The sequence below is a fragment of the Misgurnus anguillicaudatus genome, unplaced genomic scaffold (assembly GCF_027580225.2).
Source record: "Misgurnus anguillicaudatus unplaced genomic scaffold, ASM2758022v2 HiC_scaffold_29, whole genome shotgun sequence".
Classification (NCBI taxonomy): domain Eukaryota; kingdom Metazoa; phylum Chordata; class Actinopteri; order Cypriniformes; family Cobitidae; genus Misgurnus; species Misgurnus anguillicaudatus.
Genome location: NW_027395279.1, coordinates 1,935,042 through 2,079,220, shown reverse-complemented (window position 1 = coordinate 2,079,220; position 144,179 = coordinate 1,935,042). Strand labels below are relative to the sequence as shown.

Sequence of the window (144,179 nt, the reverse complement as noted above, 5' to 3'; positions counted from 1 at the left end):
ATTAATTTATAAAAAATAACAGCTTAAAGACAACTATTAGGACTGAAACTAAAAACCCTCAGATTAGCTGTGTACATTATGAAACTGATTTTATTTCAAGTGTTTTACAAGTTAAGAAAAATGTAAGCGTTCCAAATAAGAAGCAAGAATTCCTTTACCTACGGGTGCGTAGAGCGGAGAGGATGATAGAGAAAATACGGGGAAAGACTTTTCCCACTGACACTTTAATATTCTATAGCTTCATAACTCACACCGCTGACTACGTGATGAGGGGCGTGTGAATTGCTGTGTTTAGAGGGGACGGGTCAGGATTTTTAGGTTTCAAATCAGAGCCTGAAACTTGGAGCTCTCACACCTCAGACGACACTCTGGCATGTTCATTTAGCGGCAAGTTTGAAGGCTACTTTCAGGAATTCTCCATTAAATTGTTTAAAGCAAAGTTTTTAACACGGCATAGCTCAACTGTGCAGGATTCAAGGAGTTGCAGACGCTATTTTTGAGGACGGTGCAAGCACGACCGGAAGCTTAACAAAATCAGGGAGAGACTTGTGGACGTACATCGTGTAAAGTTGTCTACGACGCTGCGGATTCTTGAAAGGAGAGAACAAATGTCACTTGAGCGTGATCACAAACGCAAGATGCCGTATGTGTGCGGTCCTCCAGTTTTTAAAGAAATGCTTTCAGAACACTGCAGAAGTGAGCTTGTTAATCTTTTTTATGCGGTAATATTGGCAAATGCTGATGTGTGCTTGCCGCAAAATTACTGCGAAACTGATGCTGAGCGTGTAACCAACCTCAAGAAAAAAACAGATGTCGTGAAAAGTCTGGACAAGTCTTTTGATAAGAAGGTTCAAGTGTCTGTTAACGCCGATGAACCGATCAATGTGTTCATCAAAAAAGCTCTAGATGCTTTGTACGAATTTGGTGATGAGGAGTTTGAAATTGCTAACATCCTCCACATGTCTGCATATGTAATAGATGTATGTGTTGCCGTAGCGACAAAGCAGGACCAAACCAATGTGCGTGAAATTGTTGAAGTTGCTGCTGACTTTATGATCGACAAGGGTCTTGGCACATGCATACACTTTCTATTGTATCTAGACAACATCATAACCTTTGGTGATGATTGAAAACAATGCGAGTTCCTGGGACACCTCGTACACCTGAAAACACATTCACTTTTTTTTCACGACCTACCTTTAAACATTTGAACTTTTTATTTTTCTTCACCTTCTTTCCATCTATAGCCTGCTTATTTGATAAGTTCTGGTTTCAGCTCTTAGAAAGTTCGTGATAAACTTTTCTGTGAAATGTTACCACTACATTCGGTCATTTGGACTTGTAAACATCTTGTTCATACAAAGTGTGACACTTATTATGTTATGTAAAAATAAAAGTGACTTGCATCAGTATGAAAAGCTAAATCCGTGCATGACCTGATACATATTTGGTGATTTTGTAACTTAGTGATTTTTACATAGACACGTCAGTTACTTTGCATAACCTGTATAACTCTATGAAACGTGTCCTTCAATAACTGAATCATGCCAACATTTTTACGTAAGAATTTCAATACTTATCAGGACCATTTTAAGCACATTACAATATACCATCATTTATTTACCATTCGTATAACATGCGTAGTCGCAACACTACCATTCAGTTAGACTTTACATTTCTAGACTGTGTTTTTCTCAAAGGTTGCTTATATTTACAGACAACACACTACACCTAAGTGTATCTTAACAATGGCAAACAGGAATACCAACGTTTGCAAACAAGTGTGGTTAAGCACTTTGATTTTTGACATGATTCACAGAAAGCAACAGTGAATCATCAAAACGTTGCTAGTTTTTTAGTTTCCGAAAGTTTACATTTTTACTTGCAAACAAACCAGGAACATTATTCATCTCAACACTTTCACCAAACCTACGTCTCTGTTGTATTTATTTAGACAATCTTTTGTTTTCATAGTTTTGATCTGTTTCAAATTTCTTCTGTATATCTTCTAAAGATAAATATGGTCATTGTCCTTGGGTTTTCTCAGATTTTATAAACCTTTGAAACCTTCTTTGTCTTAATGCCATCAATGTATTTATTACTTATCCATTATTTGTTATACTGTATGTCATATTTTTGAGTTTACACCATTCATTTTTATAGAAAGTTTCAGAAACTCACATTTACATGGAATTATGATACATTTTACTTTTAATGATCTCCTGGAGTGAGTGCTGGTTTAACAGGGGTAAACTGTAATCATGCCACAATCCTGAAGGTTTAAAAGCCAAACAAGAGCCATTCAACACCTCACACCATACTGATTTCGTTTAACTGAAAAATGATGTACAGACGAGTTCAAATTGTAAAAACAGTAGTAGGAAAACTAATAATGTTTAACAAGTACAATCGTCACTTATAGTTTTGTCATATGATGATGATATGATGTTTCATCTTTCAAGTGTTTGTTGAAGTATTTTGGCACAACTGTTTATTCCAATCTTTAATCAGCCATACATGACAAAAGTTTTTTGTCTTTGTCTGAAGCGACATTAAGCATCTAATCTACAGCACCGCACTGTAAATGTATATAAAATATATATATATATATATATATATATATATATATATATATATATATATATATATATATATATATACAAAACCATCCTCACCACAATATACTTTAGTGTTTTAATCACTTGGTACTGATTTTACACATTTCACATTTTCATAACAATTTATACTCTACTTTTCACCGTCTCCACTGTTTCACAATAACAGATTTAGTAAGTATATCTAAAATATACTACCCTATGTTGTGGAGTTGTTTTAGTGCCATTTTAGAGGTAAGCTGCACATTTACTTGAGTACTGTACTTACTGTGAGTGCCGTGTTTTGGTATCTGAACTTTATTATTTTCTAGAGAAAAAAATCCTTTAACAACGGTTTTGTTTAATCGTTGTAGCATTTTTGTACGTAGTTCTCTCAATACATTATGCCTCTGAAGCAACCTACTGAATACACTGACTAGTTTGTAGCATCTTTGGAATAACCAGCTTGATGAATGATACATACACTATAGAAATTAAACAAAAACAATAATAATAATAAAGGCATCTCCACTTTTTATTTAAAACTATAAAAGTTACACGATAGAAAAAGTCTTACACTCATTTACATTTCAATGACAAATATCTTACTTTTCACGTCAATATCATTTTAACAGGTACTTGGGAGTCAAAAGTTGTTACTCTGTATGAGGTTTGAAAGTCAGCGGATGATTTTCGAACACTAATCGGTGATGTCAAAATAGGCAAAGGTGATTATTTGACACAGTGCCTACCCGTGGTCACACTTAATAAAGTCTACTGCAGTTTTCTGAAAAAATTAAACATTTGTTTCATTCTAAATGTTTGTTTGTTTATATCACAACCTTCAAAACCTAGCCTTTACCCCGTGTAAATATGTAAAGTTTTAATTTCTGCTAAAATCTTTAATTGGATATTGTTGGTCTTTCATAGCTACAGTTTCTATTATGTTCAGTGTAATGATTTTATTATTTTGCCTATACCAAGGGACTTGGATCAGGTTCAACAATCACAATATTTACATTTGGCTTCGCAAAAGAATGCACGCTGTGACATAACGATCCAAAGAGAGCACGATGCACCTCTCCTTATCAGTTTACACTGGCCTGGTATAGCTGCCGGCATTAAATTCAAAACTCTACTGTTAGCCTAAGACAACCGCACCCAATACCTACACTCACTATTCATACGTACTCGAGTTGCTTGCCGGCTTCAAAACCCGACTAAAGACACATCTCTCAACTATACCCTGACCCTGGAATACTAAGCACTTATTTCTATTTCACCTCTTCTTTCCTCACGTATTCTTTCCTATCAATAAATAAAAATTGTTTACAATATGTTAAGTTAACTGAGAGTATAGTTTTCAGAACACTTTTGCTCTTTTGTTGATTTCATTGCTACTGTTGCTCCTGCTAAATAATGAAATGTAAATGTAATGGTGGTCTAACATGCAAGTATAGACGGTTTCAGCAGTAACAACATGAACAAGCGGCCTCGTGGTCTTTACGTAACTTCCGGTAAACTTTGCGAAGAATAAATAACAACAAAGTCCTTTTAAAGTAGTTTATATATATATAACAAGCAAAATAAGACAATACATAGATTACATAGGAACCCAATACAATACTTTCTTCGAGGTATTTCTTTAATGGTTCAGTATCAGCAACTAGTCAGAATATTAAATAAACAGAAAACGGTTGTAAAGTTCGGACCTGAAGCTTATCGCGTCACCACACGTTCGCCCGATGAAATGGTCTATAGTTACAAATATTTTTCAAATAAAAAAACATGATATAAAAGAAAGGTTTTTATATTGTGTTAATTTGACAAGATAAAGAATAAAACATGTATGAAAGAGGTTGACTTAATAAGCCTATCTATGTTTTGCGTGCCAATGTAAATATTGTGATTGTTGAACCTGATCCAAGTCCCTTGGTATAGGCAAAATAATAAAATCATTACACTGAACATAATAGAAACTGTAGCTATGAAAGACCAACAATATCCAATTAAAGATTTTAGCAGAAATTAAAACTTTACATATTTACACGGGGTAAAGGCTAGGTTTTGAAGGTTGTGATATAAACAAACAAACATTAAGAATGAAACAAATGTTTAATTTTTTCAGAAAACTGCAGTAGACTTTATTAAGTGTGACCACGGGTAGGCACTGTGTCAAATAATCACCTTTGCCTATTTTGACATCACCGATTAGTGTTCGAAAATCATCCGCTGACTTTCAAACCTCATACAGAGTAACAACTTTTGACTCCCAAGTACCTGTTAAAATGATATTGACGTGAAAAGTAAGATATTTGTCATTGAAATGTAAATGAGTGTAAGACTTTTTCTATCGTGTAACTTTTATAGTTTTAAATAAAAAGTGGAGATGCCTTTATTATTATTATTGTTTTTGTTTAATTTCTATAGTGTATGTATCATTCATCAAGCTGGTTATTCCAAAGATGCTACAAACTAGTCAGTGTATTCAGTAGGTTGCTTCAGAGGCATAATGTATTGAGAGAACTACGTACAAAAATGCTACAACGATTAAACAAAACCGTTGTTAAAGGATTTTTTTTCTCTAGAAAATAATAAAGTTCAGATACCAAAACACGGCACTCACAGTAAGTACAGTACTCAAGTAAATGTGCAGCTTACCTCTAAAATGGCACTAAAACAACTCCACAACATAGGGTAGTATATTTTAGATATACTTACTAAATCTGTTATTGTGAAACAGTGGAGACGGTGAAAAGTAGAGTATAAATTGTTATGAAAATGTGAAATGTGTAAAATCAGTACCAAGTGATTAAAACACTAAAGTATATTGTGGTGAGGATGGTTTTGTATATATATATATATATATATATATATATATATATATATATATATATATATATATATATATATATATATATATTTTATATACATTTACAGTGCGGTGCTGTAGATTAGATGCTTAATGTCGCTTCAGACAAAGACAAAAAACTTTTGTCATGTATGGCTGATTAAAGATTGGAATAAACAGTTGTGCCAAAATACTTCAACAAACACTTGAAAGATGAAACATCATATCATCATCATATGACAAAACTATAAGTGACGATTGTACTTGTTAAACATTATTAGTTTTCCTACTACTGTTTTTACAATTTGAACTCGTCTGTACATCATTTTTCAGTTAAACGAAATCAGTATGGTGTGAGGTGTTGAATGGCTCTTGTTTGGCTTTTAAACCTTCAGGATTGTGGCATGATTACAGTTTACCCCTGTTAAACCAGCACTCACTCCAGGAGATCATTAAAAGTAAAATGTATCATAATTCCATGTAAATGTGAGTTTCTGAAACTTTCTATAAAAATGAATGGTGTAAACTCAAAAATATGACATACAGTATAACAAATAATGGATAAGTAATAAATACATTGATGGCATTAAGACAAAGAAGGTTTCAAAGGTTTATAAAATCTGAGAAAACCCAAGGACAATGACCATATTTATCTTTAGAAGATATACAGAAGAAATTTGAAACAGATCAAAACTATGAAAACAAAAGATTGTCTAAATAAATACAACAGAGACGTAGGTTTGGTGAAAGTGTTGAGATGAATAATGTTCCTGGTTTGTTTGCAAGTAAAAATGTAAACTTTGGGAAACTAAAAAACTAGCAACGTTTTGATGATTCACTGTTGCTTTCTGTGAATCATGTCAAAAATCAAAGTGCTTAACCACACTTGTTTGCAAACGTTGGTATTCCTGTTTGCCATTGTTAAGATACACTTAGGTGTAGTGTGTTGTCTGTAAATATAAGCAACCTTTGAGAAAAACACAGTCTAGAAATGTAAAGTCTAACTGAATGGTAGTGTTGCGACTACGCATGTTATACGAATGGTAAATAAATGATGGTATATTGTAATGTGCTTAAAATGGTCCTGATAAGTATTGAAATTCTTACGTAAAAATGTTGGCATGATTCAGTTATTGAAGGACACGTTTCATAGAGTTATACAGGTTATGCAAAGTAACTGACGTGTCTATGTAAAAATCACTAAGTTACAAAATCACCAAATATGTATCAGGTCATGCACGGATTTAGCTTTTCATACTGATGCAAGTCACTTTTATTTTTACATAACATAATAAGTGTCACACTTTGTATGAACAAGATGTTTACAAGTCCAAATGACCGAATGTAGTGGTAACATTTCACAGAAAAGTTTATCACGAACTTTCTAAGAGCTGAAACCAGAACTTATCAAATAAGCAGGCTATAGATGGAAAGAAGGTGAAGAAAAATAAAAAGTTCAAATGTTTAAAGGTAGGTCGTGAAAAAAAAGTGAATGTGTTTTCAGGTGTACGAGGTGTCCCAGGAACTCGCATTGTTTTCAATCATCACCAAAGGTTATGATGTTGTCTAGATACAATAGAAAGTGTATGCATGTGCCAAGACCCTTGTCGATCATAAAGTCAGCAGCAACTTCAACAATTTCACACACATTGGTTTGGTCCTGCTTTGTCGCTACGGCAACACATACATCTATTACATATGCAGACATGTGGAGGATGTTAGCAATTTCAAACTCCTCATCACCAAATTCGTACAAAGCATCTAGAGCTTTTTTGATGAACACATTGATCGGTTCATCGGCGTTAACAGACACTTGAACCTTCTTATCAAAAGACTTGTCCAGACTTTTCACGACATCTGTTTTTTTCTTGAGGTTGGTTACACGCTCAGCATCAGTTTCGCAGTAATTTTGCGGCAAGCACACATCAGCATTTGCCAATATTACCGCATAAAAAAGATTAACAAGCTCACTTCTGCAGTGTTCTGAAAGCATTTCTTTAAAAACTGGAGGACCGCACACATACGGCATCTTGCGTTTGTGATCACGCTCAAGTGACATTTGTTCTCTCCTTTCAAGAATCCGCAGCGTCGTAGACAACTTTACACGATGTACGTCCACAAGTCTCTCCCTGATTTTGTTAAGCTTCCGGTCGTGCTTGCACCGTCCTCAAAAATAGCGTCTGCAACTCCTTGAATCCTGCACAGTTGAGCTATGCCGTGTTAAAAACTTTGCTTTAAACAATTTAATGGAGAATTCCTGAAAGTAGCCTTCAAACTTGCCGCTAAATGAACATGCCAGAGCGTCGTATCTGAGGTGTGAGAGCTCTAAGTTTCAGGCTCTGATTTGAAACCTAAAAATCCTGACCCGTCCCCTCTAAACACAGCAATTCACACGCCCCTCATCACGTAGTCAGCGGTGTGAGTTATGAAGCTATAGAATATTAAAGTGTCAGTGGGAAAAGTCTTTCCCCGTATTTTCTCTATCATCCTCTCCGCTCTACGCACCCGTAGGTAAAGGAATTCTTGCTTCTTATTTGGAACGCTTACATTTTTCTTAACTTGTAAAACACTTGAAATAAAATCAGTTTCATAATGTACACAGCTAATCTGAGGGTTTTTAGTTTCAGTCCTAATAGTTGTCTTTAAGCTGTTATTTTTTATAAATTAATAAGATCTTACACTTTACATTAAATTGCATCAACAACTACAAATAAAATGGTAAATAATATGTTTCACTATGTCATCTCTCTCCCAGTGCGATGGCTTAGATCGTAATGGATCTTGGAAACAGTAACCAGTTAAAGGTGGTGTGTGTAGAATTTAGCGGTATATAGTGGTGAGATTATGAATTGCCACAGACAACTCACTTTTCAATTTTAAAACTCATGTGGTAGCTGTCGCAGGACAAACATGTCATCGTCTGAGACAACGTAGGGAAGAAACTTGCTCTGTAGAGCAGTTTGTACGTTTAGGGCTACTGTAGAGATATGATGGCGACTTCCATTTAAGGGGACCCGCGGTGTATGGAGATGAAAATTGGTCAATCTTAGGTAATAAAAACAATTCAGTTCGTTATGTAAGGTCCTTATACACCACTGATAACATACTTATTTATATTATTGTCAAGGTCCCTTTTAAATGTAACACAATGCACCTTTAACATATACAGCGTTCGATTCGCCTTGTGAAAATGACTACATTTACCATAATGCCCCTAGTGCACTAAAGGACACGGTGGTCACAATAATCAAACTGCCGGTGTAACATGATGGACTACATGAAATCTTTGTTTTGCCTTGTGGGGCTGTATATAATAAAGCGAGGTATTTTTAATCTGAACTAACACATAGATTTCACTCGTTGTTCTACAACACTCGATTTACCAGATGGTTTGTTACTGTTTTCTGTGATGACATTTTTTGTTTTTATGGTGTAAGTGCTATTATATTCTCTGTCATTTAAAGGTAAACATAACGGTAAGCATGCCGGGTTTACAGCGAGCCAAGCAACATGTATAGGTAAGGGTTAAAAATCAATTAGATGTTGTAATCTTTAAAAAGTAAATTAATGCTCAGCCCCCCAAAAAGCTGACTGAAGTTCAGATGTTTTGAGTACAACACAATAAATTAACATTAGTTGGAAATGATAGCAAAGTGAATCTTTATAGTATATACTGATTTATTATTCTTATATTATGGTGTAATAAAACCAACGTCGCTTTAAGAATATACCTAGATGATTTTGTGCGGGTATTTCATATGTAAGGATCATCAGTTAGCCTATGTATTACTATTTTATTTGACTATTTTACAATAAAAAGTTTACTTGTGTTTTTATAAATTGAAAAAAATCATGTACCTCGCTTTGTCACCATGGAAGAAGTACATGTTATTCTGGGTAAAGAGTAGTGGGAGTTTAATACACTTTATAATAAACACAGTTTACATAGCCAACAACTGATAACTGAGAACAACAGAGACAGAGAAATGAGTGCATCAAAGCATGTGATGAAGTTAGACTTTGTATGTTGTGTTCATTGAATGTATATAATTTGATTGTCTTGTATGGAGTAATTTGTCAAATATTATTAAATATTATATTAAATACAAAAGCACTAAAAGTTTTAGTGTTTTGGCTAAGGAGTGTGAGCAGGTACTTGTATTTCAGGTGCAATAATAAATAGACGAAAACTTGAGTTTTTGAGATTAAAATAAATGTAATTGATAAGTGCTTTATTCTTTAAGTTGATGAGTTCTTTCTGAAAGTCTGAAAACTATACTAAACCTAATATACTAATAACCTAAAGTTAAAAGTCTCAGTTTTTAGACAGGTAATGTTTTGTAATATGTGTCTTTTTGTCTTTACTTATGCTGTACTTATTAGTATGATGAAAGCAACGCAAGCTGCATTAATGCAGGCCCCTTGTATAAACACTGTCCTGCTATCGCAGGAGGACTGGACATGCTTTACGAGTTAAAAAACAAAATATCTCGGTCCTCACACCGGCACTGCCAAAACGATTTACGCTTCGGAGTGGAAGCATCTCTCAGGAATGCAACTTTAAGGACTACGATCTGTGTAAGTGGCAGAAGACCATATCTTTGTATTGAACAGTTTATTTTAAAAAACACAACTTCTGTTTTGAAAATCAGGTCATCTATACAAAATGCAGAATAGGACATTTAAAAATTACACATCAATTTTTACTCTCTAGAGAAAATCCTACAAAATGTTCATCTTGACAGAATTCATTGTTCTTTATTCTTTTAGATTGTATTTCATCTGCCGCTGTGAGAAACCTTTTTTATTATGTTGATACTTTTGAACATGTTTTTTTAATCAGTCGTATCCATACATAGTGCTAAGATTATTAGAGAAAGTTCATTTTAAACATCTTTTCTAATCTTACTTTATATAATTACAGCTTATTCTCACCATGAATATAGCCTTATAAGCCAGGATGACGTTTAAAAGAAAAGAAAGAACACTTAATTTATTTGATCATTTCACATAAAAAATTGTGTTTAATGAAGCTAATCAATGAGAGGATTTCGCAATATTTCAATGCCAGCATGGCAGATTATAACGATGTCACGCATTCTAAAATGGTGCATGTTAAAATTTCAATGCATGTTAAAAGTTAAATTTTTTCGGCGCCATAGCTAGATGCTCCATGCTATTTCACCATTCACTCACTGGAGTACCGTGCGGGCTGCATGGCCTATCCATGTTTGTGATTTTCGTAACTGTGATTTTCCCGGCTTTTATTAGACATATCGGGCCCCACCTTATATAAATTATGATGGGAGCATGGAATGTGTTTTAATGAAGACCACTTGTGTAAACACTGTTTTTATTGTTTTATCGTAGGAGGACATGATTTAACATCCCGCAGAGATAACCCCGGTCGTAAACATGTCAACGTGACATGGGCGTACCGGTTAAAAGTTCAACGCGACGTGGGCGGTCCGGTTAAAAGTTCAATGCTACGTGGGCGGTCGGTTCAAAAGTTCAGCGCGACGTGGGCGGTCGGTTCAAAAGTTCACGACGTGGGAGGTCCGGTCAAAGGTTAGCCCCTCCCCGGAGGTCAAAGGTTCACGACGTGGGTGGTCCGGTCAAAGGTCACCCCTCCCTCGCAGGTCAAAAGGTCAGCCCCTCCCTCAGAGGTCAAAGGTTAGCCCCTCCCCTAAGGTCAAAGGGCACCATCAATCATTTTTATGTGACAATATGGCGCCTATATTTACTACTAGTACATTACATTCACTTTACACTGAAAAAGCGTGCAGGATCATATGTTGATGAATTTCTTGTTGAAGTTAGATATCTTACCAACAGGAGAATTTTGAACACCCAACAAACTAATTGTCCTGACTAGTTTTGTCTCCTTAGGAGAACACAAAAGATATTCAGCAGACTGAACAAAAGTCAGTAGTGCAGTTGTCATCTACAAATAGGACAAAAAGTGTCTGCTAAATGCCATCTAAAGTCAGTTGTTTGTTAATGTTAAAAATTATGAACCTACATAGTAGGCAAAAATCAGTATGGAAGTCAAGTAGCAGTGTTCGAATTGAAGGGGGTCTGGGGGGTCCCGGACCTGCTATAAGCCTCGAAGGACCCCCCATAAACCACAAAAATATAAATTAGCAGAGCCGGACAGTAACGGAGTACATTTACTTGAGTACAGTACTTAAGTACAATTTTGAGGGATCTGTACTTTACTCAAGTATTATTTTTGGGGAGTACTCATGACTTTACTCAAGTACATTTGAGAGGCAAATATTGTACTCTTTACTCCACTACATTTCTATCCATAACCGTGAGTACCCGTTACTTCTTCTAAAAAAAAAGGAAAAAAGAAACATCTCAGAAACCCTTTTCTCAAACGTGATTGGATTGTGTAGGCGCCACTGATTGGGACAGCCTATCAGCTATCACCTTCAGCTTTCCGCCAAAGTCCCAATAGTCAGATTTAGATAAGAGAAGAAACCATGGACGAAACAATGGATGAAGACACAGCAGGTCCATCCTGGGAATGTGACAACCCGTGGCTCCACCTTGCCAGACTATTATAATTTTCTAAACAAGTTAATGATAGTTTTCGTTTAAGTGTTTGCTGTGTTTACCAAAACAAAACTTCATCACCGCTTACAAAAATGCAACCCCTTGAGAGCGGCAGGGATCACTGGTGATCCTGGATTATTGTTGTTCAAATTTATTACTCTTCAAAACATCACACTCTTACTTGGTCTGGACAAACTCAGCATCACAAGACAGGTTTAAGACTCCAGCTTCATCATTTGACCACTGTTTGTGATTAAACTGGTTTGCAGTGACATTAATTTCTTAATTTATGCCAGGAGTGCAAAATAATTAATCTGTAACGTTTGTTATTTTGAATAGAAATCATCACTCATTAAACATTTATTCTCATCTTCTCCGGTTTATTTGTATTCAAATACATAAAATATACAGAGTCCACCAGGGCTATTGTACAATGGTGTGCATATTTGGAGAAATAATTATTAATTATCACATGTTAGTAAAATATTTAGTCTTACAGAATAAGATTTCTATTAATTTTCCACTGAATTATGCGATCTGAAGAGCTCAAAGAGCGAACGGAGTCAGATGTGTGTCTCCTCTTCCTGATTCGTGTCAGATTTGACCTCATCATTATCATTTCCTGTACAGCTGTCAATCATCTCACGTGGTTCAATGTGCACTGTGGCAGTAGTAATGCAAAATTTTAAAATGTACTCTTGTACTCTTGATACTCAAGTACTTTTAAAAACAAGTACTTTTTACTTTTACTTGAGTAGACATCTTACTGCAGTACTTTTACTTGTACTTGAGTAAAATTTAGCAAGGGGTAACTGTACTCTTACTCAAGTAATGAAGCTGTGTACTCTGTCCGCCTCTGTAAATTAGGGGGGTCCCCTGGTTTTTATTAAAATTAAAATACAACATGAATTTAAAATTCCCATGTTGCGCTGTCACAAAGTGATATGCTACTGTCCGTTATTTGTCCCAATTTCGCAATAAACTAATTCAAATGATTTCTGTCTGAAATAAATATAAACTCGCAAGTGCGCCTCCCGCGGTTTTCTGGAGGAATTGACAGGCAAGTTAATGTCTCTCTCTGCATGTGGATTATTTTCACCTCAGTGACGGTAAGAATATTTAGTAATCTTTTGGGTTAGGTTTTTTTAATTCTTCTCAAACTATTATTTTTTTATAACAGTGGTGAGGCTACACACTCAAATTGACAGCTGGTCCACCAAGTCAAAAGAAACGCAAAATATTTTATTTGGAGAGCAGAAGAAATCACGCATAAATAATAATAAATTAGCCTATAGTCTTTTTAAAACGAATTGCTCAAATACGCATCATTCAGAAATAAATAACTATTTATAGAAAGCTTATCTTTTGCATGTGTGGTTTTAAACCTTGCAAATGTTAACATGCAAGCAAGGCGATTTTAAACAATTTAAGCGCAAGATGTTAAAGTAAGCTGTTTTGTGTGTGCACAGGCAATGACGCACAAACTCAAATGGACTCGCACTCATAAGCGAACGCATGGAGACACGCGATTCTAAAGCATGCAAAAACACAATTATTTTGAAATCCCACAGTCTTGGCACCTATTATCATAAAAACATTCAGTTATGTCTTAAAGTGAGTGCAAACAGTTCAGAAAGAAGTCAAATCTTTGTGTTGGTCTGAAAGTAGCAGTTCTTATCTGCTTGTGTTTCTGTCATTTATATTAATTAAACAACAGAAAACAAAGGAAAATCACTTCTGTATCTTTAAAAAGATTAATTATATTTAATTTATATAATAAAGAAGACAGTGTTAATGTTTATTTGATTCTATTTATGTACCTAAATACTACTGTTAGATCTTACTTTATTTGTAACTTTGTTCTTTTCTATTTTTATATGCTCATCATTTCTAAATTTGTTCTTATTTTATTTTCCTAGCCCCAGTTTTGCTGATCCAAAAATTATTCGATCTATGATTTAAAAAATGCAATGTAATCCATTTAACCACTACTATATAGTAAAAATATATAATTTGAGAGTAGGCATTGAGGTCCACCCTATTTCACCCCTATTCTATTTAAAATTTCTGGCCTTGCAGTGTTTCACACATATTTGAGGGGTAAAAACGTTTAGGGTTTGAGTTAAGGGTAATTTGGGGTTTATTTTATTAAAACCAGGATCAGATGATTGTTGATCCAGGATCACATCTTACTTTGTCAAATCACAGCGACCCTATAATGAGGGGGTGGGGCTTGGTCAGGGGGTGGGGGTTAGGTAGGGGACCCCCATAAGCTTTGACATAATTCGAACACTGTCAAGTAGTATGTATACATTTTTAGTAATTGAAAAGTCTAAAGGTACCCTGATGATCTATTTCTTCTGGCTATATATTAAAGTTTTCATTTACTGGATGCCCTTCTATGCTAGAAATATGCAAGCTGAGGAGCTGCCAACTTGAAAAGTGAATAAAGTGAAAGTACCAGATTTAAGTAGCCATAATTGTATTCCTCGTGATTGTACTTTTTAAACAACACACACAAAATGTATGGTCGTGGTTGTTGTGATTGCGTCATAAGTCAAAGGACATATGGGTCACATGGCAATCAATACACTTGATATGTACAAAATGTCTTCATACCCAAACATACAAAGTAGAACATGATGTGTTTACGACAGCTGCTGCCAGAATTCTGACCCGAACCAGAAAATTTGAGCATATTAATTCAGTCCTCAGGTCTGTTACATTTCACATAAAGTTACTCTATGGCTCAGGACCTTAATACATTGCCGACATGCTAATTGAATATGAACCGAACAAATTACTCCGATCATTATGATCAAGTCTTATAAAAATACCAAGGGTTAACACATAACAAGATGAGTCAGCGTTTAGTTATGACGCCAATAGTAGCTGGATTCAGGTTTCAGAAGAGATCAGATGTAATTCCATTTTAAATCAATAAATTAGAAACACATCTGCATTAAATGAAGCACTGTGCTGCTTTACACTTACTGCACTTTTATCCCAGTCATTTTTATTTCTGTCCTTTTTTGTTATGTAAAAATGCTTACATGTCTTTGTTTTATTGTGATTTTAAATATCTTACTTATATTCTCTTTGTAAATCATTTCTATGTGCTGGAACGACATTATAAATAAATGAATAATTTATGTGTAAAGCACTTCGATTTACCCCTGTTTATAAAATGTGCTACACACAAATCAACATCTGAAGTGGATCAAAACCATTCATGTCTTAGAATTAACTTTTTTTAATCCACTTCAGATGTTGACTATATAAATAAGCTTTGCATAAAAACATAAGAAAAAAATTTAATCATCTTTGACTGATTTGTTTTCCGAGAATAAAAAATGCTGCTTCTGTATCATCCCTTTTATATCACCTTCATTTATAAGAGTGTTAAATAAAAAGTGTCTGCCAAATGCATAAATGTAAGCCTTCTGTATCATTTGCAAAAGTTTGATTGCACATGCTGGGACGTGCCATGAGACATTCAGTCCGATGTAAAAATTACAAGAGCCTGAACAAAGAGATGTGCAGTGTGCTTAGTTAGATATTATAAATTCAGATTTTTTAGATGTTGTATGTCAATCTGCATTACCAAGTTGTCTTAAGGCTGCGTTTACATTTTGCATTAACATGCGATCTCGGTGATCCGTTCACCCAGATCCGATCATCCGTATATCAGGACACGGCGCGTTTACAATTGTCACATAAATGTGGCTTCTGTATCCGGATGTGTGATTGGATCCCGTGCGGGGAGACGCGCGCTGGGTGGATAGCTGTCAATCAAAATGGGTACAGCTGTCTTTAGCCACGATTTAGGATTTTCGCGCTAACCGCAATCCCGTATTGTACAGTGCTACTGAGAAGCCAACAGCAGAGAATAACTAGCAACCCCAACAACCGTGATGTTCACATTTTAAGCGTTATATTTTTAGCTTTAAAAGCCTTATAGTGTCCGCGCCGCGGATGAATGTCCTGTTTAACTTTACCTGAACTTGACTTTCACCCGCATGCTTTAAATCAACAACAAAATCCGTGTGAAACATGACCGACTCCACTGTTTTATTCTGCCTTAATAACAGGCTTTTGCCTCTGCCTGAACTTATATGTATATTTATATTAAAATTTTAACCATAAACTGTTGTTAGTTATGTTTCCTGGTAATTTTAATATGATTTAATTAAAAGAGCTAACAATTTCCTAAACTTCCTGTTCATAGTGCGTAAGATGTAATGTAATTTATAAACACATATAAGTAACCTTGCATAAAACCAACACTGAATAAATGTATTTGGTTAATGTTATTATGGTTTGTACGTGTTTTAAAGTAACTTAAAATGTGTTAAATGAGACAGAAACAGCCGATTGACCAGAAAGAAGCGCAACATTCACGTTGATTTGTCGCCATGGAAACTCAAACATTATAACGATCCTGAATTCTGCCATTAAATATTAAATCTCTCTATAAATAGGAGTATATAACATATGCCTGAATAACTTAAATACAGTCAGCAGTGTTATCGATTTATTAAGATACTTTTAAGCGTAGCTTCATTGCTCCACAAATATGAATGTATGCGTCTCTCACCTGCGCTCCATGACCTAACGTCCTTTATTTTTGACAGCTGTCAGTGAGAGGAGATGATAGTGGGCGGGGTTTTGTGTGACGTTGACCTGTAAATGCAGATACGATGGCTGGATTGCGTTTACATTACACTGAGATCCGATCACAAAGCGTCCTCGACTACCTCTGCATCAGGACACACAGATCGGATAACATTCCGATCACAGACGCGTTTACACTTGTCTTTTCAATGTGTATGTGGACAACATCCGGATACAGGTCGCATGTTAATGCCAAGTGTAAACTAGGGATGTCCCGATCCGATCACGTGATCGGAAATCGGCCCCGATCACGTGGTTTCAGACTCGATCGGAATCGGACGTTACCTCCCGATCAGGACTCGGATACATATGCAGGGTTTAAAATAAACAAGCGGCAGCCGGATGATGTCTAAGTTCTGCGAGAGCGATTTAAAAGCAAACTCCTCCGTATGATTTCGCGGATCACTCTCGCGGTAGTTTGCCGTCACCCGGCTGTCGATTGTTTCGGCGCCGCATGAAGTCGAACAAGCCTATTGACGTGCTTTCAAATTCATTCATAGGCTTCACACTCGTGCGTGCAAGGAATCCACGACAAAACCGGGTTTTTACCGCTCATTTAAACGACGCGTTGATCGTTTTTGTCACCATGTGCTCAGACGCAGCTCCGCGTCTCACTCAGAACCTCAAGAACGCGCATTCGCGCAGGATACTGTAGAGATGAGAGATAGAGAGAGAGGTAAGAATGGTGCCCACGTCGAGAAAACTTAATAGAAGTCTAGAAACAAAGTATTAAAGTATGTCTAGCCATGTCACTCATCTCATTACAATATGTTAACTAGATAACTGGATACAACTGATTGTATAGTTTAATAAAATAAAGTATTTTGATTATACAGATTAATTACGACCTAACTATAGGTATTTTATAACTAACTGCTGACCAGCTTAGGGAATCTTTATGGCTAATTTATAAGATATATTGCTGAATCAGTATGTTGTTTTTCTTGTTAATTGAGTCTTCTTTGGGTAGCCTATCTTATGCCTAGAATTAGTCAAGGAGGTTGATTCTTATAACTTCCTTCAAAGTTTGATCAATTGTGCATGATGACATGTGCAACAAATGCATATAGGGTGTCAGACTCATAGATTTGCATAATTTAAAGTTCAGGTTTTAAAGTTTGGGTCAACATGTGGCACAGCTTTAAAACTGAAACTTATAAAATCCTATCAGAGGTCCAAAATGTCATTGAAACACACCAGTGGCTTTGCTGTCATCAGGATTAAACATTTTACCCCTCGAACCCTCCCTCCCAACAGAGCATCCCCACAAAACAAATCCCAATTTAACCCCTGTACATATACTATATAAATTCTCATTATTTTTTAACACATCTGTAGTTATGCGCTGGCACAGAGTTAGACTCTTTTGACTTCACACAGAAACAGCAATGCGTGCGGCATGACATAAGGAACATGCTGGTTCTGTTTTTTTCGCTCTTATTTATTCTTTTTTTTATGTATTATAGAAGTATCGGATCGGGACTCGGTATCGGCAGATACTCAAAATCAAATGACTCGGACTCGGACTCGAGGGCAAAAAAACCTGATCGGGACATCCCTAGTGTAAACGCAGCCTTTGTTATTGATTAGGCTAGTCAGCAAGCATAGATGCTCGTAAAATGTCTAGTCAATGCTAAAAGTGCATTTTTTGCACATCATTATTCATTATTTATGCTTTCAGTTTCATCCAGATCGATTCAGATGCTGAGTCACATATAAAAGCTTTTAGATTAAAGTGGAGTGGTCAGGATGGACCTATCACAGTCAAGTTTGATAAATATTAAAGATATTATTTAGCAGAAGGTTTTGGGTTGAATTTTCATCTGTAAAATGAAAAAGATTTGTAAATCTGTCTATAAATCTTTGTAAAATGAAAATACAGGAAAAACGGATGATTAGTGTATGGAATGAAATGTATACTGTAGTTTCAGTTTCTCCAATCGGATGGCATTGGTCAGTCCACTTCTGCAGACTGCAGTCGACCCAGCCCAGAAGATCTTGTTTCTACAACAACAGACATCACCTCAGAGGAGACTTACAGGACACAAAATCATATATGAAAATCAGAAAAAGACAAAATATTTTTTTTTTGATTACTGGATTATTGCACATTAATTATTAATATTGAAGATTATGAGATTTAAAATGACAAAGATGAAGATTCTTCTGTGTTTCTTCATGTCGGTACATGTGATCGTCTCTAACTCAAATGGTATGTATATTACAAATAAACACACAATGGATTTATTACTTGTTGTCCCTCAAATTGAAGATTTTTGTGTATTTTAAATTTTGCACCTGAAAAACATTGTTTGTTTCTTGCCACTTAACTTTACATGCTGCTAAATGCTGTAAAACTATGACTGGCTAGTGTTTTGTATTATTTTGATTAAAATATATTGATATATTGGTAACACTTTACAATAAGGTTGATTAGTTAACATTAGTTAGCTGCATTAGTTAACATGAACTAATAATGAACTGCACTTATGTAGCATTTATTAATCTTTGTTAATGTTAATTTCAACAATTACTAATACTTTATTAAAATCTTGTTAACATTAGTTAATGCACTCTGAACTAACATGAACAAACAATTAAAGCTTAATTTTTTATTAAGTAACATTAACAAAGATGAATAAATACAGTAACAAATGTATTGCTCATGGTTTGTTCAAGTTAGTTAATACATTAACTAATGTTAACTAATCAACCTTATTGTAACGTGTTACCAGCTTTCAAAAGCAGTTTTTATAAACAATTGATTTGTGGGGCCTCTAATAACATTTATATCAGCAAAAACTCCCCATTGGAGGTTTGTCTGACATTCCTAAAGTGTTTAACTGTGTATTGGTTATACTGGGATTGCCCATGAAAAATTTGTATCTGTTAATGCTGTGAGGAAAACAAACTAATGAATGCATGTACAAATCTATGAATGTATATTTGGGTCAGGAGAAATCAACGCATTTATCCATTTTGGTTAATTTTGGAAACTGGTTAATAATCATTTATTTGCATATATATTGTTGCATGTATTGGATGTGATTATCCTGACATCAAGTCATTGTGCACATCCAGAGATGTTCACAAGTCTCTGAGCTCGAGTCCGAGTCCAGTCTGAAGTCTTTGAGCTTGAGTCCAAGTCAAGTCTGAAGTCTCTGGGCTCGAGTCCAAGTCAAGTCTCAAGTCTCGTTGTAACAAATAAAACTCTAATAACAAATAAAGAAATTATAAACATTTATAAAAAAGTTGCACATTAAGTAAGGTCTAAAATTAGCATTAGGTACAGAAATTAAATTAAATGGATAATAACACTGTCTTTATTGTACAAATTAAATATTATTATTATATTTTTGAGCAATAGAAGTGATTTTCTGTTTGTCTTGGGTTGTTTGATTAACATAAATGACACAGACTTAAGTAGGGTTAATTGTGGTTACTGTCTTTTTATTAAGAACAAATAAGCCCAGACTGGTTTCTGACTGGTTTCTTAAGACATAAACAAAAATGTTTTTATTAGAAAAAGAATACTGTGAGATCATTTTGTGTGTGTGTGTGCCCTGTCAAGAAAAGAAAGATTTTATGTTGGCTTAACTTTTGAAACACTTCTCTCTGTATGTACACTACTGAGGGCACTAAACGCTTGCTCAAACACAGGCGGAGCGCTTCAGGAAGAAGATGCAGCAGTCGCTTCACATAAAAACGTTACATTGTTTTTCATTGCTCTATTCAGCAAATGTATGTTAATGGACTACAGTATGACACAAAGTAGCGCAACTCTGGACCTGACTGGAGCTGGACCGGACACACTTAACCGCATGTGCGTACAGAAATCTGCTCAATTGAGCGCCTTTTTGCGGTTAAATTGTTTAACCATTTAAACAATTGCGAGCCTTAATAACAAGTTAATAATAAACTTACCCTATTTAAATTGCATATTAATCCGCGAATCGCCTGCGAGCCGAACCACGGATCCGTCACAGCACTACCCAAAGCTTCAGATGAGTGGGACTGGGACAGCAGCAGCCGGTGCATTCGATTCGCGGCCGCGCGCGCGGAGCAGATACGTCACGTGACGTGTTACGTCGTGGGCAGGTTGTAGGTAACGGAGGGAGGGGTATGACAGCGAGCTCATCAGACGTTTCCTAAAAATAAACATTGTTCACGAGTCGCGCGGCTCGAGTCCGAGTCGAGTCTGAAGTCTTTGAGGGTCGAGTCTCAAGTCGAGTCTGAAGTCACTGTGTGTGCAACTTAAGTCGCACTCGAGTCCGAGTCTCAAACTCGAGTCCCCATCTCTGTGCACATCTACTTTAGTCGCTGTTGAAGGTCATCAGAGCACTAAAGGCTCTGACAAATAGTTTGCGCTCTGTCAAATGACAGGATCAGTTGTATTGTGGTTGTTGTATTGTGTGCAAACACCTAGTCGCATCCTTTATTGACCCAGAACTGCAGCTAAACAGCTCTATGATGCATGCACATTTGGTGATAAATCCTTAGCCTATGAAATCTGAAGCAATTCAATGTGTAAACTCATTGCTCCATTAGTAAATTAAATTCCCTTCAGTCTGACTAGCAGTAGCGGAGTGGCCATCGGGAGAGTCGGGACAATTCCCGTTGGGCCGGTAGTGTTTTGAGGCTGCGAGGGCCGGTCTGATAATAAAACATTGCGAGTTATATAGCAACCCCGTCTGGTGGCCTGATGTGCGGCCGCTTTCCACTGGTCAAACTGTAAAGCCTCTTTGCTCAACACAGTATATAAAAGTGCTCAACCTGTTCAGCAAGTCCAGCCATGTTTAGGATCATTGAACAGACCCTCCCCAAAAGGCATAGCTTGTCGGCCTTTGATGTAAAAAGCTGCGCCGCCGAATGCCTGTTTATTGCAGTACATATGCGGTCGGATTGATCCATCAAGATGATAGACTATTTGATAGTTAAGGGGGTTTAAAATCTCTAGCCTGGTGGTCAGTAATGGATCAAATCAGCACATTTGCAAAGGTTTATCTCCATATGGCTATATCATAATATAAATAAAAATTAGAAGGGTAACTTTGCAGTATCACATTATCCTCACAACATTATTATTTCTCAAAACTTAAACAAAAATTGTTTTCAAAGGAACTGTATTCTTACAGTTATTCAAAGATTCACACATTATTCCACATATGATTTGAATATTAGACAAGAGTATATAGCGGCAATAACCGTCTCATATGGCAAAAAATATCTAGATATAACTTAACATAACAGCATAATGAAATGAATAAACAGACAAGGAAGCAGGATTGACATGTAAATTGTATTATTATTACCAGAAAAACAGCAATATTACTGAAATAAACTCTGAGGTAAATGCGCCAAACACATTAAAATAAATAAGCAATAACAGTGGAAAAAACATTATTATCTCTCAAAACTCTCAAAAGGAAAAATTCTTACAGTTATTCAAAGATGCACACATTATTCCATATTACTCCCATTTATAAGCACGTTTATCTCTGGCCTGGCTCTGTTGATTGATAGGTGCGCATCTCCGTCTTTCAAACAGGTGTCATTTTGTATATTTACTCATTTAGGAAAATTATTACGATTATTACAAAAATGGCAGATTGATAATGATTTGTATTACCCTAGTTTTACTACAAATACGAGACCTTTTTTTACCAATGAGGGCCGGTGGTATACGAAATTTCCCGGTAGATTTTTTGATCCCACTCCGCCCCTGCTGACTAGTAAACGAAAGTGTTCTAAATTCCTTAAAAAATCAAAGTCAATCGCTTACTCTTTCTGTATTAACTATGGAACATAACATTTTAGCCATTGTATGCCCTGTGTTTGGTATGCCCTTGTTTATCTCAATTTATACCAGGTCAGCTCCCAAAGCTCTACCATTTATAAAAGAAGAAATGGAAGATGTAAGTCTGAAAACGTTTTTTAGATCAGTTGTAACATATCCCTGTCATCTGCCCTCACTCACCAGACATCATCACCCATAATCCTTTGCACCCCGTCATCTACCATCTTTGATTATTGTCTTCACTTGTTCACCATTACCCGGACACTATAGGCTTGTTCGACTCCATGGCTGCGTCTGACAACTAAGGCAGCTGACTTGTTGCCTCGCTGCCTCATGAGGCAATGACTTTGGAGGCATGATGGCAGCTACAGGAAATGCATTTGGACACACTTCATAGGCAGCAAAATGGAATCCTGTTTTAAATTTAAACAGAGAGCACCATTGTGACAACTAATCCAATATTTGAACACTACAATACAATTTCTCACTAGAAATGCAATTGAAATGTGTAAAGAGTGAAAATGTAACTTTATTTACACTAAATTTGTGTTCCAGGCGCTTCCTTGGCTCCCATTTAATTTAAGCTTAGGCAGCTGACTTGTTGCCACGCTGCCTTATGAGGCTAGGTGTATGTCTTCATGTGACGCTGTGCAGACTGATCGGCAGCTGGCTTGAAGCAGTGTATGCCAGTTAGAAATTTTGTCAGACTTGAGCTGGTGCTGATGGCATGTGATTGTAACATATGGCATTAAAGTATAGTGAGAGCATTCGAGAACAACCTGCTGGTCCAGTCGGTGAATTCTTTTCTGAACAGCTGCACGGAGTTCTGATGACGACACAGCTCTTCGCGATTGGCCGCCTCACTAATGACAACAATCACGTGCGTCTCATGTTTAATCCAACCTTCAGTTCCACTAATAAACATTATAAATTCATGTTTTTCCTTAATATAGTTTTTAACCCTTCATAGGCAGCGTAATGGAATTCAGTTTGAAATATAAACAGAGAGTGCCTTTGTGATAACTCATCTGTATTTGAAAACTACAATACTTCTTTCTCACTTTATTATGAATAAAATATTACTTTATTTACAATACATTTATTTCTTGGCCGCCATTTTATTTTTTCGAACTCAACCAGGCTCGACCAATCACATTCCCAGTGCACGCTCATGCATACTGTAGAAATGTGGGACAGGACAATGATGGTATCTCAGGAGACAGGAGACAGGAAGTAACAAACATTGGATTTGGATGTGCATACTGTAGAAATATGGGACAGGACAATGATGGTATCTCAGGAGACAGGAAGTAACAAACATTGGATTTGGATGTGCCATGATGCCTTCATGCCTTGGAATGCTGCCTCAGAAGGCAGGATTTTAGAGCTTTTGGATGCAACCTATACTGTATATACTAACCATTGTCTTCATTCATTTACTTATCATCTGTGGAATAAAGTTATATGTTTAGTGCTACCTGTCATCCTCCTTGTTCATCCTACACATACTGCAACATCAATGATATACACAACCAGTTTACAAAGTGACTATGTACAGAGAACATAATATAATCTAAAAAAGTTTAATGTAACTGTTTTATGAATATTTTTTGTTTAGGATTAACACTAAAAGGTTCCTCGGGTCCTCTGGTTGTTCCTCTGGGAGGTTTAGTGGTTCTGCCCTGTTCTGTTGATTCACTCTTACCACTGAAAGATCTGGAGGTGGATTGGAAAAGAACGGACACACAGACTCTCATTCATCTGTATGAAGGTGGAGATATTAGACCAGAGTCTCAACATCAGGATTATCATGATAGAGCTCATTTCTTCACTGAAAACATTAAACATGGAAACTTCTCACTCCTGTTGAACAATCTGACAGCTGAAGATGAGGGACGATACTCATGTAAAGTTTACTCTGGACAAGAGTCTGGAGAAACTGTGGTGGAAATTAAACATGTTGGTGAGTTTGATAACATACATTTCTGGTTCTTGTTTAATAGATTTTAGAAATAGAATGTAATATTGAATTTATTTGCTCGGAAATTTTTAATTTCAGAGCGTTTTATAGTGTCAGGATCAAGTCCCTCCATATCTGCATATGTGGGTGAGGACGTAACACTGAGCTGCTCTGTGAACTCTCACATCAAACCTGAAGAGATTGAAGAGGTTTCATGGAAGAAAATAAATAAAGATGAAGAAATCCCAGTTCTTCTCTATCAAAACAATGAAACTTTATCAGAATCATCAGATGAACAATACAGAGACAGAGTTGAGTTCTTCACTGATGAAATCCACAGAGGAAACTTCTCTCTCAGACTGAAGAGAGTCAGAACTGAAGATAAAGGAGTTTACAACTGTCAAGTGTTTACTGGACGACTTTCAGCAAAAACAACTGTAATACTGGAGAGACTGGGTGAGTCAATGGATATATAATTAACATTATACAACAGTTCTTTCTGGTTCTCTAATCTGATTGGCTATGCGATATTGTGCTGATATCGGCACTGTAACCGCTTCACCTTTCGTATCATTCCGCCACCTAGTGAATGGAGGTCCTAAGCAGGCTCATCTCTGAATGGAAAAACACAGACGCGCTGTGTGAATCACTCTCCGTGTGTCTCATTAGTTTACTAGCTCATAAATCAGTCTGTGAATCCCCAATCGGAAGTTATTATTCCGTCAAAGATCAGCGCTCTTGGATTTTACGTTAAAGTTAATAGGAGTAATGTCTTGTCACATCGTGTGGACGATTAACACTTGGAAAGAGGAATATAAACACTCGTTTTTTTTCTGGAGCTATATTTCTTATCAGAACGCGAAAACACCGTGGAACTGCAGGTAAGCACCGCAGCTTTTAAATGTGGACATTGATCATTTACTTTATCGTGACGTGACTATTAAAACATGTTATGAGATATCGCCACTGGTATAACGTTATTTATAAGCAGCATGCAAAAACATCTCTCTGACACTTATAAAAAAACGTTTTATATAGTACTGACAAGAACAAAGTTTAATAATAATAATCGAGTGCTCGTATCACGTTAAGAATAAATGAGAAAGCAATAGCAACGTTATACAAGTAGTTTTATTAACTTTTACCTCGCGCCAAAACAATAACAACACAAAAGCCACTAAATATGAATTAAAAAACAAGTAATAGTTTGATCATGACACCAAATACTGCTGATTTGATCTCATTTTGACGATCATAAACAAACAAGGCCAACATGAGAGCCAGGGAATCCCTGTCAGAGATGTAGCCCAGAGAGGGCGGTGGTCAGTGGGGCGAGTGAACACTGACGTCCGCTCATGCTTTGGTTCTCATTCGTACCGAATCTCACTAAGCAAACGTTCAAACAGGCACTATCTTTACTAATCGACTGCAGATTTAAATATAATACATATACATTCTCGACTGAACTAATCTTAAAACTACACTTTGTGACCAAGAAACGGTAATATAAAGTAACGGCTTTTCCGTCCATTGAGTTGTTATGAGCTTCAAAGCAGCCGAAAGTTTTACCTGTCATTCTGGCCGCCCTCAAATCCGTGGCGGAAGAAGTAGTTCTCAAACAAAGAGGCTTTTAAAATAACTCCGTTGTTGTTTTCTAGTTTTCGTTTTTCAAATGTGTGCCGTCGAACTGTTGTATAAAAGCAATATCGCTCTCGGAGTCGTGTGATATAGCTCTATATCATCATGGCTGTGATTGCCTCCGGCACTCGGCCTACGGCCTCGTGCCTCTGGCCTAATCACAGCCGTGATGATATAGAGCTATATCACACTCCTACTCGAGCGATATTGCTTAATTCAACTGTGGCACTCACAAGTTGTCAAATGCTTTGCTGGATTGTGCCATAAATGAAACGCTATTGGTTAAATAAACAGCATCAATGTAATCTCAAAAAAAGGTCATACATGTTTGAAAGAAAATGCTTATGAGGAAAGGATGATAGAAGTTTATTAATTCACAAAGGTGTTTCTCATATAGAGCACTACAATATGTGTCAGTATCAGTGCCGACGCCATGAGGGGGCCATTCATGTTGAATAGGATTTTAATGATAAAATGTGCTATTTAAAAATCACATTTGACTTGTGTATTGTCTTCCTAAAGTGCATTTTATAGGCTAATTACAGTTTTTGCCTATTGCTTACACACTTTTTGCAAAATTTGGCTCATTATGTCAAAACTCTACACACAAGCCACACAGACATAGCACTTGGAGATTAACAACTCACATCCATGCCAAAATGAAACACTGCAATCAAAACTTAGCACTCCTTTCTAAAAATGAAATTCTTGTAACAAAACTATACACACAAGCACCATTTGAATTTCTCTTTCATATCACCAGCAACACACTGATCCGCTTTATATATAACACTGCAGTCTTTGTGGTTTTATTTTTATCGTAATTTTCTTAGACTCAGTCTTTAGTAAAACTCAAAAGTAGATTTATTTAAAGATATATTTATTTGTTTAAATTTATTCAGTAATCAAACAAGAGTTTTTTTTTTTTTTTTTAAAAACATTCTTAAAGGAATTAAGAAAAATAGAACCACAAGTCATCACATATAGCCACAAAACAAAAGTAAAAAACAAAACAAATACTGGATAAACTGCTATTGTGGGGAAAAACACACTTGTTTTGTGTTTGTGTGTGCATGTATGTGTGTGGTGGGGGCCTGGGGGGTTTTATGGATCCCTCCTTCTGTTCGGATCTGGCCACAAGACCTCGTCGACATCACAGGCGATGTCCTCGCGGGCTAGGCATCGGGGAAAATATCGTCTTGTGTGCCTAATCCACCCTTGGATCCCACCTCAATGTCACCACATGCCTCTTCCATTGCTTGCAGAAGAGGCATGCGGGCGTGTGGTTGCCGATCATAGACTTTCCACCGCGATGCTGAAAAGAATTCCTCGATTGCATTTAGAAAGGGGCTGTAAGGCGGCAGGTATAAAAGTGTGAAATTGTTATGGTTGGTGAACCAATCTTGGACCAGAGCAGCCCGGTGGAAACTAACATTATCCCAGATAACAACAAACCTGGGCTGCTGTGGTCTCTCCTGCACAACTGCATGTAGTGCATCTAGAAATGCAATGATCTGTCCTGTATTGTAGGGACCTAGAGTGGCATGATGATGCAGGACTCCTTGGACACTAATTGCAGCACACAAGGTGATATTTCCCCAGAACTGTCTGTAACAGAAAATATTTACAGTTTTTTCCAATTGCTAACACACTAAAATGACATGAACAGCACAACTATTTAAACTGACACACAGAGAGCAACACCTCTTCTCAAGTCTCCAAAAGTCTAAACACATTTTCTGCTTTACACACATTTTGCAATTCACAATGGCACTTTTTAAATGCATTGAACACGGTTCTCTGCACAAGACACAACAATCTGACATAAAGTCACATGTTTGCCTTTTCAAAACACTACCATTCAAAATGACACTACACGAGCTAAATGGCCAATATATGTGCTACCTGCCCAAACACCTGAATGGTTAATTGTTAACACTTCAATCAGGATGTAAGCACTAGAAAAGACCACAGGAAAGTCATTGGCCACATGAGCCATTATAGATGTTCCTGGCTAACGTGGTGGGAACATCACAATGTGTGCTGCCATCTCCAATATGGATGGTGTCCTCCACTGTCATGCCAACCTTGATACAACACAGCCCATATTCTCACATTTCTAGAAAGACTCCACAACATTCTCATACCATCAGAGTGTATGAATGATGTAGACCAAAGAAACCGGTATGTTGTAGTATGGGACAACATGAGCTTTCATCGTGTAGCTCCAGTCCAAAACTGGTTTGCTGACTACCAAACATTTATCGTGCAATACCTCCCACCATACTTGCCATTTTTGAACCCCATAGAAGAGTTATATGGAAGGTATATGTCCAGCAGCCCTTTGTGCGCATGCCTCTTTTGCAGACTATGGAAGAGACATATGATGAGATTGATGTTGGTGCAATTTTGGGATGGATAAGGCGCTCAAGGTGCTTCCTCCCTCGATGTCTGGCAAGGGAATATATTGCCTGTGATGTGGACGAGGCGTTATGACTTGTTTGGTGAAAAATAAAAAAAATTCAACAGCATGTGTGTGTATCTGCAAATATTTTTGTGCATGTGAACAATCTAATACATATTTTAGTATTATGGCAAAGCATACTAAAGAAAAGTGCACTTTTCATTATGCCCAACTGTGTGTAGTTGGTTAGACAAAAATCTGGTAATATGAATGAAGTGTGTTCCAATTTGTGTCAAAGTTTGATTTTGATAATGTTATATGTAGTTTTGGTTGGAGTGCTTCATTTTGCAGGATATATGTGGTATTTTGCTATTTGGGTGTGTGGTTTTGTAAATTGTGTTAAATTTTTTGATAAAACCAGACTAGTTTGCAAAATTGTGTGTTAGCAATTGGAAAAAACTGTAATAATGTTACTGAAAACACATACAGTAATTACAATGTCTACATTTTGACACAAGTAGGGGCTGAGTTGGATTAGTATAGACAAAAACTACAAGACACAGACAGAGCAGGTGGCAGCATAAACCCTCATTCCCACATCACAATATATAGTATGTAAAGTAAAGTGACACATACCTGCACATAATCATGGCGCAGATCCTTGACCCTGACACAGTTCCTCTCAAATGGCACCCTGTACAGCTGCTTCATTCTGAAGTTATGTTTCTGTAGGATGCGACTTATTGTAGTAATGCTGACACCGTGTTGATATTGTCGAATACCATTCCATCTGCTATTATGCGCGGTTGCAACTCACGAAGTCAGATTTTGTTATTTGCTTGCACCATTTGAATGATGGCAAGCTCTTGTTCTTGAGTAAAGAGCCGTCCCCTTCCACCTCGAGGAGGTAGCCCAACCATCCTGTAAAAAATGCCCTCACAAGATGTCATTGGTTAGGTTCCCTTTCAGTCGGTCACTACGACGTCACGTCGTGACCGACGAATTGGGAACTCGCTTAGAGAGACCAATCTGCTTCGTATACTACTAAAACGCCAATGAACTTGGCATTGAGATATTTGCATAATGCTGGCGCCGCCCCGCCAGGTGCGTATATAAGGCGCACGTGCAAATAGGGAAATCAGCTTTTTCGCTTCGAAAGCCGGCTTTATCTGACTGAGAAGCTACTATCTGCTCTTCTGGGAACGGTTGCTGAAGTTGATTGACAAGCAGTACTAACACAGCGGACGCTCGCAGTATTCCACTGCTCTGCATATTTTTTGTTTTGAGTTTAGTGTGTGCGTTGCCTTTCCCTGTGCGCATCATCAGCTGAGCACCTAAAGAGTGATTTCCCTAAAAGAGTGATACGTGAGAGCTCTGTGTCTTTTTAAAGACAGCCACTCTCTCGTATATTCGGAGATCAGCGTCCTTTTCAGGATTGCTTTTCGTCCATGCGATCTTGGATGTGAGAGGTATAAGGGTTCCAGTTACGGTCACGAGCGCTGTCTTCATGCTTGGGCATCAAGCACTCTGAGGCTGCGCTCGTGGAGAGTTTTTGTTCTCTCTGTGAGAGCATAACCCTCTTGGATTGCGGAGACGACTGACGTTTCTACGGGAATGCTGTCCGCGTCTTTGCAGTGCTGACACCGCCATGGTGCGGCTGTCAAGCGCTCGCATGACGCTCTTCGCATCACTACGCTGAGGAGGACGGAGGATGCGTCCTCCACCTACCGGCCTTTCATCCTCAGCCGGTTGAGGTTCCGGTGGAGACGGCAGAGTCATGTTCTACGATGTCTGCCGAATCCATGGGACCTCCTTCTGGTCCCGTTCACTTCTGCAGCATCAGAGGGGTGTCCAATTTCCTCCGAAGTGGAGTCGTTCCGGAGATGGCGGCCGTGCCCGCTCGAGCGGTGGAAACGGTGAGTTGGAGAGGTTAACCCCTCTCCGCCCGAACTGTACCGCCCAAGTGATTGGTATTTCGGAGCTGCTCGGGCCTCTCGGTCCTCTGCTCCTGTGCCTTTCTTCCCGACGGCACGAAGAGCTGACGTGATTTGCGGCCATCCGGCCGTTCAGCTTCAGCTTTCACCCCTCACCTCCCTCACCAATGGAGCCGCTAAGGGCAGGGACCCTTCAGTGGAGCGGGGGGTTGCGATGCAGCTGCGTTCCTGGAGGGACCACCCAACCCTTCCCTCCCATGTTTGTAGACAGTCGTCCGGTTACGGGCGCTGTCCGTCAGGCATACGGAGAGGCGGCTTCAGCCCTGCACGCAATAACGTTGCTACGGGTTCACCAAGGATTTACGAGGGAGGCCGCGACCTTCAGTCGTGCAATGTTCACGACAGTGGTTCAAGATCGCCACCTTTGGCTGTGTCTGGCTGACGGACGCAGGCGAGAACAACTTCTTGAATGCTCCTGTCTCACAGACCGGCCTCTTCGGCGAGGCCGTGGAGTCGTACAGCTCCGCTGCGCAGACTGAGGCGATCTCTGAGGTCATGCCCGGCGAAGGAGAGCTGCCCTTGGTAAAAACCACCACGCCGGCTCCTCAGTCTGCCTCTCGCCGTCGGCGTCCTGCGGCGACCACCTCCGTTCCCCTCCTCGGACCCCATCTCGGCAGTGCGGGGGAACCGGTCGTCAGCAGCTCGCCCCGCCCGTGAAATCGGGAGTTTAAGTGGCCAGTAAGCGGGCGACCTGGATTGGCAGAGGATCACTCTTCAGGAGACGGTGATTCGCTCCTTTCCCCGATAGAGGGTCGGGTGGAAAATTCTTGGTTTGCATATGTTCCACCGGCTGTTTAGCCGGTACCCACTAACCACACACAGAGTGCATTCCTCTTCCCTCTCCAGGTCTCCAGAGGATCGAGAGAGCCGTGAGCGGGCACACACCAGCTCACCCTACCTCTCCTCTATCGCCAGCGGGTGTTCTGAGGAGTCCGAGCCCTCCACTCAGGAGACCGGACCACCAGCAACCCCTTCGGAGTCTGCGTCCTCAGCTGAGGAGACCAGACGACCGTTTCCCTCAGCGGGCTCAGGTCAGTGTCACACACACACATACTGTAGATGCTTATGCTGTCACGGCAGACGCACCGGCAGTCCTGCCTGTCCCGCCTCGCTGCCCCGCCGCGAGTACACCGGTAGTGTCGTTAATTCTCCTCGTACGGTGCCTGGGTGCTTGGCTTCAGTTCCCAGCCCGTTTCGTTGGGTTTTACGCACGATCCGCCTCGGTTACGAAATACAATTACCGGCACAACCCCAAAATTCTCGGGCTTTCGTTTCACTATAGTGAAAGTGTCCGATGCACATGTACTGCGTGCATAAGTCGATGTCCTGCTGGCGAAGGATTATCGAGCCGGTCCCTCTTACCGAGATGATGATATGATGATAGGGTTTTCCAGCCTTTATCTCATAGTACCCAAAATACGCGGTGGGTTACGATCGATTTGATTTACGCCCGGCTCTACAGAGGTGGTCTTTTTTTGGATGATAACGCCGAGGCTCGTATTTCAATATTCAGATCGGTTTGCAGCCTTAGACCTGTAAGACGTGTACTTTTGTGTCCATCTCCCCTCGCCTTAGACCGTTTTTTCGCTCTGCGTTGTGGGGTGGGCATATTAATATTAAGTACACCATTCGAGCTGTCTCTCTCTCTCCGTGTCTCCATGAAAGTGCTAGTCACGGCATTAAAATATCAGAGAGAGAGAGCGTTGTTCGCATTCTGCTTTATTTACGTTGACTTATAGCCCGTTCTTGGCAGACGTGCGCGAACACAGAGAGTTAATGCTTCGGCATCTCGCTCGTTTAAGTCATCAGGTCGACTGGGAAAGAGCAACTTTGCCCCGTGCAGAGGATCCTTTTTCTCAGTATGGAATTAGACTCGATCAACTAATTGGCGTGTTTTACAAGAGCGCGCAACTAGTCAGTTCTGACTTGCCTCGGTTTAATTCGAGGGAAGTACGCGGTCCCTCTGAAACAATTTCAGAAGCTCCTGGACATATGACAGCATGCTGCAGCTGTGACGCTGCTCGAGCTGCGTCATATGAGACCGCTTCAGCGTTGGCTTTACGATCGAGTCTCGAGGAGAGCGTGGCGCACCGGCATGCATTGTGTAAACACTACACCTGCGTGTCATCTAAATTTCCCCGTAGTAGACCCAGCATTTCTGATAGCAAGATATGCCTCTGAGGGGTCTCCTGGCATTCTGTAGCATGCGATGCCCTAAGCACGGGATGTTCAGCCACGTATGACGGGCTTGCAGTCTGGGGTGTGCATAGCACCCCAACTGCCGCGAGCGGTGCGCTGTATATCTGGGACTTGTACGCTCCGCTATGGAGATGCGAGGGAAGGATGTATTTGTCGACACCGATAACTTTGCGACTGTTGCGTTATTTACCGTTAAGGCGGTTTTGCGCTCTCGTCACCTGTCGCATCTCGCTCGTCATCTCCTCCTTTGGAGTCAGAAGCATCTGAGGTCCCTTCGTGCCATTTACATCCCGGGATCGCTCAATACAGCGGTACGCGCTTCCCGAGCTGCGCCCCCGGCGAATGGCGACTCCACCCCCAGACGGTCCAGCTAATTTGGAAGAAGTTCGGTTGTGCGTAGATAGATCTGTTTGCGTCGCCGGACGATACCCACTGTCGCCTATTTTATTCACTAACCGAGGGCAGCCTCTGCGTGGATGCGTTGGCACACAGCTGGCCGCGGGGGGTGCGTAAATACGCATTCCTTCCAGTGAGCTTTATTGCGCAGACACTGTGCAAAGTCAGGCAGGACGAGGAGAGCCTTTTATTAATCGTCCGTACTGGACGAACAAGAATTGGTTTTCATAGTTAATGCTCCTCGCGACAGCCCTCCCTGGCGGATTCCCCTGAGGAAGGACTTTCTTTCTTAGGAAGGGGCACATTTGGCACTCGCGCCCCGACCTGTCCATGTATGGTCGTTGAGCGCGCGCAAGGTTTAGGTGATTTATCGCAAGCGGTATCTAACACCATCGACGCGGTTCGAGCACCGTCCACAGGACGGGCTTACGCGCTTAATGAAACCTTTTCATCACCCGGTGCTCTTCGCAACGCGAGGACCCAGAGAATGCCCTTTAACATTATGCTTTTATATCTTTAACATGGGTTAGATGGTAGGCTGTCCCTCCGCCATTAAAGTTGAGATCGCCGCTATTTCTGCTCATCACTCACTTATCTACGGCAGATCAGTTGGCCAGCATGATTTAATTATTACATTTTAAGAGGCGCTCGCAGGCTAAACCCCTCGCGCCCTCCCTCTTTACTCCTGAGACCTGTCCATGGTGCTGAAGCCTTCTGGTCTCATATTTTAGCCTTTGCAGTCTGCGAGTCTGAAGTTTTTTATCAATGAAAACTCTGACCCTGCTAGCATTGGCCTCCATGAAGAGAGTAGGGGATTTACATGCATTCTCTGTTGACGATTCGTGCTTTTAGTTTGGTCCTGCTGTCTCACTGAAGACCCAGACCAGGCTACGTGCCCAAAGTTCCCACCACTCCCTTCAGAGATAAGGTGGTGAGCTTGCAAGCGTTGCCTTTGGAGCAGGCAAACCCAACCGAGGCTTTGTTGTGCCCTGTACGCGCACTGCGATTCTACGTGGTCCGCACGCAAAGCTTCAGGACCTCAGACCAGCTCTTTGTTTGTTATGGTGGCCAGCAGAAAGGGAAAGCTGTCACTAAGCAGAGGATGTCTCATTGGATAGTTGATACTATCGCCCTGGTTTATAATTTGCAGGGCATTCCTTGCCCTTTAATTTGAGAGCGCACTCCACTCGGAGTGTTGCCTCATCTTGGGCTTTAGCTCGTGGTTCCTCGCTAACAGACATCTGTAGAGCTGCTGGTTGGGCGACACCTAATACGTTCATTAGATTTTACAATGTTCGTATCGAGCCTGTATCCTCTCGTGTTCTTTTCCTCACCAGGGAGGGCACGGAGAGCAGACTCGCAAGTCGGCTTGCAGCCTCCGACTGAGGCTCCAAATTGAGTTTTCAGTATGGAAGGCTAACAGAGCAAAAATGCGTAATGGTTTGATTTGCTCTCTCCACTGCCTTGACAGCCTTTGTTGCGGAGCATTGGCTGTCAGCCTTTCACTAGCTGTATTCTTACGAACCTACGTGTTTGGCTTGGGCCCCACATTGCGTCCCAACCGGTTCCTTTGTGAGTATTATTCCGTGGGGTTAATCCTACTAGCCCACGTTTCCCTTAGCAGAGCACTGCTTTGCTTACACAGCCACGGCTGTCATTTAGACCTCAACTACGGTTGACTTTCGCCCACCAATAGCCCTTAACGGGGCGGTGGCTTCCGCAGCGTCCCTATACCGCCCAGATAGGGCGCTTCCCAGTCGCTGGCACTACTGTGGGGTTAAAGGAACATCTAGTGCCCGGCCTTCTGCCTTAAAACCTAATTCTCCTTATCCTTAAGTGGAACCGGAGGGCTTTACGCAGACACTGGACGTGACGTCGTAGTGACCGACTGAAAGGGAACGTCTCGGTTACGGATGTAACCCTCGTTCCCTGAAGGAGGGAACGGAGACGTCACGTCCCGTCGCCACAGGTGCTGCCACCTGCTGTTTAGGCCGGTCACCTTCCGGCTTTCTCAGCGAACAGAAGCTGATTTCCCTATTTGCACGTGCGCCTTATATACGCACCTGGCGGGGCGGCGCCAGCATTATGCAAATATCTCAATGCCAAGTTCATTGGCGTTTTAGTAGTATACGAAGCAGATTGGTCTCTCTAAGCGAGTTCCCAATTCGTCGGTCACGACGTGACGTCTCCGTTCCCTCCTTCAGGGAACGAGGGTTACATCCGTAACCGAGACGTTCTTTTTCACATACTGTACTTTCAAACTGTACACAGTACTGTAACATTACAATGATACTCCTTTACATATACTTCACAGCACTACTCATTTTTGAATAGTACTGTACAGTAATACTGTAATATGATACAGAATCATGTGACACATACAGTAGGTACAGGAGTAGAAACTTGAAGATATACCTGTTCTCCAGTCGGAATGTTCTTAGTATTGACGCTACTGTGTAGCGACTGAGGTTAGGGTAGACTCTTTTCCCAGCCTCCCTCATAGATAGGCCATGATTTATGACATGGTCCACCGGAGTAGCCCTGATGTCATCCGATACACGTCTCCGCACTGGTCCTCGTCTTTGTCCTCTTCCATGTCCACGTCCAACTCCTCTCTCTCTTTGTCCTCCTCTTACTCTTACTCGCATAGCCTCCATGCTTGCAAAGTTCTCAGAATGTCTTACCTGAGGTCTATTTGTAGTGCTAAGACTCAGACCGATTGGTGTTCTGTTTTCTGTACAAGTGTATTCAGGTGTGTATGTAAGTGCCTATAATTGCCAGATGACTTTTGCATTTTGAACAGAGTGTTTTCCCAATGATAATAGGTGATTTCGTTTTTGAAAAATGTGTCTAATGTAAGAAAACGTGTGTAGTGTTTCGCAATAAGTGTGCTACAGAATTGCAAACAAAGTGCAAAGTTGACAATGTGTTTAAGCTATGGTTACACTGTGTTTAAGCATATGCTACAAGAAGTTTAGGTATTGAGGCTTTGGTCTAAGCATTCGGATTTAGTGTGTAAGCAATAGGCAAAAACTGTATTTAACAACAAAAAAACAAGTGTGCATGCATTCCATCATCACGTTACTAAGCACACGCCCACTGTGTTTGTGTTGACGCATGCCGATGATGAGCCCGCGTTTAGCCAATCACAAGTGATAGCAACTGCAGCCAGCCAGCTCTCAGTCTCAGCGGGAAATCAAGATGTCGAAGTGGGAAAGTATATAAAAGTTACAGAAAGGAGTGGGAGAGTGACCCGGGTCTGCCCTGTAGCAGTGGAAAATAGTACCATGGACATTCGAAAATGGATTAAAAAGAAACTACAGCAACTGCCACTACTACCTCTGGGTCTTAACTTCAAATGAGCAGTGTTGTGCTAATTTGTAACTTTAGGTATGCGTTTTTTTGTTGTTGTATATAGTAAGAGTGTTCAGAGCTCTGTACGTCGCTCACTATAGCTGTAGTTTTTGTGGTTGTATTACAGAGATGTTTGTTTATAACACGTTAAAACTTAAGGGACGTACCAAAGCTATTTTCTAGCTGGGGGAATTATATGCATTCATGTGATCGCACCCTCTGGTATTTCAGACGCCCCCTCATAAGCGCTCGGCCGGCGCCTGCACTGCTCAGTATTACACAACTGAATCTAATGATGCTACAGCATATTTCATGTTTTACACTATTGAGTTCACTGTGTGAATACTGATATATTGACATTCTCTGTGTGTGTGTGTGTGTGTGTGTGTGTGTGTGTGTGTGTGTGTGTGTGTGTGTGTGTGTGTATATAATCTAATATATTCTTGTGATACTTGTTGTAAGGCAATAATCATAACATCCTGTGTCTAGTACCTGTGTCCTGAACTGTGTGTATGTCACAGGTTTCTCTGGTTTACACTTATTGGTGTTGATTCTGTGTATTACTGCATGTGGATCTGCTCTTCTGTTCTGGGCTCTCATCTACTGTATATCAAACAACACAGGTATGTTTACAAGAAATCTATTCCTCAGTTCAGAGAGTTATGAGTCTTTTTTTTGCACATGACACAGAGACAATAAATAAAGTTAAAATAGAAGAAATCTGCACTTCTGATAAACAATGAATGTTTGTTAATAATTACATACAAAACAGATTTAATTTAAATTAAATTTCAAGTCTTTTTCAGGGTTTTTTGTGGAAAGTTCTTATAATTATTTTCTGGGAGGTTCAGTGGTTCTGCCCTGTATCATTGATTCACATTTGTTCCCAAACAATCTAAAGGTGAAATGGAGCAAAAAAAAAAACCTTAATCAATACCTTATTATCATTTAGTCATTCATAATATGTAATATAAAATTTGTGGTCCTAGACAGTAAAGTCAGTTTTTAACAGCCATGTAAGGGATAATGTATAGGCAGCAGGTTGTTATTGCAGAAATAAGCTCCAACAGTATCTCCAACAGTATCTCCGGCATGCGGCATTTGAATGCTATTTTCTTTTTACTTTTTTTAAAGCGTGTTGATATCTGTTCAAGTCACGAGTTCGCCTACAAATAGTATGAGAGGAGCACAGGTTTCACTCTCAACCAAACTAACAAACTAGCCAATCAGAAGTAGAATGGGGCGGGTCTTGGAGTGTGGTTGAGATCCAGCTGCAACCCATCAAATGGCGCTTTTCCATTGCATAGTACCCCACGGTTTAGTTTAGTTTGGGTCAGGTCAGCTCACCTCACTTTGGCGTGGTTAGCTTTTCCATCGAGTTTAGTATCACTTCGCAGTGGGAGGGATAATAGGTGTGGTTATATTTGCGCTGCATACTGCTGTGACATCATACAAGTAAGAGCGTTGTTGTACATTCCCATACATTATTTATTTCTCAGTCCGCTACAAAATTAAAATTGGCCACCACAAATAGATGTTTGCACATCGCGTTTATCACTACCTCTGTCTCATATGACAGTTTCGGTTCAAACACCAGTGGCGTCAGCCGACGGTGCTCCGCTGAGCCTCATATAGTTGCATTTAAGCATCTATGCGAACGTGCGCGTCGCGAATGGTCCGCCGCAAACTGCAAGAATGGAAAAAAACTGTTATGGTGTCCCTGATTCTGTGGATGTTTTTATTGCTAAAAGGGAGTTTGGAAACTTAGCAGAGCACAGAAGACAACATGTTTGCTCGAGACAGCGCAAGCTTAGCCTGGGTGCCAGCTGATCTTAGCCCCGCCCACCACATTTGAAAAACGGGGACTAGAATTGAGTATGACAACATCAGGCTAGCGCAAGCTAGCACACTGAGGTAAAGTTATACTTTACATATAGTGATGACGCTGTAGTGACGATTCTGTCAGACCAATCAGTGATCTACAGTGTTTTCGCGTCACGTTTGGTATCAGCTCGGGTCGCTTGGAACCCCAACTGAGGTGGTACGAAAAAAAGTATCGGGTACCACGTTGTGCACCTAATGGAAAAGCTCCTAAAAGTAAGCTGACCCGACCCAAACTAAACCAAACCGTGGGGTACTATGCAATGGAAAAGCGCCAAAAGATGCCAAGCGGAGAGCAAGTAAACGTAGCCTGCAGGATGAAGAGTAAGGTGCCAATCACACCAAACGCATTTAAACACTTGGAAATGCAAGGCGCACCACACTGCCTTTTCTTTTTGGTCACTTAAAAAAGAGCAGTGCGGCGTGGCTTTCTATATTGCTAGGCAACCAATGAGGCAGCTGTCCTGTCAATCAAATATTGAAGCGTGAGCGCTCTTTTTCATCCGTAGAAACATTAATCTTTATTGAAAATGGGTCATATTCGTAGTCGAAATGTAACATAAATTTAGAAGTTGGTGCCTGTTTGACCAAGAAAAGACAGAACATGAAATTAGGGCACATTTGTATGAAAAACAACAACTCCCACAATGTACCACAACGCACAGCTCTGCAAGCCACTCCCATTAATCAGAGCACCTCTCAGCTGTATGCTATTGTATACATAAATGCCACGTTAGTATAAGAAAGAAAATAGAAACACTCACTTTATAGTCAGACGTCCGTTTATCCCTGCAGGCTTTGGCTGTCGCTTCCAGTTTAGGTTTCTAAAATATGTATTCAGGACGCCGCTATCCATATACGGTATGAAGCTTGGGTGTTTGTTTCACCACACAAACGAATTGTGTTGTAGGAGCAGGCTTCACTCAGTTTCTTATTTATTTTTGAGAGTGCTTGGCCAAATGTGTAAATATTCCCAAAGAAGAAAATGCCACACCCTGCACACAAATGCATCCACCGCACAATATGTATACTCTGAGCTTGTGCTCGTAAGCCGAAACGCGTCTGTGAAATAAACACGCGCAAAGTACCTCTCTTGCCCGGGACCATTCACCAAACAAACGTCCTAATCTACCAATGCACGATAGGTATTCTCGGGTGGCTCCGCCTCATGGTTTAATGCCTGCTGTATGTGGTTGCCTGCATTATTTTTTAAGAGCTGCAATAAAACTTCCTGGTTTCTCTTTAGTGTCTAATTCATTCATTTAACAAATTTTATATTGGGGGCATCCAAGTTATTTGAAATATTTGAACTTTTTTAAAGTAACGCAATAGTTACTTTGCCTGGTTATTAGTTACTTTTATAATGATGTAACGCAGTTACTAACTCAGAGTTTATTTTACCAGACTATCAACACATTTCGACTGTGTCTGTTCCTCGAACAAACAAATACAGAGCACCGTTTACCTCGTCTCGTACAAATCTTATTAATATAAAATTAGAAAACAATACATTAACAGATCAAACTCAAATGTTAAAATTCGGCCTTCTGAACATTAGATCGCTTACCAACAGTGTTGGCAATGTTACTTTAAAAAAGTAATTAGTTATAGTTACTAGTTACTTCTCAAAAATAGTAACTATGTGCTGGGATATATGTGATCTTGACATGTCATGGCAGCTTACAGATGGACGGTTAAGCCGATCTGTCTGTTTCCTGACCTGGGCCCTGGATAGTCAGACAATATCACAAGTAAAACTATTGGTCAGATTTCGAGAGAGTATAGCACTTCCTTTCCAGGACGGATGGAGGCCATCTCTCTTTAGCAGGTCAGGTCTCCCCCAGAAATGCTTCCAATTGTCTATAAACCCTACATTATGCTGTGGGCACCACTTTGACATCCAGCCATGAAGTAACACAAATCTACTATAAGTCTCATCACCCTGGTAGGCTGGGAGGGGACCAGAGCATATTAAATTGTCTGACATTGTTTTTGCAATTTCATACACCTCTTTAATAGTATCTTTGGTGATCTCCGACTGGCGGAGTCTGGTGTCATTCGTGCTGGCGTGAATAACAATCTTAGAAAACTTACGCTTAGCATTAGCCAGCACTTTAAGTTTAGATCTAATGTCAGACACTCTGGCTCCCGGTATACTGTACATTCGACTATGGTGGCTAGTGCCTCAATGTCCACGTTCCTTAGTATAGAATCATCAATAATCAGGGCACTTTTAACAGACTTCTCAGCTGGTATGCTGCTGAGGGGGGAGAATCTGTTAGAAAGAATCACAGGAGCATGGGGGGGTGCCGGATACGACTATGCCGCCTGACAGTCACCCAGTTAGTCAGCCGCCTTGACTCTGATGTAGGAACTCAGAGTCAAAGCTTGGACTTTCGACGGCGAGGTACTCGTGTGGAATACCTCGTGGACTGGGAGGACTATGGCCCCAAAGAACGCTCGTAGGTTCCCTGTGAGGACATCTTAGATCCCACTCTCCTTACTCAGTTTCACTCCGACCACTCCGATCATCCTGCTCCCAGACCCAGAGGGAGACCTCGCCGCCGTGCACCTCCTTCCCAACCGGCGTCAAGAGCCGCCTCGGAAGGAGGGGGTACTGTCAGGATCCCATTACCAGAACCATCCACATCTTCATTCACTCCTCCCACTCGTTCTCAATCCCCCGAATACTAATCACCATCACCTGTGTCCCATCACCATTTCCCTTTAAATAACTCACCTTCACTCTCAGTCCTCGTCTTGTCTCATCACATGAACACTAGACTCACCCGCTTCCCCTACCTGGCAATCTGCATACTCTTCATCCAAGACCCGTCCAATCCGATCGTCCTTATATCCTGCAACAGAGACATTATATATCTATACTCACCTGTTTGCTCTCCATCTCTCTGTGTGTGTGTGTGTTTCAATAAAGATCATTTCTACTTACCTTCAGTCTCCTTCTGGGTTCCTAGCGTGACAATTCTCGTTAAAAATGACTTTATTGTTGTTAAATAACAACTATATTCTTGTTAAATAACGACTTTATTCTCGTTAAATAACTACTTTATTTTCAAAATTATATTTATTCTGACTTTATTCTTGTTAAATAATCGCTTTATTCTCGCATTTTAATGACTTTAATCTTGAGATGGTTTAATTTTTTATTTTAGCTTGGCCCTAATCCTCCTTCGTAGATTAATAAAAAATTTTCATACTGAAAGACAGCCTAAAGTATAGGTTAACTAGGTGATCCAACTCTGACATGTGATCTCAGGATACAGAACGTAAATTGATTAAAAGTGTAATTTTTTCCGATTTAATGTTTCTAAAATCAAAATTTTACGACTTTACTCTCACTAAATAATGACTTTATTCTCGAAATTTTACGACTTTACTCTCGTTAAATAATTACTTTATTCTTAAAATTTTACAACTTTACTCTCGTTAAATAATGACTTTACTCTCGTTAAATAATGACTTTATTCTCGTTAAATAATGACTTTATTCTTGAAATTTTACAACTTAACTCTCGTTAAATATTGACTTTATGCTCAAAATTTTACGACTTTATTCTCGTTAAATAATGACTTTATTCTCAAAATTTTATGACTTGATTCTCGTTATATAATGACTTTATTCTCAAAATTATATTTATCCTGACTTTTCTCTCGAAATTTTATGACTTTACTGTTGTTAAATAATGACTTTATTCTCGCATTTTAATGACTTTAATCTTGATATGGTTTTCTTTTTTTATTTTAGCTTGGCCCTAATCCTCCTGGTAGGAAAAAGGACAAAAGTGAGACAAATAAATTGTCCACGAATTAAACATGAACTTGCGTAGGATTCCAGCAATTGTTTTTATTTTTCAAAACATTTTCTCTATGACTAATCAAAGGAAATTAACATATTAAAATAACTTTGCAATTTTCTTAAAATATATTTTAGTTTATTTTTTATTTTATTCAACCTTGTAATTAATTGTATAACCATTTTCAGAGTTTGTTGTGAATCATTCTAGTCGGACATTTCATGATCTGGGAGAGTCTGTGGATCTGCCCTGTTTCATTTATCCACGTTTACTGGCTGATAGTCTTAAGGTGGAATGGAGAAGATCAGACTCGGAGACTCTTGTTCATCTTTATCAAGATGAAGATATTAGACCAGAGGCTCAACATCAGGATTATCATGGTAGAGCTCATTTCTTCACTGAAGACATTAAACATGGAAACTTTTCACTCAATTTGAAGGATCTGAGAGAAGAAGATAAAGGAGTTTATACATGTACAGTTTACAGTGGACAGAGATCTGTGTTTTCCACTAGCACAAAACTGATACTTGGTAAGAAAACAGATAAAAAACTGAATTAAACAATTGTTTTCAATAGGTTCAGTTTCATTTTCAACTGAACCTATTGAAAACAATTGTTTCATTCAGTTGTTTTGTTAATTTAAAATAAAACTTGTAAATATATTACTTGGGTTGACCCTGGTCATAAATAAACTGAGATATTGTTAAGATTAAAATCTGAATTAATATTCCTGGCTAAATCCATTTATCTATTCTCTGAATCTGCTTGTCCTCACAGGGTTGTGATAGGCTGGAACCAGTCCTGGCTGGGCATAGTAGATGCTTATTCATTTCCGGAAGAGTATCTTTGCCTTAGCAGTTATTTCACATCTAAAATAAAATGTCTCTTTATTTTCAGGGATATTTGTGAACCGTTCATTTGCTCCTCTGGGAGATTCAGTGGTTCTGCCCTGTTCCATTGATCCTGAGTTATTAAAGAAAAAGCTGAAGGTGGAATGGAGAAGATCAGATTCAGAGACTCTTGTTCATCTGTATGAAGATGGAGACATTAGACCAAAGGCTCAGCATCAGGATTATCATAAAAGAGCTAATTTCTTCAAAGAGAAGATTAAAAATGGAGACTTCTCTCTCCAGTTGAAGAAAGTGAGAGCTGAAGATGAAGGAGAATACACATGTAAAGTTTACACTGAGGATGATTCAACACTTTCATTCAACAACATTTTAGAACTGGGTAAGTAAATAATAAAATAAAAGACAACTAAATCTAGTATTGTAGATGTCAAAACATAATTTTAGTTTAGACATTTAGTTGAAGTATTAAATTTGAAGTGAGTTTACATAGAGTGAAATATAATAAAAATGTCAGATATTGTTATACACATGTTTTAAAGGTCCCGTTCTTTCTCTGTTTTTGAAGCTGTGATTGTGTTTGTGGTGCACAATGTACTTATCTCTATACCGTTGTTTTCACTGTCCTAAAAATGGGCTGATGTCTTCCTTGTTCTATTAAGTCCCTCCTTCAGAAATACGTATCGAGTTCTGATTGTGAAGTTTGTTTAGTGTGTTGTGATTCGACAGCAGCTTAGCTTAGCAGAGCCGTTTGAGCCAAAGCTGGCGACTGACGTATTCCTGTGGGCGGAGTTTAGTCAAAAGTTTTATTGACGTCATTCAGCCGGGAAGTAGAGGGCTGTAGTCCAAACCGGCCGTTCGCTGTAGGCTTTGAAAGGGGAATTCTGTTAAAGAAAATATATCGCTTGGCAGTGAGCTTTGAGCTTTATCATTTTACAGGTATCATTTATGCTCTAACAGCAACTTTACACACTAACTAAAGTTTGAAAAAATGGGATCAGGAAAAACAGGACGTTTAAGCTGAAGGCCAGGGTGCCATGTTGCCCTTACGAAAAAGAAGTACACTTCAAGTTAATTTTATTAAGTATACTTAAGTAATGTTGGAGTATAGTTTTAAGTATACTTTATGTAGTAAGTGTACTAACATTTATGTTCTAGTAGTAAACTTGTAAGTGTACTGATTGAATACCGCTTGGGACTAAATTGGCCCACTTTTAGTATATAAAAGTATACTTCTAAGTGTACTATAAGTGTAAGAGTAGTCAACTTTAAGTGTACAACTAGTGCACAATTAGTTCTTCATTTGTACTGCAAGTGATCTCATGAGTATACTAGTAGTTTTCTAGACTTATACTTCAAGTGTACATGCAAATGTTCTGTTAGATTACTCTTAGTAAACTAGTAGGTTACTAATTTTGTGCTGCAGGTATACTTCCAAGTGTTCTTTTAATATACTTTTAGTTAACTAGTTTACTAGTCATATACTGAAAGTGTACATGCAAGTGTTCTGTTAGTGTACTCTTAGTAAACTAGTAGGTTACTTATTGTATACTGCTTGTGTAACAAAGCACTTTGACACTGAGGATCCATCTGCAGGTTTTTATTAAACACTCATATTCCAACAGGCAAGGTCAAACAACAGCAAACACCACAATGTAGGGCAGGCAAATCTCGTAGTCATGAAACAGGCAAAAGGGTCAGGGCAGTCAACAAACATACTCATAAACCGGGTAAAACAGATAAAGATCAATAAATACAGATAGATATGCAGGCAGGCAAACCGCTCAGCAATGACAGCCGGTACAAATCAAGACTGCACTGACTGAATGTTTCCAGAGGGTTTATATAGGCTGTCCAATGAGTTTCAGGTGGCAGAGTAATCAGTCCAGGTATGCAGGATTATGGGAAATGGAGTCCAGAACGAAAGTTAATATTCAGGGGATTTAGCCATATATATAGATATATATACAACCTCAAATCAGAAAAAGTTGGGACACTGTAGAAATTGTGAGTAAAAAAGGAATGGAATAATTTACAAATCTCATAAACTTATATTTTATTGACAATAGAATATAGATAACATATCAAATGTTGAAAGTGAGTATATAATATATAAATAATATATTTATAATTTTTTTATTTATTATTTTTGTCTGATTAGCTCACTGATAGCATACGAAAGATTTAGCTTCAAATTGAAAGTACAATTAAAAGGTATATGTCAAGTATATGTTAAGTTCACTTAAAGTAAAGTTGAGTAGTAAACTACTAGTTAACTAAAAGTATAGTAAAAGAATACTTGCAAGTATACCTGCAGCACACAGTAACTTACTAGTTTACTAAGAGTACACTAACAGAACACTTGCATGTACACTTTCAGTATGAGTACACTAGTTAACTAAAAGTTTACACTGTAAAAAATACTTTGCTGCCTTAAATTTTTTTGTTAAATCAACTCAGATTTACAAGTCATGTCAACAAAGATGAGTTGTCACATCTTATAAAATATAGTTGAGTCAACTTAATTTTATAAGTTATAACAACTCACCTGTAGTTATAACAACTGATCTCTAGTCCAGTGGTTCTCAATTCCAGTCCTCGGGACCCCCCTCCAGAATGTTTTAGATGTCTCCTTATATGAAACACCTGATTTCACTCATCAGGCTCCTTAATTAACACACTAACAAGCTGATGAACTGAATCAGGTGTTTCATATAAGGAGACATCTAAAGCATTCTGGAGGGGGGTCCCGAGGACTGGAATTGAGAACCACTGCTCTAGTCAAGATAAATAACAGTAAGTTAAAATGACTTGTAAATCCGAGTTGATTCAACAAAAAATTTTAAGGCAGCAAAGTATTTTTTACAGTGTAGTAAAAGAATACTTGCAAGTATACCTGCAGCACAAAATTAATAACCTACTAGTTTACTAACACTAAAGATTCTCCATAAAGATAATATACATTTGTACACTACATATACTTTCAAAATTTACTTAAAATATACTGTTTCTAAATGATGCTAAATAATGAATTTTATAAATATGCTGTCAGTGCATTATTATAATGATAACTTTAACAGATAAAGTATACCTAAAATAAACTTTAAAATAAGTTCAAATTAGTATACTTTAAAAATTGCACAGAACTTTAACTCCAAGTATATATTTTTTTAAAGTATAATTTTAGAAAATATACTAAATTATAATTATTTTGAAATATGTTAAAAGTTTAATTGTAAGCAAATATGTTGTATAAGCATACTTTCAATATATTCAAAGATGGTACATTTCTTTATATATTTAAGTATATTTGTAATGTACTATTGCAAAGTTAAATATACTTGAAATACAATAAAGTATATTTATTTTTCACCAAGGCTAATCATATGGCTTTTTGTAGTTTCCTGATGTAGCTTTCGTTGTTGCATTTTTACTTTATACTTTTAAGTATATGTCAGTAAACAAGTATAGGCCAACTATACTTAGACATTTCGGTCAGTATAGGTCAAGTATACTTTAGTACAATTTAAGTATATTTCTGAGAAGTACCTAAAGTACATTTTAGAGAAGTACATAAAAAGTAAACTGAAAGTATACTTTCTTATTTTAAGTTTAAAAGAAGTATACTTATAGCACACTTGAATAAACTTCTTTTTCGTAAGGGTGGTTGACCCATAATGTTGTGCTAAGGGACCTGGCATTCAGTTTGCTTTGGCAGTCTCAGAGCCTGCACAGCATGTGGCTTTAGAATAACTGTACTCATCCTTAGAAATGGCTCTGATATCTAAAACGGATACTTGTCCTAATTGACAGGAACATTTAGTACACAGAGGCACTGCACAGCAAAATCATCAGTGTTAAATGTACACTGCTGGTGTATTTGGGTATCACCAGGTCTGGTGGTACTCAGATAAACACCAGCAGTGTACATTTAACGCTAGTGATTTTGCTGTGTGGCAGCTTGGGGGAGCTTGAAATAGGTTGTGAGCATTCATGGAAATGAATAAGATACATCAGTATGTTTCTCTACATCATTTTGTAGTATAAATAGTGTAAAAATAGTACAAATAAATGTAAAAATAGTACCCAGATAAATGAATACACTCATTCAGCCGAATAAATGAATAAACTTACTGCTCTCAAAAGTTGTAGTTTTTCCTTATGTACAACAGTTAAAGTAAAATATTTTGAGCCTAGTTTTAAACATTAACTATCTGTGATATCTGTTGTTGTGTGTACAACAATAAAGGCGTTTGGGATTGTGTGTATTTGCACATTTATGAGATTGATAGCATTGAATGGACAAAACACCACAGTCTCACAAGTGCTGTAAATAATTGAAAATCATCTGAAAAACTACAAAAACACCAAAGTCTTAATCTTGAAGTCTTAATCTTAATTAATCTTGGTTTACCTTTCATTAAAATGGAAAACGTGGGGCATAGACAAAATAAAATTAATAGGAATTAAATTGTGTCTTGATGAAACATTTCTTGGGGGAAAATGTGTTTCTGGAATGCTTGTATAGTTTATGGTAAACATTTTGTCATTGTTTAATCATGTTTAATCATTTTCTAACATACTTGTGTGGTACTTGGTTGAAACACACACGCACACACGCACGCGCACACGCACACACACACACACACACACACACACACACACACACACACAGGTTTCCATGTTTTGTGGGGACATTCCATAGACGTAATGCAATTTATACCGTACAAACTGTATATTCTATTCCCCTAACCTACCCCATTCCCTAACCCCAACCATCACAGAAACCCTTCTACTACTTCACATTTTCAAGAAACATCATTCCGTTTGATTTATAAGCTTCTTTCCTCATGGGGACATCAAAATGTCCCCACAGGGTCACAAAAACACTGGTATTCCTATCTTTGTGGGGACAATTGGTCCCCACAATGTGATAATTACCAGTTACACACACACACACACACACACACACACGGGATGTGCTAGTTATGAAGCTTCTATGTTACTGGTTAGTAAAGCTTTAAGTAATCATGTCTTTTAATTTTTAGGGTTTTGTGTGGATTGCACTGTGGTTTCTCAGGGAGGTTCAGTGCTTTTGCCCTGTTCCACTAATCTACGTTTCATAACTAATAGTATTAAGGCAGAATGGAGAAGATCAGACTTACAGACTCTGATTCATCTGTATCAAGATGGAGATATTAGACCAGAGGCTCAACATCAAGATTATCATGATAGAGCTCATTTCTTCACTGAAGACATTAAACATGGAAACTTCTCACTCCGACTGGACCACATAAGGACTGAAGATGAGGGACAATACAAATGTGAAGTTTACAGAGGGCAGAATTCTGTGTTTTCTGGCAACACAAGTTTGACACTCAGACTACTACGTAAGTATCATGAAATCAGAAAAAATCCAAAGTGCTCAAAAATAGCTGAAAAATTTTTTGTTTGGGAAAAATTAGTTAGGTGCACTTTGGTGTAGCGTATACAAAACGTGAAAAAAGGGGAATCCAAGGCACTCTTCATATATCAAAAGGTAAAAAGCCTTTATTTAAATATGGCTATAACATTAAAAACATATAACAGGGCAGTAACCCACGCGTAGCGGCACAGATAGCCTTCTTCAGGGTATACTGATCAAACAAACAATCTTCACTTAAAAAGTCAGCTAATCACAAACACCTGAATGACATCACAAAGGTAATGAATTCCCATGTGTAAAACATTGCAAGAAAAGACCACTAGATGGCAATTACACTAGAGTAAAGACACCAATAAATAGGACTCTCTTAAAAAAAAAAAAAAAAAAAAGGGACTAAAGTCAATTTCATCATTGAGTGCTGGGTATGTCATAGCCTGCAAATTATATATATAAAACGTTTCTCTTTGTAGTAGTACTCTTAATCTATCACCACCCCTAATGTTCTTTTTAATTGTCTCTAGACCTTCAACCATTAAACCATCTGGGTTGCTATTATGTGCACTGTAAAAGTGTATGGCCATTGGGTAATCAAAGTTTGCCTTTTTAATAGCATTCTTATGTTCTGAAATTCTGTCTTTAAGACGCCTCTTTGTTCGGCCTATGTAAAAGCAACCACATGTACAAGATAAACGGTAGACTACAAAAGTGGTATTGCAATTAATGAATGGTTGTATGTTATATGTCTTATTAGTTTTAAAATCAATAAACTGTTTACACTCTTTAATGTTTGAACAGTGGTTGCAAAATCCACATTTGTACGTACCCAATATCTGTCTGTGAAGCCAAGTGGTCTTTTTGCTCACGGTGAGATGACTAGATACTAGTTTGTCTCGAAGAGTAGGGGCCCTCCTAAAACTAATTTTGGGGGGCGCACGAAAAACTTCTCTAAGGATAGGGTCACTTTTCAATAGATTCCAGTTCGACAAAATTATATGTTTAATTGGATTGGCTAGACTGCTGTATTTAGTAACAAAATAAACTTGCTCTTGACTGGATTATTCTTTTTTCTAAACAGATCTGATCTTAAAGAAGAGTGAGCTTTTTTGTTAGCAGTCTGTACTACCTCTGTTTTGTAACCCCTCTGTGTAAAACGATTTGTCATAATTTTGGCCTGCTTTTCTTACTCTTGATTTTCATCGCAGATACGTCTAAGACGTTGGACTTGGCCAAACGGTATGTTGTGTTTAAGCCAAACTGGATGGAAGCTATCCGCTCGTAAGATAGTTTTCTATCTGTTGCTTTGCGAAACACTATGGCATGGAGCTGGCCATCCTGACCTTTAGAGATGGTTAGGTCTAAGAAGTTGATCATGGTTTTCGAGCATTCCATAGACAGTTTTACATTCCTATCATTATTATTCAAAAAATCATAGAACAATAACAATTCATCATAAGAACCAGTCCAAATCAGAAGTACATCGTCAATATATCTCCCCCACAATTTTATCTTATCACTGTAGATATTACCCTGGATAAAATCCTTCTCCCATAGACCTAAGAAAAGATTTGCATAATTGGGGGCAAAACATGCCCCCATAGCAGTACCACGTACCTGAATATATAAATGGTCCTGGAACAGCAGGGGCGGACTTACCCATTAGGCAAAGGTCGGCAATTGCCTTGGGCCCCGCCTTACCAAGGGGCCCCAAAATGCAGGGGTGTACTTGGTGAGCTGCCACTTTTTGCCCCTGGTTATAATCAAGACTATCATAATTTTGTTAAATAAGGCATTTTATTTAAACATATTTTGTGTTTTTCAGTATATTTCCATAAAAGGTTTGAACGTTATTACATCTGCACGAATCCGCCCCCCATTATAGTTTAAAGTGGATCATTCCATGCACTACCGCATATTAGCGCGTAGCTCAAATCAACAAAGCGAGCAGAGCTGCAGGCAGCAGCGAGTGAGTATGATACATTAAAAGAGCGAAGCTGCAAGAAAATAAACTAACAGTAAAACGTAGCTACACCAATGGAGCAGAAAAAAGCTCACAAAAATATAGCCAAAGTCTCCGCTTTTTTTCACACCACACAAACACCACCACGGTCTGCACTGCTCTCAGCAACCTCTTTTCCGTCAGACACAGCTCTCTGTCGGCCACGGACACTGATAGTGTGTCGGTGAGTAACTTATGCTCCGCAAATAATACAGGTTCTACAGTTTATATAATATTAGCGCGTAATCTCAGGTACAGTAGCATTTAGGTAAACTTTAGTCCGCCGAAATGTCTGCCCACTAAAGATTGTAATTCATTCCACAATCTGTACACGACTTTGTGATCGCTTCAGTCTCATTTAAATCTCATATGAAAACGGTAGCATGCATCGGCTTTGCCCTGTGTTTCACTAGCAAACGTCAAAGTACAAGATGTGTACATTAACTGATAGATGACATCTGTTTAGTTCATTAATATAAAAACTGTTTACATAATGTAATGCAGAAGCAATACATGACGCTTTACCATCCACTGTATAAAGTCAAATTTCACCCCTTGTTTATCTTATCTTGAGTTCTTAAAGAGTAACTAAACCCTAAACCAACGTTTTTAGTTAATGATCTGTAAGAATGATGCTTTATTAGCGCTGTTCATTGATTTTAGTACGTTTTTTTTACATTTGGAAAGTGTTTCAATGCTACTGCAATATACGGTGTAAAAAACGTCTGAGTGCTGCCCTCTTCAGGTTGAATGGTAGCTACTGCAGTTGAATTTTCCTATTGGATGCTGGGTCCTTAACACCTATGATTGCATTTTAAAACCATATTGTTTCTTCCCATCGTATTATGTTCATTTGAATACAAAGTATTTTAATTTAAAGTATATTGTAGATGTAATGTGGCATTAAATGAAAATATATTAAAGAAATTCAGTACACAAAGTAAAATAAAAAAGTACAGAAATGTTATACATCTTTTTACCATGTAGTACTGTGGTTAGTATAAAATCCAATCATAATACTGTGTATATATGAAGAGTTTGGTTCCAAAACGCAATAAACGCCATTTTTGAAAAAAATGAGTTACTGCCAAAATCAGTATTATATCAGGTCAGTAGTTAAAAGTAAATAATTAATTTTACGCAAAATCCAATACCCGCCGTGATATTCTGTCATCTTTTCTCCCTTTTTTCCCAAAATGCGACAAACGCCACAGCTCCTTTTTTACAGAATGCAATAAATCCATTTCTGATATTACAGCGGACCATTCACGCAATGTAAACAAACATGGCGGCGCGCTGAGTCCACGGAGTCCTAGTTTTCCTCATCTACTTTGTACTTCATGATCAACAAACAAAACAAAATAATACTTTAATAGCATTGCCAAACCTGTGATGGTTTTCTGTGACGGGAAAGAAACGTAAGCCATCAACAGCTAATAATTTACGCGAGAGGCACTCGGTTGCTTGCTCTCCAGACAGCATCAAGCTTCTCATGCTAAAACATTGTGTTCTTAATATAACAAAGTAAGTGTTTTGGTTAATGCCATTAATGTTTATTTTTTAATCATTGTATACCACTAGTCAACTAAATAAATATAAAATGGTAAAGATGAATGCACATTTATACATTGATTTAATAGATTTATAGCATTTTGAAATAAAAAACTGTCATGGATTTATTGCATTTTGTGGAAAAAAGAATTAGTTTTTATAATAAATCTTTGAAAATCAAGTTATGGATTTGAATTTTTTATGTTTTTATAACCTAAAGATGCTATGTGAAAGTTTGTAACAGAAAATACTGGTTTTCATCTTGTCACTTTCTTGGTATAGAAAACACGTTTTTACCGAAATTTGTCAAAATGGATTTATTGCGTTTTGGAACCAAACTCTTCATATACTGTTATTTATATATATATATATATATATATATATATATATATATATATATATATATATATATATATATATATATATTTTACACAATATATATTAATCTCAACCTCATTGGGGGCTGAAACATCTTCCTTGAGAAAAAAAGAGATAGAGATAGCAATGAGAAAGAGAGAGAAAAATACAGTAAAGGGTGCATAGTAAGGGCCCCGACACACATGGTTTTGCCTTGGGCCCCCAAATCACTAAATTCGCCCCTGTGGAACAGAAATATGTTGTTTTTCAACGTCCATTCAGTGAGTTGGATAATAAAATCTGAAGGAGGTGAGGAATCTGTAGGTCTGTTTCTTAAGAAGTAACGTAAAGCTGTAAGTCCATCATCATGAGCAATGTTAGTATATAAAGACTCTACATCCATAGTGACTAAAAAAGAGTCATCAAATCAGATCATATAATTTAAGATCTTTAATACATGAGTGGTGTCCTGTATGTAAGAAGGGAGCTGTTGAGCAAGAGGTTTGATATGAAAGTCTATGAATTGAGAGGCTGGTTCTGTAAGTGACCCATTGGAGGATATAATAGGCCTCCCCGGAGGAGATTCAAGAGACTTATGCACTTTTGTGTGCCGCTACGCGTGGGTTACTGCCCTGTTATATGTTTTTAATGTTATAGCCATATTAAAATAAAGGCTTTTTACCTTTTGATATTTGAAGAGTGCCTTGGATTCCCCTTTTTTTTTACTACGTAAGTATATTCGACGCTATCTCATTGCAATTTGTATGTATATTATGAGGTGGCTAATTCTTATTACTTCATACGAACACATTTGTACATTTTTGTATGATTTTCCTTTACCCCTGTGACGTTGGGGTTAGGGGCAGGGTTAGGTGTTGGGTTCTGTTATTGTTTTTGATTATAATCGTAAGTTTCTGCACGATTAACTTCATATGAATTTATACGAATTAGCCAACTCGTAAAATATGTACGAATTCTAGTGAGATCAGGCTAGTATATACTGTACATAAAGCATTGTTTATATGTAAAGTCACGGAATAGAAAATATAATTAAAACAATTACACTAACACATTAAAATTGTAGAAGTCAATCAACATAGAGTACACTCATAAAAATAAAGGTGCTTCATGAAACCATTTTGTGGCTGAATGGTTCCCTAAAGCACCTTTAACATCTGAAGAACCTTTCTGTTTCACAAAATGTTTTTTTTTTTGTTGTGAAATTGTTTCTTCAGATTATAAAAATCTATGAGAGAAACAGTTCTTTAAATAACCAAAAATGGTTCTTCTATGGCATCCATTTGAAGAACCAAGCACCTTTATTTTGAAGAGTGTATTTAACAACATGCACATACCATTTAAGCTTTCTATGAGATCTACAGTAGGTTTAGAAAGTATTATTGGCTTAGTAATGTATACAGTACCTGCAAAAATTTTACTTCAGAGTATTTTTTTGAGTGATTTGAACAATACTACTCACAATTTAGTAAGTCCTCATAATGATTACAGTATCAACAACTGTGTGTATTTGTGAGAAGTTTGTATGAGATAGGTCAAAAAAGTAGAAGAAAGGATACAGTTTGTGCAAATAACATTGTGTTTGCTAGCACATCACTGAAATAAACAGCCTTAGTCTTCCTACCACTGATGAATCAAAATTTGGTGTTCTGTTATTGTGCTAGCTAGTCCAAAACTGAATCAATTGAAATTGTTATTTTTTTATATAAAAAATATAAAAAATGAAATACAAAATTAAAAATAAATTACTTTGTGTTTCTTGTTAGCCACAGTTTTTCGCCTTCAAATGTTTCTGGTCTTCTGTCCAAATCTCATCATGTTCTTTGCTTTTATCTTCTGGGGTGTTTGTGAAGGTCAGTGTTTGTAATCATTATATCACTCAATTTATTTATTTAACATTTAACATTGCTAAAATGTATCATGGAGATGGGGCCAGTAAAAATGTAAAATGTCCAGACTAAACCTAAAGCCACACATTTAATAGAATCAACTTATCATGACATTGGATTATTTCTAATTAAGTCTGAATCTTTATTTCCAATATGTTTGTCTCATTTGGCATTTATGATTATTTTTTGTCCTGCATCCACATGGTTTTTGATGTGTACACCTACTTCATAAGATGCTTGTCAGGTGTTTCTTCTGTTTATACATGAGTGAATTATCATAATTAATGTGTTTGTTGTTTCAGGATCTGTGAATGAGACGATCGTCTGCTGTGGTCTTTATATTCTCAGACCTCTCATGTTGCTCTTTGCTGCTCCATATATAAATGAGTTTACAGGTATCATTCACTTCAGATAATTGACAGTTCAGTACAAAAGATCAGAATATTAATCATAACTTTTTTTATTTTTTTGACCTGAAATAAATTCTGTGTCATTGATTATTCTTTAAATTTCCATCACAAAGTTTTCAGTGATTACGTGGCACTTGTGCTTCTGTGTTTTTTTTATATGTATGATGTCATAATCTTTTGTTTTTTTATAGGCAACAATAAATGGTGGTTAAAGTATATGAGTTATAGAACAGAATATATTGTTTTCTCAACTGTTCTTTATTCAGGTAAATAAATGTCACTCACCATACATGATCATTAACTGTGAAACATAAAGTAAAACTGTCAGTTGTCAGAACTTAAATGATATTCTGTTTGTTCTGCAGCATCTAAAACAATATCGTAAATAAATAAATAAATGTCATGATTTATGTTAGTTTTTAGAATATACTGTACATTACAGGACAGATCACATTTTACAATCTTACAAAATTCACCATGATTTACTGTAGAAAAAACATCAGTAAATGTTGAATCATCAAAAATTGTGGTAGTCACTTGCTACCCGTTCTCACCAAGATGCGTACAAATGACACGCAGTGTGATTATCGTGCAATAGATACGCCAAATTCCGATTTTGCTTGCAAAAAACAGAAAACAAATGAGAAAACAATAAATAAAACGTCACGAAACGATTCGCCATATAAGTGAATGGGAAGGACTGGCGTATCATATGCACGCAAAAGCGGAATTTGGCGTATCTATTGCACGATAATCACACTGCGTGTCATTTGTACGCTTTTTGGTGAGAATGGGTTGAGTCACAAGTTGAATGCCTGAATGACTTCTCCAAATGTCCTTTGGTCATGAAAGATGTTACATAAACAACACAAAGGTCACAGCAGGATTAGAATCAGACAGGAGCAGTCCAGATACTGTACAGTAATTACTGGACTATAATGCTGTAAATGAAACACACTGTATCTTATTATTGTAAATGAAAATTGTGCAGTAATTCATGTGATATGTATTTATTTTTTGTCTGTGCTTTATGTTTGGTAGATAATGTTGTTTTATCTCTTTCACAGTTCTTTTTTATTCATCCTGGGGAAAAGGTTTGAGTTTTGCTGGATTTGAAGGTGTTTTGATGATAATCTTCTTTGGAACAGTTCTTCTGTTTTGCCTCTTCTATATTATTTACAGTGAGTGTTTCTCTTTAAATCTCTTTAATCTCTTTCAATCTCCACATGAACATGCTGTGAAATAGTGTTTTAGTCAGATGATCAGATTTTTGTTTCAGACAAATAAAGTGCAAAAAGAATTCAGTCAATTAACATTTTTCAAAAGTTTCCATTAGGCAAGGCAAGCTTATTTTAAGAAAACATATACAATATTTATTGCTTTATGCCATTTGTTTTCAACCGGGGTTCTGCGGCCCATCGGGGGTCCGCGACGGAACTGCAGGGGGTCTGCCAAATGATATTTAATCACAAGCATTTTTTGATAAAAATGTCAAACATAGGTACAAAACATTACAATCAATGTTCTCTTTACATTGCGCATATTTGCGGCCGCCTAGTGAAGGGCAATTTTAGCCTACGGACAAAAACAAAATATCTGAAGACAAGTCAAGTGCTCACTCAGGAAGCCAGCAGTAGCGACAGAAAAAACAAGGTATTTTAGAATCAGTGCTATCTGTGTTCTCATCTACTATATAATATTTCTAAACTTGGGCGGCTGTTTTAAGCCCTTTTAGATTTGTTAATGCTGTAAAGTGTTAATTCTACAGACAAATTACACCACATTGCGTCTACATTATGGGTCATTCTACAGAAAAGGTGGAATTTTGGTGATGGAAATTTGCTTAAATGAACTTCTTTCAACATACCCAAAACTTCTTTAATAGCATTAATTAACTTGTCAAATCTATGAATCCGCAAAACAGGGAGCTTAATCTATTTTTTACTTTTTAATACATTTTAATAAAGAATCCATGAGTCATTTATTTGTTATTGGTGTTACCTGTGATTAAAACAACATTAATGTTGATACTAAATATTTTTTCTAATTACAGCTTGTGTATTTAGTTAAAGGTTGAGTAGAGGAATGATAAGAGCAAGAAAAATAATTGATTATTAATATTTGTTTAATTAAATTCTTCATCTTCACCTAGCATTGTATGAAATTATTTGATTCTCAGTTTGACTTTTTTCTTTAAAACCAACAAAAACAAAAATATTCAACCAAAAAGGCTTTGATGCAAAGACTGAAATATCAACAATGTCTTACATCCCATATCAACAACAAAATATTATTAGAAAGTACAAGAAAATACATTCATAACACCAAAACTTGATTTAACACCAATGACACAATGTAACACCAATGACACAATGTAAGACCAATGACAAATTAGAGTATAATAATAGATAATGAATATGATAAAGCTTAGAAACTTTCATAAAATTTTCCATTTTGTTTTGTTTTTATGCTTTTATGTTGGTCAGTTAAAGGAATAGTGCTTAGGAAGTACTCATTAGAGAAGTAACACTAATGACGGTAACACCAATGACAATTTACAGGAAAAAACTAATATTTTAACAAAATGGCTGTCATTAGCCCTGTGCTATTTCATCAGAGATGTAACAATCACATTCTTATTAAGTATAATGTATTTTTATGTAAAGATCTTAACACTCCCAGCTATAAAAAAGAGTAACACTAATGACATCCAAAAAATCTTATCTCAAAATTCATAGATATATTATGATATTTTAGACAAATAAGGTAAGACATCTCACAAACCTTTTGCCTTCCCCCAATGCACTTTGGCAGACAGTCAAAAGCACCAAAAACAATGAGATGTCAGAGAAACGGCAGCAGCAGCAAGTGGCAGTGCCAAACAAAATTAAAAAAGACAAAGAAACAGTACATTTAATCACTTTACATGCACAAAATTCCACAAGTATGCAGTTTTTCTGCACTTTCCCTGCTTGCCATTGAATCTGAAATAGGGACATACATTTTGAAGACATCACATGCCTTGGTCAACATCCAGAAAAGTGTGCATAATATTACTGAAATTTTTGTGTTGTTCAGTACAAGCAATGTAGAATTACACCGGTAAGTAGGTGCACATTAACTACAGATGTTGTTTAATATGCTAGATTAAAGAGTTTGTTTTTTTGTGTTTATTTGACAAAAGTGGCATGTTTATTTTGACAGTTTCCTTGTGAAATGTAATAATTGCTAACTTTAATTCTTACAAAATCTTATAAATTATTAGAAAAGAAAGTGGATTCCTGCATGATCATTTGTAAGGTGGGTCAGGGGGCACCTGTATGGAGCTGTTGCCCAGGGGCACCACGAGGTCTTAATACGACACTGATGGTGCAATATTCATAGTCAGATTTAAATCCAGACTAAGAGCGTTTGTCAAACATGTTGCCCTAAAGATGGTGCGGACTCATTGCATGTTGTTCTCCTGCAGAAAATAAACTTGCGTAACTCAAACTCGTGACAGTAATGATCCACGACCATGTAAAAATTCGCTTAAACCGACACTATGCTCCGATAGAAAAACATAAATTAGAATGTTTAAGAAAAAAATCTGCGCTTCTACCTCCACCTAGAGCCTGTTATTTAGTTTGCAAAAATCCACCGCTCCCGGTCAATCTGGTCCAATACCCCCTCGCACGCGTTACAATATCACATCTATCTGCTTGAAGTTCACGGGTGTGTTGGATTGAACGCAGCGTGATGGCAGAGAAAACATTCACTAACAAACTTCCGATTCCTCGGTTAACAATCAGAGCTGGGAAAACAACCAATTAAAAGAAAGGAAACAAAGATAGAAAGCGACTGTGCCCGTAATAAAGCTAGGATCAATATCGGACAGCCATTTAAAAGGTGGAGGAATCTGTGAGATTTTAAAGAGTTCAAGCTGGATGCAGAGCTTGCCACATTTCTTCTCGACAGGTAGTTGTGCTTTATCAACCATTGATTGTATTTATGAATGTTATGTAAGTAATCTTGTCTAATCTAAGTATGTAAGTAATGCTTGCTAAGTATGCGTTCACTATAATAATGGTGCACACGCACTGACAAGGACGAGCTCGAAGGGAGGTTGCTCAGTGGTAGTGTGGGAGGGGCATGAAAATTGTAAACATTCAAAATCATCCCAATCCTCCAGAGTTGCCTACCGCAGCTTTAAATCTGTTACGTCTGCCCTGACGTCTTCTGCACAACCTCTATCTTCAGCAGAATAGACAGTCACCATGATCAGTCATCTTTATATACTGAAAGCTCAGGTTCAGGTAAATGTGTTATTGTCCATCTCATAGTAATGTATTACACTGCAAATACCTTAAAATAATAATAAATCTACTTTAACAATAAAATAATACACAGAAAAGTATGCATGTACAACAACATCATGCATAATAGTGGTAATGTACTGTCTTAATATAATATTGCTGTATGACAATAGTTTTGTTTCCATTTCCAGTCCTTGATTCTGATTGGTCAATAGTTGTACTTTACTCCGCTTTGCGTTTTGCCAAATACGATAAAGCAGCCTCTCGTACCTTACTGCTTACTTAAATATTTCTGTTTTACACATTAGTATCAGGGGTCCCTGCATGCTTCTTTCGTCTAAGGGGTCCTTGCCCCCCAAAAATGTTGAAGACCCCTGCTTTAGGCAATTTTGTGTGTGTATATTTATCTCACGGTGAGATTTTGAATTGCATCCCTCAAATTTAATAGAGAGAGTGGGTTTATGTAGTAAACCTGGAGCAGACATTACTTTTTATATTCAAGTCTTTATTGCTAAATACAATAACCTCTGTTTTGCCTTCGAAGTGAAGTCATTGCTCATTCATTTCAATCCATTTCATTCTCTTTATTCTCTTCCTTTGACCATTAACATCAGTTCCCTTTCGAGGGAACTCGCGCTGCGTCGCCATAGAAACGCTTTGGGAACGCCTACAGCGTGACGGCGTCTGAGTATGTATATCAAATTCGACCAATGGTTGGGCGTGACGTCATAGACGGAAGCCAGAGAGCATAAATACGGCAGAAAGGAACGCCCACTTTATCTTTTAAAGCCTCAGCGGCAATCTATGTGTGTGTGTATCAAGAGTGTTTGAATAGCTTAAAAAACTGTGTGACTGAATAGTTTAACTGTGTGGCTGATAATGAAGGAAAATAAGAAATCAGAAAGTTTAGGAGCTGAGCACGCTCACGCCGCTCTTGAGGGCGCGGTGTGACGTGTGTTCATTATGATAACTTACCTTTCAAAAAGCTCCGTTGTTCCTCCTCTGGGTGTGGAAGCCTGCACTGCAGTTACTTCCCCTCATTGAGAGGGACGTGATCTCGTGTAATCTTCCCCCGAGGGGGTTGATATATTCGAGTACAGGGTAGTGAGGACGCACAGCTATCCTCCCTCCGCAATGTAATGATTTAATCAAGCTCAGTATACGAGCTGCATGTGTTGAAGTTTAATCCGAATGGCCGGAAGAGCGTCCGCACGTTAAGCTGCCAGAGCCCTTCAAACATGCCAAAACTCAGCCACACACCACTCGGGCTGTGTGTCGTTGTTTTGATGAGTCAAGACAATGATCGCGTTTCTCGCGGCTTAAGTCCTGCGTCCACTGAGGTGGTGTAGTGTACTTTGACCGTGAAAGCTCTGCCTCGGGAGGGTTTGGAAGCACGCATTGCGGTCACTTCCAACCCGAACGGGAGCTCTATGCAATGTTTTACCTCTGAGGAGATCTATGTTGTAGACACAGCCCTTCTTTTCACCGACCGGTTCAGATCCGCGTCCGCTAAGGCGGTGTGCACTTATCATTGCTATCGGGAGGGACTCGGGAGCCCGCATGTCGGTTTCTCTCGGCCCGATCGGTAGCCCGTGCTTTACTGTTTGACTGTGTCAGATGATGTTCGCGTGTCTTGCGGTTCGAGGCCTGCCTCGACCGGTCTATTAAATGAGAATATATATATATATATATATATATAAAAGAAACTATAGATGAGAGTTTTCTTACAAAATGAGTGCAATCTCAACACCAGAGGCTTCCTTTCTTTCCTGATCTCCATTATTATGCAAGTCATGGAAAAGACCATCTGACCATGTTTACACAAGCACTTCAGCTAGCTTTTAAACATAATATGCTATATTTAGAGTATGTTGCCATGAGTGGCTTCATCCCTAAAGCCTCCAACATTGTCAAATATATGTATGTGACGGGTTTCAGAAGACCAAAGTGACAGATTACTGTTCCCATGTAAAAAGTGTAAGATTTCTCTTTAACTCTGCGTTGTGCTTTATCATGAATTTACTGGAATCCACTCGAACCCCACACTCTCTACACGAGGGTCTTTGACTCGTCAATAAATACACGGCAAGCAACTGTCAGTCGATGAAAATCTTCTTTACTGTAATATTAAACAAAAATCACCCTTTTAGTGGTTTCATCATTAACTGCAGGCATATGTGACCCACAGCCAGCAGTACCCATATCAACTGCTGTGTTGCATAGTTTCCAAAAGTATACATCACAACATTTAATTACATTTTACAAAAGGAACATAAATATAATAACAATTAAGAACATACAGAAAGAAACATACCTGTAATATTAAACAAAAATCACCCTTTTAGTGGTTTCATCATTAACTGCAGGCATATGTGACCTAGATAAAACGTGTAGTAGCATTAGCATTAGCCACAGCTTCACTAAAGTTCACAAAACACCAAATAGCCTTTTAAATACTCAAAATATTACCCAACTACTTTACAAACATAAAATACTTAAAGACTAATCTTATTTTACATTAAATCTGCATCTATATCTTTTATATTTTATCAAATTGCACCGAGGCAAATGCAGACTCACCCACAGCCAGCAGTACCCATATCAACTGCTGTGTTGCATCATTTCCTGTTTTAACATTTTTTTTCTTCTGCAGTTCTCATACAAACCACTAGAGGGCACCAGTACAACATGGAACTAACTGTTGAATTCATAAGAATTCACAATAAAACTATATGAAAACTATGTACAATTCTAACTCCGTTACATGTATTAAGCCCTATCAGGGTGAGTGTGGGTTTTATCCGCCATTTACGGGCTCCCACACCTCTCAGTGCCCTCCTGTATTAACTGTGAACACTCTGCCTCTCGTAGTACAGAGCACAGTAAATCAGGTTCCCTTGGTAAAAATTAGGCTACATCCCTAATTTTAGAGCAGGAATTGGAATTCCTTTTATTCAAAGGCTACACAAAACTGTCACAAAATTATGGTTCATGATGTTGACAGTCACTCACATTAATCTCAAATCAGATCCGAGGACTGTTTTTTGTTAATGGATTTTTCCTGCTCACAGAATCTCAGGTTTGCCTTTGGGGGCATGGCATACCAATATCAGCCTTCCCTTCGGCAGTATTGGGAAAGTTCACTTTCTAAATGAACTATTTCAGTTCACAGTTCACAGTTTTTAAAATGAACTAATTCAGTTCATAGTTCATATTTCAAAATTTTGAACTAGTTCACAGTTCCAAAAATGAACTAATTTATAGTTCTTTTTTTCCCATATTATTTAAAAAAAAAATGAATGCCATTATAGCCCATTTAGAACCACAGACAGCAATTATTTTATTAGTTTTAACACTGAAGCTAAATGCGTCAGATTTCATCTTCATATCCAACTTTAAATCCTTATCCAACCAGGGTTTACATTAGCATTGACTGTCTTTTAATTTTTGTATTTGCTTGCACATACCTTGAAAGGCTAGCCGGTGCTTCAAGGGGGTTTTCCGGGCGAGAAGCGCTAAGAGGCATCGCGTGTAGTACAACTCGCAGTCGCAGGTATTGCACACCGCACGTGCACGTTAAATAGCGTGAGCTTAGTCAAAGTCTATTTCAAGATCCAGAATATGCATTAGCAGCCTATGTTAATCGTTAACGATTTAGGACAAATATGATGTTATTTAATGTTAAACTATATGAGTGGCGCGGCAGGGATTTCAGCAGCGTCCAGTCAGAGTTGTTTTGATGACGCATGCAGCCTGGTGGCGGTGTTGCCAGATTGGGTGTTTTTTCCGCTACACATTAAGGCCTGTTTACAGTGTGTTTTAGCCAGGTTTTCCCCTGGAAATCTCTACAGAAATCTGGCACCCTATTGAACTGAGAGGGCGTGCCGTTCACAAGCACCAGAATGAACGAGTTCACAACAAGTTCATCAGGCAGTAATGCAGTGCATTCAGAAAATATGAACGAGTTCATGAACTTTCGTTCAATGAACTCGTTCAGGCACAACACTGCCTTTCGGCCTAGCTCTATCCCTTCACACATTTACAAAATGTGTAAATGCTGCCCTGGCGCCATTGCATCTTTAGGGCATTTGCATACTATTTATATTGATGATTGGCTAATATTAGCACAGTCAGCACAGATGGCAGCACAGCATCGAAATGTTGTGTTTGCAGATCTAGATACCTAGCGTTGAGACTGAACACCAAGAAAAGTATGTTAGTCCCAACACAGGTGATCACATTTTGGGGATAATATGGAACTCAACAATGATGCAGGTACAGATGTCTCCTGCTCGTGTCATGTCCATTTTTCACATAAGTGAATGAGTTGAAGCTAGGTCAATCGCACACCAAGTGGTGGTTTTAAAATCAGGGTTTTTCCTCGAGGGGCAACCCTTTTTGCATGTTCAGGGTTACGCGCACATGTCTTTGTACTCTAGAATATGTAAAGATTTCGTGTTTCTGTCTCAAAGCCCGAGGTGAGGTGTGGTCTGTCGCTGCATGACAGATGCATCCCTTTCTAGCTGTGATCAGTTATATGGAAAGGCAAAAGGGCCAAAAGTGTCCCATCAACTAAACGCCAGGAAAAGTATGCTTCTCCAGCACAGAGGACCTCTTTTCTCGGCGTGGTATGGATTTCAACGACTGCAGGCACGGTTGTCTCCTGCTCGTAAAGAATCCATCCTTTTAACCATGGGGTTCCCTGAGGGGCAACCCGTTTCTCATGATCAAGGTCACACGCAGATGCTTTGTGCCATAGTATTATGGAAGAAACCATGGTTCCTTTCCCATGAAGGCCAATATTGGGGGCTCAGGGTCGTCACATCAGGCTTACGATGGATGCATCCCTTTAAGGCCGGGAAGTGGCTATGGAAGACCATAAGGTCAAAATCTATGTAAGTCCACATGGAGCAGACATTCTGCTGAGGCAGGCATTGAGCTTGGGGAATGAAGACTCCACCCACATGTGGGGGAGCAAATTTGGCTCAGGTTCGGCCAAGCGAAAGCTGACCTGTTTGCAATTCAGGAGAATTCACATTGTACTCTTTGGTTTTCTCTCTTTCACCCAGTCCCACTCGGACTGGTTGCCATGACACAGGAAGAGTCTGTGGGCCTCCGGTGTGTTTTTCCCCAATTGCTCAGCTCCCGGGAGTTCTGGAGAGGGTTCGGCAGCACAGGCACAGCTGTTGCTCGTAGCCCCATGTTGGCTGACCCGAGTGTGGTTTTCGAACCTGGTCTCCCTCCTAGACGGCTCCCCATTTCAGGGGCCGATCTGGAGGGATTGGTAGTCTCAGGCAAGGGGCACTGTGTTTTACCCCTGCCTAGAGTTTTTGGGTCTGGCCTCTGAGGAGGACAGACTCATAGAAATGGTCTCTCAACTGAGGTTGTGCAGAATATTTTATTTCCAGAGCTCCCTCCACCAGGAAATTATACGCATTTGAAGAAAGACTTTAATTACGTGGTGCCAAGAGCACTTACATGACCCAGTTAACTGCCCCTTGGTACAGTTCTGGAGTTTTATAGGAGCGGTTTGCAGCAGGGCTGCCTCCTTTGACCATTAAGGCTTATGTGGCAGTTATATCTGTCTTTCATACCTTAGTGGTCGGTCCCTCATTAAGTAGCGACCATCTATTTATGCGTTTCCTGTGTGGCACTCGGAGGCTGAGGCCTGCGAGTCATTTTAGGATCCCTGCGTGGGATCTGTCTGTGGTCCTGGAGGACTTATTAGGGGCACCATTTGAGCCATTGATGCCATTTTAGAAAGTTTCTTACTCTGGAAACTATATTTCTCCTAGCTATTACCTCCCTTTAGAGGGTAGGAATTTTATTGGCTCTCTCTGCTTCACTCACTTGCCTTGGGTTCGCTCCAGGCATGGTGAAGGCTTTCTACCCTAGGTCGGATTACGGGTCTAAGGTTCGGAATAATATTCCATGCCCCATAATATTGCAGGCTTTCAGCCCTCCACCTTTTAAGGATTTAGCCAGAGGGTGGTGAACAGAGCAGTAATTTTAATGCTTCGGTTCGGCCCGGACTGAGTTCCCGGCCACCAAGCAGCTTTTAGGTAGATGGATAGCCGAGGCTATCCCATGTGCTTATAAAGCCTCTTGACGGCCCTTTACTTTAACCGTCAGAGCGCATTCAACTTAAGGTATGGCAGCATATAGGGCCCTGTGGGCAGGGGCCTCGATCCAGGATATCTGTGATGCGGCAGGCAGGTCCTCACCGCTCACTTTTGTACACTTTTGAGTTGGATCTCAACTCTATTCCTGGTGATCGTGTGCTTTGGTCTTAGTTGTGCTTTGGTCTCAGTTGTGTTTTCTACACACAGACAGGCACTTGTAGTCTGGCGGATTGGGTATAGTGTTCCCAAAGCGTTTCTATGGCGACGCAGCGCGAGTTCCCTCGAAAGGGAACGTCTCGGGTTACGTATGTAACCCTTGTTCCCTGAGAAGGGAACAAGACGCTGCGTCTTCCTGGCCATACATCCGGCGTGCCTGAATACCCGCTTCGGCTTATAAAGTGATAAAGTGGGTGTTCCTTTCTGCCATATTTATGCTCTCTGGCTTCCGTCTATGATGTCACGCCCAACCATTGGTCGAATTTGATATACATACTCAGACGCCGCCACGCTGTAGGCGTTCCCAAAGCGTTTCTATGGCGACGCAGCGGCTCGTTCCCTTCTCAGGGAACAAGGGTTACATACGTAACCCGAGACGTTACCAGTAGTTCATTCATTCATATGGAAAATCACTGTTTGTCTTAAAGATTTGTGGAGAATGTCAGCTTTGTTTAGACATTGTTTTAAAAAGCTTCAATCTCTATTTATAAAGTGATTGTTTCCCTGATTATCTGATGCTTACCTGATATTTAGCGAAATGTCATGATCATTATAATCATATTCATATTTCATCAAGTCATTTTGTATTACACTTACTAGGAAAAAATAACATTATAGGGGTCTAGGAAGACATTTTATTAATGTCTCTAACTGATGATTTTATAATAATCATGTCTCTATTAATTATCTTCAATCTTAAGTGCTGTTTTGAAGAGGTTTGTAATGATATGCTTTGTCACATGAGTCAATCAGTTTTTAACACTTTAATCTTTAAGTCTGCCATGAATCACTTTAAAGCAGTGGTTCTCAATCCTGGTCCTGGAGGCCCACTGCTCTGCACATTTTGTATGTCTCTCTTATCTGACGGACAATGAGATCTCTAATGAGCTGATGATTTGAATCAGCTGTGTTAAATAAGGGAGACATACAAAATGTGCAAAGCAGTGGGCCTCCAGGACCAGGATTGAGAACCAATGCTTTAAAGCCATTACTTAAAAACTGATTTAAACTCTCAATGCTTTTATTGATTGTTGTGTTTTCTAATACAGCGTTGGCTGAGATCTCTGGGAAAGTAAGTGAAAGGATAAATAAAATATTCAATATTCTGTCTTGGGTAATCCGTGATGTTCTGCCTTCATTACAATTCATCCTCCTGTTCTACATGTTTGGATCCGCTGGAGGTGAGATCAGTTTTATAAACTATATGGATTCATTAATGGTGTATGATTGCAGTATTCATATTTAAAATCAAATTAAATCAAATCAGAAAACTCATTACGTGGATACAGCAGTTTAAAATATATGTTAATTGTTTTTTGTGAAACTCCTCAGGTATAACTAGATATAAATATATAGTTTTATACAGATATAATGACTGATGATAAATATACCTGATGTCTTGAGGTCTTTCATAAGAAAAACACCATACACTATGCAGTGACACTGATGTATTGTTGTCACAACTGAGACTGTCAGTCCATGCATCTCTTAATAAACTCTTCTGTTTTTAGGTTTCTTCATTGTTGCAGTTTTACCTGTGATAACAACATCAACCAATTACGACTGGAATGTTACATGTGGGCAAAAGATGGGATGTGAGTACAATCCTTTTTTTGTTTGTTAACATTATTTAATGCATTAGCTAACAAACTTAGCAATGAGCAATAAGTTAATATAAACATTTTACAGAATGTTTTATTCTTTGTTAATGTAAGTTAATGCTCATACAGTTGTTTGTGTTAGTTCATTATGTATTAACTAATGTTAACAGTTACAACTTTTAAAAATTCATTCGTAAATGTTAAAATGAAGATGCATAAATGGTGTTTTCCTTAAGGTTAGTTAATTTAGTTAACTAATGTTTTCAAATGGACCCATGTTTGCCCTGTAAATTGTTTGTCATATTTCTTGGTAAATGATGACCTTGATTTTAAAGAGTATTTTGCCTTTGAAAGTAAAAGTATTTATGTTAAAAAATCTTCCTCAGGTTCACCTTTGGTCAGGAGATCAGTATGGTCTACAATGATGTTATTGCTGACTGCAGTAATGATGTATTTCTACATCATGGCTCTGGAAAATGAAAAAGGTATATACAGAAAATCTTTTGGAAATCGTTTAAAAGATACACCAGATATAAAAAAAGAAATGTCCCTTTTTACTTTAAAGATAACTTTTGCCAAATCCATAAACTTTAAAGATCCTTATTTTAAAGGTTTCAAACAATGTTTTTCTTGCTTGTTCAATGACGCATAAATAATTAATGTACCTGTGAAACGGTCCTTAAGACACCAACAGCTCATAGATGGTGGGGAACTGACTCTGAAAAGATGCTTAGGGTTCCTGCTCACCTGTCAACATGTCATAGTCCTTCTGCAGGAGACATGAGGACACCAGGGGCTCTATCTTACACCCGGCGCAATGCGCGACGCAAGTGTCTTTCGCTAGTTTCCACCCTAATTTTCACGTTTAGCGCCGCGTTGTTTAAATAGCAAATGCATTTGCGCCCTGGTTTGTAAACGAGGTGTGTTCAGGCGCATTGTTGGCGCGTTGCTATTTTGAGGCAACTAAAATAGACTACGCCATTGACCAACAAAAACCTGGTCTAAAGTCTAAAGTCAATGGCGCAATGTGTTTAATGTTATTTAAAGAGCACATTAGTAATATGCACCTATAAACGGGACGACAACGCGGGTTTGCTTATCACAAAGTACATGAATGCGCAGCAGCACAAAAATGCTTTTAAATATGAAAGATTAAAGGATTGAATGTAAAAGATTATTATTGAGTCTCTTGGAAATAAATGAGAACTAATTATGAGACGTTAGAAGGCGCAAAGAGCTGCTTCACCTGTAGCCTGGTAAGTAAATAAATGCTTTGCTTTTGTAACGGGTGTGCAGTCTATAACAGTTTATTTCAGGTCAAATGCACGTCCATTAACCCTTGTATATTCTGCGTTGTGTTCTTGTTGTGATGAATGAAGAAAAGACCCAAACCACAACCAACTGCTGGTTACTCTTTTAATGAAGATGGAACAGCGGATTTGTCTGTACAAATCAACAAACAAAAATAAATAAGGCTCTGTCACATGCAGTCTCCTCCACATAGCACACAGATCTTAAGCTCCTCCTCTCAGCCTGCCTGGCGCAAACTGCATATACATACACCACTGATAAAACTTAGTTGTATCAGCAAAAATACTTTTAAATAAAAATGTGAAAATGAACTAAATAGATTGAGCATTTTATAATGTAATTAACATCATGAATTTCTTTTACTTACATAATGCAACAAATGTAAACACTATGCCAGATTAATTATAATGAACACATACCTGTACAAATCAACAAACAAAAATAAATAAGGCTCTGTCACATGCAGTCTCCTCCACATAGCACACAGATCTTAAGCTCCTGTTAGCAGATAAACACATAGAAAACCCTATAAACTAGCACGTGGAAACATGTCTATTTTAAAGCTTGTAAAAAGTCTGTTTACAAGGTTTATAATCAATTGACATGTTAACTGAATGTTCACAGCCTCAAAACTAACATTTATACAGGCATAAAACAAAGTTTGTATCGTCCAAAAAACGAAATAAGTGTTTAAAACTGACGAGCAAAATAATACATTACCTCCTCTCAGCCTGCCTGGCGCAAACTGAGAGAAGCACGTGAATGACGACACAAAGACTGCGGCCTCTTAAAGTGACAGTACAGGTATTAACAACATGGTCTGAATACAACATACAGGTGTAAATATTAACAATAAAAGACATCTCAAACATAAAGAAAACAATTCAATTCAATTCAATTTTAATTCAATTTTATTTATATAGCGCTTTTCACAATTGGTGATTGTTTCAAAGCAGCTTTACATTAACCCTTGTGTGGTGTTCGGGTCTGTGGGACCCGTTTTTAATGTTTACTGTAAGAAAAATTATGTAATTAATTGTTGTTTCAACCTCAGATTCATTGGCCTTGGCTCATTTTCTATGAAGAACATAAAAATAAACAACTTTATAATTACTGTACATCGTGTACCCCCCCTACACATTTATATTACATATGTGGTGTTCGGGTCCACTGGACCCGGGGGTAATAAGAATGTGAAAATTGAATTTGCTATGTAACTTTACTCTGTTTTTCTCCTATCTGCGACTCCTGTGAGTGCATGAGTGTGTTTGTATATATGTCTGTACATATGTGATGGATGCATGTCAGAGTTTTGTCCTTCTACTCTTGCTGTAATGCCGCAAGCATCCAACATGTTATATATCATGCATGAACATTTGTCTGCCCCCACTGTCCCAAACACTTTACCTTCTGTCTAACAGGAAACATTCTACATTTTACCATTATATCCCTTACAAAAAATAACCATGGTTTTACTGTAGTAAAAGTGTAGTAAAAAAAAATGGGTTTACCACAAAACCTGGTGTGTGTGTGTGCGTGCACGTGCGTGCGGCCGGGTAATTATCACGTTGTGGGGACCAATTGTCCCCAAAAAGATAGGAATACCAGTATTTTTGTGACCTTGTGGGGACATTTTGATTTCCCCATCAGGAAACAAGCTTATAAATCAAACAAAATGATGTTTCTTGAAAATGTGAAGTAGCAGAAGGGTTTCTGTGATGGTTGGGGTTAGGGAATGGGGTAGGTAAGGGGAATAGAAATAAAATGCATTACATCTATGGAATGTCCCCACAAAACATGGAAACCAGAAACATGTGCGTGCGTGTGTGTACCTGGTATTTATCACATTGTGGGAACTAAATGTCCAACAAAGATGTGTGTGTGTGTGTGAGAGAGAGTGAATAATAGAGAAAGTAAAATATTATCCATGAATTTTCATCATTCTAAGTTATGTTCAATAGCAACACATTGTATAACATGTGTGTGGACATAAGATGGACACATTATATGTGTATAAAATGCAAGAAATGCATACGCAACACAACTACACAGTAAAATTTTGCTTCTAATGTGTTGTGTTTGCTGGCAAGAACAGGTTATGTGTTCAGTGTAAATAATTTCTTAAGATACGGCATCTGTTCAGTTGGGGCCTGTGCTGTGTAGACTGACACAAATGTGTACAATTTCAAAAAGTTCAAAGAATATAACATCAACAGTGATGAAAAACTTGGTTTCATTTATACTTATTTATGATAAAATAGTTTTTCCCCCAAAATCTGGATCAGAATAGAATTTTCTTCTTTTATTTCATATTACCACAAAAACGAATGGCACTTTAGTTTATAAATAGTCCTCTACCAGTGGTAAAAAAACAAATATTAACCATGAATTCTGTCTATGTTACTTGCAATAAGGCTAAAGTAAACATCTGTAAACAATATTACATAAATTTGTATGACTGCATTGGTTTAAGATACTAATAATGCTCTGGGTCCAATAGACCCACAAACATCGTCTAAGTAACAAAAATATGAACACCACACAAGGGTTAATAGAAGAAGTGAAAAGCACAGAAAAACGACAGATAGCACAACATAATACACGATAGCACAAGCAGCTAAATTTGATGCGGCTATGAATCAACATTATAAGCGTGCATATTGCTAATGTAACGTAAAGAAGATGGTGCTAAGTTAAGCCCAAGAGGGCTGCCTCCCCGGGTTGAAAAACCCCCTAGGAGAAAAAAAACCCCAGGCTCAGCCGGGGAAGTAAAAAAAAGTCATAGGAGGGAAAAACCCTTGGGAGATATATTTATATTGAAACGATTAAGGAGATTAGGCGGAGGTTAAGCGGGTTCTGCCGGTGGTCGTTGGTCATGCATCAGCTGGGCATCACGTTGAAGGTCTGCCGGTGGGTCAGAGGTGTGCCGACTTTCACATTTACCGGAACTGGGTCTGTTTGTCTCATTGTCCTCGGAGAGGAGGACGAGACATAAAGAAAGAAAAACAAAACCCAATTAGCGTAGGGGCCATTCATATGTATACACCTATACATATACACAAACATATATCCATATATATCCACACATATCTATATATACATATATACACATATATATACATACACATACACACACATATACATATATATACATACACACATACACACATACATACACATACATGTACATATACGTATTGAAGATACAACGTCATCCTAGTGAAAGACTCTGCGCAGTTTGGTTTAGGGAGAATGAGAAAAATGCACGGGACGGCGAATGTTTTGGAAATGGGTGCAGTGACACCCTTTTAAGGACTGAAGTCCCGCCCCCGACTAGTGGGCTTAAAACCACAAATCTATACCCATCGTGCTTTATTGAAGTTCGGACGAGCAAGGGAGTAAAGGGGAGACGGGGACGTGACTGCGCCAGCCATCTCCCTGATGCCTGTCTGGGCTTCACAGTACTCCCCTACTCGACTCAGAAACCTCAGGAGATGGGCCGAGCAAGTGATAACATAATTCCATACATAACTTTCAATCACTCCTCTGGGCTTGACAATTAATGGCCCGATTCGGGGATTTATTGGTGTAGTTTTGAAGTTTTGGCCTTGTATTGTGGTTTGTATGTGCACAGAGTAGCGTTTCTTTTCCTTGTATGTAGCCTTTTCTATTTTATACGTGACCTTTGTTTTTAAAAGTTTATGCCCGGCTCATGGTTTGCTGCACATATGTAAACGAGTAAGGAGAGATTAAACATTTTCTTAAGAATATTTAGTTTATTTATTTATTAGGTTGTTCAAGCTAACTATTGTGAGACGAGTACCATTAATAAAACAATTATGTGAATGCCTTGTTGAAGAGAAAAGTTTTAAGTCTAGATTTAAAATTATCGACTGTGTCTGATTCTCGGACATCGGTTGGTAAATCATTCCAGAGCTTAGGGGCTAAGTAGGAAAATGACCTTCCATTTTTAGACACTTTTGATAGTCTAGGGATAATCAAGAGACCAGAATTTTGCGACCGTAGTGTGCGTGATGGATTGTATTCTGATAGTAATTCTCTAAGATATGAGGGTGCTAGGCCATTTAAAGCTTTGTAGGTGATTAGTGATATTTTAAATTGTATGCGATATTTAACTGGTAGCCAGTGTAAAGATGCCAGAATTGGGCTTATGTGGTCATACTTTTTAGATCGAGTAAGTACCCTTGCGGAAGCGTTTTGAACTAGCTGAAGCTTGTTTACTTGATTTGCATGGCATCCCCCGAGTAGCGAGTTACAATAGTCTATTCTAGAGGTCATAAAAGCATGGATAAGCTTCTCTGCGTCAGATGTAGACAGTATATGGCGTATTTTCGAGATATTTCTAAGATGGAAGAATGCTGTGCGGCAGACGTTGGCGATATGACTATTGAAGGATAAGTTGCTGTCGAACATCACACCTAAGTTCCTAACCGTGGAAGATGGCACCACAGTGCAGCCATCTATGTGCAACTTGTAATCTGACATATTATGTTTGTAGCGATTCGGTTCAATAATAAGTATCTCTGTCTTATTGGAGTTCAGTTTAAGAAAGTTATGTGCCATCCAGTCACTAACATCGCTAAGGCAGTCTGTTAGCTTAGAAAACGTGTGTGTTTCGCTCGGATGTGAGGAGATGTAAAGCTGGGTATCATCCGCATAGCAGTGAAAACTTATGTTATGTTTCCTGATAATGTCTCCTAGAGGTAACATGTATAACGAGAACAGGATAGGACCTAAAACCGATCCCTGCGGTACACCGTATTTAACCAGGGAGTGATATGACTCTTCCTCGTTTACATAAACAAAGTGATAGCGATTGGTTAGATACGACCTAAACCAGGCTAGCGCCTGACCACTGATACCAACATAGTTTTCTAGTCTATTGAGTAAGATTGTATGATCTATTGTGTCAAAGGCTGCACTAAGGTCTAATAATATAAGAATTGAGATTTCACCACGATCGGATGTTAATAGGAGGTCATTTGTAACTCTAAGCAACGCTGTCTCTGTGCTATGGTGGGGCCTGAATCCTGATTGGAACTTTTCATATGTACTATTATTTGTCAAGAATGTGCGTAACTTGCTTGCCACTACCTTTTCTAATATTTTCGAAAGAAAAGGGAGATTTGAGATTGGTCTAAAGTTATTAAGCTCTCCCTGATCAAGCTGCGGTTTTTTAATCAGCGGTTTAATAACTGCTAGTTTGAAAGCTGTTGGAACATATCCTATTTCTAGCGATGAGTTAAAGATATTTAGAACTGGGGTTGACACTACAGGGAATACTTCTTTAAGCAGTTTTGTGGGAACGGGGTCTAATATACAGGACGATGATTTGGATGATGTAACTAGTCTAGAGAGCTCGTCTATTGTAGTAGGTTTAAATGAATCAAGATGTTCATATGGTAATCTAGTGTTTAGTGAACTAACGGGTTGAGTGGTGGCTGCCTGGGTAGCTACGATGTTTTCCCTTATAGACGTAATTTTGTTAGAAAAGAAGTTCATGAAGTCGTTACTATTGTGTTGAAGTTTACTATTGGTTTCTGTTTGTTCTTTATTTCTAGTCAGTTTTGCAACCGTGCTGAAGAGGAAACGAGGGTTATTATGATTCTCATTTATAAGCCTGCTAAGATAGGTAGATCTGGCGGTTTTAATAGCCTGTCTGTATTGTTTAACACTCTCTTTCCATGCTGCACGCCATACCTCTAACTTTGTGCTTCTATAATTTCTTTCCATTTTCCTAGTTGCCTTTTTGAGTGCTGCGGTGTGATGATCATACCATGGAGCTGGCGGTTTTTCTTTGATTCTCTTTTTTCGAATGGGAGCAACGGCATCCAATGTGTTAGAACAGACATTGTTTAGGTTTTCTATTACAATATCTAGATCGTCAGAGTTATCTGCTACATGTTTAATTTGGGACAGGTCTGGAAGAGTGCTAATAAATCTATCTTTAGTGGTGGAAATTATTGTTCTGGCTAATCTGTAGCATGTTGTGGATTGACTGATCCTATCTAGAAGTACAGTGTATGACACAAGGTAATGGTCAGAAACTGCATCACTCTGAGGTGATATTTTGATGTCATTAATATTGAGCCCGAGTGACAGAATTAAGTCTAATGTGTGCTTACGAGTATGCGTTGGCCCTGTCACGTTTTGTCTAATATTGAGAGAATTTAGAACATCCATAAATGCACGTCCTAGTGCATCTTTTGGGTTATCCACATGAATATTAAAATCACCAACGATAAGAGCTTTATCTACAGTGACTACAAGCTCAGACAGGAAATCTGCTATTTCTTTAAGGAAATCTGCATGGTGGCCCAGAGGTCTATATATTGTAGCTAAGGCAAAAGAGAGCTGTTTGTGGTTACGATCGGTTATTTCCATATTTAACAACATTAGTTCGAATGATTTAAATTTTACTTCAGATTTTTGGTTTACTTTAAAAATTTTGTTGTATATTGTAGCTACACCACCCCCTCTCCCCTTTAATCGAGGTTCGTGTTTATAATAATAGTCTTGTGGGGTGGATTCGTTTAAACTAATGTAGTCGTCTGCTTTAAGCCAGGTTTCTGTTAAACAGAGTGCATCTAAGTTTTGGTCTGTAACTATTTCATTGACAATAGGTTCTTTATTGGTAAGCGATCTAATGTTAAGAAGGCCGAATTTTAATATTCGAGGTTCATCTGTTAAAGTATTGTTGTCTAATTTTATATTAATCAGATTTGTACCAGATGTGGCAAGCGGTGCTCTGTATTTATTTGTTCGGGGAACAGATACAGTTGAAATGTGTTGATATTCTGGTAAGATTGACTCGAAGTGCTGGGATATAAGTGATCTTGACATATCACGGCAGCTAACAGATGGACGGTTAAGCCGATCCGCCTGTTGTCTGACTTGTACCCTGGATAGTCAGACTGTATTCGAAGTAAGACTATTGGTCAGATTTATAGAGAGAATCGCACTTCCTTCCTGAGATGGATGGAGGCCATCTCTCTTTAGCAGGTCAGGTCTCCCCCGAAAATGCTTCCAATTGTCTATAAACCCTACGTTATGCTGAGGGCACCATTTTGACATCCAGTCGTGAAGAGACAATAATCTACTGTAAGTTTCATCCCCCCGGTAGGCGGGGAGGGGACCAGAGCATATTACATTGTCTGACATTGTTTTAGCAATTTCACATATCTCTTTAATATTATCTTTGGTGATCTCCGACTGGCGGAGTCTGGTGTCATTCGTGCCGGCGTGAATAACAATTTTAGAAAACTTACGCTTAGCATTAGCCAGCACTTTAACTTTTGATCTAATGTCTGAAGACCTGGCTCCCGGTATACAATCGACTATGGTGGCTGGTGCCTCAATGTTTGCGTTTCTAAGTATCGAATCTCCAATGACCAAGGCACTTTTAACAGACGTCTCAGTCGGTGTGTTGCTTAGAATATCGAACCTGTTTGAAATTACCAGGGGGGTCTTGGGTGGGCACCGGAAACGACTTTGCCGCCTGACAGTCACCCAGTTAGTCGGCCCCCTTGACTCAGATGATGGAACCGAGCTATGTGTATTACGTTTAACACTAGGCGCACCCGAAACAGTGTTTGTAGCATTAGCGGTATTAGCGTTTGTAGCATTAGCGGTATTAACGTTTGTAGCATTAGCGGTATTAGCGTTTGTAGCATTAGCGGTAATAGCGTTTGTAGCATTAGCGGTATTGCTGTCATCAACTAGCGTTTGGATGCGCGCTTCTAGTTCTGCAATCTTCTCCGTCAGCCTTACTACTTCAATACACTTAGCACAAGTAAACCCCTCTGTGCTGATGGAAGAAGCTAAACTGTACATGTGGCAAGTAATGCAGGTTACAATAACAAGCGGAGTCTTACCGCTTTCATGTTGGGTGATGGCGTCTTCGGTCACCTGGACGCGGTCCGTGAAGCTACATCGCGAGGGAAGCTCACTCGCAGCACGCCCCGATCGCTTGCGGACGTCTGTAGTCAGTGTGATGTGAGGCAAGCTGAATCTGCGACGGCCGGGCAACGGCTCCTCCACGGCTTCCCGATCGCTTTCATTCTGGGCGATGGCGTCTCCGTTCCCTCGAGCGCGGTCCGTGAAGCTGCACCGCGTAGGGTGTTCGCTTTTTGCACTTCTCGGCCGCTTGTGGATGTGTGGAGCCTGGGTGAACTGGGCGCTGTACTTCGCGTAGGATCTGCGATAACCGGGTATCAACTGCTCCACAGCTTCCCGCTCAGGTGAGGACAGGTCTGAATAGCATACAGTGGATGAGTCCGCCATTAGATCGGCTGTTTGTTGATGCTAGCGGGCTATATGCTAACACTGGGTGTTTAGCAGTGATAAATCGTTTCACGTGGTAGTACTGCTCAATAGTCGTCACGGTAAAGTATTCTTGAGATAAACGAATATGTTATATTATATAAATAGGAACAAGGTAGTCAGAAAATAGGATTTGGATGATAAACTCGACGGAGCTCTGATGCACGACGCTCACTCTGACTCTCACTCTGACTCTCACTCTGACGTAATCCTCTGACGTCTGAATGTTCATCAGGATTTGGTGACATTTCAACCGTAAAAGTAAAGATATAATTTCAACCTGGTTACATTCACCCCTCCTGAAATTCACCAACATCCTGAAGTGGAGTCTCAGGACTGTATAGAACACATATGTCATCTGACTCTGACACCAACTGGCCCAAATGAAAAATATAGACCTAGTCCACAGTCAACTTAGAAGTCACCTCACATACAAGGTTAAGGGAAGAAAGAGATTGATCAGGTCTCTGAATCCCCTTAGCTAAATGCGACGCCTGATACGCCACACAACACTTGGGCCAAAAAATTCTTTTACAGACATCTGTAAGTATCAATGCTCATAACACAGTCCCAAAAAAAAAACAAATATCAAAAATAATCTATGCAAAACAAAGAGAGACTAGGGATGGCTCCCAAACAAAATGTTTGAACTCCTTAGAAATGGTTTCTGAACCATAGATTCTATTAGTCTGTTCACTGATTTCACTACTCTTCCTGCACGTGTTCTAACAATACCCTCAGCTGCAGTGTGTGTGTGCGGGTCAGCGTGAACCAATGCGTCATGTGGTGAGTGTGAAATATCTGATTGTGGTGCAAGTGAAATGGTTGGGTAATCTGCAATGGCACCAACAGGACTGTGCACTGGTCTAGACTGATCCAGCTCTTCTGAATCGGCTGACTCAGATTCGGGTGGAACTACAGGTGGCAAAACTGCAAAACTCTCACCATCTCTGGAATTTGACAAATTCTGTGCACTGTCATCATGAATCAACAACTCAGACACTGATGCTGTATCATCGCCACAGTCTTCCTGATCAGACTCCTCGCTGGCCAAAGACTGGTCATTTGCATGGGTATCCTGACTCTCGTCCATCCCAGAAAGTGGCAAGAAGTTGACCTCCAACAAAAGATTCCTGTGCACAACTCTTGTGTGTCCCTTAGCATCTTGTATTTTGTAGACATGGATATTGGGATTTGCACCAACAACTGTGTACACTCCATCCTCCCATTTGTCGGCCAACTTCCTCCTCCCTCGTTCACCTTTATTCGCCACCAAAACACGATCTCCCACGGAGAGGTAAGTACCCCTGACACGTTTGTTGTATTGCTGGGCCTGATGCTGTTGCTCACTGGAGGAATGTTTCTGAGCGATTTCCATCGCACTTTTGAGGCAAGAGAGCAGGGACTTGACATATGGGTCATAGTCAACGATTCCTGGGTCAGTCAAAACCCCCTTGAGACTTCCGGTTTGGGCGATGACGGAGTAGGTCGCAAGCTGGGAGAGCTCTGTTGAAATCCTTTCCAAATTCGATTATTACACATTTAATTATTACAGTTAACTTGAGCAAACCTGTGTGGAAACGTACTAATGATGGGGAAACCGACCAAAAAACAAAACCAACCTACGGAGGGCACATCCGAGGATAGCCAAGACTCTAGCACGCAGGCTAACCAAAATGAACAACGTGCTGCTAGCAACGCGCCGCTAACCTTGGCAGATATGGAGAAACTTCTCAACTCAATGGAGGATCGCATTATAGCCAAACTATCCGTCCAACTCTCTGCTGACCGAGCGGCTATTGATCGACATGACCAGACCATTCAACAGATGGAAACGTCACTTAACGATATGGAGACCAGGCTAGTAACTCTCGAGTCAACTTGCGCGACCCTGTCTAGAGAAAACGAGGCCCTTAAACTTAAGACGGATGATCTTGAAAATAGATCGAGGCGCAATAATATCCGTATTACTGGCCTACCTGAGAAAGTTGAAGGTTCGCATCCAACTGCTTTCATGGAGGTATTCCTGGAAGAAACCTTTGGAACAGAGGCTTTTTCCTCACCCCCTTCCGTCGACAGGGCTCATAGAATAGCCTCCTCACGCAGAAGACAGGATGACCCTCCGCGTCCATTCATTGCACGGATCCACCGTTACCAAGACAAGGAGCGCATCCTGAAATTATCCAGAGAGGCCGGGTCCCTCTCATTCCGCGGCTCCGAGATACATATTTACCCCGACTACAGCGCGGAGGTCTCTAAGAAAAGAGCAGCGTACTACACAGTGAAGTCTCAGTTGAGAAACGCTGGAATCGGCTACCGGATGTTTTTTCCAGCTAAACTTCAAGTCACGGATAAAAACGGGCAGAAACTACTTTTCTCCTCCCCCGAAGAAGTTTCGGTCTTTCTTCAAAAAATTCGGCCAGGTATCTCTTCCACTCCCTCGAATTCATGAGACATTGTTTTGGACGATGTTAAAAATACTTTGAGACGGAGGCAGTCACCCTGTCGCTGGTGAGCTTTACGTCTCCTCGCTTTGCAATGTTTAAATCAGCTGCCGGGCAGCCTCCGTTTGGACAATGTTGCAACACTGTAATTTTGTTAGTTTACCCTTTTTTTATGCCTCTCTATTTTCATAGTTAAGTTTATGTAATACAGCGGTTGCCTTAATGAGGTGTGTTTTACTATATGAAAAACAGCTTATTTACAATGCTGCCTCCAGTTCAAGGTTTTACTACGATTCTCTGTAAGTCTTTTGTTATTTCATTCACATAGTAGGGCACTATGATATACACGCCTCCTCTCACATACACATAGTTTAGCCTCCGGTGGGACAAGGTTGTAATTTCTGTTTGTTTACTTTATTTTGTGCCTCTCTATTTTTATAGTTTAGCTTATGTAATACAGCGGCTGCCTAAATGGTGTGTGTTCTACTATATTGTTATTAGTAGTATTATTGTTTATTCATTTCTAATAATAATTATTACTGTCGTTATTACTGTTTTTTTCCCCCTTTTCAAACGTATTTCTTTTTATCTTATTTATATCATTAATGGAATACATGGCTTAATTTGGAAAACATCTTTATTTACAATGCTGCTTTCCGTTCAATGCTTTACTATGATTCTCTGTGAGTCCTTTGTTATTGAAATCACATTGAAGCCCACTAAGATAGATATGCATCCTTTCACATACAGTATAATTTATACACACATACCTACATGACTACACACAGCATTGTTATAGCGTAAGATTGTTCATTTTGTCTTTACCTGACACACAGTGTCTTGCACAATTACACGTTGGAAGTTGTAATAATCTATTTGCTTTATTACTTTGTGAAACAGAGTTCAAGTGTAAGGTTGATGTTCTATAACCTGGTAGCTCTGAGTTCTGTTAAAAATCCCGATCCCTTTCCTGATATCTTACCTCAATTTGCCTTTTTTTTTTTTTTTTTTTTCTTTCTTTCTTTTTTGCCCATGCAGATACTCGCTATACACCCCCCCAATCCTCTAAAATATGACATCTAAAATTAGTTGTAACCAAAGTCGGCCCATTCACTTTGTCTCTCTTAATACTAAGGGTATAAATAACTGGGTAAAAAGACAAAAAATAACATCATACTTACAACAATTAAATTCGGACATAGCCTTCCTGCAAGAAACCCATCTTAAAAACCACCATATTAACTATTTTAAAAAAGGCTGGGTTGGACAAGTGTTCCACTCCCAGTTCAATGCTAAGGCCAGAGGGACAGCAATTCTCATACATAAGGACATTCCATTTCAGGCTGAGAAAGTAATTTCCGATAAAAATGGGAGATTTGTCATTGTAACTGGCCGATTATTCACCAGTCTTGTCAGCTTGATCAACATTTACGCTCCTAACTACGATGATTACAACTTTTTTAACAAACTGTTCTCTGCCATACCTGGGGATAGCGATCATAAGTTGATAATAGGTGGCGACTTTAACTGCGTACTCAGTACCGTGCTAGACAGATCATCTAACAAGCCCCAACCCCTCACCAAATCTGCAAAAGTTGTCAATGATTTCATAGCTCACAATGGTGTTTCGGACATTTGGCGATTCAAATTTAATAATAAAAAAATATTTTCCTTCTTCTCAAATGTCCATCACACCTACACTCGAATCGACTATTTTCTTCTGGACAATAGACTGCTGGGACATGTTAGCTCTTGCACATATCATAGTATCACAGTTTCAGATCATGGTGCAGTCTCATTTTACATCGCTTTACCCAACTGCCATAGGCCTGCCCGCAATTGGAGGCTTAACCCCCTTCTCATTGCAGATGAACAATTTACAAATCACATATCTTCTCAAATTAACTTTTTCATTGAAACCAACACCTCCCCAGAAATTTCACAATCGTCCTTTGGGAAACCCTCAAGGCCTACCTTCGGGGACAAATAATTGAATACTCCTCTAGAACAAAAAAAGCAAGAGAATCAAAATTCATAGAGATCTCACAAGCCATTGCAGATATTGATAACCGCTACTCCTCCTCTCCATCTCCGGCTCTTTTCAAAGAGAGACTCCGATTACAGACAGAATATGACTTACTCTCCACAGATAAGGCCATTTACCTACTCAATAAAGCAAGAACTACAGCTTACGATTCAGGTGATAAGGCTGGCAGGCTACTTGCCCAACAAGCTCGACAAGCCCAATCCTCTCGCCTTATACCCAAGATTTATAATCAAACAGGAGAGATTGTGACAGACTACATGGAAATTAATAACACTTTCAAACAATACTACAATAAATTATACAGCTCTGAATGTGAAGATAACTTTTCACAGCTCAATCACTTCTTTGATAACCTTCAATTTCCTTCTATTCCAACTGAACAAAATTCTTTATTGGGAGGTGAGATCTCTAAATCTGAGATTCTAAAAGCTATCAATTCCCTGAAAAGTAGCAAGACTCCTGGTCCAGACGGGTACTCCTCTGAATTCTATAAAAAATTTGCACCCCAGCTATGCCCACTGCTCCAAGCCATGTTTAATGAATCTCTGTCATCCGGACAGCTCCCACCAACCTTACGACAAGCCGCAATTACGCTTTTACCAAAAGATGGAAAAATCCACTCCAGTGCTCCTCTTACCGCCCAATCTCCCTGCTGAATGTGGACTATAAAATTTTATCCAAGGTTCTGGCGGCTAGATTGGAGACTGTTATTCCACAAATCATTGCTGTAGACCAAACAGGCTTTATCCTAAATAGATACTCTAGTTCAAATTTTAGAAGACTTTTTAATATTATTTATTCCCCTTCATCCTCCTCTCCGGAAATGGTCATATCTCTTGATGCTGAAAAAGCGTTCGACCGAGTTGAATGGCAATACTTGTTTGCAACCTTAAAAAACTTTGGGTTTGGAGATACCTTCATCTCCTGGATAAAACTCCTCTACTCCCATCCAACGGCGTCAGTAATTACGAACGGACAGCAATCAGAGTATTTCTCTCTAGGCAGAGGCACGCGTCAAGGCTGCAGTCTGTCCCCACTACTTTTCGCCATTGCCATTGAACCACTGGCCATTGCTTTTAGACAAGCAAGGGATTTCAAGGGCATAGTGCGTTGGGGCGTCACACACAAACTATCCCTTTATGCAGATGACATTCTTTTATATGTCTCAGACCCACTAAGTTCAGTTCCATACATACTCAATATTCTAAAGCAATTTGGAAGCCTCTCTGGCTATAAAATCAATTTTGAAAAAAGCGAGATGTTTCCTCTCAATCAAGCAGCCACTTTAATCCCTGCATCACACTTTCCATTTAGAATAGTCAATAAGGGCTTCAAGTATCTAGGGGTAGAGATTACTCCTACTTTTTTGTCCCTCTTTACTAAAAATTTTAATATCTTGTTTGAAAAATGTAAAAAAGACATGGCTAGATGGATGAATCTTCCACTCTCCCTAGCAGGCTGAATTAATCTGATCAAAATGGTGGTCACACCAAAATTTCTTTATCTCTTCCAAAATATCCCCATCCTCATAAAAAAATCATTCTTCAGTTCTCTGGAAAGTAGTATATCTTCCTTTATTTGGAACGGTAAACCACCCAGAATCAAAAGAAGCTCCCTTCAAAGACCTAAAAATTTAGCGGGCCTAGCTCTACCCAATTTTATTTACTATTACTGGGCATGTAATATTAAGACAATACTACACTGGATGGGAGGAGAGTGCTCCAGTGGGAGCGAGACCTGGAGGCAAATGGAATTCAGGGCATTCAGCCACCTGAAATCTGTGCAAATCCGCAACCCACCGTCTTTCTTCCACACCATCACCAGTGGCGAAGCATACTCACTCGAAGACTTCCTGATAATCCCCTTTTCCTCCATATCAGTGAGAACCTGCCTCAGCTTTTGATAGTGGGCCGGAGGGACCCTCCTATATGGCAGGCGAAAAGGGCGATTGTCAGTGAGATGAATGCGGTGTGCATATCCCTTGACCTCCCCACAGTCCAATGGGTGCTTGGAGAAGATGTCGTGATATTCAATCAATAGCTGTGTGAGTCTAGACTTGCAGTCTTTACTGACCTGGCATGCGTCTATGTCAACATCACTTAGGCCCAACTCTGATAGGCTTTTTTCCAGCTGACCAGCTAAATAGACACTGGGCCATGTGTCATGTTGCTGTTGCGCTATGTCATGTACTTGTTTCTCCATATGAGACTGCTGTATCTCAAAGTCAGTTTCTTTGTTGTCTGCATCTGGTTGTTTCTCTGAAGCCACATGTGGACCCTGAGAAGCAGCTAGATCCTCGATTGCCAAACATGGAAACACATCAGCCAATTTGCAATTTCTCTTCAGTGTGACAGCTTTGTCAGATGGGTTAACAACTGTCATTGGCACCCATCTATCACCCCAGAGAGGTGTGACAAGACGGCCCACTAGAACACCTCGTGGCATGGCTTTAGAGTTGGTTGGCTCTACCACAACTGTGCTTCCAGGTGACATTGGCACGCTAGCAGGAAGTCTACCCCAAACCAAATGCTCATGCCTGGGTTGAAGTATCACTGCTTGGGTGAGCTTGACAGTGCCTATTTTGTCAGGAACCGCACTCCCTCTCCAGCGCTCAACATTGGTGAACATCGACAAGAACTGTTCAACATCGGGATCAGACTGATGCTCAGGTCTGGTAGCCATGCTCCAATAGTCATTATCATCCTTAAGAACACGAATCATGTGTTTGATGACATTTGAGCCCACTATGAGATCATCATGCTGACCAGGCACAACCAAAGTAGGTACAACACAGCGAGCACCGTAAAGCTGCATCTCCAAGTCATAAAAACCCTCAGGTCGAGTCTGCAGACCACCACAGCCAATCAAAACAATATTTTCTTCAGGGTGCTGCTTCTCAGGCAAAACACCAGCAGAGCTGAGTTTCTCTACTGCATGTTCACTGATGCTACATGCCATAGAGCCAGAGTCTAACATTCCTTTTAGCTGTACACTGTGATTGACAAGGACAGTAGCATAAAACAACTCACTGAATGCTTCGATTGTCTGTGTGGCTTGAATGACTATACGGGTCCCCGTAGGTGCTTTGGCACAGCAGTCCTCATATAAGCGAGCTGGGTCGTGTGTATCAGAGAGGGATTTGTCCAGAATACCCACACCGCCCCTCCCAGGGTGTGGGTTTTCTAGTTTAACTGTGGGTCCTGTCCACCAGCGCTGTTGGCAGGTTGAGAGTGGCGCTGGTTGGTCTGATCAGGGCAGTCCTTCTTCCAGTGACCAGGCGATAAGCACTTTAAACACCTGTTCTCTCGTCTGCAGTGAGACAAAGTGGAGTGATCAGAAGCCCTACAAACCCTGCATACCTTTCGAAAAGAGTGAGGAACTGTGGCTTGAGCTCTGGGGTTAGCTGGCACTTGTGTATGTTGTGTAACCAGTCGGTCTAACAAGTTCACTAAACTGCTCAAGCAGACATTGTCAACACTCGCAGTAGTCATTGGAACTGGAGATGGCACCAACGGCACAGTGGTGTTTGGAGCTGGTGTATTATCAGCCATAGGCACATGACACTGGGAATGGACTTTGCGCTCTACTGTGCTTAGCCTAACTGGCCTAACAGAAGCAGCTTGAGTTTTCTGTTCTTGCATGTGCTCATCAAGCCTCTCTTGGATCTCACATGCCGACCATTTTTCCGCAGACTTGAACTTGAAAACACTTGCAAGAGACTGGTCTGGGCAGTGTTTGATAAACATCATACTGACTTCATGGCCCGGGTCATCAATGCATCGACCTTGTCTTTTCAGATATTCATCCGCTACATCAACTGTTTTGTTTAGCCTTATCCAATATTCCATAGCATCTTCATTTGGCATGGGTAGTGTGTTGTAAAAATCTGCCAAAGGCATGCTTGAGTAAGTCAGTTCACTAAAGTGTTGTTTCAGGATATCAAAAATCACATGGGGATTGGCAGCATGGTTAATTGATGTGTTGTTACGCAGCTTAATCTTCACTACATCCCCTGCTTTGCCCATAAGTTTTGCCAGGACTTCCTGTGAATGTTCATGAACTGGAATAGCTTTCTTCTTTAAATACAAAGTCATAAGATTTTCCCACTCATGAACTGTGAATTTGTCTGAGCTATCACCCCTAAATATAGGAGGCTCCCTTACATCTGATTGCATGACAACCTTGACGTTAGGTAATGGTAAAAGGTGAGTGAATGCTGCTACCCACGGCGAACGAGCTGACGTCGATCTTCAGACCAATCCTTGAAAGGTCACGGCACCATTGTAACGGGTGTGCAGTCTATAACAGTTTATTTCAGGTCAAATGCACGTCCATTAACCCTTGTATATTCTGCGTTGTGTTCTTGTTGTGATGAATGAAGAAAAGACCCAAACCACAACCAACTGTTGGTTACTCTTTTAATGAAGATGGAACAGCGGATTTGTCTGTACAAATCAACAAACAAAAATAAATAAGGCTCTGTCACATGCAGTCTCCTCCACATAGCACACAGATCTTAAGCTCCTCCTCTCAGCCTGCCTGGCGCAAACTGCATATACATACACCACTGATAAAACTTAGTTGTATCAGCAAAAATACTTTTAAATAAAAATGTGAAAATGAACTAAATAGATTGAGCATTTTATAATGTAATTAACATCATGAATTTCTTTTACTTACATAATGCAACAAATGTAAACACTATGCCAGATTAATTATAATGAACACATACCTGTACAAATCAACAAACAAAAATAAATAAGGCTCTGTCACATGCAGTCTCCTCCACATAGCACACAGATCTTAAGCTCCTGTTAGCAGATAAACACATAGAAAACCCTATAAACTAGCACGTGGAAACATGTCTATTTTAAAGCTTGTAAAAAGTCTGTTTACAAGGTTTATAATCAATTGACATGTTAACTGAATGTTCACAGCCTCAAAACTAACATTTATACAGGCATAAAACAAAGTTTGTATCGTCCAAAAAACGAAATAAGTGTTTAAAACTGACGAGCAAAATAATACATTACCTCCTCTCAGCCTGCCTGGCGCAAACTGAGAGAAGCACGTGAATGACGACACAAAGACTGCGGCCTCTTAAAGTGACAGTACAGGTATTAACAACATGGTCTGAATACAACATACAGGTGTAAATATTAACAATAAAAGACATCTCAAACATAAAGAAAACAATGTTCATCAGGATTTGGTGACATTTCAACCGTAAAAGTAAAGATATAATTTCAACCTGGTTACACTTTGAACAAATGCATCTGTTTTTAAATGTTTTTAAATGCTACCTCACGGATTTATTGTATATGATGACTCTGTACCTGCGGATATGGTGAGATGAGAAACATTTTTAAGTAATGCTAAAAAAACTCTTTGCTAAAAAAACCCACTGTCCAAAGTGCTGAAACGTGAGGAGAGCCGTTTGTAGATTCTTTATCTCCTGTTTGTTACAAATAAAGTATTTTTAGAGTACAAACCTTATCTTACATACTTGTAAATTATTTTTTGATGATATTGGAAAGCTATACCTACATTTAAAGCAATTACAAGCCTGCTTATTTACTTCCATGACTAAAAGAAAACGGGTTTTAAAGGTTTTAATAAAAAAAAAAAAAATTCAATACAAGTGAAAAACAACACAATTATTTAACATTAATCTTAAACTGGGGATCTTCTTCCTCCGCTTAGTTTTTCAGTTTACAAAGTTCGTCATCTAAATAGGGATTAGACATAACGCCAGCGCAACTTGCTTTTAAAGGGGATGAGAGCTGAGACTCTCATTGGTTTACTGCACGTTACGCCCAAAATACTTCCATTACAATAGGACCAACCCTTTTCGACCATGCGCTCGACGCACAAACCATTTTTCCCGTCGTTAAATTAGTGGATTCGGACACGCCCATTTAGACGTTGCGCTGTGCGCTTTAGACGATGCGCTTAGATCGTTAAAATAGGACCCAGAGTATACAACTGGAATCTCATCTGATGCCATCAATGAATAGAAATGCACTGCAAAACTTAACATGTGATAACTGTTACTTTCCTCCCTCCCATTTTATCCAGGGACTCAATATTCTATCTCTGTTCACTGTGCCTTTGTAAATGTCTTTAATTATTAAAGTGACACCATGTAATTTTTCAACCTTCATAATAAATTTTCAAGACCCTTGTGATAGTACATCGACTTTAAATAGGTTGAATGACATGTCTACCATAGCCTGACGGGGTCTGTATCACTTTTACTCGTATTTTAAAACTTAGGGTTTCTGGTAGTAACCAGAGCACAAAAAAAACTACAAAATTCGACTGCTTTACGGCATACGTCACTTTCTCCACACAATTTGTTTTTAACGTGAATTTTGCTGGAGGCTACTTAAGGAGTGTAGAGAGCAGTTTCTATTATGTGACTCTGTGGCACAGTCTTTAGTGTCACGGACCTATGACACGGGCGACCCGGGTTCGATTCCCCTTTAAGGCAATTTTTTATATAAACTGTTGATTCATACATAAATGCGATGTTCTTTATAAATTACGGCGATTATATTGCATATAGTTCCCTGGATTCAGATGCTGTGTTCACGTATTTACCTTTCTTTTACTGTGTCTATGATATTTACATACAATCCATGTTGCTATAGCACTCAAACTTGCTTACAGTGTAAAACCAAACCCTATTCATTCACCAATCAGATCCGAGCGTTTCTCTCTTCTCTCTTCCTCATTTGCTGCGTTCCGCTGTCACTCGCGTGACGTATTACAAAGCGGCAGACCTAAACGCATCGGTTTACTTGGATTTGGAGCGATTTTCACACAAAAAAGAGGAATAACGAGCGCCATTGCGGAAAATCCTGGTGGCGAGGGAGAGAGAGAGGATGCAACAATATTTGTTTGGAAAAAGGCAAGGAAATACGTCTGGTCGTTTCTGAATTGGAAGGCTGCAGCCTCCGGAGGTCAAATATGCAGGCTGCACACGTCATCAAGCCTGGGTTATTAAGGTAAACTGAGCATTACATTCGCAAGTCATAAGCATACTGCAACAATTTACGATTAACAAAGTATAATAGTCAACTTTGTAATTGTTAATATTGTGAAATAAGAGAGTCTTGATGACGTATACAGCTTAGAAATAAGACATCCGGAGGCTGCAACCTTCAGATTGAGAAATGGCTTCTGCCACGACGAGTTCCTCATCAGAAAGTTGTAACATGACTGCGTTTCTCCCTGTTGTCTCAAAATGTTGATCGTTTAGCATTTTAAATGTTTAGTTTTTAGTTTAGTTTTAAGGTTGGCCAGTTCCTTTCCTTTGCGACAGTGCTGCGGCGCTTGTGGGCTCTAGGGGCGCTAGAAGTGAAAAATACGTGTCTAGCACCCCCTAGTGGCCAAAAAGTTTCATGGTGTCCCTTTAAATATTTAAATGTTCATACAAATATTTACACTTGTTTGCTAAAAATGAAAGCAGCTGAAAGTGAGGGGTTTTTTTTCTGCTGCGTTCATAATGTATGTTTACATCTGCATATCTTGTGAAGAAAGAATTTATACAAAGTTGATAATAAGGATGATATGTTGTTGTTTTCTTTGTACAGATCGTGTTGGATGGGCCTGCATGTTTGGATTTCTTCAAGAATTATGGATAGTTTGGAATTGTTTACTGTCATTTCAGGATTGGGGTACAATATTATTCATCTGCTTTGATCATCTTCTCTGTGTGATGATTGATTTACTATCAGCTCCAGTTTATTGCTTTCAACCCCTTTTGTTAATTTCACCTGAAGAAGATTGTAATTGTGGTTCATTTTAAATTCTGTTATATTTCTTAAATCCTGTGATTCTGATCTGTAGTTTGTACGTGCGTGCCTGTGTGCGTGAATACGTTAAGTAGAATACGCCTGAATATGTTAAGTAGATGTTTAAGAGATATTTACTAAATTAAATTCATCATGTTCAGTTTAAAAGTATTCACCATCTCTTTCTTAAAATATGTTTTCGTCTTAACTATACTTCTGTACTATAATGCAATAACATGAACATAAGGCAAATAGTAACAACAACACAACTACACTGTAAATATGTGCTGTAATTATGTAGCTGGTTGCCAGTAACTTTAGAAGATAAAGACTGAAAATGTTTCATGTTCCTTTAACTTTGAACAAACTGTTGCCAGTAAATAACATAAATGTAAAATCTACAGTAAGTTACTGGCAGCTAGTTGCCATTAATATCCAGTAATACTAATTTATACAGACATATTTTACAGTGTAAACACAAATTAATTCTACAGAGAATCAGCATTGTGATTAATTAAAGAAATAACAAGGCATAAAGATTTTAAATATGGAAATATTGTGTTTCGACTGATAGTAACTGTCTATGTGTATGTGACATGTCTAAAGTTTAGTTATTAACATGTCTCATTTACTTTAAATAATAATATTAAAATGTATTTATTTTCAGAATTCACCCGTATCACTGCTGTGTATGTGTTTGGATCAGTTGTTGTTGTTTTAATCAACGCTCTTTCACTGATGACTGAACTGATACTGAAAACAGGTGAGTAAACAACACTTTAACATCATGCAGCTTTGATTTATTTATTTAAATTAGTGAAAGTTAGCTGGTAAATATAAATATGAACTGCAAAATCAATTTACTCTTTACTGTGTGACTGACTACTAGTACTGTTATAGAAATCACCTGATTATTCTGATCTAAATTTATTTTCACCTATTTTTTAAACTTTTTTAGAGCAGTTATCCAACACAAACATATGCTTAATCAGTTAATAATTCATTAATAACTAATAATATCATAAACATCTGTCTATCCTGTTATTTTTTTAACAAATAACTGTTAATTCATTAAAGAAACTAGTGATAATATTTAAAGAAAATTGTCTTTAGTCTAATGTTGTTATTGTTATTCTCAGTTAATAGTGAAAGTTCAATGGGAGATCTGAGAATAGTTGTGTTTTCCTCTGAAATCATCTTTACTGGATCTGTGCTGATGTTAATAATATTTGCACCATGTGAGTACAAACTGAACTTTAATAAATACATCTGTCTGATGTTGTGATTCCTCTTTGTGTGCATGCGCGCGTGTCATTTATTGTGGCCTTTGTGCCTTTTGAAATACATCTGGACATCCTTTAGACTATAATAATACATATTTTTCAAATTTTCAATGATTCTACATTTATAAATATAAATAAATAAATAAATAATTGTATTAAATCCAGGAATGAGTGGTTATACAGACTGATTTGATATTTGGTTTGTCTGTTGAAATTAATGTCTATTAATAATCCTTTTATGATCTTTTCTCTCTCAGGGATCAAAAAGGATCTGCAGTATTGTCAGGTGGGTGAACTTAATCAATTAAATTTCATTGATTTGTGATGTACAGTTGACCTGAAATATCAAAAGACTTCTCACTTGATATTAAAAAGTGAATTAAAGTGAGTACAGTTTAGTTGTTCATTTGATCTCAAAATCGCAGTCACCATGAAGATGAACCACTCTTACTGTATGTACAAACAGGTTTATTAGAGCCATAGATATGACTAAAGTCTGTCATGTCATGTGTGAGTACATGATCAAAACATAATTGTCAAAATACCGTTCATTTATTGAAGTTTAACACATTTAAAGAGAAGGAAAATATGGATCAGTGAACCTTTAAATAACTGTCCAAAGTTATAAAGATGTTATGTAAATATTGTTTAAAATCCATGGTTTGCATTAAAGCAGATTGCAGCAAGATGTAAACAAAAGCAAGACAACAGATCCGACCATCATTCTGCAGTGAGTATATTAAGATTTATAAATGACCAGCATTAAAAATAAACCTATTATAACTATTAACACATTTAAAATGTTCTGTTGATCAGTGGTTCTGAGTCATGTTCTCACATTTTGGATGTCTCCTTTATTTAACACAAGCAGTTCAGTAATAAGGCCTTCAGGTATTAAATATCTTTATACTTGTTGATCTTCATCTAAATGACAACTGCTTGGCTGTAAACTGCCTACTCAATTATAGATGTGACTATTTTCTTTAAACTGAAGAAAAATTGCATAATGACTGATTGGCTAACGGCACCGCAAGAACACATCTTCACTTAAACGTGATGTTAAAAACAGCAGAAAGAAAAATATAACTTCATAGAGCCATGCATTCAAAACATTACTGGAATTAATTTTGAGGTCAAAGTTAGTTTTACTGTCAGCAAATTGCATGTCACTTAATAAAAAATAAGATGACAGAACTTTATCAAAGAACTTTGTCGTGGCCCGCTAGCAATTTTGGGCCCTATGGAAGAATATGAGGTTGGCACCCCCTGCTGCTCCCATTCCATACCAAACATGCAAGCCAACCTAGCTATCAAAAATATTTAATCTGCAATTCGATAATACAATACTTTTGCTATTGCTTTTGACCACTATAGGTATAAGTAGCTGTACCATAGCTGTAGTTAGCAAATGATTTATTGTGCTTATGTAAATTATTAGGAAAAATAGGGGGTGGTGATGGCGTAGTGGACACACTCGCCTTTGGTATGAGAGACCAGGGTTCGAATCCACTGTGACACACCATTGTGTCCCTGAGCAAGACACTTAACCCCTAGTTGTTCCAGAGGCGTGCAACCTATAAAGCAATTGTAAGTCGCTTTGGATAAAAGCGTCAGCTATATGAATAAATAAAATAAATAAATAAATACAGTAGCCTACAGTATCAAATATTCAAAGAAAATGCAACATTTCTAAACAACGATTAAACATACAGGATATTAAACGCAAACATGTGTGCAATATGCAAACACTGTTATACTATATTTTAACAACCAATTAGCCACAACCCAACTTAGAAAAAAATGGTCTTTGTTTAAACTGCAAGTGATTTAAAGGCCAAAAGCTAAACGTTTTTGCTGACTAAATCCTCAAAAAAAAACTTAAAACCGAGTCTCAATGCCAACTGCCTTTCTGTGGACAGTATGGCGAGGTTGTTCAGTCTCTCCTAAAACATGGTTGATCTTGGGTAACTCTATTATTTTAAGCTTAATAACAGTAAATAAGACTCTCTCCACCAGCAACAGTACCTGGGTTTCCATTGAAACATGAAGTGAATCTTTTCAAAATTCGCAATAAAAAAAGTCACCAACAGTAAATAAAACAAGGCATGTTTTTTTAAAAAAAAATGGATAAAGGACTGCATTTAGTAACAATTGGGCAAGTTATACATTTACTAGCAGTCATGATTAGTTTAGTGTGCATCGAGATAATTTCATCATTCATACAAAACAATTCAAATATGACTTTAAATGAAACCTAACAAGAGCATCAGACTTGTAAATGAATTTGAAATTAAGTGCTGACTGTTGCAAGACAAGTGACACATTTGTGCTTTCTCTTATTAAAAATAGTAACAGCAAATAGCATTTTTACTGAGCACGCTCACACGGGCAGTATGTACGCTTGTCAATGATAGATAAGTGGTAATCTGTATTACTACTAATCTACTAATGAAACTGTTCCTTCAGGAGAATACAACACACAGGTAATACACAGAATTAAATTAAGTACGGTAATGTGAAATATAAATATTTATTACACGGCTCTCTGGAATGCTTGATTCTGATTGGTCAGTTGAGACATTTGCAGGTTCGTTCTTTTCAAATAATAACCGCTCCAAAATAATAACGCATAGCCGGTACTACTTGCACAAGTAAAATCGCTCCGCGCCAATAAAGATCAATAAAAATTACTGTCTGTTTGGCGCCATCTTGTGACAAACACTCGACAACCACGACAAGACACAGAGAGCTTACTGAGACTGAACTTGACAAAATAGAGCATGACAGCTACGAAGCCATCACACAAAAAAATACAGAATGGGCATTAAAACTTCTCAAAGACTGGCTAAAAGAGAAAAAATGGAGACAGACAAGTATGAAGCAGCGGATCTTAATAAGGTATTACGATCATTTAATGCATCTGTGCAAAGTTTCGCGGAAGGATAAAAATGTTAATTTAAAACAAATATGCCAATAAAACGTTTCAAATTCATATTCATGTCCAGTTTTTTTTCTTATGTGGCAAGTAGCCGTGTAATAAGCGGGATAATGTAGAGGCAGCCGGTAGTTATTGGGAAATAAGCCCCTTCAGTGTGATACAAGACCCTCCGCTTCGCGTCGGGTCCTGATCACACTGTCGGGGCTTATTTCCCAATAACTACCGGCTGCCTCTACATTATCCCTTACATAGTGAAGCATCAGTGGACTATGATAAGTACAACGCTAAAGAATTGTAGGCCATTTGCATTTATAATGGTATAGATGCAAAGGGTCAAAATAGGACCATTCAAAGCAAACCATTATCACTTTTTATGCGGATGAGCTGAAGGTGTGTTAGGGAAAGGGGGACATCAAAAATGTGCAATGCTGGGGACTCCAGGACCATAACTAAGATACAGTGTGGATATATTGTTGAAAACATTTCTTTTTTCCAAACTCAGACTGCAGCAGCAGGTTCAGATGAAACTCAAGCTACTGGATCAAATCAGAACACAGCAGAATCTCATGAAATGCAATCTCTACTGAAGACTGAAGGTCAGGATGCTGAAGGAGCTGGAAGTACAGCAGAAACTCAGCTTGATTCAGTGAAATCACAAACATGAGAGAAGATCATTGAGATTCATCATGTAGGACAGGTGGACAAGTTTTGGTTTTGGAGCTGGACCATAAAACAATAAAAAACACATTCTGTGTCTATTTTTGAGAGACGTGTTGTCTCTCTCCACAGGGGTCACGGATTCACAGGAACTGATCTGTATTTCACCCCCTCTCTCTTCTCCTTTAAGGTTTTGGTTACTGGAAATATACTAAACACACACAGCAAAATCACCGGTGTTAAATGTACACTCCTGGTGTATATATGGGTACCACCAGGTCTGGTGGTACCCATATAAACACCAGCAGTGTAGATTTAACACTGGTGATTTTGCTGTGCATGTAACATTGGATATATCATATGTTGTGATGCTACAAAGGTTTCATCTTCATGTTTGGTGTTGTTTTAAAGGTCATGGTGCAATGGTTAAAAAGGTCTAATTTCTATAATGCTAAGAGAAAGTATATCAAAGTTTAAAACTTAAGACATAATCTGTACTCCTGGGATGGGTGTCAACTCATGAGGAGATCTAGATTACAGATGGTTAACAGTCCCATTTGGTGCTCCTTCAGGTCACGAGAACCGACCAACCAAATCCTGTTTTGAGATTTTATTATTCTTTGTCTCATTCTGTGTATATAAGGTGGCTTGGCAAGAGACTCTGGGAAGTATTCTTTAGCAAGAATCTTCCCCACACTTTGGGTGTGTGTATTCAGACATTATGGAAGTATTCTTTAACAAGAATTTTTCTAAACCATTTTGGGTATATTATATTCATGATGGAAGTACTCTGTAGCCAGAGTGTCTATTGCCAGGTATGACTTTGTAACTTTTGCAACTGTTGATCATTTTAATTAATTGGAATTGAATCAAATTCTGTATGATATTGTTTAATTTATGTTTGAAGCTGAAACCTGCCTGGTATAATAAATTGTTACATTTGATTCATCTGAATTCTTCAGAAATTGTATTGATTTATTTTAATTCTTTCAGAAATTGTTATGACCAGTAGATTAGAAGGAGTCTGGTATTACCGCAAGATTATCGTGTCAGGATATTATCACACTGAGGTTTTGATGGTCGAATGGAGCATGGGGCACATTCATTAAAACTCTCAGATTTATGTTTATCACCTGCCTTAGCAAGTTGCATGGGCGCTAAACTAAAGTAACTATTTTTATGATCGGAGCAAGCATGGAGCGGCCAGACATAAAAATATTAGTTTACCCGGTAACCTCTGACTAAGATCAGACTGACAATTTTGTGTCCGTGAGATATACGCAAATGGCCGGCTTATGCTCTGTGCGATACCGGGTCCCTAATGAACGAATAACTAAGACTATGGGAATTACTAAATAATCAAACATCCAAATTATGATCAACAGATAATTGGAATAATGCACTAAATTCTTAGTATATTAAATTGGAGTCAGATTATAATTTAAACACAGAGATCAAAGAAATTAATTTAATCATGATATGGAATTATTCTTCTAGAAGCGCTGAGGAAGGAACGAACACGAGTCCCCTTCACCCACTCCACTTGTATCTGTCGTTGGGCTTGTGGGTGGTACCTTACAGCTTGGTGATCCCGACGTGATGACGTATACCACGGGACGTGATGACACCCGAACAAGTGACGTGGTACTCCAGGAAGCCTTCCAGCGCGACATTTCAACCATAACAGAGTACTCAATTCATCGCAAAATAGGAGGTTTAAACGTCTACTTTTCTGTCTGCAGCTGTGTTGGTAAGTTGATTTTATTTGCCTATTAGAAATGTTGAGGGTGAGCATAAACGCACCCGTATGTTGTAGAATGGGACGTTAAACTCCCATTGAAAGTCCGGAGAAATCCCGGCTAGGCATGAAAATTTGAATAACAACACAGCTGCCAGAGAAATAATAACATTGCAGATAAGGAAATAATATATTTCCTCGCGCTTCGATTCAAACATCATCTCCTGTGTTTACACTCAGTAGGAGTGAATATTACATGGACTAATGACTAAATGTTATCGTGGTACATTACGCAAAGTCGTAAATTTGAGTCTAAAAGTGGAAACATCGCCGTGGCGATTATGTATTTGCGTTGTGGAACGATCTTGCAACTATATCTGAAACCCGTAAAGTAAGTTGTCATGTTAAGAGGCAATACACGAGACGTAATCCTCATTAAAGATGGTTTATTCAACAACAGCCAGAGTAACGTAAGCCATGCGCTTATACTCACACAATAATAACAAAGCCCCTCCCTCTAGTCGTTTCCCTACCCACGACTATGGTAACTTAGTAGGCACAAAAGGCAATCTCACAACATCTCCCCCTTTTGAAAGTTAGCAATAACGAGAACCCCAAACATCTACATTTTGCTATATTAATGAAATCTTACGTTTTTCTGAACCATATAACTAAAGAAATGCAACAACTGTCATCAAATAACATTCTTCTGTTTTTCTTTTTTTTTTCATTAAATAGTCTCAGAACGGTGCAGGACGTCACAGGGGTAGACTACCCTCAGTCCTGAAAGGGGTTATTCTGCCCTTTTAACATTATTAGTCTTGAAACCTAAGTGGCACCTTTATCTCACGACCCCTGGAAGTTCTTTTCACAGGAGTAGATGGTGGAAGGGGAGACCCTGAGGAAGGGCCTGCTGGTAGCTGGCTCGCTAGAGATTCCAGTGGCGCAGTCACGTCTGTCGATGGGGAACCGCTGTCCTGCTGAGACCCTATCGGCTGGGCACGTTGCTGTTCCGCAGGGGGTTCGGTCTCAGGAACAGTTTGGAGGTGACGCCTGTTCCGACGGGCCACGTTCCCATTGTCCATCTCCACGAGGTAAGATCTCGGCTCCTTAGACTTACTGATGACCCTAGCAGGTGTTGTCCATCCCTTCTCCCCATCAAGCTTCACTCGAACAGGTTGACCAGCGTGAAGCTCAGGGAGCGTGCGTGCCGAATGCCTGCGGTTGTAATAGAATCTGTAAGAATCCTTTGCTGTTGCGTCCTTCCTGTAGACTTGATCCGGGCTGAACGGACGTGGCAGCAAGGACTTTTCCAGGACCGGGACAGTAGTGCGGATTTGTCTACCGGTCATGAGCCGTGCTGGACTTTCTCCTGTCGCTGCAATTGGTGTTGCACGATAACCCATAAGGGCTAAGCAGGGGTCCGGCTGTTTGAGGATGTACTTAGCAGTCTGAACGGCCCTTTCTGCAGCTCCGTTCGACTGTGGATAATGAGGGCTGGAGGTAATGTGAGCGAAACCATACCTCTGTTTAAAATCCCGAAACTCTGCCGATGTGAACTGTGTCCCGTTGTCACTGACCAGTTCCAGCGGGATGCCCCATCTCACAAAAATGTGCTTGAGCTTGTCAATAACCTGCTTGCTGGTAATGGTGGTAAGAGAAGCAATCTCAATGTCTCTAGAGAAGTAATCTACAGCAACAAGAAAATTCTTACCCTCTAACTCAAACAGGTCAACGGCAATCCTTTGCCATGGGCCACTGGGCAGGGAAGTGGTTACCAGTGGTTCCCGTCTTTGTGTAGGTTTGTGCTCTCTGCAAAAGTCACATGATTTCACTTTGTTTGTGATCTGTGCTCCGATGTTTGGCCACCAAACTGTCAACTTGGCTCGCTCCCGACACTTGGTGAGGCCCTGGTGACCTTCGTGCAGTTGGTCTATGACTCCAGGTCTGAGTACTGCTGGAACTACTATGCGGTCGTGGTATGTGACCAGACCGTCCGACTCTGATAAGTGACTTCTGGCTGCATAGTATCCACGCAGTGGTGAGCCTACCGCTATTTTGCGAGGCCACCCTTTTCTGACAAATGTGATCACTTTTTGAAGTTCAGTATCGTTTTGTGTGACTCTGCGAATTTCCTCGAGCTTGGATGACTTGATTGGTTTGCTAGCCATCATAGTGTTCACATATGCCTTTACCTGCGTTTCTGTTTCAGGTACGTAGCTGTCCTTTAGTGGGTGTCTGGAGAGTGTATCTGCGATTACTAGCTGCTTACCGGGAACATGTTCAGCAGTGACGTTGAATCGCATGAGGCGCATAAGCAGTCTCTGACATCGTAGTGGCGTTTTGTCCAGATCGTATGAGTTGATCAATGGCACCAGTGGCTTGTGGTCAGTTTGTAAACGGACCCGGCCCATACCTTGGATGTAGCGGGCGAAACGTTCACAAGCCCAGACAGATGCCAGGCACTCCTTCTCGATCTGCGAATACCTCTTCTCCGCATCAGTGAGCGTGCGGGAGCAAAAGGCAACCGGCCGCAACTCATCATCGTGGTCTTGCAACAGGGCCGCACCCAGGCCATAACTGCTGGCATCGGCACTGACCACTGTTGGTTTGTTAGCGTCGTAATAACAAAGGGCTGGTGCAGCCATGAGCATTGCTTTTGTCTTATTAAATGCTCGCTCCTGAGGCTCACCCCAAACCCACGCAGTCTCTTTCCTGAGCAGGTTAGTGAGTGGATGCAAAACTGTAGACAGGCCCGGCAGGAATTTCCCAACATAGTTGACTAATCCGAGCACCTGCCGCAGCTGCTCCACATTAGAGGGACTGGGCATCTGAGCGATAGCCTCCACCTTGCTCTCATCGGGCTTCACACCCTCCGCGCTAATGATGTGTCCGAAAAACTGCAGTTCCGTCTTTCCAAAGTGACACTTGGCCCTGTTTAGCTTTAGACCAGACGCTTTAACAGTCCGCAACACCGTGTCAAGATTGCGGTCATGCTCCTCTTTTGTAGATCCATAAACCAGGATATCATCAATCACAACGACAGTCCCTTCTAGGCCTTTGAGCAAGTCGGTCATCAGCCGCTGGAAAATCTCAGGTGCCGAAGTAATGCCAAATGGCAGACGTTTGAAACAAAACCGGCCTATAGGGGTGATGAAGGTTGTCAATTTTTGGCAGCTGGGGTCCAATGGAATTTGCCAGAACCCGCTAGAGGCATCCAGAGTGGAGAAAACCTTGGCTCCAGTCAGCTTGGGTGTTATATCATCCAGTGTGGGCAAAATGTAACGTTCGCGTTTCACTCCCTTATTCAAGCGTTTCAAATCCACACACACTCTGACCTCATCCTTGTTGCGTTTTGGAGCGGGCACCATCGGGGCACACCAGTCTGTCGGCTCTGTAACTTCCTCAATGATATCGAGGCTCAGCATACGCTTTAGCTCTTTCTCAACCTTTGGAAGGAGCGGAAACGGAACTCTGCGTGGCGTGTTGACGCTATATGGGACTGCTTCCTTGGTCAGCTCGATCTTAACAGGCTCACAATTCAATAGTCCGATTTCCCCGAACACATCGCTTGTTAAGTCACTGGTGATAGCATTGACTCTTGCTACCAGCCCCATGCGCTTTGCCACTGCCTTGCCCAACAAGTTACTAACATACTGTCCTTTAATGACTGTAATCCAGTATTGGTATTTCTGACCTTTGTATGTAGTAGTGGCAAGGAACTTACCCACACACTGGACTTTCCCTCCTGGGCTATATACTGTTGGCCTGGACTTATTTAATTTTGGTTTTTGACGTAGTTTTCCAAAAGTCTCTTCAGTCATAACGGTGGTATCAGCTCCTGTGTCGATTTTGAAATCCACCAGACTGCCATTTACTAGTAGCTCTACATCCCAGTCAGTATCCAGGTTTGACTCCCCAATTATATTTGGCTTTGACTTTGTGGTTGCTCTCAGGAATAGTTCTCCAATAAAAAATGAATCCTCATCTGAATCCATAACAGCCTCTGCTCTAACTTGTTTTAGCATCTTGGATTTACACACAGCCTCGAAATGTCCGATTTTATTGCACTTTCTGCATCTTTTGTTACGGGCTGGACAGCTTTCCTTTTTATCATGCATCCTGTTGCATCTCTGACAGTTCGGTTTGTTCTCACCGTATTTCTGTCCCTGCAGTGATTTATCATAGCTCCTCCGTGTGCTATTGTACTGTTTCCGTCTCACCTCGTTCACTGTAGTTTCCACGCGCTCGGCACTTTGTTGTTTCACTTGTTCACTTTGCCGTGCAAGCTGGATGGCTCTCTCTAGAGTCAGGTCCGCCTCTAGCTGGAGTTTTTGTGAAACCTCTTTGTCCATTATTCCGAGGACGATCCGGTCCCGGATCTGCTCGTCCTTTCCCGCACCGAACTCGCAGTGCTGCGCGAGCTCGTACAGGCCACGCACAAAAGCTTCCACAGTCTCACCGGCCCTTTGGCTGCGTTTATGAAAACAGCCGCGATCGTGGATTACGTTTCTTTTCGGGACAAAGTGTTCGTCAAACTTCTGCATCACTCGATCAAACTCATACTCTGGATGTGGCATGGCCTCGGTTGCAGCAGGAAACACAAACGAGCCGTAAATAGGTTCGGCATCTCTCCCCATCGAGTACAAAAGCGAGTTCACCTGCACTTCGTTGCTCTCTTTATCCAGTTTCGATGCGACTCTAAACCGGGAGAATCTCTGCCGCCATGTGACCCACTCCGCTGGCTGCGAGAAATCGAACGGCTCGGGAGGTCCAAACTTTGCCATCTTGCTCTTAATGTCTTAAAAAGTCCTTAATTCTGACACCATGTCATGTTAAGAGGCAATACACGAGACGTAATCCTCATTAAAGATGGTTTATTCAACAACAGCCAGAGTAACGTAAGCCATGCGCTTATACTCACACAATAATAACAAAGCCCCTCCCTCTAGTCGTTTCCCTACCCACGACTATGGTAACTTAGTAGGCACAAAAGGCAATCTCACAACATAAGTTATTAGCGAATATCCGTGAATAATAAAAGTCCAGTCGGATGACAAAACTCCGTGCCCAAGTCAATGCTTCCACGTATGTAAACACACCAGCGCAAAACAGGCGATAATAACTCTGTTAATGGAAATACACAGCATGACAACAGCAGTGTAGATGAGAATAAATTCCCTTTGTTAGCAAATTAAAGATCTTTTGTTTGTTAAAGCAACAAAAGATTAACTTAAAATGGATTAACATCTTCCAAATTTTATTCTGGTTCTCAAATAAGGGTAAAAATTGAATTAATACAGTGATAACTATTGAACTCTCTGTATAAGATTTTATGTTGTTCACAGCACATGTGCAACATTTAAAGGAACAAAATCCTTCAGAGCAAGAATTAACTTAAATAAAGGATGTTATATACATTTAAACTACAGTGTAAGTTAAGGTGTTTGCATATGAGAAGTGAATTTCTGGTTTACATGATTGATATGACAAGAGCAAATGTTTGTATTAATCTTTATAGGATCAGTAAATGCAGTAAACTATACAGTTTACATACTATACACGATGAGTTAAGGAGATAATTGTAATTATGGAGAATGAAGGAGAGATGGAAGTGTATAAATGATTGAAGGCAGCATTGTTGGGGTTAGAGGTTCAGTGCATGCAGAGTGGAACTAAAAGTTGGATATTAAGCAAGTAGGGAGATAGAGATTTGTAACAAATCGATTGATATGGAATGATTAGGAGTGATTTTGTTAAAGAACACTCAGAACTGGATAAGTGTAGATAGAATGGAACCAGGAAGTTTTGTTACAATTCCTTAATTAATGCAGGATTTCTCATTGTGTAAATAAGGTAAATTGAGCTAAAGCTTTGACTGATGCACAGCAAAATAATGATGAAACTGCTAAAATGGTCAATAAAACACCTGTGTGATCTTATCTCACTGAGAAAGTTTCACCACTGAGACCCTCTCAGAAAAGATCTGCTGTTTCTCCTTGTTTCAAGGGAAATATTTTAGCTTGGTTGTAACAAATAAAATACATCATTATTTTCTGTGAATCAATCAAAGTGATTTAAGGCAATGATTAACATGATATACAGTACAGCGGTGTTAAAAGTTCTAGGCTTAGTCCTTTCTTTATGAGATTATGGGAATTGTCAAATAAACAATTTAGTCCAGTTGTCTAGAGATTGTTGAAGCTGAGTCTTTGTTTCTCTATGAGATTGTGGTAATTGTTAAAGAGCAATTTGTTGTCTAATTGTCTAAAGATTGTGAAAGTCATAAAAATAGAGCTTATAGCTGAGTCCTGACATCACAGCAGGAATATAGAATTCCTGTTTAAAGTGAATCAGTGGGAGCTAGTAAAAGTGTTTTTGGACTTCTGTATGTCTTCAGGCTAAAAGTTTATGACTTTAAAATCTATAACAAAATTTGTGCCTTACGTCCTATTCATTGATTACTTTTCATATTCAAATAGAATAACATCTAAATAAGACTTAATGAGACCTCAGCTAAAAACATGAGGAAATTGTGCCCAATTCCAGAGGGTCACAAAAAACCCCAGCTGAGCAATGAGTTAAGCTCTGTACCCAGTATGTGCTGCGGTGCATTGCATCCTAAAAACAACAAAGAGTTGTTGCTGTTAGTAAACCTGTTAATGCAGCTGCTACTGCAGGGTCAATTCACAGAAATGTGCTCTCAATTTTGCAAAAGTACCATCATTCTAGAAGCCCTTGAGACCAGTTATAACATTTATTTTAAAGTGTACCTATTATGCCCCTAAATGGGCACCTTACTGTATAAATAGGTCTCCCATAGTAAATATTTTTGATTAAAACAATTAATTAATGCAATATTATTTTTATAAACTGCCTACATACCTCACCAATTTTGCCCTCTTTCTGAAACGGTCGGATTCAGTTCCTGTCTCCGCCTCCAAAAATGTCTAGTGTACTCTGATTGGTCAGATGGCCTACTCAACTGTTATTGGTCAACTGGGTTCGGCGTATGTTCGAAAGGATACGCCCCTGACTTCGCGTAGGTTTCCCGGTCCTAAAGAGAGCACGAACGTACGTGAACAGCTACATGCAGATTGCAGAAACAATGGCGATTGTACTGCCTTACCAGTTCGAGCCCGAGTCCGATCCAGAGAGTTCAGACGAGCAGACGGCCGTTACAGCAACACCTCCGCAAGCAAGACTTTTGCAGAACGTTTCTCAATGGTAATTTTTTATTCCCTCAGCCGCCTAACAATAAGGATGTATTGTACAGTAACTGCAACGTCAAATTATCACGTTTAAAACGATGTCCGTCAATAAACTCGAGTTTGCATTTAACTTGTTTAGGTGTTTGTGTGGCAACTGTGCCAGAATGCCAAACGAGGCTGAAAACTTGTGTTGCAAAGAGATTCCAAAGGTAATTATAACGTATTACATTACTTTGCAAACTATAGAGACCATTTCAACAGAACATATAAACCTGAATTAACTGAAGTTAAACAAACATCTTAAAGATAATATATGTGAAATAAAAACATAATTGTCACAAACTGTAACAGGAAGTGATTCTAGCCAATGTTTTTTACATCATTTGAATTGGTCTATATGGAAACACATATGTGGCATATAGTAATATATGAATTTAAATGACTTAATTTGTTAGTTCTACATTATTTTACTGTAATAACGTTTATTATAAAACACTGCTTACATATAAGTGCTATATATTTACTTATTAGGTTGTAAGGAGAATGCAACAGGTTCCAGAACCTCCTACCTGCATGATTCATCATCCAGGTTTTGAACCAAACTGTCTTAATCCCTACACACTGCAGAACATCTGTCACAAGGTGACGATCTTTTGGGCGGAACCGAAAGTCGGGAAACTTTGGTTCCGCCCGGATGTTTCCGCCCAGACCGGGAAGAGGAAACACCGGACATCCGGTAGCATCGCAAGGGCTGTAATCAGCGAAATGGAGCGCAGCTGTGGGCGTTTAAGGAAATCGCCGGTTGATTGGAGGATTACAGCACACAGAGGAGTATTTTAGGACAGTGTAAACCACAGTTTGGGTGCGTTAGTGTTGAGTTGAAGTACGGAGCTGTGCTCGTCCGTTACGTTTGGCAGTTGGTTGCACTTTCTCTCTTTCCCTCTCATAGTTCTCAGTGGATGTTACCGTAAGCAGAAACCCTGTGGGTAGAAGAAGACAACGGTAAATGTGACACGTTTGGAGTAACCAAGGATTAAGGAAACGAATCTGGTTGTAAACTGTTTACCAAGGAGATTGCTGTGAGTATCGGCCCGAGATTTGATCTGAAACCATAGCTGCCAACTTGTGTGTCATTGAACGCTCTAGGAAGAGGAAAAGCGGCCCTACCCCCGATCGAGCGTGGTGGGCGAGCCGCAGGGATAAGTGGATTACATCGCCATAGCAGCAGACCTAAAAGCTCCGGCCGTAGTGTCATCGCCCCCATCGGCCCTTAGCGAAGTGGAAGACGCTGGGCGTCGTGTGTGTGCACCTGTAGAGTGGTGGGTGAGTTTATGTCCTTTGAAAACCTTTCACGTTGAAGTGGTGCTGTGTATTTGCTGTGGGTTGCTGTGCAAGTGCTGTGTGTCTTGTCAGACGTACCCCGCATCATTCCCTCCACTGAGGAAAAGACGGAGAGGCTGACGGCTGTGTGAACACTAACTATTGTATGCTGTGTGCGATTTAAGTGAACAGTGACGGTGTGGGCCGTGGAAGTTGCCCCGTCGGTGTGTTGGCAGTTGCAGAGTGCGGCGGTGAAAACCTGGAAGCTGGCAGTGTGTGTGTGTGAGTACGAACACGTACCTGTACGTTGCTACTTTACCTGTGTGTTCTATCTGTGGCAGAGTGAAGGGCGAAGGAGTTCCGCCGCCCGTGGTCTCTACGAAGGGGCGCCCCTGTCTGGTATTCGATCGGCCTACGGGCATTGAGGACAGGGCAGCGCTCGGCCCGGTGAGACAGTGTGACGATTCGCCCCCCTGCTGACCAGCGGATCCGCCGAGAGGGTTTGTGCCCCCGGCGCCCCCTTAGGAAGATCGTCGCCGTTTGCTTTCTGTGCAGGCCAGTTGTCGTAAGCCGCCCTGAGCATTGTCGACCAAAACACTGTATAGCGAGCTGAGGAAAAGCTGCGCTACCCTGAGCTGTAAACAGCAGAGAGGTGAGAAGTACCAAGTTGCACTAACTGTGTTATTGTACCCAAGCTGCCTGTAAAGGAAGAGAGAACAAGAGTGAACATCAGTAGAACGAACTGTGGACAGTCACACACGCCTGAGCTGTAAACAGCAGAGAGGTGAGAAGTACCAAGTTGCACTAACTGTGTTATTGTATCCAAGCTGCCTGTAAAGGAAGAGAGAACAAGAGTGAACATCAGTAGAACGAACTGTGGACAGTCACACACGCCTGAGCTGTAAACAGCAGAGAGGTGAGAAGTACCCAAGTTGCACTAACTGTGTTATTATATCCAAGCTGCCTGTAAAGGAAGAGAGACCAAGAGTGAACGTCAGTAGAACGAACTGTGGACAGTCACACACGCCTGAGCTGTAATCAGCAGAGAGGTGAGAAGTACCAAGTTGCACTAACTGTGTTATTGTATCCAAGCTGCCTGTAAAGGAAGAGAGAACAAGAGTGAACGTCAGTAGAACGAACTGTGGACAGTCACACGCGCCTGAGCTGTAAACAGCAGAGAGGTGAGAAGTACCCAAGTTGCACTTACTGTGTTATTATATCCAAGCTGCCTGTAAAGGAAGAGAGACCAAGAGTGAACGTCAGTAGAACGAACTGTGGGCAGACACACACGCCTGAGCTGTAAACTGCCGAGAGGTGAGGAGTAATTAAGCTGCACTAACTGTGTCCTTGTGTCCAAGTGGCCTGTGAGGAGAGAGACAAGGCGAGAGCGAAGGTCAGGAGAGTGACCGGTGGAAGGAAGACCATACTTACCACGAGTTACCAGCAAGCCAACAGGCGAAGGCGACCCTAGCCCAGGTTGAACGAGTCTTCACGTCCCAGTCAAACCCTGTGGAGAGAAACACCCAGTGGAGTGAGCAGAGGAGTATCGGCCCGACGTGGCGCAGGTATCACAGTAGAGAGAGAGAGATACAACCCCAAAATTCATACTGCTTGTCTTTTGCCTCCAGGAGAGAAGAGGAGGGCGCCACGGATAGTGGGATTGGCAGGAGCCTGTGTTCCCCCGTCCCCTCCCCCCTACACTTGGGTCACCAGCCCCTGGAGCCCCCGTCGCTCTTCCCCCTTTCTGCCCCTCTCCCGTGCTGTGGCCTGTCTGGAAGGCAGAGAGGAGTTAGTTTTAATTGCCCCTTTCCCCATTTCCCCCAGTTATTTTAAATATTTAAATAAAGTTTGTTTTAATACTTACCTGTTCTCGTGTTGTTTGGTCATTGGGTGTGGCTTTGGGGACCTCCTCGAGGTGGAAATTGAGAAGGGGCGTGGCTTTAGGTTTAGCAGCCAGCCCCTAGCCGTGACAGATTTTGGCGTAGTCGGCAGGGTTCCACCTCGAGTTGAGTAACCAGGTTCGCCCAATGACCGACAACGCGGGGCCCGCAGCCCCACCCCGTGCCACGTCCATCATCATGGGTAGCCCATGGATGCAGAAGTATGGAGGAGCAGAGTCAGAGGTTCGACTGACAGAGTGGAGGGCCCAACTAGAATATTTGGCCGACCTGCAGGGCCTCAGCGCCGCCCAGCGGCTCCAGTTTGTGTTAAACTCCCTAGAGGGAGAAGCCCGGCGAGAAGTGCAAGCCGCCCCTGAGGCAGTTAGAGCCACCGCCCAGACCGTATTCCAGTTTCTCACCGAGCAATATGGTGATCACACCCCTGTAGCTGTCCTCCGATCCCAATTTTTTAACTTTAAGCAAGGCCCCCGACAAACCATTAGAGCCTTTGCCCTGAGACTACGGGAGCAGTTCACCCGATTACAGGCCCGACGCGATCATGGGCTGGGAGACGGGGAGAACCTGTTACGTGACCAGTTTCTCCTGGGGATGAAGGAGGGCCCTGTGAGACAGAGCCTGCGGGTCCAGTTTCGGAGGGACCCCGGGCTCACCTTCGAAGACCTTAGGAAAGAGGCATTGGCTTTGGAAGGTGATGAGGTCGAGGTCAGCGAGGCTCCAGTATGCGCGGCGGTAAGCGAATTGGCACCCACACCACCTGAGCGGGTAGACTGGAAACAGGCCCTGAAGGCAGAATTGTTGAAGGACGTACAGGAACAGATATCGGAGCTGTCTAAAGCTCTTTTGGGAGAGTTGCGCCAAGGAAGGGCGCGGGAGGAACCAAGGCCGGCCCCCCGAGAACGAACATACTCGGAGCGAGGCCGAGAGCCGCCCAGACGTCCAGACCGCTTTAACCGGCCCCGCTTCGAATGGGATGACCAAGGGCGGCCTATTTGCAATCGCTGTGGAAAACCAGGACATATCAGTCGCCAGTGTGGGCCTCGTAGGGCATCGGAAGGGGGTTTTTAGATCGGCCGGCCACAGTGGGTCGTGTGGCCGGGAACCCTCGGGAAGACCCCAGAAGAAACAATCCCAGGCACCAGATGATTGGGCATAGCCCAGTAGCGGAGGTAAAAGTGTGTGGCAAGACAGTACAATGCCTGGTAGATACGGGCTCTCAGGTAACGTTGTTTGCAGAAAGCCTTTCACAAGAAATATTTGGGAAGAAAGGAACACAAGGAGCAGAGGCCCCCTGGCTGACATTGCGGGGCGCCAATGGCCTGGAGATCCCTTACGTCGGTTACCGACTGACGGACTTAGAAGTCCACGGGGTATTAGTCCCCCAGAAAGGTGTGATCATTGTCGAAGACAGGTGTTTGGGTGCCCATCGAGCCCTGCTGGGCATGAATGTCCTCTCGGAATGCTGGGAAGAGTTATTTCAGGCTAGGCCTGGCCCCAGGATCTCACCTGCAGAGAGGCCCAAATGGGAGCGTGTAGTTGCCGACTGTCGGCGAGTTCAGATGGCCCAGGTCCGTAGAGACCGAGAAGAGGTAGGAAGAGTGATGTGTCGTTTTGCCTTGTCTATTCCCCCTAGAAGTGAGGCCATTGTGTGGGCGAGAGTGCCCCCTCGAGAAGTCGACCCTGAGGAGTGGGTATTGGTCGAGCCGCATGCAGACTGTCCTCAAGTGGAAGTAGCACGGGGCCTAGTGGCGGTCCGCCGGGGAAGAGTCCCCGTGAAAGTACGAAATGAACACCCTTATGCGGTCCACTTACATCGACACCAACGACTGGCCCGACTAACGGCGGTCGCGCCCCATCAGGTGAGAGAGGAGAGGGACGTCAGTTTCCGTCAGGTGGCCCTGACACAGATGGATGCCCCCAGGAACGACAGGAAGAGTGAGGTGCCGAAACATCTTGAGGGTGAGTCACTACAAGGGAAGGAGTTGGAACCAGCACAGACACAGAAGCTCCAGGCGCTTCTTCGGAAATGGCAACATGTGTTTGCAAGTCATGAGGAAGACTATGGGTGCACCAGAGTGGTGGAACATCATATCCCGACTGGGGACGCTGGGCCGAGCAGAGAGAGATATCGGCCAATCCCACCTACCCTATACACCGAGGTACGCACACTCTTGCAGGGCCTGTTGGAGCGGGGCATTGTTCGGGAGAGCAGTAGCCCGTGGGCGGCCCCCATCGTGCTTGTTCAGAAGAAGTCAGGGGCCTGGAGGTTCTGTGTGGACTATCGTAAGCTCAACCTAGTAACCAAGAAAGACGCTTTCCCCCTACCACGGATCGAAGACTCCCTTGCCAGCCTTACACAGTCCGCATGGTATTCCACCCTGGATCTGGCCAACGGGTATTGGCAGGTGCAGGTGGCCAAGGCAGATCGAGAGAAGACCGCCTTCACGACCCCGTTTGGATTATTTGAGTGGGAACGGATGCCCTTCGGGCTTTGTAACGCTCCGGCCACGTTCCAGCGACTGATGCAGCGCTGCCTTGGAGGTCAGTTGATGAAGTCAGTTTTAGTATACTTGGATGACGTGATTGTGTATTCCCCAGATTTCGATTCCCACCTCCAGCACCTCGAAGAGGTCTTCCAGGCCATGGAAAGGTACGGGCTAAAGCTGCAACCTGATAAATGCCATCTGCTGAGGCGAGAAGTTCATTTCCTGGGTCACGTGGTCAGTGCCGCAGGGGTGTCTGTGGACCCCGGAAAAGTCTCTGTAGTGGAGGACTGGAGTGCACCCAAAACCGTGAGGCAGGTACGATCATTTCTGGGATTTGTGGGGTATTACAGACGATTCATCAAAGACTTTTCCAAGATTGCTAAACCTCTTAACCAGCTGTTGGTTGGTACAGGGCGAAATCGGGGACGTGGGTCACCCTCAATTCACTGGGATGACCCTTGTGAGGCTGCGTTCCAGAGACTCAAACAGGAACTGTTACAGGCACCCATTTTGGCATACGCGGACTTTACTAAACCCTTTGTTCTGTACACAGACGCAAGCAACCTGGGGCTGGGAGCCGTATTGGCCCAACGGCACGAAGGAAGGGAGCGGGTGATCGCCTATGCAAGCCGGAGCCTCCATCCAGCGGAGAGGAACGATGCAAATTACAGCTCATTTAAACTGGAGTTGCTGGCCTTGAAGTGGGCCCTAAGTGAGAAGTTTAAAGACTACCTTTGGGGCGCCAAGGTAACGGTAATCACGGATAATAACCCTCTAGTGCATTTGCAGACGGCGAAGTTGGGGGCCGTAGAGCAGCGGTGGGTAGCCCAGCTGGCCAACTTCGACTACCACTTACAGTACCGACCGGGGCGCGAGCACACGAACGCTGATGTCCTTTCGAGGCTGCCGGAGATGGACGACCCCGGGTGCCGGGGAAGAGAAGAGGAGGACAGCCCGAGGGAGGATTACATGATAGGGGCCGTGGATGCCCCAGGAGGACAACAAGAGGCCGTCCCCGGGAACTGGGGGTGGGACCCCCGTCGATGGATGGAGAGGCAAGCCCGGGATCAGGATGTGTGTCAGGTGAAGACGTGGGTGGAGCAGAGGCGACGACCGACGTCGCCAGAAAGAATAGCCCAGACGGAGACGGGGAGAAAACTGCTGGGGCAGTGGGACAAGCTAGAACTACAGGAAGGAGTGCTGTGCAGAAAGGTCAGTGACCCGAAACTGGGCGAGGAGGTGCGCCAGATTGTGGTGCCCGCCGATCAGACGACAGCATTAGTCTCGGCCTACCATGATCAGCTGGGGCATCAAGGACAAGAGAGGACCATATCACTGCTGCGCAGATTTTTCTATTGGCCAGGGCTGGAAGCCACGGTTCGTAGCTTGATCCAGGCGTGTCCCAGGTGTATGTTGTTCAAATCTCGGCGAGAGGCTCGAGCGCCGATGGTGCCCATCCAGGCTAAAGCCCCTCTCCACATTATGGCCATGGACTTCCTGACCCTGGGCCGGCCGCAAGACCGCTACCAAAACATCTTAGTAATTACTGACCTATTCACCAAATACGCATGGGCAGTCCCCACCCTCGACCAGACAGCTAATACCACCGCGACGGCCCTCTGGAGGAACGTCTTTCAGACATTTGGATGCCCGGAGTTTCTGCACTCGGATCAAGGGGCCAACTTCGAGTCAAAGGTGATACGAGAATTATGCCAGTTGTATGGGTGTACTAAGACCCATACGACGTCGTACCATCCCCAGGGAAATGGCAGCTGTGAGAGGTTCAATCAGACCCTGTTGGGGTTACTGGGGACCCTGGATCAACGGCAGCAGAGCAACTGGGTGAGTGCTTTACCGAATCTACTACAGGCTTATAATAATAGTGTACATAGTACGACGGGGTATGCCCCTACTTACCTGATGTTCGGCAGACATGTGCGGATGCCCACGGACCTGGTCTTAGGAGTGGCAGCCGGCCAGGAGGAAGTGAGCGTGACCGAGTGGGTGGGACGCCATCACCAGCGGCTACACTTTGCCTATGAACAGGTATCTGAGAGAATACAGACCACAGGGGAGAAGAACAAGCGGTTGTACGACCGGACGGCCCGGGACGCCCCCCTGCTACCTGGAGAGAGGGTCTTGGCGAGGGACAACAGGCGCCAAGGCAAGGGAAAATTAAGCGACCGCTGGGAGACCATCCCGTATGTGGTTTGTAGGCAGCAGAGACCGGGACAGCCGGTGTATACCATCCGGCCGGAAGGAAAGGCCGGCCCTGAGCGGGTGGTACACCGGAACATGATTCGCCCCTGCCCCAACTATCCCGAAGCAGCAGAGGAAAGGGTGGTGGAGCCGGTGCCGGCGGCCCCCTGGACGGGAGGATGGGCTGTGGTACCAGGCCGACCCGTGTTGGCGTTGCCCCCGGCTGCCCCGAGAGGGCGAGAGTTAGCACCTGAGCCAGCTGAACCCCCGGCCGCCCAGAGGCAGCGAGAGTTAGCACCCGAGCCAGCCGAACCCCCGGGACAACCAGAGCCGGCACACGAACCAGCTGAACCTGATTCACCCGTGAGACGCTCCCAACGGGAGAACCGAGGCCGCCCCCCTGCCCGCTACGGTGAGTGGACAACCCCGAGGCATTCTAGGGACTAGAATGCATTGGCGGGGGAGGATGTCACAAGGTGACGATCTTTTGGGCGGAACCGAAAGTCGGGAAACTTTGGTTCCGCCCGGATGTTTCCGCCCAGACCGGGAAGAGGAAACACCGGACATCCGGTAGCATCGCAAGGGCTGTAATCAGCGAAATGGAGCGCAGCTGTGGGCGTTTAAGGAAATCGCCGGTTGATTGGAGGATTACAGCACACAGAGGAGTATTTTAGGACAGTGTAAACCACAGTTTGGGTGCGTTAGTGTTGAGTTGAAGTACGGAGCTGTGCTCGTCCGTTACGTTTGGCAGTTGGTTGCACTTTCTCTCTTTCCCTCTCATAGTTCTCAGTGGATGTTACCGTAAGCAGAAACCCTGTGGGTAGAAGAAGACAACGGTAAATGTGACACGTTTGGAGTAACCAAGGATTAAGGAAACGAATCTGGTTGTAAACTGTTTACCAAGGAGATTGCTGTGAGTATCGGCCCGAGATTTGATCTGAAACCATAGCTGCCAACTTGTGTGTCATTGAACGCTCTAGGAAGAGGAAAAGCGGCCCTACCCCCGATCGAGCGTGGTGGGCGAGCCGCAGGGATAAGTGGATTACATCGCCATAGCAGCAGACCTAAAAGCTCCGGCCGTAGTGTCATCGCCCCCATCGGCCCTTAGCGAAGTGGAAGACGCTGGGCGTCGTGTGTGTGCACCTGTAGAGTGGTGGGTGAGTTTATGTCCTTTGAAAACCTTTCACGTTGAAGTGGTGCTGTGTATTTGCTGTGGGTTGCTGTGCAAGTGCTGTGTGTCTTGTCAGACGTACCCCGCATCATTCCCTCCACTGAGGAAAAGACGGAGAGGCTGACGGCTGTGTGAACACTAACTATTGTATGCTGTGTGCGATTTAAGTGAACAGTGACGGTGTGGGCCGTGGAAGTTGCCCCGTCGGTGTGTTGGCAGTTGCAGAGTGCGGCGGTGAAAACCTGGAAGCTGGCAGTGTGTGTGTGTGAGTACGAACACGTACCTGTACGTTGCTACTTTACCTGTGTGTTCTATCTGTGGCAGAGTGAAGGGCGAAGGAGTTCCGCCGCCCGTGGTCTCTACGAAGGGGCGCCCCTGTCTGGTATTCGATCGGCCTACGGGCATTGAGGACAGGGCAGCGCTCGGCCCGGTGAGACGGTGTGACGATTCGCCCCCCCTGCTGACCAGCGGATCCGCCGAGAGGGTTTGTGCCCCCGGCGCCCCCTTAGGAAGATCGTCGCCGTTTGCTTTCTGTGCAGGCCAGTTGTCGTAAGCCGCCCTGAGCATTGTCGACCAAAACACTGTATAGCGAGCTGAGGAAAAGCTGCGCTACCCTGAGCTGTAAACAGCAGAGAGGTGAGAAGTACCAAGTTGCACTAACTGTGTTATTGTACCCAAGCTGCCTGTAAAGGAAGAGAGAACAAGAGTGAACATCAGTAGAACGAACTGTGGACAGTCACACACGCCTGAGCTGTAAACAGCAGAGAGGTGAGAAGTACCAAGTTGCACTAACTGTGTTATTGTATCCAAGCTGCCTGTAAAGGAAGAGAGAACAAGAGTGAACATCAGTAGAACGAACTGTGGACAGTCACACACGCCTGAGCTGTAAACAGCAGAGAGGTGAGAAGTACCCAAGTTGCACTAACTGTGTTATTATATCCAAGCTGCCTGTAAAGGAAGAGAGACCAAGAGTGAACGTCAGTAGAACGAACTGTGGACAGTCACACACGCCTGAGCTGTAATCAGCAGAGAGGTGAGAAGTACCAAGTTGCACTAACTGTGTTATTGTATCCAAGCTGCCTGTAAAGGAAGAGAGAACAAGAGTGAACGTCAGTAGAACGAACTGTGGACAGTCACACGCGCCTGAGCTGTAAACAGCAGAGAGGTGAGAAGTACCCAAGTTGCACTTACTGTGTTATTATATCCAAGCTGCCTGTAAAGGAAGAGAGACCAAGAGTGAACGTCAGTAGAACGAACTGTGGGCAGACACACACGCCTGAGCTGTAAACTGCCGAGAGGTGAGGAGTAATTAAGCTGCACTAACTGTGTCCTTGTGTCCAAGTGGCCTGTGAGGAGAGAGACAAGGCGAGAGCGAAGGTCAGGAGAGTGACCGGTGGAAGGAAGACCATACTTACCACGAGTTACCAGCAAGCCAACAGGCGAAGGCGACCCTAGCCCAGGTTGAACGAGTCTTCACGTCCCAGTCAAACCCTGTGGAGAGAAACACCCAGTGGAGTGAGCAGAGGAGTATCGGCCCGACGTGGCGCAGGTATCACAGTAGAGAGAGAGAGATACAACCCCAAAATTCATACTGCTTGTCTTTTGCCTCCAGGAGAGAAGAGGAGGGCGCCACGGATAGTGGGATTGGCAGGAGCCTGTGTTCCCCCGTCCCCTCCCCCCTACACTTGGGTCACCAGCCCCTGGAGCCCCCGTCGCTCTTCCCCCTTTCTGCCCCTCTCCCGTGCTGTGGCCTGTCTGGAAGGCAGAGAGGAGTTAGTTTTAATTGCCCCTTTCCCCATTTCCCCCAGTTATTTTAAATATTTAAATAAAGTTTGTTTTAATACTTACCTGTTCTCGTGTTGTTTGGTCATTGGGTGTGGCTTTGGGGACCTCCTCGAGGTGGAAATTGAGAAGGGGCGTGGCTTTAGGTTTAGCAGCCAGCCCCTAGCCGTGACACATCCACAACATTTATAGTACCGACTATGGGCCTTTGAGGCGCAGAACACTAGAGGAGTAAGTGTTCACAACTTTTACTACATTTTTAACTAATAACACTAAAGTAGCATTATAGTAACAAAGTACCCAAAAGATGTAACTTGAAAAAAACATATGACTCAGCCAAAAGTTTTTTATTGCAATATATTAAAATTGTAAAAATATTCAAATAAACATGCTTTAGTAATTATAATATACTATACTATATCCTATATTGTTCTCCTCTGAATAATTGTCCATTTTAATGCTTACAGAGGTTACAGATACACAGCGTATCGAAGCTTTGTCAGCTGGTGTTGGGGCTATCTAGGACGACACAATAGAGTTGTCATCCCATCGTGTGTTGTTCTTAGGATCCGCTTGGAGTTTCCCGATCAGGATGGTCGGTATGTCGGCTTCCGACCACCCCTAAACTGAAGCGCGTGAGATGGCGTGCAATCACGTCCTCCTTAGAAGGCCTCTCGAATTGTGATGCCAGGTCCAATGGAATCGGGATTTCCTTCAGCTTTTCAACAAATGGAGCTGGGTCCTCAAGCACCTCGTCAAACACAAGCCTGATCAGGTCATCCACATAAACTGTAAAGATATGACAGTAAATTTTTTGTTTTGATCATTTATTTTACAGCTTCATACAGTTTGTACATTTATTTAATTAATATATTTGAAATAAAAATGTTACTGCTTACAGTATGTCGCTTGTGTTTTTACTGGCCTTGCGACGCATTCCCCTCTCTTAGATTTTGGGAACACAACCTTGAACTTTGCCTCTCCTGCTTTGGTTACAGCTTGCTCACGGTCTGCATTTTCATTATAATGCATGGTTGCAAGGTACAATCTGTAAAAACATAACAAGCAATACATTTATTGTAAATGTAAATACTAGTTTATTTCACACAATTAATAGAATACTTTAAATACCTGCACAGCATTCCAATAAATGGGAAGACCACATTTTTGGGTGCAAATCGAAGAATCAGGCTATGGAAGGCCTCCACTGATGATGTTTTATGGTGATGGCTTAGCTTCCCGACATCCCTGAGGACTCTCTTATTGACTAAGATTTTTTCTACTTTATGTAGAACCATTGACCCTTGGGTAACAACAGAAAGAATAATTTTGATTATCTCACCGATCAAACTATACAGTAAACAAACAGAATATTATTACCACACAGATCTTCCAGCTGGATGCGTTTTAGTGAATTAGTGATTTTTTTTTATGTATTAGACTAATTAGACAAGTATTTACTAAATAAAGACAAAAACATACCTGGTGTTAACCATTTCGTTGAATTTGTAGACTCTTGGTCCGGATGTTCACATTTGGAAAATGTAGGGTCGTCATGGACATGCACATTTTGAAGATGGTTTATCAAGGAGTTCCACTTGGCCACCTTCTCAGGTCCAGAAGTTGAAGACGTTGCGCACCCATAAACATGATTTCTAATACTGCGCAACCATTTCTTTAAAACCTCGCAGGCCTTTTGTTCTGCCAGAAGGGCTAGTCTCTTTGACAAACCTGATAAAAATAAAGTTGTTAAGAAATCAAAAGCTATGTTAAACTTTTCTAAAGTATTGTTTGACGCAAAGAATTGTGTCAGTAATATAGACTTGTTTATAAACACACCAAAAATAAATGTTTACCTTTTTCAAAATGCCACACATCATAGTATTGTGTAATGCTGCGTTCTCTCAAAAACTTTTGGATTTGTGGATGTCGGTCAGTCACAATGTAGTCCACCATCAGACCATTTGAATCCAGAAGATCTAGGGAACGCTTCAGGCCCTCCTTCTCCATGTGATAGCTTCCTCCAACTTCATTGCTCTAAGGAGTATACAATTTTTCAAGATATGACAAAAAATCTTCACATATAGACAAAGTTTTTAAAAGAATATATAACACACCTGGACAAGCTGAAGGTCGATTATGGTGTTGGTGTTCAAGTCGAGTAGAGTGTAGCTACCATACTTTGCTGAGTGTCCTATAGAAAAAGAACAAAGATGGGAACATTGAAAAACATAAATATCTAAGTAGTATGCTTGAAAATGTTTTGTTGAGGCAATTTATGAAATTCTGGTCTCACCTGGTGAGTCTGCTCTCATATCTCCAGCAATTGCAATTTTATTCTTCTTCTGCAACTCCAAAAGCATATTCGCTTGGTCTGTTTTCCACTTGTGGACAATAGCCGGTTCCAACAAATTCCTTGCATGTCTCCTGAATGTGTCATATTGAAAAACTTGGAGATTCATGGCACGGAAAACCTGCAAATACAAAAATATGAAAGTATTACATTAAACATAAAACTATTATTATTATTATTATTATTAATTTTAAATATTTTGATATCTACTAATACAAACATATAATTTCCTATGTAATGTGGTATGAATAGTTATATAAATACCTTTTCTATCTGGATGAATGAATTACCAGTGAAATACGTTGCAGCAGACAGAAGAAGATTTCCTGTAGGTGTACTTCCAACAATGGGCTGGCTATTCCACTGTTTGTTGTAACTGCAGTTTGAGCAAAGTTGACTGAATGCCACAAAAGTTCCCTGTTGCCGTTGACGAACATCACACTTCCTCCGGCAAAGTGGACAGATGTCGAACAAGTCTCGGAGGCAGCTTTCAAATACAACGTATTTTTTTTCATTGTATGAGGAACTTTGCGCAAATCTAAAAGATGAGTAAAATAACACAATTTTAAATAAATGTACATTATGATTTTCAAAATTACATTATAACATACTGTATATATTGAACTTACGACAGTTCTGATTCTTCAGTAACAACTGTGTCTTCTGGGTTATATGTGGTGTCGTGAGGTTCACATAGTGTTTCGCTCTCAGTATCTTCCTCCTCCAACTCTATGCGACGTCTTTTCTTTGGATTAAAAGCAGAGGTCTTCATAGGTGTTGAAGAGATTGGAGATTGTAATCCGAATGGGAAATCTGCGTACGCTGATGTTGTTTCAGTGGAAACACTGTGACACAACACTGCTGCCTGGGATCCTACGATAATGCAGAGAAAAAAAACTTTTTATCATCAGTTATTTTTTATTTGATTTAACCTTTCTTTAACCAGGTAAGGTCCTATTGAGTTACAGTAACTCTTCTTCCAGGGAGTCCTGGCCAAGAATGGCGGCCAAGTTACAATACATAACAGACAAAACATAAATTACATGATACAGCACAAATCTCTATACACTATACATTGTAAAATAATTGTATAAGATACTCAATTAAAAACAGTTGCATTGTTCAGTCAGAGTTGACTTTAAAAGGTTTTTAAAAGAATCATTTGATTGAAGTGATACTAGATTTAAAGTATTTTGGAGTTCATTCCAGACATTTGGTGCATATGTTGAAAAAGCATTTTTACCAATAGCTGTTTTTGTTAATTGAGTAATTAATAGTATTTTCTTTGACGACCTTGTCCTGTAAACACTATTCTGGTAAATTAGCAAATTTGAAATATAGAGGGGTAATTTACCCATTAATGCTTTAGCAATAAAATTAATAAATTGATTTTCCTTCTGAGAGAAAGGAAAATCATACATTTAAGTTTACATTTTTGGTAGTGGTATTGTTAGCTATATACCTCAAATATGTTACATACCTTTGCTCCCAACCCAGTCTCACCCCATGGCGTCAATATTTGACGACACTTGACCATGCGTCAATATGTTGACGCGGAGGGTATACCTTTCGCGTCATTTTTTGACGAACTGGGGACTTCAATACTATTAAGTCCGTTGCATTCTCTTTCCTATTTTCTTACCATTTTCTACCATTTTCGCGTCGGTTTAGGGTTAGATTTACATAATGACATCCCTACCCAAACCTTTCCCTAACCCCAATGCCAGGCGACAACTGTTTAATTTCGCGTACCTAATAGTATTGAAGTCCCCAGTTCGTCAAAAAATGACGCGAAAGGTATACCCTCCGCGTCAACATATTGACGCATGGTCAAGTGTCGTCAAATATTGACGCCATGGGTGTGAGACCGTGTTATTGCTCCTCATATGCCAGTCCCTTAGTTTACCAAAGGACAATTGTGTGCTGACTGATTTCTGTTTTTTTGACTGATCATACTGTGTGCCCACTGATGTTGCATGTGGAGGATCAGTTTGGCATTCTACATGTTTCCTTTCTACAGTGTAGGGTACATGCTGCGATGTACTCTGGAAACTAGAAAATAAAACAAACATATAATCAGCCAAAAGGACATAACAATAGAGGACAACGACTATCGTTAGACTATAACGCACCCAGACGTTCACGCATTACATATTAAATGCCCCATTAGAGTAACACACAGGACGTGTTTACTTTGTTTCAAAATCTAAAATAGCTACAGCTTTAAGTAAATACAACAGTAAAATATATCATCTCTACTTAAGAGTTTGACTTTACCGGGTGTAGCAGCCGACCCTGTTCCCCTCGGAATGTCTGTTCCCCCTTCCAGTCGATAAAGCGTTTCTACTGACAGCGCAGGCGCAGGTACCCAAGAAAATCTGCGTGTTTTTTTTTTTTGTATGGTATAGCATATTTACAGAGTTTGTACAACCTAATACAGCTTACAACAATTAAAACTATAAAATAAATATTAAGAAAAAACAGCTGGGTGTACAAAAAACGACAAGGGGAACAGACATTCCGAGGGGAACAGGATCGGCTGCTACAGCTGTAAAGCTAACAGTTTAGCTGGTAGCAAGTTTGTAAACACGTCTAAATCAACATTTAAAAACGAATTACAACATGTTAAAACCGATAGTCTACATAATTCAACATACGTGTGGGTAAATATGGTACGTGGCTTATGAAATACAATATTACAATACAATAAATAGCTTGCACGCTCGCTCCACACGCACGTAAGTTAAGCTCCGGTAACGTAAGTGGTAAACAAAAGACATGGATACTTACAGCCTGTGATCCAGAAGTGCAGGGTAATCCAAACAAAGTAGGAATTGATCCATCTTTCAGGAGAAGACGTTGCGAAAAACCAGATTCAAATTCGTTACGGTTCACGAAGCAGTCATGGGAAAAATGCCGTAAACATATGAACAGCTTTTGACTGTATTGTGCCGGAACCGTATTAAACATGAATTTTATCCACTGCATCCTGATGTCCTCTGCCTTAGGAAGGCCATAAAGGGACATTTTGCCCTCACATCTAAAGAAACAGCGTCTAGACATCTTTAATTATGCAACAACAGTTTGTATACACACTCTAACTCCAGTCGACCTCTGCTACGCCACTTCCGTTCCCTTCAGCGTTCTCGCGCCCTCCACCCCCAGTTTTGAGGGCGTAGCCAAGCGCAGCAGAGGGGGTGGAATCATGATAATGTTGGTCTTGTCTACGTCACCAATCCCAGGAAGTAAACTGTTGCCTACAATCCGAGCGTTTTTTGTAGTCCTTGAACGTTGGAGACGATAACTCGCGTCATCGTTTTCTTTGAGGTATGTGCTTTTTGAATATCGTTAGCATGTACTTATACACACATACACACAAAAGGATGTTTTAAAACGTGTATCCCATAATAGGGGCTCTTTAATTAATATTATTTTTAATATAATGTAATTTATATTATAATTACATTATAATATATATTATATTATAATGGCCAGACAGGCCTAATATGGTGAAAAATGATGCATTACATGCATTTCAAACTTACATGATTAAAACCCACAAAAAGGCCTAGGGAATATTTAAATTCAGATTTATTTGGTCCACTATCTCGTGCCAAAACTGGGGAATGTGTATGATTTTGCTTGTGGTTCGTTTTGTTTGTTTTGTTTTTGTTGTTTATTTTTGTTTGTTGTTGTTTATTGTTGTTTGTTTGTTGTTGTTTGGTTTTGTTTTTTGCTTTGCAGGAACACTGATAATATCATGGCACAAGATAGCAAACCAAACAACTCTTTTATAAATTTGAAACATCAATTTAAACTGAATCTGATCAGTCAATGTACTTTTATAGTTGGTTAAAAACTGTGGGAAATGTTAAATCATCAAAAATTACAGTCCTACAGGTCACAGAGATTGAAAAGTTTAATAGTGTGTACCATAAACAGACATCACAGCAGTTAAACATGTGAGCTGACGGTACTGAGAACCACTCAGAGTAAAGCCATTTAAGTTTAAGATTAAAAAGTTAATCCAAAAATTTCCCCAGCAAAACTGGGACTTCTTATGCTCACAGTTTAAATGCAAGTGCAGTTTATGGTTCTATACACACTCAGACTATACTGAAACAACATAGTCAAATATAACAGAAAATTCCCAACTTAATCTGGCCTCTGAAATTAATTTGCAGAAAGTAATGATACAAATCTTCTTACCAGGAAGAATTTACACCCTAATGCATTGCTGTCATTGATAGCTGTGTGATAGTGACATCATTTTAAACTAAAGATGATGCCATGTCTTAATGCAAATTGCCCAAAATTTTAGAAATTAATGTTTCTTTGTTTGTTATCTTAACTTTTTTCCTTTCAGGTGGATTACTATGACTCCTTAAGAGTCCTGACACTAGAGACGTGTCTGAGCCCAAATACAGGCACAAACCTAAAATGCAGGAGGTGGGTGTGATAATGCTTTGAGGGGTCATACACATCTCACAGTAATAAACTACTATATTCATTATATGACCTCCCGATGTAGCATCGGAACTAAAATTGTGCAACACAGATTACTTTAGGTTAGAATCCACCCACTTCCAGGCATGAACATGTAATGCACATATTTTCACCATTGCAACAACATAACACTGCGACCTGGTATAAGTTTTAAAACTATCCAGGCTTAAAACATCACACATATGTATGATTAATGACTTACAATCCAAACTCTAGAGTTTGTCATACATGCAAACCCATTTAGCATCTCACACATAGGAGAGAAAATTAAAGGTCAACTTATGATTTTAATTTCATGGTAATATAAACTATTGGGTCAATTTTCTCTTGAACTACATGAAACATTTCAGTGTGCATGGAACATATGTATGGTTATAGTCACACATCAATTGTTTTGTCTCTGATTGTACAAATACAGGTAAAATACGAACTATTAATTGATTACATAAGACTTTCAGATTAAAATAAGTAAGTGAAGAATGAAATGGCTAGCATGGCTGCAGACATGTCTAAACATTTCAAACTTTACAAAATGGTTATATTTGAAGTGCTGGCACTTCTACTGATCAATCACATAAATCAGACACCTTACCATTGAATGTGACTAAACCAACATATATGTACAGAATTATTTGACAACATGCAAAGAATTATTGACAATGGATAAATAAGAAATTCAGAAATTATTTGATTTAAGTTTAAGTTGTCTGGGTATGTTTTAAGTACTTAATTGAATTCTTAGATATACATGGTTAACTTGCATTTCAAGGTTTTGAATAATTCTATTATTATTAAAATTATAAATATATCATATTATATATACTTTAGTATAAATATCTGTATTTTATATACATATAATTTACATTTATTTGTATTATATTTGAATGGTATTGTTATTATATGCTTTAATGATGTATACCACTGGTAAATATGCTAGTTAAAATAACTTTTGCCACTCTCCCTTTAAAATACACAGATTATATCAAAATTCCACTCTATGTTCAATATGCATAGTAGTGAAGAGTTTGGTAATGGGATCACCTTTTGGGACAAATTATTTTGAAAAAGGAAAGGAGACCTTATTTACCATTCGCACCAATATCATGAAACATCTAATAATGTCATGTGTTATTGTAATCATTCACAACTATTTCCTTCCAAGGAAAGTCAAGTTCATCAGTGTTCAGTCATTTCATGGTCATGTGTATTATATTCCAATTCCCTCTCATACAGTGGTGCATTCTCAGTGTGAGGAATTCCTTCACCTACGGAGGTCTGACTTTTCTATAAAAAAAAATACCTTCTGCCAATAGGTAACAGAGGACTGTTCAAAAGGTCAGGAAAATATCCAGGGGAGGACCCCATTAGAGACAAATGCTTCTAAATGGTGAGAGGAGACAGCTTCCATGAACACAGCACATGCGTTTGGCTGACACAATGGACTTTGTACAACAAATTTCAACCAGATCCATTTGGGAGATTATCTAACTACGAGAACCACAGAGATTATGTCCATCACAGACACCTGTTCAGCACAGTTAAGTTCCTGCTTTGATATCTGCAGGCATTGTTTAACATTACAGGTGTTCATCTTGAAAAGACTGTTACAATTACAGAGGACGTATGGAGACCAAAGATGTCCACCCAAAATGACCCCTTAGGGTACTCTGACAGTTCCCCAATGGTCAGGGGAGGAGATGTAGGACAGGTGGACAAGTTTTGTTTTTGGAGCTGGACCATAAAACAATAAAAACCTCATTCTGTGTCTATTTTTGAGAGACCTGTTGTCTCTCTCCACAGGGGTCACAGATACCCAGGAACTGATCTGTATTTCACCCCCTCTCTCTTCTCCTTTAAGGGTTTGGTTACTGGAAATATACTAAACACATGTAACATTGGGTATATCATATGGTGTGATGCTACAAAGGTTTCATCTTCATGTTTGGTGTTGTTTTAAAGGTCATGGTGCGATGGTTAAAAAGGTCTAATTTCTATAATGTTAGGAGAAAGTATATCAAAGTTTAAAACTTAAAGACATAATCTGTACTCCTGTGATGGGTGTCAACTCATGAGGAGATCTAGATTACAGATGGTTAACAGTCCCATTTGGTGCTCCTTTAGGTCACGAGAACCGACCAACCAAATCCTGATTTGAGATGTTATTATTCTTTGTCTCGTTCTGTGTATATAAGGTGGCTTGGCAAGAGACTCTGGGAAGTATTCTTTAGTAAGAATCTTCCCCACACTTTGGGTGTGTGTATTCAGACATTATGGAAGTATTCTTTAGCAAGAAACTTCCCCACACTTTGTGTGTGTGTATTCAAACATTATGGGAGAAATCTTTAACAGAATCTTCTTACACCATTTTGGGTATATTATATTCATGATGGAAGTACTCTGTAGCCAGAGTGTCTATTGCCAGGTATGACTTTGTAACTTTTGCAACTGTTGATCATTTTAATTAATTGGAATTGAATCAAATTCTGTATGATATTGTTTAATTTATGTTTGAAGCTGAAACCTGCCTGGTATAATAAATTGTTACATTTGATTCATCTGAATTCTTCAGAAATTGTATTGATTTATTTTAATTCTTTCAGAAATTGTTATGACCAGTAGATTAGAAGGAGTCTGGTATTACCGCAAGATTATCCTGTCAGGATATTATCAGACTGAGGTTTTGATGGTCGAATGGAGCATGGGGCACATTCATTAAAACTCTCAGATTTATGTTTATCACCTGCCTTAGCAAGTTGCATGAGCGCTAAACTAAAGAAAACTATTTTTATGATCGGAGCAAGCATGGAGCGGCCAGACATAGAAATATTAGTTTTCCCGGCAACCTCTGACTAAGATCAGACTGACAATTTTGTGTCCGTGAGATGTACGCAAACGGCCGGCGTATATCCTGTGCGATATCGGGTCCCTAATGAACGAATAATTAAGACTATGGGAATATATAAATAATCAAACATCTAAATTATGATCAACAGATAATTGGAATAATGCACTAAATTCTTAGTATATCAAATTGGAGTCAGATTATAATTTAAACACAGAGATCAAAGAAATTAATTTAATCATGATATGGAATTATTCTTCTAGAAGCGCTGAGGAAGGAACGAACACGAGTCCCCTTCACCCACTCCACTTGTATCCGTCGTTGGGCTTGTGGGTGGTATCTTACAAGTAGAATAAAAACAGTAACTTTATTTAAATTAATTAAAAGAATCAAGGGAGATGGGGAAGGGAATCTAAAATATATCTTCTCTCCCTCAGGGGGAACACTATGGGGCCAGGGACGTTGGAGGGGAGAAGTCTGTTCCGTGGGGCCAGGGGATAGCAGGGCAAGGGCCGGGCGGAGCTCCTTCGTCCTCAGCCCACCTCCTGCGTGGAAGGGCTTCTCGTGGCGCTCCTCGTTGCTCCTGAGGGCAAAGTAAATACAAGGTAAGTTTTGCGTTGAACGAAATTCAAATAGCTTCTCCTTTTTAGGTGCCTGGGTCATATGGAGTGGATTTGGCGTTGACTCGGGGTGAGGTACGTATCTCTTTCTCCACAGGTTTTTCCTAGATCTCTGAAGCGTGTCGAGTGGATTTAACTTCGGTTCGCAACACCGGATTCCTTCTTCTTCTTCTTCTTCTTCCCTTTTTATGGCGGATGGCAAACAACTTTTGGAAGCATTACCGCCACCTACCGAAATGGAGTGTGAGTCTGGATATGTTTAACACTAGCTATGTTAAAAACAAAAACAAAAAAAAAAACAAAAAACTATTATATACATATGACCTACTCTATATTCTCCTAATCAGACCCGTTTCTTCCAAAAAATTAAACAAATACCTATAACAAACTTCACTTGATCTTTTCTGAAGAATTACTTTTGTTTTTAAATGTTCACTTTCTATCTCCATCTCTTGAATTAATTGCTGTCTCTCCTGGTTAAACTTAATACAATGTTCTATAACATGTTCTACAGTCTCATCAGCATCACAAACACTACACTTTCCATCAGCATGCTTTTTTAAAAGAAATAAAGTACTAGCCAAACCAGTGTGTCCAAACCTCATCCTAGAGATAATGTTTTCTTCATGAGTAGATCTATTAGTTGGTCTTGCTTCGCCCACAAACTTTTGAATACTGTAATATTTTCTACCAGAAATATCATTATCCCATTCACTTTGCCATTTTCCCTTATACTTTAATTTGATTATGGTTTTAATTTCAGACTTACTATGACTTATATTCATTGTAATTTCAAGAGATTCACATGCCTCCTTTGCATTCTTATCAGCTAATTCATTCCCCCGCACTCCTAAATGGGCTGGAACCCATAGAAAACTGACAATTATTTCAGAATTTAATAGTCTAGTTATTAACTGTACAATTTCTAAAACAATATCTTGTCTGGATTGAGACATGGCACCTTGAATGCTCATCAATGCAGATACTGAATCTGAAGCAACCACAACCCCATTCCTAGGTCTATTACTCTCAACCCAGGACAAAGCATTAAAAATTGCTAGTAACTCTGCTGTATAAACTGAAAGATCATTACTCAGTCTTTCTTTTTTACAAATATTGAGACTAGGAATCACAAACGCAACACCAACTTTACCTTCTATTGACTTTGATGCATCAGTAAATATCAACATTTTGTCTCTATAAACATCTCTAACATAATGTTCTACTATTCCACTGTTAATTTCCTCACTCAATTTTAACTCTAAAAGATCTAAATCAATTTCAGGGTTTCTCAATATCCACAATGGAACTGTTGGATAAGACACTGTTGGACACACATTAATCAACTGAAGACCAATTTCACTTATCTTTTGAGATATAATCCACCCAAAACTTCCACTTTTGGACTTCTCTCTCTCTTGACAATGACTTAAAGATGTTTTACTTATATGATCTTCATTTTGCCCTCTAAGATTAGCCCAATAAACCAGCGTTAACTGATCCCTCCTGATATACAGAGGCATTTCACCCATCTCGACCTGAATTGCATTAACTGGGGTAGTCTTCATAGCACCACAGCATAGCCTCAATGCTTTATGTTGAATTACATCCAATCTCATTAAAAGAGACTTAGCTGCAGATCTATAAGCTACACATCCATAGTCAAATACAGACCTAATGAGGCCAATGTAAATAGCTCTTAAGGCTGGTCTATTTGCCCCCCAATCCACCCCACGCAAGCATCGCATCACATTTAACACTTTTTTACATTTTTCTATCATTTTCTGTATATGTACAGACCAGGTGAGCCTTTTATCAAACCATAAACCTAAATATTTAAAACAATCAACTCTTTCTAAATCTGCACCATATATCTTCAGTTTTAAATCTTGAGGAATATTTCTCCTGGTAAAAAATACTGTTTTAGTCTTATCTATGGATATTCTAAATCCCCATTCAAGGGCCCACTTTTGGACCACATCCACTGATTGTTGCATCTTCTTCACAATAAAGTTAACATTTTTACCCCTCTTCCACATAGCCCCATCATCTGCAAACAATGCCACATTAATTGATCTCTCTACGCTTTTAAAAACATCATTAATCATAATCAAGAATAATATTGGACTGATAATACTACCCTGAGGTGTACCATTTTCAACTACATATTCAGTACTATATTCCTCATTAATTTTAACTATAATTCGTCTACCAGATAAAAAGTTACTAACCCATTGGAACATTCTTCCCTTAATTCCCATCTGTTTTAGTTTAACAAGAAGACCTTCCCTCCATACCATATCATAGGCCTTTTCAACATCAAAAAATATGGCCAAAACTGTTTCCCTATTAGCCTGCGCTTTCCTTATTGAATCTTCCAAAGCAATTATTGGATCCATAGTCCCCCTCCCTTTCCTAAAACCACTCTGATAACTATGTAAAAGGTTTCTTGTTTCTAACCAGTAAACCAGTCTGTCATTGACCATTCTTTCCATTATTTTACCCATTTGCGAAGTTAATGCTATAGGCCTATAATTACTTGGGCTCTTTGCATCTTTTCCAGGTTTTCGAATAGGGATAATAACAGATAGTTTCCATTCTGCTGGGATGACTCCCTCTGACCATACTTTATTGAATAAACTCATCACCACTTCCTTCCCTTTATCAGACAATTTTTCTAACATAACATAACAGATCTTATCCCTCCCTGGGGAAGACTTTCCAACCTTCTTTAGAGCCCTATTAAATTCTTGTAAATTGAAAGGAGTATTTAAAGTTTCCCCATCTCCAGTTTCCTCATATAAAACATATCTGTATTTTTTTATTGTCATTTCTCTTCCTCTCTTTTCTTCCTCAGTAAGGTTCTCTGAGCTATGCACCTTTACCAGTGATTTCGCTATGACCTCTGCTTTGTCTTTACTCTTTGTGATAACTCTTTCCTCATCTATCATAACCGGATACTCAAACTCCTTCCCATTCCCTCTCATCTTCTTAATCATGTTCCATACATTTTGAATTGGAGTTGTTCTCTCTATTGAGTCACAAAACTTTTTCCAATATTCCCTTTTTGCACTTTTGACAGTGCGCCTCACCACAGCTTGACACTGCTTATATTTAATCAAGTTTCCAAAATTTAGCGTTTGCTTTACAATTTTAAAAGCCTTATTTCGATCCTTAACAGCCCTACCACATTCCTCAGACCACCAAGGTACAATCTTTCCTTTACTACCCGTCTTTGACTTGGGAATGGATAGCTCAGCAGCTCTAATTATGCTGCTTGTAACTGAATAACACATAGAGTCAACATTGCCACTATCTCCAATCTCCACTAAACTACTCTCACTGCTACTAGAAAATGTTTCCCAATCTGCTTCTCTTAAAATCCATCTTCCACTTCTTACTATTTGCTCTCTTAATAGCTCAATTTCAAACTGAACCAATACCGGATAATGGTCACTGCCCAAAGTACTTTCATCCAGTACCTCCCAGCTACATCTGCCTGCTAAGTTTTGAGATACTATTGTGAGGTCTATAGCAGATTCATTGCCTCTTGCAACATTAATTCTCGTATAAGAACCGTCATTCAAACATACAAGTTCTTTTTCATCTAAAAACTCTTCAATAACATTACCATTTAGGTCATTCTTATCTCCCCACAGTGAACTGTGCGCATTAAAATCCCCACACCAAATGACCTTACCACACAAACCTTCCCAAATCTCTTCCAAATGCTTAAACTCAATCTGTTTACAAGGATTATAAAAATTAACCACGCTAACATTACCTTCTTTAGTCCATATCTCAATACTTATATATTCCAAATCATCACCTTTCTTTAGCTCTCTATATTGTAATCCCCTCCTAATAAAAGTAACACACCCTCCACCATTACCCCCCACTCTATCTCTCCTAATACTAGTGTAACCCTTAATTACAAAATCAAGTGAATCCTTTAACCAGGATTCCTGAACACAAATCACATCAGGCTTATCATTTAAAATTTGTATGAAACCTTTAAATTCTTGTCCGTTAGCTATGAGACTTCTAGCATTCCATTGTAAGATCACTAAGTTTGACTTATCAATGGTGATGCTGTTACTAACTCTGAGGATTCACCCACTCTATTCAAGTCAGCATAGATCTTTTCCCAAGATAAATTAGTAAGATTTAAGAATTTTGCTGCAGCCTTCACTACAATTCTTATTTTCTCTGTCCTGTTTTTAGCCTGTTCAGTACAATTTATTACATATGCTATAAATAGCACTAAACTCTCTGAGTTAATCATAGTTTCCCTCTGTCTTTTCTCCTTATCCACTTCTTTAACAGCTTCAGCATACGAGAGGTTTTTATTTGTTTTTACTTGCTGCACAACTACAGCCTTTTTCCTCGCTGGACAACCACCATATGCGGCTGTATGATCTCCACCACAGTTACAACATTTCCTCACCGCTCCATCGCCACACTGACCATACTCATGGTTACCTCCACACTTACCACATCTCTGACTACCTTTACAAATTGCAGCTACATGACCATACCGCTGACACTTAAAGCACCTGATTGGAGGAGGTATGTACTCACGCACATAGAAACTCATAAACCCGACCATAATCCTTTCCGGAAGCCGCTGCTCCCTAAATTCCAAAAGCACTGATGTACTCTCAACTTTTTCCCCATCCCGATTTGCCAACAATCTTTTAATTCCCAAAATTGTCCCTCCTCTAATGTTCTTTTTAATATCCTCCAAATTTTCACCAAGTGCCACTCCTGAAATGACTCCTCTGGCTCCACGTTCACCAAATCTTCTTACTTCAGCTATTTCTTTCTTACAGATAGACTGAACTTTCATTATTTTTTCCCTTTGTCCGCTGTCTTTACACTTAACCAGCAAGCTTCCATCCCTCAATACCTTAGCCATTTCAATCTCCCCACAAGCCTTCTTCAACCCCGTAGTCAAAGCAATTAAACCAACATCCCTAACATCATTACCTTCCTTAAATTTAATGATCAATTTTAAATCTGATACAGGATCTTTGACAACTTTCCTTCTTATATCTCTCTCCCTCTCCCCCAATTCATCCTCACGATCTTTCCTCTTGTTTTCCTCTTTTGAACTACCCGCATTATCAAACCGCAAAGTACTACCTCCGCTCCCTCTTCCTCTTCCTCTCCCCCCATTTCGCTGATTCGTCCACACTTTCCAAACTTCAGAGGACAAACTATCCTCTTCCATATCCTCGTCACTCATGCCCTAAATCTAATCCAGACTCAGTCACAAATCGGTTTATGCCAATAATCCACCAAACTCCAAACCTTTTTCGTTTTCCTTCAACACCGGATTCCTGCAGCTTCAGTGCATCTTTTATGTCCCTAGCAATCATGTGGACCGCCCAGTCAGTAATCACTGCCTCATTTGCGCACCTGCAACGAATTTAGCTTAATTTCATTGCCATGGAGAACCAGGAAGTAAACGGGTGTTTTAAAATTTCGGGTCCGGGCGGCACCTCTCCCTCACTTTTGGTTCCGCCCTAAAAGTCACTCCGTGACATCTACCAACATTGGCTTCCTGTTAAATACTGTTTGTTTTTCACCTATAAAGCTCTCAATAATTTGTCCCCTTCTTTCCTGTCTGACCTTCTACAACATTACATTCCTTCACGTACCCTCAGATCTTCTTTTTCTTTTTTGTTAGTTGAGCCTTGTGTGCATCTGAGCATTATGGGATCAAGGGTTTTAGCTATGTGGCCCCTTTCCTGTGGAATGATCTCCTCCAAGTTATTTGAAATAGCGATAGTCTTCATATTTTTAAATCGTGACTCAAAACATACTTATTTAGGAAGGATTACTTATGATAGTACATGTGTTGATTAATGTTTTATTGTTATTATGTCCTAGTATACATTTTTGCTGTGTATTTTATTTGTGATGTTTTAAAAATATATGTAAGGTGACCTTGGGTGTCATGAAAGGTGCCTGTAAATAAAATGAAAAAAAACATTTAATCCTTTATTTTTTCATATTTTCATCCTGTTCATAAGTACTTATTACTAACATGCTCTTTAAATAACAAAAACAATATTGTGCCATTGACTTTAGACTAGGTTTTAGTTGGTCAATGCAAACTAGCAAAAAACACTTGTGTCGCACCTTGCACCGCATTGATAGGGCCCTGAGTCTGTTAATTCAAGGTGTATTGTCAGGAAGCAGTTTGTAATGCAAACTTCCACAGTTACTGATTTTAATGGAAAACAACAGGTAACGGTAGAATTTGACTGTTTTAGCTGTTTTTTCACAGCAGTTTTTTACAGTGTGTACCTTTTATCTGTATATGTAGTAACCATTAAACCAATGTTAGGGTGGATTCAGTGGTGTAGTCTACGTGATACGCAGGTACACCGTATACATTCTATAAAGGTGCATGACTGAGATGATGTTTTATGTGTTGTTTAAAGTTCTTTATGTATCTTGTCTTGATCTCAGGATGTAGGGGGGGTCTGAGGAAACTCCAGCTACTGGATCAAACCAGAACACAGCAGAATCTCCACTGAATACAAAAAACAAGAAGAAGAGATGAAAATCAATCTGATTCAGTGAGATCACAATAATGATCAACAGGGCCGGTTCTTCCCCGCTATAGAAGGGTGGGCTGGCAGATCTCTTGGGTGTGCAATTATTTATGCATATAATGTGATTCATGTATTGCACAAACCTATATTTAAAACAATGTTTTTGCACGGCATATTAACAAGCTGAAAAAGTTTATGAATTATTATATAACTGTTTCATGCATTAATAAAAAAGATTATTCAAACTGTGAATAAATATAAAGAAACCAAACAATCAACAGTGTTAAATGTTCAATTGCTCACTTCTGTAATCTCTCAAAACCTCTTGTTATACTAATAAGTCTGACTTCACTGTACAATGAATCTCTTCTTTGCATCCGCATGTTGTTATTTATGATAAAATCACTGAAGGCACGGCACACTAAATTACAAAAGCAAATTTGAACGCCACTGATTTGCCATTAGATTCATCAACTTAACAGGCACAACTGATTGGTTGTAATGCTCACTGCTCCAAGTATAACGCATAACATAAGTAATCTGATGTAACATGTACAGATCTAAATCTAATGCTGTCATGCTGATACTTGTGTTCATTAATTTTCACATTTACAATGACTCATGTAAAGGGTCATGTTTGCCCCCTTGTCTTGAATTTAGGGAGCATTTTTATAAATCTAGGATGCATTTTTGGTCAAAACACTCAGCAATTTCCAACCTTGAGAAGCGAACCAATTGTCCAGCATTAAATGACTGCAAAATGTACTCAAATGCGGCTTATTTCCTATTGACGTCGCATTTAAATTCAGTCAGTAAGATTCTTCGATTCAGATAGAAACTGTATTGCTTTCAGCCAATAAAGATAAAAATTAAATTTTTCTGGTGTTATATTTGATTGGTTGGTACAGTCTACAGCCCCTCCTGAAACATCTCAACGTAGGCCATTTACTGAGAGTTCTCTGTGCTTTATTTATACTTAATGTGCCGTTTCCTGGACAGGCTTTAGGTTAATTCAGGACTAGGCCCAGGCCCGGATTGGCCATAGGGAGGACCTGGAGAATTCCCGGTGGGACGGTCTGTTTTTTGGACACAAATGCCGGTGTTGTCATGCCACTGGTTGAAGGTTGCTGCTGTCCCTATGCTGCCAGTACTCACAGCAGCCCCACTCGCGTAATTTGCCGGTGAAAGATGTTCCCACCGCTTTATGCCAAAGTTGATTGTGTCCCGAGTCCTGACCACTTATTGTAAGAATTAAGTGGAAGAAATTTCTTGCATTAGTGTTCATTAACATCTGCATGGAAAACGCAGGACGCGCCGCGTCTAAGTGCTTGACCAGTGGCGGTTCTAGACAAATTTCACTAGGGGGGCCAAGGAGGGGCCAGTGTTTTACCAGAGGGGCACATTAAAAAAACGGCAAGAAATTATATTTAAAGATTATAAGGGGGGTTACAGGAATTAGTTTAAGACAGGACTAGGCCTTAGTTTAATTAGGAAATATTACTAGTTTTAACAAACATGCCTTACTAAATACATTACTTGTGTGCATTTTGAAGCAAAACAAAGGGCACTGGTGTATTTTAAAATATGGCACTGCAAGTTGTTTTCAGTTTGGACAGCTCTTACATTTATTTTAGTCTAGGACTAGTCTAATCCCTTTCCGGGAAACTTTATTCCCCATAAACGTTATCTTACTTTACAATCATATAAATCTTTATTTAATACAACAGTGAGTGCAGGTGCAAAAGGGGAGCTTGGCTCTTTTCTAAAGCCCCCCAACCGAAAATCATGCGAGCCTACTCAATAAACTTTATGAAATGCACATTTTTATAAAGACAAACGTTTGTTTTAGTTTACATATAAACACACATTGCTAGACAGTTAGGGACCACAATCTAATCAGTATTAAAAATAATATTTATTTTAAATTGTAAACATTTTTATATGACACATTTAATTATATTCCTCCAATTTTATGCACGTATATGTAAGAGCATAATTACAGCGGTTTTTACAATGTGTAAACTTTAAAAAGTTAGCGAGATGTTGGTTTTGCCGGTTGTTGATGAGAGTAACAGCTGTGAATGATCACCGCGCTTAAGCAGCCACGTCACAAGAGAACAAGTGAACAGTGTCCCAATGTCAAGTGAGCTAGAGTCCTTACCAGTGCCCAAACCTGCATACACATTCTCAACATCGGAAAATTGAGAACGAATTGAGACACTCGCTGAGCAGCACCCAGCACCCGCAGCCAGCTACAGTGGTTGGGTGCGCCGCTCTAATTTGCCCGTTTAGAACGTTATGCGTCGGATTAGTTCCGCTTTTGGCGCTCGCGTGTGAAATCAAAATAAATGTATACTTTTTTATTTAGTCAGCACGGGGTGGCCACAGGGGTGGCCAGGGACTTGTCTACAGAGGCACAGGCCACCCTTGGCCTCCGTGTAGAACCGCCACTGTGCTTGACTGTGAACACGAGTTTCGTTTCAGACAAGTTTTTTTTCTAGATTTTTTTCTAGATTTCGCGACTTCATACGAATGGCCTCTAAAAGGAAAATGATCTACAATTATTTTTTTAAATCTAAGTCATTGGTGTATTCAGGAGTTTCCAAGCTTTTTCAACCAACAGGTAATCTCAAGACCCCCCATTTAAAAAATAAAATTGAAATACAGGAGAAAACACAAACACGTTTGTTACCTTTAATGGTAACACTTTAAAATAATGTTCATTAGTTAACATTAGTTAACTACATTAGTTAACATGAACTAATGATGACCTGCACTTAAACAGCATTTATTAATCTTTATCAATGTTAATTTCAACAATTACTAATACTTTATTAAAATTTGGTTAACGTTAGTTAATGCACTGTGAACTAACATGAACAAACAATGATCAGCTTTATTTCTATTAACTAACATTAACAAAGATTAATAAATACTGTAACAAATGTATTGCTCATGGTTTGTTCATGTTGTCACGGGTGAGTACCAGGTAAGACAAGATGAGGCGAAATACGGATCCAAATGCAGTTTATTCCAATATATACAGATAAATAGGCAAAAAACAAGAGCTAGAGAACACACAAGGGACTGGCCACATCTAACAACGAACGACAAAACAAGAATGAACAGGCAGGGTATAAATGCAAGACAATGACCAATGACAGAGCAGAAACAATGAGTAACTATGACAACACACAAGGGAAGAAGCATGATCACAATGAATATCCATGGTAACAAACAAGGGGGCGGAGACACTAATTAACACAGGGAGCTACACTAGGAACAAGGGTATACATGAACACAGGTTAAACACAGGTACACATAGACATAATATAAATCCAAAACACAAGTATAACAAAACACAAGAATCACAGAACACAGGGACACAGGAGGCACTACGTTACATAGCCCCCCCTCAAAAGGGCGGCTTCCAGACGCCCACCAGAAACAAGAACCCCAAAGTACAAAAGTCCAGGTGGGCGGTGGTATGGAGGTGGACCCGGGGGAGGGATGGTGGGCCAAGCCCATGAAAGTCTAAGGGCCAGGGCGGAGCCGCAGGCGGAAACAGGGACCAAGGCGGCGCCGCAGGCGGAAACAGGGACCACGGCGGAGCCGCAGGCGGAGACAGGGACCAAGGCGGAGCCACGGGCGGAGACAGGGACCAAGGAGGAGCCGCAGGCAGAGACAGGGACCAAGGAGGAGCCGCAGGCAGAGACAGGGACCAAGGAGGAGCCGAAGGCGGAGACAGGGACCAAGGAGGAGCCGAAGGCGGAGACAGGGACCAAGGCGGAGCCGCAGGCGGAGACAGGGACCAAGGAGGAGCCGAAGGCGGAGACAGGGACCAAGGAGGAGCCGAAGGCGGAGACAGGGACCAGGGAGGAGCCGCAGGCGGAGACAGGGACCAGGGAGGAGCCGCAGGCGGAGACAGGGACCAGGAAGGAGCCGCAGGCGGAGCCAAAGGGGAAGAATGGGACCTGGGAGGAGCCGACAGAACTGGCAACCAGGGCGGAGCCGGCAGAGCAGGAACCCAGGGCGGAGCCGGCAGAGCAGGAACCCAGGGCGGAGCCGGCAGAGCAGGAACCCAGGGTGGAGCCGGCAGGGCAAGAAGCCTGGACAGGTCAGGAACCCAGGGCGGAGCCGGCAGAGCCCAGAGAGGGACTGGATACCTGGGTGGTGCTGGTGGTACCAGGAACCTGGGTAGAGGAGAACAAAGAGAGACCCTCTGGGCCTGGTTAGACGGGGCAGTGAGTACAATTACAGTCATTATGGACCAGACAGTGAGGGCCAGGAGCTTGGGGACAGCCATCTTTGTACAGACGGAGAGTTCAGAACTGGCCATGGTTTTGGTGACCATAGAAAGTCTTTGGAGCTTCGGGGTGACCACACTAGCATACCAATGAGGCGCAGGGGACTCAAATGGCACAGAAGACTCACTCGGCTCAGGGGAATCAGAAGACTCACTCGGCTCAGGGGAATCAGAAGACTCACTCGGCTCAGGGGAATCAGAAGACTCACTCGGCTCAGGGGAATCAGAAGACTCACTCGGCTCAGGGGAATCAGAAGACTCACTCGGCTCAGGGGAATCAGAAGACTCACTCGGCTCAGGGGAATCAGAAGACTCACTCGGCTCAGGGGAATCAGAAGACTCACTCGGCTCAGGGGAATCAGAAGACTCACTCGGCTCAGGGGAATCAGAAGACTCACTCGGCTCAGGGGAATCAGAAGACTCAGGGGAATCAGAAGACTCACTCGGCTCAGGGGAATCAGAAGACTCACTCGGCTCAGGGGAATCAGAAGACTCAGGGGACTCGGGGGACTTAGAAGATTCATGGGAATCGAGGAACTCAGAAGATTCATGGGAATCGGGGAACTCGGGAGATTCACTCGGCTCGGAGGACTCGGGAGATTCACTCGGCTCGGAGGACTCGGGAGATTCACTCGGCTCGGAGGACTCGGGAGATTCACTCGGCTCGGAGGACTCGGGAGATTCACTCGGCTCGGAGGACTCGGGAGATTCACTCGGCTCGGAGGACTCGGGAGATTCACTCGGCTCGGAGGACTCGGGAGATTCACTCGGCTCGGAGGACTCGGGAGATTCACTCGGCTCGGAGGACTCGGGAGATTCACTCGGCTCGGAGGACTCGGGAGATTCACTCGGCTCGGAGGACTCGGGAGATTCACTCGGCTCGGAGGACTCGGGAGATTCACTCGGCTCGGAGGACTCGGGAGATTCACTCGGCTCAGGGGACTCGGGAGATTCACTCGGCTCAGGGGACTCAGGGGAATCAGAAGTCTCAGGGGACTCAGGGGAATCAGAAGTCTCAGGGGACTCAGGGGAATCAGAAGTCTCAGGGGACTCAGGGGAATCAGAAGTCTCAGGGGACTCAGGGGAATCAGAAGTCTCAGGGGACTCAGGGGAATCAGAAGTCTCAGGGGACTCGGGAAACGCAGAAGTCTCAGGGGACTCGGGAAACGCAGAAGACTCAGGGGACTCGGGAAACTCAGAAGATTCAGTAGACTCAGATGACTCAGATGACTCAGATGACTCAGTAGACTCAGTAGACTCAGTAGACTCAGTAGACTCAGTAGACTCAGTAGACTCAGTAGACTCAGATGACTCAGTAGACTCAGATGACTCAGTAGACTCAGATGACTCAGTAGACTCAGATGACTCAGTAGACTCAGATGACTCAGTAGACTCAGATGACTCAGTAGACTCAGTAGACTCAGATGACTCAGTGGGTGTTATGAAGCTGGAGACCACAGGACGAGGGACCCCAGCCACCCGTACAGATACTAATGGGGCATCCAACAGGCTGGCGATGAGACATCGGAACCTTGGCAGTGTTGAAGAGTTCATCAAAGTACTTTGGTGAGGAGGAGTGGGTATGGCAGTCATTATGTGAGACGGTTCGGGTATGGGAGCCATCTTGAAAACGGGTGTGGGTGTTACTACTGCAACTTTAACATCTGGAACAGTGATGATGGTGGCCTTTTGACAAATCGGAGCTGGTATGATTGTGGCAAACTCGAAAACGGGGGCAGGATTAACAACAGCAAACTGAGGTATGGAGTGGGATGAAGTGGCGGCCATCTTGTGCACGGGCGCTGACACAGGGGAAACAGAACTCGGGGAATTAGCGTCCGCACTAACAGTGGCTTGCTCGGCCCTGGGTCTCTTCCTTCGCCGCCGATGATGTGAGCAATACGCTGGCTTCATGATGACTGGCTCGAGTGTTTTTTCAGTCTCCGCGGGTCCTTCGGCGGGGAACTCCCACAAATTCCATCGGCTACGGTTGTGCAGGTAACTGACGAAGCCCCAGAAATCCAATATACGCAGCCCGTCCACCTCTTGCTGTGGCACGGGTTCGTCAAGACATTCATTAAAATAGTTTTTCAGTTCAGAGTCACTGAGGTCTAGGCCACGCGAACGTGACCAGAAAGTCTGCGCAAAACTGCGAACAGGTTGCCCCTGTTGCCGGAGGGAAGTCAGGTCGGCGAGTGCGTTCCACCATTCTTCCTCCGTGGTGGGGGGTGAAACGTGCACTCGGATACTGCTGAGACGGAGCATAAGGACACAGGGAAAACACCAGGGAACTCGGGAAATCACGGGAAAGAGGAATTGCTGCTGGATCCTGAAGTGGTCGTTCGTTCTGTCACGGGTGAGAACCAGGTAAGACAAGATGAGGCGAAATACGGATCCAAATGCAGTTTATTCCAATATATACAGATAAATAGGCAAAAACAAGAGCTAGAGAACACACAAGGGACTGGCCACATCTAACAACGAACGACAAAACAAGAATGAACAGGCAGGGTATAAATGCAAGACAATGACCAATGACAGAGCAGAAACAATGAGTAACTATGACAACACACAAGGGGAGAAGCATGATCACAATGAATATCCATGGTAACAAACAAGGGGGCGGAGACACTAATTAACACAGGGAGCTACACTAGGAACAAGGGTATACATGAACACAGGTTAAACACAGGTACACATAGACATAATATAAATCCAAAACACAAGTATAACAAAACACAAGAATCACAGAACACAGGGACACAGGAGGCACTACGTTACACATGTTAGTTAATACATTAATGAACATTATAATAAAGTGTTGTGTAACCCCTTCTCTCAAATTAGTGTAATTAATAACTAATTTAAGTATTGGTGAATGAGATCTGGGCTAGTATACGCTCTAGATACGACTACGGAGCCAAAAAAAAGAGTCAAATGTTAGCAGAAAACAGACAACACAAAATAGGTAAATGTAAAAATGTATTATAAAATGTATTATAAAAAATAAATAAATTATTTACAATCCCTGCCTATAAGCCGGCTTCCTAAGTGCACAGCGCACCATAAACTCAAAATAAATAACTCAATTGAGGAAAGAGTCCATGGAAGTTCTCAGGGTGTTTGTGTGTGTTTCTTGAAGTATATATATGTGTTCTCTTCACTACCCGGGTAGGTTTACGTGTTCTTATCTGTATTTAAAATGGAGGCATATGATGATGATCATAGGTCCAAAGATGCCACAGCTGGCCACACCAGGCTCTTGGTCCGTTCAGTTCTGCGGTTGGCTCGCCACTGACCGCTAGGGTCAGAATCAGATCTATCCCTTTCTAAAAAACCAATCTATACATACAGTACAGAATGCATTAATCACAATTGCCTCATTTCTATTCAAATCTAATCAACTTTTCTCCATTCAAATGTCAAATCAAATATAACCAACTGTAAAGGATTAAATACTCTAATCATTATGCAAATGAATAGTTACACATCACACCACATAAGTCAGTTCCAATAAACAACAATTAATCAATCAATAACTTCCATCTCACAAGACAAAAATAAATCATAGGATTTCTGAAATAGATATTGATGCTTGAAACTTTTAAATCTATTTGTGCATCTTAATAACATTTTAAATGTTACATTTTAATAAATGTATTCTTTTTATCAGTTAAGTTCTTCATATAAATATAAACATGTATATTGACAATTAAATGTACTAATTCACCCTTATAAAACAAATAATCAATCAAGTGACTTTTTAAGTCAATAAAACAGTATTAAGGCACCTTTAACGGTGTACAGCATAACGGATCAAATCAACATGCATTTAAATGTAAACAATTAGCATGCAAGATTAACGATCTTTTATGGGCATCTTAAACAACATAAAACAATATGAATCTGTGTTTATATGGTATTAAACAACAAAAATCATGTTCACAACTCCGATTGGTTTTAAAAGAACGATATTTTGCGCTATAAAGGAGCTTGCGCAATCATCATAACACTCGTTTTAGTATTAACATCCTTACCGGAGGTATCTTGAAAAACTCAATATCAGCAGCTTAACTTTCTCTCTGTCTCACTGCTTTCAACCTAATAAATACACAATATTTCAATAAATGGTAAAAGAATTTTCTTTGAATTTCTATCCTTTAGAGGATATTATTCATACCAGATCTTGATACTTTCTAACAGCGTCTTCACCGGAGGAAAGTCATCAAGTGTTTGTTTTACTGGTATGTTGCCTGGCAACTTGCAGGCAGAGTGATTCCTTTGCGCCACTCGCAGGCGATAAAGAGAATTGCACTCAGTAACCTTGTGTGGGTTACAGTTGCCTAATTTAGAAGCAGGGTTATCCTTGAAATTAACCCAGTAAAGCAGGTTTAGCTCCGCTTTTGTGGGGTTAACACCGCATTGTGGTGCCAAACGCATGCAGTGTGAAACGAAGCAGGGTTATAATGTTATGACCCTAATTAAACACAGCTGAAGTAGCTAATCAAGGTGTTCAGGGTTGCTTGATAATTAAAGACAGGTTTGTAGGAGCAGGGTTGGAGACTCCTGACCCAGGGTTTATGCTGCGTTCCAGAGCCCATCCAAACCAGTGGGATGTAGGACTTATCCTACCTCCAACTAGGAAAAGTGCACTGGAATGCCTGTCGAAGTGGAACCTCCTACCGGCGAACTCGGGGGAGTTCGACCTACCCCGACTTCAGAAAAATAAGTCGGAGGACAATGGCGGCGCCCATAGATCGCGTCGTCGTGAGAGGAAATCTTCAAGGAATAGACTATAAATTGTACTTCTCTGCTTGTATGGTTGTTTTAGACACTGTAATTTTAACACAACTTGTTTTTTTATATTATGGCGTGAAATTATGTCGTTATTATCTGTTATCATGAAAATACGGTAAAAATATATCAAGTTACTTAGCGACATGCAGCGCTTTTATATAATGGCTCCAGAACACTTTGTAAAGATGATTAACTTGTTGTTTTACTGTAGTGTGAACTGCACAGTTCGGACCGACGTTTAAAAGTTATGTAGTCTGTACGAGCCTTAAGAAGACCGGTCGGTCGTCCATGTTTTCTGTTTACGTTCCACTTCAAATGTCTGAACGCTTTGAAGTAGGAGCTAGGACACTTCAAGAAGGATAAATCCCACGTCCCACTGGTTTGGATGGGCTCTGGAACGCAGCATTAGAAATGCATAGTGTAAAACGTCAGATTATGAATACCCAGGGTTATCTCTTAACCCCTGGTTAAGTTTGAACAGTGTGAAACATGAAAAAAATAACCCAGGATTCCGTAAACCCTGGTTTTAGAATAACCCAGGGTTAACAATTTCAGGTTTGAAAAGCCCTTTTATGTTGAAAATACCTTTCGTCCCCATGAGAAACATTGACCATCCTAAGAGGAAGTAATACTATATTTCGTCTGAAAGATGATGGACGTGTATCTCGGATTGCTTAAGGTTGCTTAAGAGTAAATCATGGGGTATTTTGATATATATCGCTTTAAGATTCTTTTTTTTTTCTTTTTGCGATTCGAAAATGTGTAAATCCCTTCTTGTGTTGCTATAATTTCTTCTATTGTTTACCTCTTTTGTAAGTTGCTTTGGACAAAAGAGTCTGCTAAATGATTAAATGTAAATGCAATAAAGATGAATAAATGCTGTTGAATCATTGTTCATTGTTAGTGTTCATATTAACTCATGCATTAATTAATATTAATAAATACAACCTTATTGTAAAGTGTTACCTAATGTATGTATCTCACATATGAATTGTGTTGTGTATGTGTTTGTTAATTTGTTGTAAAGCATGTGTTTGATTGACAGTGACTTAAACAGATCTCATTTCACTTAAAACTCATTGATTTGAATCTCATATTATTTTAATCCTCCCAATATCCAATAGTTATTATACTAAAACTAATACTAATTAAAGGGCAATGATGATTATCTTACACACACACACACTACCTGTTAGAGACACCTGACATATTGCTGAGTTTACCTCCCCTTTTACTAAATATCTTTTTATGATCCATACAGAGATTAAAAAATGTCTCAAGTCTTGTCAGGTTAGTATAATTTATAAAGCTTCATCGATCTGAGACTTTAAGGATCATATTAAGTTATTCTACAAAATATATACAAAGATATAAACATGTTTTGCTCTTCATAGAAGACAAAAGGATCTGAACTAAATTCAGCCAGAAGATCACAGCAGAACCAGAATTCACATGTGACTATCTTATAAGATTGAATTGGTTTCACAGCTGACCTGCAATGTAAAGAAATGATTTATATTATGCACTCCGAAAATGGTGCTAAATAGGGGAACCATTTAAGTGCTAAACATAACCATATAAACTGTGTGGAACCATATTGTGCTATGTTAACTTATACGTGGTGCTATAGTCATGATTTAGAACTGCTTTTAGTTCTACTAAAGTGCTATATATAGGTACTCGGTGGCACTAAAATGGTTCCCCTATGATGACGAGCTTTACAAACTCAAACTTAAATGTAGTTTATTGAATTAAGTTTACATTTTTTACTGCACTGGCAGATATTTTTACTTTTTTTATAGAAACCCCTTAATTTTCATCATTTATCTCGATAAACAAGACTTAATATCTTATGCCATTTTGCTTATCAAGTAACTGTATCTCAATTTAAGAATTTTCACAAAAATACCAAGTAAGACAAAAATACCAAGTTAAAAGTTAATTTTTTTGCAGGGATGTCAAATTGCATTGAATGAAGTTTCAATATAGATTATTTAAAGTGTTTTACTTTGTTTGGATATTTTAGCACAGTTGCTGCTGCAGCAGCATGTATGATAGAGTCAGTAATTCTGTAATGATCTGCTTTGAGAGAGTAGGATCCAAACGCAGTTTATTAGAAACATGACAATAAACAAAACAGGAATAACGCTCAGAATTGAAGACTAACAGAATGACAATATTTTGCAATGAGTGAATGAATAAACAGGGTATAAATAGGCTGGATAATGAATAAACTGGAGACAGGTTTGATAATAATTAGTCCAGAGTGGTGAATGATGGGAATTGAAGTGCTGAGGGCAAAGGCAGCAGAGACACTGAAGACCAACAGAGGGAGACACAGCGGATATCATAACACTATCACATATCACATTGAAAAGGCTTTTATTTTTAAATGAAGTTCAATTAAAGTGCCTGACAAGTGTTAGGTGTGACAATGTCATTATTCATGAAATCCACGAAAATAACATGTTCAGGTTTAATTATAGGTTGAGAAAGTTCAATAGTCTGGTCCAAAAGGCCAATAAAGTTTTTATCTATGGTGTCTGGAATGTCATTTAGAAAGAGATCTAAAGTACTCTTTTTTAAATATTCATTGACATCTTTGTTCAAAAATTCTCTGGATTTATGATTCACCTTTTCAGTCAACCAATCTAAAAAAGTATCTTTAATTTTGATAAAATAATCCTTCCAATCTTGAAAACTTAAATTATTATCAAACACAGTTGTCAGATTTTCTCTAAAATGTGTAATCTTTTTCTTATAATAGTAATGAAATTCATTACAAGTGAAGAGCTCTTTTCCAAAACGCTATAAATCCATTTCAATAGTTTTCAGAAAAAGTAAATTTTTTACCCAGACCCACACATTTTGTGAATATTCAATTTATTCTGTTATAATTGTTTTTTTGCTCAATCTGAACATGTTGAATAATGATTATTAAATCAAACGACAATATTGTTGATTATAAATTCAAAGATAATTTTATTTTTTTTCAAAACGCTATAAATCCATAATTTTTTCCATAAATTGATGTTTTTTCTTTAAAAAAAAAATAAATAAATAAAAAATAACAGAACATCCAACATATACTCAGGGACTCTACTATAAATGAATAAGTAAATTATTCAGATTGTGATATACATTGGAGCCAGTATGAAATAAACAGAATTACACATAACTAACTTGCTATTACTCCCTCCACCATTTCAGTTTTCTCCTTAGCAGGGCGTTAGGAACCTCTTTTGCTTAATATATTTCACATCTCTCTCTCTCTCTCTCTGTCTCTCTCGTCTACACACAGTTTGTATTAACCTCACACGCACACACAGCGAGCTCCCCTCGTTCTGTTCTCAATGACATACCATGTAACAACGCGCTCATAATGTCCAATCCAAAAAGCACAACTTTACAGATGTCCCTGCATTGGTCACTAGCCACATTTTGTACTTTTGCACGACATTGATCAATGTATCAAACGCCAGTCTGTCTATCAGCAGGCTATCGAACTATTCAGTACTTTTCATGATACGTTAGCAGGCTTTGTTGTGGATTTTTGTAGTGATTATGAAAAATAATTTTCAGCAGAGGGTTCCATTGCCAAAAGATGACTTTATTGCATACAACAATAAGGCCGAGTTGGTGGCCAAGCAACTAAAGAGTCTTTTTCAGAATGCAACCTAATATACAGTTCTCTAAAAGTTGAAACCCCTCCCATGTAGTTGTTTTTAGCATGTTTTTATGTTTGACAGGTGTGGTGACTTCATTCCTTCCAAATGTCAGCCTATGCATTTTTAGCTCTGCTCTCAGTTACCATATTTTAAACCCTGCATACATTGCAGTCTTTACGACTGCTAGTCTTCAGCTTACAAGCTTGAGACATACATACTTGCAAAACACATTTGAATCTGAATACCATGTTCACCAAAGATACAGATCTGAATTAAAAAATCTTCTTCATTCCACCCTTTGAGACTTTCACAAGTCTCACCCAAAGTGCAACTTCATAATCCAGTTTACTTAAATTAATGGCCCAACTAAGCCATATTTCCCTTACCAATGACTTAATTATGCTGCCGCACTTTGGTGGAGTGTGGAACAAACATCTTCTCCTTGGAGAAGGAAAAGAACCTGCTCCCTAATTTAACATACCATTCAAGCATGGGCCATATGATGTTATTGTAGTGGTTAAATCAGAACTTATATTCATATTCATCATAAGAGTGGAAATGAGTCAAAACCTTTTCAATACTTATTATGTTCATTATCTTCTTCTGATGTAGTATTACCATTTTCTAACTTTTGTAAAACCCATTTTTGATGCACTTTGTAATGTCCTATATGAAGTAACTTTTCATCTTGATATTTCAACATTAACATTTGTTTCAAAATAGTAAGTACACAGTCAAATAACAATCCATCCAATTAAAATCCTTAACCTCTGATAATTTGCATCATTTACCTTATACCTTTGATAATATTCATCCTTTAACCTATACCTTTAATCATTTGCATCATTTAACCTATAAATCATTTGACATACCAAAATATACCTTTGATAATTTGACAAACCAATCACCCAATTTCCCTAATTTTAAATCACACCAATTCCACATTAAGATTCTTTCTTCCTGTATTAGTTGCAGTTCCTATCCTAAACTCTTATTTGATAGCTTCAATGAATACCTATTTTGATGTTGTATTGTTAGCATAACATTAA

The 144,179-nt window shown here is 40.0% G+C and overlaps 3 protein-coding genes and 2 long non-coding RNA genes across 6 annotated transcripts; 2 read left to right on the top strand and 3 right to left on the bottom strand.

Annotated features, from left to right (window-relative positions):
- Window positions 1-61,006: 61,006 nt before the first annotated feature.
- LOC141362892 (uncharacterized) lies at window positions 61,007-62,026 on the bottom strand. The gene is made up of 2 exons (XR_012368449.1): window positions 61,221-62,026; window positions 61,007-61,116 (listed from the first exon to the last, which is right to left on the bottom strand). It is a non-coding gene; the product is annotated as an uncharacterized lncRNA (long non-coding RNA).
- A 4,727-nt stretch (window positions 62,027-66,753) lies between these two features.
- LOC141362849 (uncharacterized) lies at window positions 66,754-88,672 on the top strand. Its single transcript, XR_012368422.1, has 3 exons — window positions 66,754-66,839; window positions 67,232-67,330; window positions 88,589-88,672. It is a non-coding gene; the product is annotated as an uncharacterized lncRNA (long non-coding RNA).
- A 14,566-nt stretch (window positions 88,673-103,238) lies between these two features.
- Window positions 103,239-107,724, top strand: LOC141362781 (uncharacterized). 2 transcript variants are annotated; one of them, XR_012368368.1, is made up of 2 exons: window positions 103,239-104,588; window positions 104,853-104,938. XR_012368368.1 is itself a non-coding variant. In XM_073865010.1 (2 exons), exon 2 carries the CDS (start codon window positions 105,964-105,966, stop codon window positions 106,900-106,902), a length of 939 nt encoding a protein of 312 aa, XP_073721111.1. In that variant the 5' UTR covers window positions 103,239-104,588; window positions 105,295-105,963; the 3' UTR covers window positions 106,903-107,724. The 2 variants fall into 2 exon arrangements, 1 of the variants encoding a protein (XP_073721111.1); XM_073865010.1 differs by lacking the exon at window positions 104,853-104,938 and adding an exon at window positions 105,295-107,724.
- A 6,078-nt stretch (window positions 107,725-113,802) lies between these two features.
- LOC129455940 (uncharacterized) lies at window positions 113,803-116,748 on the bottom strand. Its single transcript, XM_073865009.1, has 9 exons — window positions 116,455-116,748; window positions 116,090-116,363; window positions 115,769-115,946; window positions 115,590-115,666; window positions 115,329-115,509; window positions 114,955-115,203; window positions 114,604-114,775; window positions 114,372-114,520; window positions 113,803-114,261 (listed from the first exon to the last, which is right to left on the bottom strand). The coding sequence occupies exons 1-9, from the start codon at window positions 116,595-116,597 to the stop codon at window positions 114,035-114,037; spliced, it is 1,650 nt and encodes a 549-aa protein (XP_073721110.1). The 5' UTR covers window positions 116,598-116,748; the 3' UTR covers window positions 113,803-114,034.
- Window positions 116,749-133,435: 16,687 nt separating this feature from the next.
- Window positions 133,436-137,452, bottom strand: LOC141362913 (uncharacterized). The gene has a single exon (XM_073865190.1). It carries the CDS (start codon window positions 136,928-136,930, stop codon window positions 133,775-133,777), a length of 3,156 nt encoding a protein of 1,051 aa, XP_073721291.1. The 5' UTR covers window positions 136,931-137,452; the 3' UTR covers window positions 133,436-133,774.
- Between the last annotated feature and the right edge of the window lie 6,727 nt (window positions 137,453-144,179).

Coding starts and splice junctions, on each gene's coding strand:
- LOC141362913 (XM_073865190.1), bottom strand. CDS start 136,930: ATGCTCCGTCTCAGCAGTATCCGAGTGCACGTTTCACCCCCCACCACG.
- LOC141362781 (XM_073865010.1), top strand. CDS start 105,964: ATGACCGACAACGCGGGGCCCGCAGCCCCACCCCGTGCCACGTCCATC.
- LOC129455940 (XM_073865009.1), bottom strand. CDS start 116,597: ATGAAGACCTCTGCTTTTAATCCAAAGAAAAGACGTCGCATAGAGTTG. Junction 115,667..115,768: donor TATGAGAGCAGACTCACCAG/GTGAGACCAGAA, acceptor CTTTTTCTATAG/GACACTCAGCAAAGTATGGT. Junction 115,204..115,328: donor TGTGTGGCATTTTGAAAAAG/GTAAACATTTAT, acceptor TATTTTTATCAG/GTTTGTCAAAGAGACTAGCC.